The sequence below is a fragment of the Miscanthus floridulus genome, chromosome 15 (assembly GCF_019320115.1).
Source record: "Miscanthus floridulus cultivar M001 chromosome 15, ASM1932011v1, whole genome shotgun sequence".
NCBI classification, from domain to species: domain Eukaryota; kingdom Viridiplantae; phylum Streptophyta; class Magnoliopsida; order Poales; family Poaceae; genus Miscanthus; species Miscanthus floridulus.
Genome location: NC_089594.1, coordinates 71,362,233 through 71,506,045, shown reverse-complemented (window position 1 = coordinate 71,506,045; position 143,813 = coordinate 71,362,233). Strand labels below are relative to the sequence as shown.

The 143,813-nt window shown below is 48.6% G+C and overlaps 5 protein-coding genes and 2 pseudogenes across 7 annotated transcripts; 1 reads left to right on the top strand and 6 right to left on the bottom strand.

The window, feature by feature from the left end:
* The first annotated feature begins 115 nt into the window (after positions 1-115).
* LOC136509363 (lysine-rich arabinogalactan protein 19-like) lies at positions 116-2,218 on the top strand. Its single transcript, XM_066504182.1, has 2 exons — positions 116-982; positions 1,505-2,218. The coding sequence occupies exons 1-2, from the start codon at positions 311-313 to the stop codon at positions 1,598-1,600; spliced, it is 768 nt and encodes a 255-aa protein (XP_066360279.1). The 5' UTR covers positions 116-310; the 3' UTR covers positions 1,601-2,218.
* A 9,246-nt stretch (positions 2,219-11,464) lies between these two features.
* Positions 11,465-23,972, bottom strand: LOC136507627 (probable inactive receptor kinase RLK902; annotated as a pseudogene).
* A 3,948-nt stretch (positions 23,973-27,920) lies between these two features.
* LOC136508944 (protein MHF2 homolog) lies at positions 27,921-32,857 on the bottom strand. 3 transcript variants are annotated; one of them, XM_066503723.1, is made up of 6 exons: positions 32,258-32,857; positions 32,045-32,125; positions 31,921-31,960; positions 30,254-30,307; positions 30,058-30,162; positions 27,921-27,968 (listed from the first exon to the last, which is right to left on the bottom strand). In XM_066503723.1, the coding sequence occupies exons 1-5, from the start codon at positions 32,309-32,311 to the stop codon at positions 30,059-30,061; spliced, it is 333 nt and encodes a 110-aa protein (XP_066359820.1). In that variant the 5' UTR covers positions 32,312-32,857; the 3' UTR covers positions 27,921-27,968; position 30,058. The 3 variants fall into 3 exon arrangements, with proteins under 3 accessions (XP_066359820.1, XP_066359821.1, XP_066359819.1); XM_066503724.1 differs by lacking the exon at positions 27,921-27,968 and adding an exon at positions 29,340-29,987; XM_066503722.1 differs by lacking the exon at positions 27,921-27,968 and adding an exon at positions 29,340-29,871.
* Positions 32,858-33,003: 146 nt separating this feature from the next.
* Positions 33,004-35,631, bottom strand: LOC136508943 (probable E3 ubiquitin-protein ligase RHY1A). The gene is made up of 3 exons (XM_066503721.1): positions 35,379-35,631; positions 33,735-33,943; positions 33,004-33,655 (listed from the first exon to the last, which is right to left on the bottom strand). Exons 1-3 carry the CDS (start codon positions 35,526-35,528, stop codon positions 33,238-33,240), a joined length of 777 nt encoding a protein of 258 aa, XP_066359818.1. The 5' UTR covers positions 35,529-35,631; the 3' UTR covers positions 33,004-33,237.
* Positions 35,632-66,013: 30,382 nt separating this feature from the next.
* On the bottom strand, positions 66,014-70,718 carry LOC136506725 (uncharacterized). The gene is made up of 4 exons (XM_066501619.1): positions 70,411-70,718; positions 66,658-66,769; positions 66,399-66,578; positions 66,014-66,104 (listed from the first exon to the last, which is right to left on the bottom strand). Exons 1-3 carry the CDS (start codon positions 70,716-70,718, stop codon positions 66,504-66,506), a joined length of 495 nt encoding a protein of 164 aa, XP_066357716.1. The 3' UTR covers positions 66,014-66,104; positions 66,399-66,503.
* Positions 70,719-87,156: 16,438 nt separating this feature from the next.
* Positions 87,157-138,962, bottom strand: LOC136507626 (G-type lectin S-receptor-like serine/threonine-protein kinase At2g19130; annotated as a pseudogene).
* On the bottom strand, positions 107,615-112,330 carry LOC136506422 (uncharacterized). The gene is made up of 4 exons (XM_066501342.1): positions 112,023-112,330; positions 108,270-108,381; positions 108,011-108,190; positions 107,615-107,716 (listed from the first exon to the last, which is right to left on the bottom strand). The coding sequence occupies exons 1-3, from the start codon at positions 112,328-112,330 to the stop codon at positions 108,116-108,118; spliced, it is 495 nt and encodes a 164-aa protein (XP_066357439.1). The 3' UTR covers positions 107,615-107,716; positions 108,011-108,115.
* Positions 138,963-143,813: the final 4,851 nt, after the last annotated feature.

Genomic DNA, 143,813 nt, shown 5'->3' with positions numbered 1-143,813 from the left:
TACCCTACTGCAGTCGTGTTCACCTCTCTCTCTCTCTCTCTCTCTCTCATGCAGTCGGTGTTGCAGTGCATCAGCCTTTGTTCAGGCATCAGAGAGCACTACACAGAGCCAGGTCCTTTCACATGCCCACACACAGCCTTAACGCTGCTCCCTTGAAGCCAAGGCCAGTAGAAACCAGCTCACCTCGCTCTCAGCTCTTCTTCCCCCTCACACTTCTCTCTTCTTTCTCACTCAGACTCACACTGCAGAGCACGAGTGTAGACCAGACCGCGGAGCGCAGACGAGCAGGTTCCTCCGGTCCGTCCTCCCCATGGCCCCTCACCGCCTCCTCCAGCTCCTCCTCCTCGCCGCCGCCATCACGGCCGCCTGGTCCCAGTCCCAGTCGCCGGCCGCCGCACCGTCCGTCTCCCGCTCCGGCGCCGCCGCGCATTCCCCCACCTCATCCTCCTCCTCTACCGCCGCCGCCGCCCCAAGCCCCTCCTCCTCCAAGAACAGCCCCATCTCCACCTCGCCCGCCGCGTCCCCGTCCCAGTCCAGCCACGCCGGCACCAAGCTCACCTCCCCGGCCGCCTCCCCCGCGCCGACCCACTCCCCGTCCCCACCGACGCCGCCCACCCCAGCCCCCATCAGCTCCACCCAGCCGCCAGCATTGCCTCCCGCGGCCACGGCGCCGGCGCCCGTCGTGAGCGTGAGCGCTCCTCCGCCCGCCGCCGCGTCCTCCCCGCCGGTCCCCGCGCCGACGCTCCCTCCCCCGGCCCCAGCGCTGGCCCCCGCGCCGTCGTCGTCGCCTCCGGCCCCGGCGCCCGTCCTCCTCGCCGCGCCCGCGCCGGTCGTCACGGCGCCCGCGCCTAGCAAGAAGCCGACGAAGAAGAAGCACGCGGCTGCGGCCCCCGCGGCTGCCCCGCTCGCCGGCGCGTCCCCGGCCACGACCACCGGCGCCGGCCTCGCCCCCGGCCCCGGGCCCTCCACCGCCGACATGATGGTACGTGACCACTGGCACCTCCCTCTCCCAGTCCCACACTCCCACGTACTGTTTACTCCTAGAGCAACGGCAGGCTAGCCGCACTTGCACCTGCACATCCACACGTGTCACGACCGCAGCCGTCGGGGATTCCGAGCCCGGGCGCATTTGATCCCACCACCACCGGGCAAGGCGGGCACAGGCAGCCAGGCACCGTCTCGCGGGCGCGGAGCCCGAGGCACGCGCGTCGTTCCGCGCATGGCCCCACGCGTCAGTGGCGCCGGACCCGCGCACCCGTGCGGACGGCACCCCTACTCGATGCTTCTGCTTCGTGGGCCCCGGCGGAGGCAGTAGCCGTTCGTTCGCCGCGTGGGTACGGCCCCGCGTGTAGGTGCACCAATAATTTCCGCCGCGGGGCGTGCCCTGGCCCCGGTTGGGCTTGGGTGTTCGTCGGCTTGTGCGTTCAACTGCGTGGCCAATGCACTTTTGACTCGTCTCTCTTGCTGACTGGCTGGCTTGTGGGTCCCATTTGTTTTTTTTCAGAGCGGAGCGGCGCCGGGCTGCGGATGGACGGCGGGAGCAGCGGCGGCGGTGCTGGTTCTGGTCGTGTCGCTGACGGTGGGTCCGATGTTCGCGTGAGAGGTGGCAGGAGCCAACCTGTCAGGGTCGAGAGAGTGGTTTGATGTGATGGGAGCAGCAGTGTCTGATGTCTGCATGGAGTAGGTACATTGGCCATTGTATTTTGTGTTGTTGACTACTACGTCTACTGTGCCTGTTATGCTATGATGGTCATTGCTTTATTTTTTTCCTCCTTTTTCATAAGGCTCTTTCCAGTAGGCTACAAATTGTGTGTTTCTCCGTACTCCCTCTATCCCAAATTATAAGTCATTTCGAGAATCCTGAAGAGTCAAAGCATCTTAACTTTGACCAAATTTATACAATAAGATAATAATATTCATGATGCCAACTAAGTATCATTAGATTCTTTATTAATTATATTTTTATAATATATATATTTGATGTCATAAAATTTTTATAATTTTTTCTATAATTTAAGTTAAACTTGAGATGCTTTGACTTTCTAAGATCCTTAGAGTGACTTATAATTGGGAACGGATGAGTACTTACCGCTCTCAAGAGAGTAACTAGCCCGGGCTCCGGTTCCAGCTCTGGTAGGACCTGTGTCCGTCATGACTCAACTCATGAGTGGAGAAACGGCTTCACTAGCGGAGATGTAGAGGAGCGTCACGATTTGTGGCTAGGAGCGAGAGCAAGAGCTATTACCTGTATTAACGCGGGAAATGTCTTTCCGTTTCTGCGTTTTTTTTATGTGAAATTGAATTGATTTCTGTGAAATTTCTGCACGATTCTTGCGAAATTCCTGCGTTCCAGACAGAGCCAGAGCAAGACCTGTTTTCTGAAGAAGCTAGCAAGAGCTGTTTTCTGATCATGCCAAACGCTCAAACGGGCCCAAAATTCATTCACTCGGAACATCACTCAAATTCTCTGTACTAGCATCCCGAGATGATCTGCTTAAGCCTTCTTTTCTGGAACCAAGTAATTGCTCCATCTTCTCGTGCAAAGTGTGGGAAATAAAAAGAAGTAAAAATAATAATAACAATGTCTGCACATAGGGTACTATGGCTATGTTTGGATCCCATGATAAAACTTTAGCCCGGCACTTTTAGTCTTTTTTTTTTTGCCATGGGGATCAAACAGGGCGATTAAAAGTGAACAGATGGCTAAAAACTGAGCTAAAATCTTTTTCTCTCAAAGAGGCCCCAAACTAGGCTAAACTCTCTCGGGGCGAGTGCTGAACGCCCCATACCGTTTGGCTCGCCACCCACCCACTAGCATGGCTGTGCATGAATAGTTAAATAAGGGCAAATCAATCATTTAGATTAGAAGACTAAAATTTAGTCCATGGATCCAAACAGCCCAGCAGGACTAAAGTTTAGAGGCTGAACTTTAGTCCTTGATTAGTGATCCAAACACCACCTATATTCTCTTTGGTGGCATTGTGCCATGTTGTTGCCATGGCACACACCCTCTATTGTCCCAACATTCTTAGTACATACTGAAACCACAAAATCATCCTTAAAATTGGCTATTCGACCAATCACCAAATGGTTCGGACGAGAGCTTGTACCCTTGCCCCGATTCAATGATGTACCCCTCCGTTCTAAATTATAAGTCGTTTTGACTTTTTTTTTTAGTACATAGAATTTGCTATGTATATCTATGTAAAAAAAAAAGTTAAAGCGATACGTAGTAAATTTAATGTACTAAAAAAACCAAAGCAATTTATAATTTGGAATAGATGGAGTACTCACGAGGCGTTAAAATTGTGCAGTGAAGACAACCACCGGTGCCAAACCAGCCCCTGTAATTAATTTGATGCCAATGCTCTGCTCTCCATGAGGCCTGTCCTGTGTACGTGTGTAGTACAGTTGTAGTGTGTACACCTACAGTCTTGGAAGCTCCCGATGGTCACAGTGGGCAAACTCTGCTGCTGCTAGCTTATTTTATTTCAGATGGGGAAGGCCAAACTACACTATCCCCCATGCAAAGAATGTTTCGAGACATTTCATTTGAATTCTATCACTTATGGAATAAAAAAAAAGGCATTGTATGTAGAAAAGCCAAAAATTCTTATAATTTGAAACGGAAGTGGTAGTACTTAGGTAAATAATGCTGGCTAATATTTTGCTTATTAGCTAAATAGTTCATCTTGAGCTATTAATTTCAGCTAACTATTAGCTCATGGATCTAAACAGGTCCTTAGATTGACCCAATGTAATTTCATACTGGTACTGTACTTGTTAGAGACAACAGACTTAGATGAAACATGACCCAGGCTAATTTCTTGAATATGCTGGACGTCATAACCGGAGCAAACACAAATTGTCATAACAATGGGTCTATGGGAACATAGGTAGTTCTGGTTACCACAAACTTGGAAGTAATTAGTTGCTACTAGAAAGTAGAACATTTCTGCTTCCAGACATTGATTTATACTCCAATATTAATCTCAACGTAACTTTGGAAGATAAGCCACTAGCCTTGCTTTCATTACTTCTTACTAGATATAGATAGGTATCTTCTTTCACATATATATATAGGGGTACGTATGAACCTTGCAGCGAACATTCGGTGGCCAAACATATAGAATCTCTGATCTGGAGAAACTCCTTGAAAATTACAATGGAAGGAAGCAAGGCGGGCATACTCTTCATGGTGATCGGGGGATGTTTCATGATTCCTACACACTGTAAGCGCACATCAAACATCCAGGCGCATTTGAATGAAGTTACTTATTAGTTTTTAGTAAATATGAGTTGTTTCCATAATATATCCAATTCGAGAAACAGAGAAACGACCTTAAAGTACTGTAAAAAATAGTTTTACTTTAACTAATTGTTTAAGTGAATGCCCTTATGTGCATGCAGCTCGGAATGTTGTTCATGTGTGTCCATGCGAGATCTCGACCTGCCCAAAGGGATCATCTGAAGTTGTCTGCTACTGCTGTTCATACGACAATTGTTATCCGACCATGGAGGGTTGCCGGAGAGATTGCCGCTGCCCCCCTAAATCTAAGAGCCCGTGAAAATCCTGTCATTTATCTTAAGGAAATAAAAAGAAGAGGTGGCGTTTCTTGATATATGATATAAATAAATATGAGATATACCTGTTCATTCATGCTTGGATCAGTGCTGTGCTGTCCACAAAAACCAGCGTGACTTTTTTTTTATATAGGAAGAAAACTACAAGTAACAAGTGACTGTTGGAGCTTCGTGGTTCGGACAAGTTTAGAATAACAACGACTATAACCATTACTATTACTAACAAATATACCCATATTTTTTTAGCGATGGGGAATATAGCCCGTTTTTCATTAAGAAGAGTGAATTACACGACACAGCTACGAGAGAACCCTCATAGCACATATTACAAACCACTAAGCTAGTGGTGAGTAATCTGGAATAAACATACGAACAAGAAAAAGAAGAAGAAGAAGAAGAAGAAGAAGAAGAAGAAGAAGAAGAAGAAGAAAGAGCGCGATTGCCCCCAACACCTAAGACCTATAACTGTGCCTGCAATAAAAGAAATCAACGCAAAGGTTGTCTACAAGACAAAGCCGTGGTGGCAAAGTATCCACCCAGAGAAGACAGGAGCATCCGGCAACAATGGCGGCAGAGCATCCGCCAACGAAGACCAAGCAACCACGGCGACCAAGTATCCGCCAAGAAATGGGCTCACACGCTCTCGATAGAAAAGATCTGCTAGAGAGGGGACTAACGAGCCAACGGCGGCAAAGTATCCGTCATTGATTCCACCAACGACCAAGCATCCACCGGTGAAGAAACGAAGATGCCCCCTGCAGCAAAGTATTCGTAGAGGGGAGCGGCCTTGACACTCCTGGCAGCAAAGTATCTGCTAAAGAGAAGACCAACGACAACGGTGGCAAAGTATCCTCGAGAGAACGGTAGCAGCAAAACATCAGCTACAAAAGCCAGATGACGATGGCGAGGTCAAGCGCTGCAGGACATACTGATGCGAGTAGAACAAAGGCACACACATGTCAGGGTCGAGAGAGTGGTTTGATGTGATGGGAGCAGCAGTGTCTGGTGTCTGCATGGAGTTGGTACATTGGCCACTGTATTTTGTGTTGTTGCATAACATTTTGATGTTTTACTACTACGTCTGCTGTGCCTGTTATGCTATGATGGTCATTGCTTTTTTTTCCTTCTTCTTTTTCATAAGGCTCTTTCCAATAGGCTACAAATTGTTTGTTTCTACATATTTACCACTCTCAAGAGAGTACAGCCTGTTCGTTTGGCTATGTCTTGTCCTAAATGATCGTAAATTTTCAGTCATAATAGTATTTTTCTTTCACACAAACCAGCCAACAGTACTCCTTCACAAACCAGCAACGATACGAAGCAGTCAACCGAACAGGCTGTAGATAGCCCGGGCTCCAGTTCCAGCTCTGGTAGGACCTGTGTCCCGTCATGACTCAACTCATGACTGGAGAAACGGCTTCACTAGCGGAGCTGTAGAGGAGCGTCATTTGTGGCTTCTGCAAAGGAGCGAGAGCAAGAGCTATTTCCTGTATTGGGGCCTCTTTGAACGCGGGAAATGTTTTTTTCTCCTACGTTTTTCCTATGAAATTGAACTGATTTCTGTGAGATTTCTGCACGATTCTTGCGAAATTTCTGTGTTTCCAGATAGAGCCAGAGCAAGACCTGTTTTCTGAAGAAGCTAGCAAGAGCTATTTTCTGGTCATGCCAAACGCTCAAACAGGCCCAAAATTCATTTAGGCTAACACTTGGAACATCACTCAAATTCTCTGTACAAGCATCCCGAGATGATCTGCTTAAGCCTTCTTTTCTGGAACCAAGTAATTGCTCCGTCTTCTCGTGCAAAGTGTGGGAAATAAGAAGAAATAAAATAATAATAATAATGTCTGCACATAGGGTACTATGGCCCTGTTTAGATTCCACGACAAAATTTTAGGCCCGCAGCCCTTTGTTTTTGCATGAGGATGGGGCCGTGTTCGGCTCCTGGGGTTTCAGCTGTTGCGGCTGGCTGGCCCTAGGTGTTGGCTACAGTAACTTGTGAGGGGGACCAGCGAGCCGAGCCGAAAAATAAACAAACGACTAAAAAATGGGCTAAAATCTTTTTCTTCTAAAGAGGCCCTAAATTGGGCTAAACTCTCTCGGGGCGAGCGTTGGACGCCCCATACCCTTCCGCTCGCCAGCCACCCACCCGTATGGTTGTGCATGAATAATTAAATGAGGGCAAATTAGTCATTTAGATTAGAAGACTAAAGTTTAGCCCATGGATCCAAATAGTCCAACAGAACTAAAGTTTAGGGGCTGAACTTTAGTCCTTGGATTAGTGATCCAAACACCTATATTCTCTTTGGTGGCGTTGTGCCATGTTGCCATAGCACACACCCTCTATTGTCCCAACATTCTTAGTACATACTGAAACCATAAAATCATCCTTAAAATTGGCTATTCGACCAATCACCAAATGGTTCGGATGAGAGCTTGTACCCTTACCCTGATTCAATGTTGTACCTCTCCATTCTAAATTATAAGTCACTTTGACTTTTTTTTGTATATAGAATTTGCTACGTATATACATAGCAAATTTTATGTATAAAAAAAGTCAAAGCGATACGTAGCAAATTCTATGTACCAAAAAAAATTAAAACAACTTATAATTTGAAACAGACGGAGATGGGGTACTAACAAGGGAATTAAAATTGTGCAGTGAAGACAACCACCGGTGCCAAACCAGCTTCTGTAATTAATTTGATGCCAATGCTCTGCTCTCCATGAGGCTTGTCCTGTGTACGAGTGTAGTACAGTTGTAGTGTATACACCTACAGTCTTGGAAGCTCCCGATGGTCACAGTGGGCAAACTCTGCTGCTGCTAGCTTATTTTATTTCAGATGGAGAAGGCCAAACTACACTATCCCCCATGCAAAGAATGTTTCGAGACATTTCATTTGAATTCTATCACTTATGGAATAAAAAATAAGGCATTGTATGTAGAAAAGCCAAAACTTTTTATAATTTGAAACGGAAGTAGTAGTACTTAGGTAAATAATGCTGGCTAATATTTTGTTTATTAGCTAAATAATTCATCTTGAGCTATTAATTTCAGCTAACTATTAGCTCATGGATCTAAACAGGTCCTTAGATTGACCCAATGTAATTTCATACTGGTACTGTACTTGTTAGAGACAACAGACTTATGGGCTGTTTGATCCAGCTACAAAAATTTAGGAGGTGTGTCGGGAGGATGTTGCATGGGGTGTTTGGATAATAAAAAAAATAAATTACATAATCCGTCAGTACTCCACGAGACGAATTTTTTAAGCCTAATTAATCCATCATTAGCACATGTTTACTGTAGCAAACATTGTCAAATCATGGACTAATTAGGCTCAAAAGATTCGTCTCGTAAATTAGTCACAAACTATGTAATTAGTTTCATAAATAGTCTATATTTAATACTCCATGCATATATTCAAACATCTGATAGGACAACGACTAAAATTTAGGAGAGACAACCAAACACCCCCTTAGATGAAACATGACCCAGGCTAATTTCTTGAATATGCTGGACGTCATAACCGGAGCAAACATAAATTGCCATAACAATGGGTCTATGGGAACATAGTTAGTTCTGGTTACCACAAACTTGGAAGTAATTAGTTGCTACTAGAAAGTAGAACATTTCTGCTTCCAGACATTGATTTATACTCCAATATTAATCTCAACGTAACTTTGGAAGATAAGCCACTAGCCTTGCTTTCATTACTTCTTACTAGATATAGATAGGTATCTTCTTTCACACACACACATATATATAGGGGTACATATGAACCTTGCAGCGAACATTCGGTGGCCAAACATGTAGAATCTCTGATCTGGAGAAACTCCTTGAAAATTACAATGGAAGGAAGCAAGGCGGTCATACTCTTCATGGTGATCGGGGGATGTTTCATGATTCCTACACACTGTAAGCGCACATCAAACATCCAGGCGCATTTGGATGAAGTTACTTATTAGTTTTTAGTAAATATGAGTTGTTTCCATAATATATCCAATTCGAGAAACAGAGAAACGACCTTAAAGTACTGTAAAAAATAGTTTTACTTTAACTAATTGTTTAAGTGAATGCCCTTATGTGCATGCAGCTCGGAATGTTGTTCATGTGTGCCCATGCGAGATCTCGACCTGCCCAAAGGGATCATCTGAAGTTGTCTGCTACTGCTGTTCATACGACAATTGTTATCCGACCATGGAGGGTTGCCGGAGAGATTGCCGCTGCCACAAAGTTCTGCATGCCCCCTAAATCTAAATGACCGTGAATCCTATTATTTATCATAAGAAATAAAAAAAAGCGGTGGCGTTTATATGATATAAATATATATGAGGTATACCTGTTCATCCATGCTTGGATCATTGCTGTGCTGTCAACAAAAACCAGCGTGACTTATATATATATATATATATATATATATATATATATATATATATATATATATATATATATATATATATATATATATATATATATATATATATATATATATATATATATATATATATATATATAGGGAGAGGCTATTCAGTAGTCGGCTACAAAATAAGTTATTCTGTAGCCACCTCCATTTACTATAATTTTATATACTAATTTACCATAATAGTTCTATATATATATATATATATATATATATATATATATAGGGAGAGGCTATTCAGTAGCCGACTACAAAATAAGTTATTCTGTAGCCACCTCCATTTACTATAATTTTATATACTAATTTACCATAATGTCAATACATATTTACGATAGTTGGGTTACTATAACACATGGGGATATTTACCATAACGTTATATTAAACCACTTAGTAAGGAGTTACTATAATCTCGTAAATTAACATGGTAATTATCGTAACTCAAAGTGGCTACAGAATAAGTTATTCTGTAGCCGGCTACAGGACAGTAGTTCTATATATATATATATATATATATATATATATATATATATATATATATATATATATATATATATAAAAGAAGAAAACTACAAGTGTCCGTTGATGCTTTGTAGTTCAGACAAATTTAGAATACAACGACAATATTAGCTCTATTAATAAAATATATTATTATTAACAAACATGTACGTATCGCTGCAACGGTATGTACAATATATTTTGTGGTGCTTGCACGGCTGCACCAACAATGTGCTAGCTTTTATTAAAAAAATAATAATGAGCTAGCTATTTTTGTTAAATTTAATTAGGTCGGTCCAACCTTAAATCAATTCAAGGCATATAATAAATGCTTGTCCAATAATAATCCTATATGAGAAATTGATAGGAGACTGACTCAAGTTAAATGTGTAGCTATAATGTGCATATATGTTGTAAGTTTAAGAAAGGTGGAAGGCGAGCCATGTCCGCACATGCACCATATGACCAAGCCATGACATGAGTGATGTGATGCCATTGAAGATTTTTGCAGTTCCAAACTTAAAAGCAATATGAGTGAAAGCAAGGACTCAAGTGACCAAGCCATGACAACAGTGGTGTGATGCCAAACTTCAAGCAATAAGGGTGAAAGAAAGGGCTCACTGCTATGACACCAATGAAGGTTTTGCAGCTCCAAACCCTAAGGACAGAAGCGAGTCGATGATCCAAAGAGTGAGAGTGAGAGAAGACAGGCCTGAAGGACCAAAAAAAGGGTACAAAGGACATGCTGTCATGGTGGAACGCATGGCGAGCGCGCTGGAGGGGGGAGATGCTTTCGCCAAGCCTCATCCACGGTAATGCAGATCCTCACGCACATCAAGCACATCCGACGCCGGTGCCGGCATGGCGAAGTTACGTTCTCTTGCGTGAGTAATCAGCTTGTATTTAAGTCCGCTTGGCGGGGAAAAGTTGCATGTCTGATCATTTGCCCCACCTAGTGCGCCACATAGTGGGGCGTAGATGTAAAAACTCAAGAGGCTTTTACCTGTGTGCCATTAAAAAAGTTTGCAATTACGCACAGGACATTAAAAAAGTTGAGCTCCCACGAGTGCCATCGTTCTGAACTTCTTTGCTCTCCAAGCCATTCCGTCTATGTTCTATTTATTTTTTACCGTTTGGCAGCCCTTACATATGGGCCCGGTCAGTGTAAACGTCCAAAATACCCTTCTCTTGTCCTATCATCTTGCTTCTTTCTCTCTCTTTCTCTTGCGTGAGTAATCAGCTTGTATTTAAGTCTGCTTGGCGGGGAAAAGTTGCATGTCTGATCATTTGCCCCACCTAGTGCGCCACATAGTGGGGCGTCGATGTAAAAACTCAAGAGGCTTTTACCTGTGTGCCATTAAAAAAATTTGTAATTACGCACAAGCCATTAAAAAAGTTTGTAAGTTGAGTTCCCACGAGTGCCATCGTTCTGAACTTCTTTGCTCTCTGAGCCATTCCGTCTGTGTTCTGTTTGTTTTTTACCGTTTGGCAGCCCTTACATATGGGCCCGGTCAGTGTAAACGTCCAAAATACCCTTCTCTTATCCAATCATCTTGCTTCTTTCTCTCTCTCTAGTGGGGCCAAACTGTCAGTGACTCGGCTTCACCTTCCTCCTCGCCATGCGCCAGCCTCACGCCGCGCCGATGCCAGGGTGGAGCTCGCTCGCCCGCGCCCGCACTCGCGGTGGCCGGGCGGAGCTCCTCCGCACGCGCGCCCGTGGCGGCCGGCAGAGCTCGCTTGCGGCCGCGTCCATGGGCAGCCGGGGCGAAGCTTCCCTCCACGCACACCCATGGCGGCTGGGGCGGAGCTTCCCTCCACGCGCACCCATGGCGGCTGGGGCAGAGCTCCCCCCTGAGCGCGCTCGTGGCGGCCGTCTTAGCGAGCAGGTCATCGATGGCAGAGAAGATGACGAGCTCAGCCTCAGCGTGGGAGGACTCGAGGTCATGCGATGGCGGGATGTAGTGCTACACATACGGCAGACACGTCTCCTCCCCGAGCCCGGACCGCTCCAGCAGCCACGTCATGAACCGAACACTGCGCTCCTTGAAGCCCGGCCACACACGGGAGTGCTCCAAGAACATGCAATGCCCACGGTACTCACAAGCACACATACAACAAAATGGTGATGCTAGAATCATAAGCAGATATGCAACAGAAACTTGGGGGATGGGGAGTTAAGATCTCACTGTGCAGGACTGCAGAGAGGCTCCCCATGGGCATGAAGTCGTAAACAAGTAGCTTTTCATCTGTGCTGTAGTAGCTTTTCATCTTTGTTGTAGTAGTAAGCATGGAGTGGCACAATGAACTCGTGCTGAAGCTCACCAATCTCAGAAATGCGTTCACGGAACTCAAGTTCAGACAGAGTCACGTCCTTGAGGCGCTTCATGGCCACAGTTGTCTCAGACTCGAGCACTACCTTGTATGTCGTCCCAAACGCTCCTTTTCTGAGCACCTCAGCCGACGCGCGCAGTAGGTTCTCTAGGTCAAAAGGTGCCACGGCGGCCGCTGACCCAAAGAAGACCAGCTTCTTACCGGACGTCGACTGGCCGATAGGAGCATTAGGGTGGCCTATTGTGGTCAACGGCGCTACAACAGCGCTGCTGGTCATCTCGGGAGCTTTCCTGCCACCAGCAGCATCAGCAGGCACTAGAGCAGGCGGCGACATCCACAGAGACTGTGTCCTAGTGCCCCCGGACCTACGATAGAGGCAGATGAGGAGGAAGAGGAGAAGTTCGATGCCCAAGGCGATGCCTACAGCGATTCCCGTAATGGCGCCACCGGAGAGCTTCTTGTTAGGATCGTAGATTACCTCTGTGTAACCATAGATCCGGGTAAGCCTCCTCGCCCTTTCCCTTTGTGGCGTAGCAGTAGAGTAGACGCTGGTGCCGCAGTGTAGTAGGCGTCCAGCACGGTGGAGATGAAGTCCAGTGGCGCTGCAGAGGCGATGGTGGTGTGGTAGAGCTTTCCGTCACTGGCAGCACTGCTTTAGATCTGTTTAGGTTTACTCTGTCGGTGGGTACGGTGGCTCCGTTGAACCTCGTCCTCCAAGCCCTAATCCCCATCTTACTTTTATATATGCTGTACGACAGGGGGCCACCAACCATATTAGGGTTGGGCTCCCCTAATCAGGGAGCAGAGACAAGGGCCCAATAGGCCGTTGGCCCTATTGGTGGAGATCAACTAACATTCTCCCCCTTGATCTCACTGCCATCTTTCAATTTCATTTACTTTTGTTCATTCCATTATAGATTAGCGCATAGAGCATGTCTCATCGTCACGGTCCATTGCCGATAGACTTAACAGCTACAACACACTACTCTGTTTTAAAATAGATACTTATCTTTGGGCCTTCTTTTGTCTAGGAATTTTAGACTTTCCCTTAAACCCATGCTAGCTACATGTTCTTTGAACACCATGTTCTCTGAACACGTTGGGTGGTAAGCCTTTTGTAAGCGGATCCGCGGGCATCTTTTCTGTACTTATATGCTCAAGACTTATGACTTGATCCCGGACTTTATCTATCACAACATAATACTCTATGTCAATGTGTTTGGCAGCACCACTTGACTTATGTTGTGAGCATACTGTACTGCTAGATTATAATCGCAGTATAACTTAAGTGGTCTATAGATGTCGTTAACCACCTTCAAACCGGGTATGAACTTCTTTAGTCAGTTCACCTGCCCCGTTGCCTCATATCATGCTACAAACTGTCATACATTGTGGATGATGTAGTAATGGTTTGCATTTGAGCTTTTCTATGAAATAGCTCCCCTTTTCGAGAGTGAATACTATCCCGTCGTGGATTTTCTATCATCTCTCGCATAATCAGAATCTGAATTTCCCACTATGTGGAGTGAATCAGATCTTCTATACGTCATTATGAGGCCTTTCGTTCCTTGCAAATAATGCATGACTTTCTTTACTAATTTTATTGTTCTATTCCAGAATTGCTCTGGAATCTGCCAAGTAACCTGGTAACAAATGCCAAGTCAGGGCGCATACATACTTGAGCATATTGTAAGCTTCCGACAGCTAAAGCATATGGAACCACTTTCATTTGATTGAGCTCATATTGGTTCCTGGGGCATTGAAAATCCCTATATCTGTCGCCCTTGACTATAGGAGCAGGTGAGGGACTACATTTGTGCATACTGAATTTCTTTAAGATTCTTTCTATGTATGCCTTTTATGATAGTCCTAATACCCATTTTCTTCTATCTCGGTGAATCTCAATCCCTAGAATGAACGAGACTTCACCAAGATCTTTCATATCAAGTTTTGAGGACAAAACTTCTTTGTCTCCTGTAGTAGACTGACATCACTACTAGCAAGTAAGATATCATCCACATACAGGACAAGGAAGATAAACTTCTCATTCTTAAACTTTGCATAGACACAATTGTCCTCTACATTCTCTTTAAAACCCAAAATTCTTTATTGTCTGATCAAACTTCAAGTACCGCTGTCTTGAAGCTTGTTTTAATCCATAAATGGATTTCTTTAGATGACATCTCATTCGTTCTTTTCTTTCTATGACAAAACCTTTCGGTTGTGCCATGTAAACATTTTCTTCCAAGTCTCTGATGAGAAATACCGTCTTTACATCCATCTGATGTAATTCTAAATCATAATGTGCCACTAATGCCATTATGATTCTGAAGGAATCCTTACATAAGACTGGAGAAAAGGTCTCATTGTAATCAATCCCTTCTTTTTGCGTAAAGCCTTTTGCCACAAGTCGGGCTTTATATCTCTCTATATTCCCTTGAGAGTCAAGTTTTATTTTGTAGACCCATTTATAGCCTACTGTTTTGGCTCCTTTAGGAATTATCTCCAAATCCTAAACTTTATTGGTATTCATTGATTTCATTTCATCTTCCATGGCCTCAAGCCACTTTGATGAATGATCACTACTCATGGCTTCTTCAAACGAGGTGGGATCATCCTCCATTTGAAATTCCTTAGTGTTGTACACTTCATAATCAGCAGGAATAGCTAATTTTCTAACTCTTTGAGACCTTCTATGGGCCTTCATATTTGGCACATCTTCTGTTTGAGACTATTGTTGCTCCCCCTCATGTGTGGCAATAGGTTCTATAGGATCCTGAAGAACAAGTTCCTTATCATCATTCATTGTTGCCATAGGTGGGATAACAACAGGTGCTGGCACAACAATATCTAGCACTATCGGTGCAGCGACAGTAGGTAGTGAGAAAAATAGCTCATGAATCATTAGAGTAGGCGCATACATCCGCTTCACTTCAAGGTCAATTTCTCGAGCTACCATGCTCCCCCTCATCAATTCATTCTCTAGGAAGACAGCGTGTCTCATTTCCACAAACTTTGTATGTCTCTCTGGACAGTAGAAACAAAAACCTTTTGACTTTTCTAGGTAGCCAAACAAATGACAACTTACTATTTTGGAATCTAACTTTCCAATGTTTAGGTTAAATAATTTAGCCTCAGCAGTGCTCCCCCACACACGTAAGTGTTTAGTGAGGATACTCTTCCTGTCCATAACTCATACGGTGTTTTGGGCACTGACTTACTTGGTTCTCTTTTGCGAATATGAATGGCGGTTTTAACGCCTCTAGCCATAGGCTCAACTGTAAGATGGAGTAACTTATCATACTGCACACCATATCCATTCACTGGACGATTGCGTCTTTCAGTTACTCCATTCTGCTGAGGTTCGCCCAGTATAGAATACTGGGCTACTTTACCATTCTCCTGTAAGAACCTTACATAAAGTCCAGAAACTTGGCCATCTGGGGTATGCCGACCGTAGTACTCCCCCACAGTCGAACCTGACTATCTTTATCTTTACATTGCGTTGATTTTCAACTTTTGCCATAAATATCTTAAATTTATCCAATGCTTCTTTTCTTTCTTTGATTGGATAAATATAGCCATAATGGGAGTAATCATCTGTGAATGTTATGAACGAAACATAACCATCCACACTTTTTATAGAAAACTGACCACAGATGTCTGTGTGAATAATCTGTTAAATTCCTGCGCTTCATTTTACATCTTTCTTAATTTTTCTTTACACACTTTCCTTTTATGCATTCTCTGCATTGTTCTAAATCTGAGAGCTCTAATGGAGGAAGAATATCATTCTTAACTTGTCTTTCTATTCTCCCTCACGAAATATGGCCTAAACGATAGTGCCATAATTTCGATGACGCATCGTGAGCTCTCTTATGCCACCATTTCCAGATTAACACTCTGTGACCAGCTACTTTATCAGCTAGGTAGCATATGTCTTTGAAGAGCTAGTGAACTGACTCTTTATGCTATCGAGGTACTTAGTGACCGTGTCACACACTAGGATTGAGCCCACAATTCCAGGCTCAATCGTGTTCTTTATCACAGACAAATATTTCTTGTTGGTAGTGACCCACTTCCTATGCACAAGGGCATAGGATATCTTTTGGGATTCAAAATATCTCTCTTTAGTTGCCCAAGTGGCATCATGCTCATTTGTCTCCCTCACCGGTACCATACACTCAGTGGAACATGGTGAGGTGACTACCCAGTCCACCTCAGCCAAGATGAAAACCAGATCAAACCTTTTCTTAACATAAAATAATACTATTTGCATGCCTTGATTCCAACGTTGGTCACAATCAAAACATACAATTATTCTTATACACTAATTCTACATCACCGTTGGGCAGAAATAGAATTAATGTATAAAATCATTAAAATTCACAACTGTTCTTACACACTAATTCTACATCACCGTTGGGCAGAAGTAGAATTAATGCATAAATCATTAAAATTTACAACTGTTCTTATACACTAATTCTACATCACCGTTGGGTAGAAATAAAATTAATGCATAAAATCATTAAAATTACGATATTGTTATTAACAACGTTGGTCAGAAAATAACAACATCATAATCATATCAAAATCTCTTTTTCTCCAATTAAATATCACGTTAGTTCAAAATAACTAGAGAATAAACAATTTCTTTAGCAGCGAAAAAACTCTCTTTTTCTCCAATTAAATATCATGATGGTTCAAAATTAACTGGAGAATTAACAATTTCTTTAGCAACGAAATAACTTTCTTTTTCTACAATTGAATATCACGTTGGTATAAATTAACTGGAGAATCAACAATTTCTCTTTAGCAGCGGAAAAATAATTCAATTTCTTGAATTTTACCCACAGGGAAAAATTACTTTTTCTATTTTCTTTAAGCCATTAATCAATTTCTAGGAAATAAATATTTACTAGAAAAAGAAAAAAATAAAAAATGACTCAAATGATCACTGTTCTTTCGGCCCGGCCAGCAAAATAGTCCGGCCCAGCTACTCTCCACGCGCGCTGCCGCACCCAGGTCGCAACCTTTTCCTGGGTCGGCAAAGCCACGTCGGTGCGCTCGCCCGCCTGGGCCGCGAGTCAGCCCAATCAACCGGCACCGTTCATTTCGATCCGACGACTACGCGGTGAGATAGGCCGATCAAAAAGGGCGATGGGCGCCGTCCCCGAAACCCTAATTCATTCAATGCCATCCCTTTCTCTCTTTACGCTCTCTCTTCTCTCCTCACACAACAGCGAGGCGAGTGCAACCAAGCGAGCAGCAAGCGAGGATCGGCAGAGCCATGGTACCGTCGCCGGCCCCCTCGCTGGTGCGCGTGCTCCCCAATGGGTGAGCACACCGCCATCGAGCGGCCTGGCCGCGGTGCCCCCTTGGCCGAGCCCGGCGAGGAGCTGCCCCGGCTCAGCCCTTCTTTTCCCGCGTCGGCGAAGGGTTTTCCCGATGCACGGCGAGGTTGGTCCATTCCCCCTTCCCTTTCTCCTTTCCCATCCCCTTCTTTTCGATTTGGATTGTGTTCTTCTCTTTTCCGAACTGAGGTGGGGATTAGGGTTAGGGTTTCTTTTCTAATTCGATTCGACCGATTCGTTTTTTCTCTTCTTTTGATTTCTTTTCTTTTTGGAGTTCATCCGAATCGGGATCTAGGGTTAGGGTTCGGGTTCCGACCCCTGTTCTTCTTCTTTCTTTTGATTTCCTTTCTTTTCTTTGATTTCTTTTCTTTTTGAAGTTCATCCAAATCGGTCTCTTCCCTTTCTTCCCCCTTCCCCTTCTTCTTTTGGGATTAACCCGATTTGGGATGGGGTTAAAAATTAGGGTTATAGGATTTGCACTTTTCTTTTGATTTCTTTTCACGGTTTTGATTCCAATTGGGATGAGGATGGGTTAGTTCATCCAAATTAGGTTCACTATTGTTCTTCCCCACGGTTAGGGTTCGGCTTCGTGAGCCGAGGGCCCTTCCTCTTCACCCAGTTAGGGTTAGGGTTGGGGAACCACTGTACTTCTTTTCTTAGATCCGAACTGGATTTGTTCTATTCTTGCCGTGCGCTGGTGAGAACGGCGATGCGGCATCTCCCCCCCCCCCCCCGCACGGTGGCGGTGGTGACCGGTAGACAGTGACGTCTACCACCCCGGTCTCTCTTTCTCTTTGCTTTTACCCGGTTAGGGTTAGGGTTACACACTGGTAACCTGGCTCTGATACCAATGTTAGGATCGTAGATTACCTCTATGTAACCGTAGATCCGGGTAAGCCTCCTCGCCCTTTCCCTTTGTGGCGTAGCAGCAGAGTAGATGCCAGTGCCACAGTGTAGTAGGCGTCTAGCATGGTGGAGATGAAGTCCAGTGGCGCTACAGAGGCGACGGTGGTGTGGTGGAGCTTCCCGTCGCTGGCAACACTGCTTTAGATTGGTTTAGGTTTACTCTGTCGGTGGGTACGACAGCTCTGTTGAACCTCGTCCTCCAAGCCCTGATCTCCACCTTACCTTTTATATGTGCTGTGCGACAGAGGCCCACCAACCATATTAGGGTTGGGCTCCCCCGATCAGGGAGCAGAGACAAGGTCCCAATAGGCCGTTGGGCATATTGGTGGAGATCAACTAACACTTCTTGCTCTTATGGCCACTTTCTCCCCCACTTCCACCATTGGTGCCACCGCTACTGCCAGGCGTCGGCAATGGCATCTGCTCCGCTGGAGCAGGGGAAGGGGAAACCTTGCTAGGGCAAGGCCCCAAGGGCCCACCGCACAAGTGGAGCGTGGCTGTGACCGAAGTGAGGCCGGGATGGATCCGTTCAGCTAGTTGAACGAAACATTGAACTGCTGTAGCGGCGGTAGCTTCACATCCAAAATCTCCCTAGAAAAGCGATTATTCTCAAGGAGCAGGACCCTGAGGTGCGTGAGGTTGCCGAGCAACGCCGGGATGGGCCCCGATAGGTCGTTCCCACCGAGCGAGAGCCTGACGTGCCCCGGGAGCCCAAGAATCGCCTGTGGGAACCCGCCCGACAGCCTATTCCCGTTGAGGAAGACGTTCCGAAGCGCGGCAGCGGAGGCGAGGTCGGCCAGGAGCGCGCCGGAGAGCCCGTTGAGGCGGAGGCTGAGCGTGTGGAGCGTCGTCAAGTTCCCTAGTGTCCCCACGGGGACCGCCCCCGAGAGCGTCTCCCCGGCGAGCCGCAGCACCGCCACACGGCCGTTCTCACAGGAGACCCCGTCCACGAGCACGCGCCCCATGACGTCCCATGCCAGGTGCCACCCCACGGCGTCACAGAACGCCAGGAGTGCCCGCGCGTCGCTCGCGAGGTCGTCGGCCCCCGCCCGCGCCGTGACGACGAGCAGGAACACGGGGAGCATGGAATGGAGGCGCAAGAGAAAGATCAAGATCAAGAGAAAGTTTGGTTGGCTGACAAATGGACCCCACTGTAGGGTAAAATGGTCTTTTCACATGTCTGTTTGACACCGTTAAATAGAAAAGCGGACGGAATAGCTTGGAGAGCAAAGAAGTTTAGAACGATGGCACTCGTGGGAGCTCAATTTTTAATGGCTTGTGCGTAATTTCAAACTTTTTTTTAATGCAAACAGGTAAAAACCTCAAAACTCAAATCTCTCGATCTTAATACAATGATGCGCAAACCTTTTGCGTATTCGAGGAAAAAAAGTACAAAGGACGGACTTGGGAGAGAGCTAGAGACAGGGAAAACCTTTTTTTTACAGATATATAGATATGGAGTAACAACAACAACAACAACAACAACAATAATAATAATAATAACTTTTTTACATTTTAATATTATTATCATCATCATCATCATCATCATCATCATCATCATCATCAAGTTTAATTTGATTAGAATATCAATATTTTTATGAAGGTTGGGTTGTATTTTGTTGTGCCAAACACCATACGAACACGAAAACTACAAGTAACCGTATTTGCTTCGTATGAGTAGTTCCAAGAAGTTTATAGAATACAAACTATAACAATGGATATTCAAAAAACGTAACAAGTCGCGTGGTCAATGCTCTTTTGACTCGCCTCTCTAGCTGACTGGCTTGTGGGCCCCTTTTAGGCTCTTTTGGAAGTAAGGGGAGCAAAACCCAGGAATAGAAAACCCCCAGTAAAACTAGAATGACAATTATAATGATATCCCCATAGATTACCCATCCAGTGGGAAAAGTCCGGAATCCCAAAGAGATCGAAGTTTCCAAATTAGGCCTTAGCAGAGTGTGTGGGGGTTGGGGGTGCTTCTGGTCCTTAGGAGTGGTGGGGCCACCTGTCAGGGTCGAGAGAGTGGTTTCATGTGATTGGGAGCATCAGGGTTTATGTATCTGGTGTCACTGTGCATGAAGTACATTGTCCACTATATTTTGTGCTATTGCAGCACGTTATATGTTATTCTCTGCATGGAATTGAGGCTCAGAATATAGCACCACTGTATTTCGTGTTATCTCAGAACATTTTGATTTTTTACTACGTCCACTGTGCCTATTATTATGCTATGATGGTCATTGTTTTTTTTCTTTTGCTGGAGACTCTTTCCAATAGGCTACATATTATTTTTGTTTATTTCTGCATAGTGACCACTCACAGTAGAATAGTAATCCGTTTGGTGTGGTTCTAGAATGGGCCACGGGAAGAGCAAGCTGTAGATTTAGGCTATGTTGATTGAGAAAGCTAAACGTTAGCTGCTAGTTGGGAGAAAACCAGCTAAGGTCCTGTTTGGATCCTAAAGACAGTAGTTAGCTGATAATAATTAGTTCCTTTGGATCTAAATGGATCTAGCTAACAATTTAGCTAATTGTTAGCTGAATACCTAACTAACAACTATCTTCACTGCTAGTTGGACCAAATTAGGTAATCGTAGTTAATATTAGCTATGAACTATTAGCAGCAAATGGATCCAAAACAGGACCTAAGTTGAAATGAGGGAATAGCATTTAATTAAATGGTGGTGGCTGATAATTTTTTATTAGCTAAATAGTTCATCTTGAGCTATTAGTTGACCTATTAGCCGAGGTATTTGGATCGACAGGCCCCGGCAAAGAATGTTTTGAGACATTTCATCTGAATTCTGCATCTAAGCTATTACTCGAACGCTGCCACTTATGGAATCAAAAAAATGGTTCGTCTAGTCTTCTTGTCCAAAAACAAATCATGCTTGCCTCCTGCACTTATATCCATCTAGATAGATATAGGCTCTATTGATTGAGAAAGCTAAATGTTAGCTGCTCATTAGGAGAAAACCAACTAATTTAAAATGGAGGGAGTAGTATTTAATTAAATAACGGCGGCTAATAATTTCTTATTAGCTAAATAGTTCATCTTGAGCTACTAGTTGACCTACTCCCTATGTTCTAAATTATAAGTCACTTTGACTTTTTGGTATATCGAATTTGTTATGTATCTAGACATATATTATATCTAGATATATAGCAAAATGAATGTACCAAAAAAGTCAAAGCAACTTATAATTTGGGACGGAGGGGTATTAGCTATGGTATTTGGACTGAACAGAGCTAATTTCAGCTAATATTTGGATCCAAGAGCTAATAGTTAGCTGCTAGGATCCAAACAGGTCTAGCTAATATTTAGCTAATTGTTAGCTAAATAGCCAACTAACTAATAGTAGATAATATTAGCTGTGAATTATTAGCTAGCTAACTTTTTAGTAGCTAATAGATCCACATAGAACATTAATTTGACCCAATATAGGTTCTATTTGGATCCAAGCAACTAATAGTTAGTTGTAATAATTAGCTCCTCTAGATCAAAACGGGTCAAGCTAATTGTTAGCTAATACCTTACTAATAACTATCTTACTAGTCGGACCAAACCAGCTAGCTAATATTAGCTATGACATATTAGCAGCTAATGGATCCAAGTAGGTAATTGTTGTACTGTACCGGTTCATCACTTCTTGCTAGATATAGATAGTTATATTTCACATATACATAGGGGTATATATGAACCTCGCAGCAACCCTTCGGTAGTCAAACATATATACATACATTAATCTCTGATCTGGCGAAACTCCTTATATGGTGAAAATTACGATGGAAGGAAGCAAGGCGGTCCTGTTCTTGATGTTGATCCTGGGATGTTTCATGATTCCTACACACTGTAAGTACACATCGTACGATCAGGCGCATTCGGATAAAAATACTTATTACTCTCTCTATTTTAAATTATAAGATATTTTAGTTTTTTTAATATATTATTTTTATTATACATCTAGACACGAAGGGAGTAGTTTTCGATAAATATAAATTGTTTCCATAATGTCCAATTTGAGAAACAGAGAAACGACCTTAAAGAACTGTAAAAATTAGGTTTATTACTTTAACTAATTGTTTAAGTGAATGCCCTTATGTGCATGCAGCTCGGAATGTTGTTCATGTGTGCCCATGCCAGATCGCGACCTGCCAAAAGGGATCAACTGAAGCTGTCTGCTACTGCTGTTCACAGGACAATTGTTATGCGACGAGCGAGGATTGCTACAGAGATTGCCGCTGCCCCCCTAAATCTAAGAGCCCGTGAAAATCCTGTCATTTATCTTAAGGAAATAAAAAGAAGAGGTGGCGTTTCTTGATATATGATATAAATAAATGAGATATACCTGTTCATTCATGCTTGGATCAGCGCTGTGCTGTCCACAAAAACCAGCGTGACTTTATTTTTTTTTATATAGGAAGAAAACTACAAGTAACAAGTGACTGTTGGCGCTTCGTGGTTCGGACAAGTTTAGAATAACGACTATAACCATTACTATTACTAATAAATGTACCCATATTATTTTTTTAGCGATCGGGGAATATAGCCCGTTTTTCATTAAGAGGAGTGAATTACACGACACAGCTACGAGAGAACCCTCATATCACATATTACAAACCACTAAGCTAGTGGTGAGTGATCTGGAATAAACATATGAACAAGAAAAAAAAGAAAAGAAGAAGAAGAAAGAGCGCGACTATCCTCAACACCCAAAACCTATAACTGTGCCTGCAATAAAAGAAATCAACGCAAAGGTTGCCTACAAGACAAAGCCATGGTGGCAAAGTATCAACCTAGAGAAGACAATGGAGCATCCGGCAACAATGGCAGCAGAGCTTCCGCCAACGAAGACCAAGCAACCATGGAGACCAAGTATCCACCAAGAAATGGGCTCACACGCTCTCGACAGAAAATATCTGCTAGAGAGGGGACCAACGAGCCAACGGCGGCAAAGTATCCGACATAGATTCTACCAACGGCCAAGCATCCACCGGGGAAGAAACGAAGACGCCTCCTGCAGCAAAGTATCCGTAGAGGGGAGCGGCCTTGACACTCCTGGCACCAAAGTATCTGCTAAAGAGGAGACCAACGACAACGGTGGCAAAGTATCTGCAGAGAACGGTAGCGGCAAAGCATCCGCTACAAAAGCCAGATGACGACGGCGAGGTCAAGCGCTGCAGGAGAGACTGATGCGAGTAGAACAAAGGCACACACATGCACAACAAGGGACTCCACCAGGGGGCGACGGCACAACAGGAACCATGGATGATGCGTGCATTTGCGAGGAGCCGTGAGTGATTCTTCAACGACGCCTTTAGGAAGGGGATGACGCCCAATGGTATCCCCATGGACGCCATCGCCGTTGGCCTAAGAGGCTTCTAAGGAAGGGCTTACGCCCAGAATCCGGTGTTGTTGGCGGCAAAGCATGTGGTTCATCAACGACGCCTCCAAGGAGGTATGTGGAGCCCGAGGCGTCACCGTCGTCCGCCCAGCCAAAGCCAGGCTGAGGCTCTGTTCGGCTGCCATCATAAGTCAGCTTATAAGCCGGCTTATCAGCTATGGTACAGTAATTTTCTGTCTCAATAAATTAGCCGTACAAATCAGTAAAAGCGGCTTATAAACCAGTCGAACAGAGCCTCAGCTTTCGCATAGAACCACGTGCATCGAATGGCACCCCCGAGGCGGGCCACCGCACCCACACCAGCCATGAAGCCGCGTAGGGCACCCACACCAGCCACGACGCCGCGCAGGGCACCCACTCCAGCCACGATGCCACACAGATCCCCCCGCCGACCAAGCCCGCCCGCTGTGCAGGGTTGGCAGCGCTGGCACCAAATGGATACTTTGCCAAATGGGCATATTCGCCAAATATACCCATGTTGCAACAGGACGTATAATTTGTTGTACGATGTTTGTACTGATAATAAATTGCTAGCTATTTTTTGTTAAATTTAATTAGGTTTGGCCCAACTTCAAATCAAACTCATACGGGAAATTGACGGTTAAATAGGTAGCTATTGTGTGCATCTTTTGTAAATTTAAGAAAGATGGATGGCGAGCCACATGTTCGTCCGTGCTCCACAAAATGTACATGCTCCGGTAACCAAGCCACAACACTAGTGGGGTGACACCAATGAAGGTTTTACAGCTCTAAACTTAGAGTACTAAGGTTGAGAGCCAGGGCTCAGATGACCAAGCCATGACACAAGTGATATGACGCCAAAGTGATATGACGCCAAGCTTAAAGCAATAAAGGTGAGCGCAAGGGCTCACGTGGCATGACATTAGTGGTGTGACGCCGATGAAGGTTTGAGAGCGAGATGATGATCCAAAGGGTTTGAGCGCTGGAAGACGAACCCAAAGGATAGAAGAAGAGTACAAAGGACGGATGATCCAAAGGATCACGAATTCGAAGGACAAAAGAGGAGCGCAGAGGACAGACTAGGCAGAGAGTTTGAGACGATGATACGACTTTTTTCACTTTAATATTACAATATGTACTGTTTATTATTACTATTATTATTATATTTAATTTAATTAGATTTAAATATATCAATATTTTTATGACGACCGGGCTGTGTTTTGTTGTGTCAAACACCCTAGGAACACGAAAGCTACAATTAACCGTATGTGCTTCGTAGTTCGAACAAGTTCATAGAGTTATACAACAACAATGGATATTCAGCTTGGTGTTTGGTACAGCTGTTTTAGCTGCTGCGGCTGCGGCTGTTAGTCTCAGCGAAACACTGTACTAGCAGCGGCAGATGGCAGTAGCAGCTGCTTTTTAGCTGCAGCGACCGTGGCCTCACGCGACATCTTTGCAGCCATTGCCTCTTCTTTTCCTTTTCATCATTCCTTGCATCAGATTCTTGGTTGCTCAAGTTGAAACCGCAAACCGACGGATCCACCCATGTTGACTCGGTTTGGACACGCGATTTTGGCGAACCGATGAACAGCGATACATGCCAGTATAAACAGTCACCATTTCAGAGTCCATGTTACAGCAAACAAGAAAATAATATCATGTGTATGATGATATCTAGCTTTTTCCTTTCCAAGTTTAGCTGATGTAGAACTAGAAGCTGCGTGTGTTTACAAGACATTGGGCAGCTATACGATTCTGCTGATGCATCTGGACATCTACGCGGGGTACTGAAAAATGCAAGAGCAGTTGCGGCAACACGCGCTCTAGATTGGGTGGGCTCGATGACAGTACCATCCTCCGCTTCAGCAATAAAACCAGAGCGTTCAATAGCCTCTGAAAGAGAAATTTCAGTTAAAGTACAAAAATGCATATGATTCCCCAGCATAATTAGAGCCTGCAGTGATGCATCAATTTTCAGAGGTGCAAACCTGTAACAAATATGCGAAGAAGTTCGCAGCTGACCTTAAGAGCACTTGCATTAGCTGTCAGGTGAACATAAGAGTGATAACAACTGAGTCACATACATCTTTCGAACTCTTCTATCACCAATTCTTCATCTCTTATAGTTACAGAAACAGAAAACCAGTCCGCATTTTTGTTAAAGAACCATTTGTTTCCCAAGTTTCATCTTACTGATATTATTACCCGAGTCACCAGCAGAATTAAGCCACTTAGACATAAAAAACACAGAAATACCAAAGTTAAAAGCAGGTTTTAACATACTATCTGGGAATCTTACACCATCTAGTTCCAATTTGACAAAAAAACGGAATCCTTTTTTTTAAAAAAAAAACACTACTCATGATGTTCTGGGATGGGGTGGAGAAGCAGCTCGAGCGCCTGAGCTGCATTAGATGGAACACAAGGGTGAGATAGAAACAAGATAGCTCAATCTATCCAAGGCAACAAACGATGTGCTTGTGAGCTTGTCTGACAAACCAAATAAATCATGCTTGTCTCCTAAATCCAGATGGATGGCGGCCCTGTACTTATATCCATCTAGATTTAGGCTCTGTTGATTGAGAAAGCTAAATGTTAGCTGCTAGTTGGGAGAAAACCAGCTAAGGTCCTGTTTAGATCCTAAAGATAGTCGTTAGCTGATAATAATTAGCTTATTTGGATCTAAACAGAACTAGCTAACAATTTAGTTAATTGTTAGTTGAACACCTAACTAACAACTATTTCACTGCTAGTTGGACTAAATTAGCTAATAGTAGTTAATATTAGCTATGAACTATTAGCAGCTAATGGATCCAAACAAAAACTAAGTTGGAATGAGGGAGTAGTATTAAATTAAATAGCAGCAGCTAATAATTTTTTATTAGCTAAATAGTTCTTCTTGAGATATTAGTTGACCCATTAGCCGAGGTATTTGGATCGACGGGCCCCGGTAAAGAATGTTTCGAGGCATTTCATATGAATTATGTAAGCTATTACTCGAATGCTGCCACAGTGCCACTTATGGAATAAAAAAATGGCTCGTCTAGTCTTCTTGTCCAAAAACAAATCATGCTTGCCTCCTGAATCCAGATGGCGATCCCGCACTTATATCCATCTTGATTTAGGATCTATTTGGACTCAAAAAGCTAAATATTAGCTGCTAGTTGGGAGAAAACCAGCTAATTTGGAATGGATGGAGTAGTATTTAATTAAATAATGGTGGCTAATAATTTCTTATTAGCTAAATAGTTCATCTTGAGCTACTAGTTGAACTATTAGCTAAGGTGTTTGGATTGAATAGAGCTAATTTCAGCTAACTATTTGGATCCAAGGAGCTAATAGTTAGCTGCTATTAATTAGTTGCTTAGATCCAAGTATTTAGCTAATTGTTTGTTGTATACCCAACTAACTAATGGCAGCTAATACTCCCTCTATCCCAGTATATAAGGCGTAACAACCACCTCTGGTTTAAAGACTAAGGAACGTATTTAATTATCTCTATCTACACTAGTACTACTGCATCGATGTATGTGCATCTACACAGAGCACGCCTTATACTATGTGTCACGAATAAAAAATGGTTACGCCTTATATATTAGGACAGAGGGAGTATTAGCTGTGAATTATTAGCTAGCTAACTATTAGTAGCTAATAGATCCAAATGGAACCTTAATTTGACCCAATATAGGTCCTATTTGGATCCAAGCAACTAATAGCTAGTTAGCTGTGTAATAATTAGCTCCTCTAGATCAAAACGGGTTTAGCTAATAGTTTTTAGCTAATTGTTAGCTAATACCTAACTAATAACTAGCCGGTTTGGTCCAGCTAGTAAGATAGTTATTAGTTAGGTATTAGCTAACAATTAGCTAAAAACTATTAGTTAAACCCGTTTTGACCAAACCAGCTAGTTATTAGTTATGACCTATTAGCAATTAGCAGCTAACTATTATCACTTCTTGCTAGATATAGATAGTTATCTTTCACACACACACACACACACACACACACACACACACACACACACACACACACACACACACACACATATATATATATATATATATATATATATATATAAAAACCTTGCTGCAAGCATTCGGTAGTCAAACACATATACATACATTAATCTCTGATCTGGAGAAACTCCTTATATGGTGAAAATTACAATGGAAGGAAGCAAGGTGGTCCTGTTCTTGATGCTGATCCTAGGATGTTTCATGATTCCTACACACTGTAAGTACACATCATACGATCAGGCGCATTCGGATAAAATTACTTATTACTCCCTCTATTTTAAATTATAAGATATTTTAGTTTTTCTAAATATATTGCTTGAAGGAAGTAGTTTTCAGTAAATATAAATGGTTCCCAAGTGTCCAGTTCGAGAAACAGAGAAACAACCTTAAAGTACTGTAAAGTTGGGTTTGCTTTACCTAATTGTTTAAGCGAATGCCCTTATGTGCATGCAGCTCGGAATGTTGTTGATTTGTGCCCATGCCAGAAACAGACCTGCGAAAAGGGTGCAATATCTGAAGCTGTTTGCTACTGCTGTTCACAAGACAATTGTTATGCGACGAGCGAGGATTGCGAGAGAGCTTGGCCAACTTGCCGCTGCAGCAAAACTTTGCATGCGCCCTAAATCTAAGAGACCGTGAAAATCCTGTCATTTATCATAAGGAAATAAAAAGAAGAGGTGTCGTTTCTTGATATATGATATAAATAAATATGGGATCTCCTTTCTAGTCCCCTAGGTTGCTTCTTTAGCCCTACCTTTAGCTTTTTCCACAGCCTAAGCTGTCCCCTTTATATTTGTTTTTGTACTTTCAAATCCTTTTTGATATATTCTCAGTAGGGGCCTAAAATCCCCTCCTGTCTCTTCCAAAAAAAAAAAGGATATATCTGTTCATTCATGCTTGGATCAGTGCTGCGCTGTCGACAAAAACCAGCGTCTTTAATTTTTTTTATATAAGAAGAAAACTACAAGTGACTGTTGGCGCTTCGTGGTTCGGACAAGTTTAGAATAGCAACGACAATAACCATTACTATTACGAACCAAATATACCCATTCGTTACAATGGGGCATATAATTTGTTGTGTGGTGTTTGTACCTATAATTTGCTAGCTATTTTTGTTAAATTTAATTAGGTTTAGCCCAACTTTAAATCAAATATATTTAAGGATTAATCTCATACGGGAAATTGACCGTTAAGTAGGTAGCTATTGTGTGCATCTTTTGTAAGTTTAAGAAAGATGGATGGCGAGCCACATGTTTGTACACGCGCCACAAAATGTACATGCTCAGGTAGCCAAGCCACGACACGAGTGAGGTGAAAACAATGAAGGCTTTGCAGCTCTAAACTTAGAGTAAGAGCTAAGGCTCAGATGACCAAGCCATGACACAAGCGATGTGACACCAAGCTTAAAGCAGGTGAGCGCAGGGGCTCACATTCCATGACACTAGTGGTGTGACGCCGATAAAGATTTTGTATCTCCAAACTTTTAAAAAAAATAAGAGTGAGAGCGAGATGATGATCCAAAGGGTGAGAGCGCAGGAAGACGAACCCAAGGGACAAAAGAGGAGCGCAAAGGACGCATGATTCAAAGGGTGAGAGCGCGGGAACAGGAATCCAAAGGACAAAAGAGGAGCGCAAAGGACAGACTAGTGAGAAAGTTAGACACGATGATCCAAACTTTTTTTACACTTTAATATTATAGATATGTAGATATAGAATATATATTGTTTATTATTATTACTAGTACTACTATTATATTATTAGATTTTAATATATCAATATTTTTATGACGACTCTGCTGTGTTTTAGGTTGTGTCAAACACCGTAGGAACACGATAACTACAAGTGACCGTATGTGCTTCGTAATTCCAACAAGTTTATAGAATTACAACAACAATGGGTGGATATATTCATAAGTAACAATGGTATCAGGTTCAGCTTCTAGGGTGTTTGGCACAGCTGTTTTACTAGCTGCTGCAGCTGCTGCTGTTATTGTCTCAGTGAAACACTGTACTAGCAGCGGCAGATGGTAGTAGCAGCTGCTTTTTAGCTGCAGCGACCGTGGCCTCACGCGACATCTTTGCCGCCATGTTCGGCTTGTCTTAGCTTGTTTCAGCTTATTCTCTCTCCCATAACACTATTGAATCAATCAAAACCAGCCGAAACAAACTAGTACACAGTAGTCTTGTGTACCAGCCGAACAGGCTGAATTGCCTCTTCTTCTTTTCCTTTTCATCATTCCTTGCATCTGATTCTGGGTTTATCAAGTTGAAACGGCAAACCAACGGATCGACCCATGCTTACTCGGTTTGGACACGCGAACCAATTCAATCCGTGTTATGGTTCCATCGAGGTTTAGGTGCGGGCAGGTAGCCGATTTTGGCGAACCATGAACAGGGCTACATGCCAGTATAAACAGTTATCAGTTCAGAGTCCGTGTTACAGCAAACAAGAAAAATATCATGTGTATGATGAAATCTAGCCTTTTGCTTTCCAAGTTTAGCTGATGTAGAAGCTGCGTGTGTTCATAGGCTTAGACAAATGCATTCAACCAGGTAAATGGATTTGGAGGCTCTAAGGGGTACCTCAAAAGTCCAATAGCAGCTGTGGCAACACACGCTCTAGGTGGGTGGGCTCGATGACAGTACCATCCTCCGCTTCAGCAATAAAAGCAGAGCGCTGAATAGCCTCTATAAGAGAAATCAGTTAAAATCCAGAAATGGAATTGCTTCCACAGCATAAATAGTTTTCAGAGGTGCAGCATTTTTCAGAGGTGCAAACCTGTAACAAATATGCGAAGAAGCTCGCAGCTGACTTTAAGAGCACTTGCATTGGCTGCCAGGTGAACATAACATGTCAGCATATAATGAATAACACACTCAGAGAAGTTACTTTGAACCCTATATTGTCCACTATAAATCAAAGGGTGACAACAATCGAGTCAAATACATCTTTCGAACTCTTTCTAGTGCCAATTCTTCATCTCTTATAGAAACAGAAAACCAGTCAGCATTTTTCATTAAAGTAAACCATTTGTTCACCAAGTTTCATTGTACTGATACTCTTACCCCAGTCACCAGCAGAATTAAGCCACTTAAACATAAAAAATCAAAGAAATACCAAAGTTAAAAGCAGGTTTTAACATACTATCTGGGACCCTTACACCATCTAGTTCCAATCTAGACAAAAGAATAGAAGGACAAGATTATTAAAAAAAAAAAAAACTAGTCAAAATGTTCTGGGATGGGGTGGAGAAACAGCTCAAACCCCTGAGCTGCGTTAGATGGAACACAGGGTGAAAGAGACAGGGAAAGGAGGTAGCTCTTTTCAAGCTTGATTTCCCAGTTCAGTCATTCCTCATATATAGCGCTGATTATTACAATCCATCCAAGCCAACAAACGATGTGCTTGTGAGCTTGTTTGATAAACCAAGTTCCAAACCTAACAAACAAACCTAGCTAAAACTTGATAACAAAGCAAATAAAAATCTTCTCTGATCGACTATGGTGTCTGGCACGGCCTTCTTGCAACCGTTGTTCAACTATGTGCCCCCAAGTAACACATGAGACATCCTACATTACCTAACAGTGCTCTGCACTTGAGGCATGTAAGTGCAGTTACACAAGTCAACTCGTGACAAACAATATCAAATTGTCTTACCCATTTCATCCAGCTATTGTCAAATAAGATGACATTACATGTAATGTAGCAATATAGTTAACACTCAAGGTGTAGAAGGCTAGAAGCCATCTACTTCGACAGAAAACAGGTGCTAAGCTGAAATTATTTGTGTGTGCTAGGTGAAGAAGATAAGTGCTTACTGTTACAACTACTAATCAAAACAAATGGAAGACTGGTTGATCAATATGTGATCAAACCAGTTAAGTGTGTGGCTTGCCATACATAAACCTGCTTAGAATTGGATTTATGCAGACCCCTTGGTAATTTTGAAAAGAACTTTTACCCACAAAATTTGTCTGATGGGCATATGTTACTGCCTTAGCCTTACTGGCTGCCAACACTAAAATAGCTATGCACATAGGACATAAAAGTTTAAGCACCAATTTTGCTTTATCAGCATTGACACTAATAGGGTGATTGGTTTAAGGAATGGGTCGGTCCATCATCTTTTCACTTCTCACTTTCTTGTTTGGTTTCTAGAATGGAATGAGTTGATCCATCATCATATCGTTTCTCACAAGCTAATGATTAGTACTAGTATGAGGAATGAAGTCATTCTACTAAATTCGAGGGATTGACTTACCATGCATCAGCTCATTTAGCACGGAGTCCTTACTCAAACCAAACACCTTACACATGAGAGATCGGGGAAACATTGGCTAACAGGTTCTTTGCAAACTGACGTCATTTAACTGCACCAACACATGCACTTCCTAGAAGCCATTTCATGCCGCTAGCTCCAGTAAAGAAGAAACAGACTCGCTTACCAGTTGTACTCCGATTTCTCCTCGAGGTCTCTGGAGCAGGCTGACGATTATTATTAGAAAATAAAGCACACTGGTCAGTAGAAGGGGAAAGGGGCGGTAAAAAAAAAGTCTGAAAATGAATCACCTCCACGTCGATGACCTCGTTGCCGCCGCCCTTCTCCGCTCGCCGCCGCCACACCAGCTTGAAGATGGCGTGAATCAGTTCCTGCTCAAATCCCAGCAGCGCGTCATCATCAGATTCAGATAAATGACCACAAATTGTCAGATAACAAGAGTTTTAGCCGAGGGAAAAATCCGAGGACAGAGGGGTCGGTCGTGGTTCGGGCGATAAACTCACCGGATCGAATGTCTCGGCGGCGGCCGAGTTGCCCGTCGTCGCATCTTCGTCCATGGCGGCGGAAATGTGGATGGAAACCGCAACGCGAATGGAAGGAGAGGCCCAGCTGCAATGTGGTGCCGAGCTTTAGTCTGTGGGCTTGGGCCTTCCGTGTCTAACGGGGTCCTTCGTCTCTCGGACTCCGGCAACAAATGGCCCACATTCAATTAGGCCCGATTCTAGGGCTTGGCCCATATGACTCTCCCGCTCGGCTTGCCGGGCGGCCTCCTATTCTGGCCGGCAACTCCAGTCCAAAGGGGAGCTCTCCGTCCATGGCTCCATGCCTCCCATGCTTCTACCCAGAACGGCAGCTCCAACCGTGGCGGCCTGGTGGGTGAGGTCATCACGTATCACGTGACTGGTAACAACGCAACAGGACTACAAGAGAAGATAAGCACAGGTGAACCACCACGGCCGTGCTTCGCTCACCGATACTCCTCGGGCATCGAATCTGTTCCTGAAACCGATTCTGCCTTTTCCGGACCAAACTGTATGCAGGCATCTTCTCCAGAACCAGATCCTGCATCACCACAGAACTGTAGGCGTGCATGACAACAACGTAGTAGAGCACAAGTCAACAACCGCACTGCAACAGAAGTGACCTTCCATGGAACGCAATTATGAAGCGTAACATTAGCCAGCTTATTGCTTCTCTGACGGTATCCACAGATGCAAAATATCCAGTTATACACAGCAGCCAGTCAGCATAGATACACATATACATATACCACACTGAATTGCTGAAGCCGCAAAGTTCAGTACTACCTCAACGGATAAGGGAAAACCATATACTAGTAGTTACAACAAGGGGTGAGCAGCGACATGGTTAAGCCTCAGACAGGAGGGTTCACTAAACCGTAGTCTGCAGCCTTGGACACGTTGTCATTCTCACTTGTCATTCTCACTTTGTCATTTTGTCATTCAGTTTCATCATTCTGCTGTTAGGAGCAAACTCGCACGGTGGCACGGCAGTAGGGGCAGTCGGCGCGGGACCGCAGCCACCGCTCCAGGCAGGCCGAGTGGAAGATATGCCTGCAGCGCAGCTGGATGAGCCCGTCGCCTGAGTCACCGCACCTCTCCAGGCATATGGAGCACTCAGCTGGAGAAGCTCCTCCCACGGCTTCACTGTCTTCTGCTTCCTGCAGCTCGGAGACGGGTTTGGGGAACACTGTGATGGGCATACACTCATCTGTGTTAGTGATGACGGTGCCTTCTTCAGCCTTGCTGGCTGTGACGGGTTCACCGGGCTGGAAGCAATTGGTTAGACTGCCCAGTATGTTGTCTGAAGAGGTGGACACACCGGCGTTAGCAGGGCGAGTTAGTCCAGCCCAGAATGATTCCGAGGGCCATGTCTTTTGCCTGCAGTGAAAATGTACATTCAGTATATTGTCAGATTATGTGCAGGAAGGACGACATGCTAAGAGTCGATTACGCGGACCTTCTTCCTGACAGGTCCACACTGTTGAGCCTCTGAAGAAGCCTTTCCCTGGCCTGCTGAACGGCGTCAGGAAGCCGACCATGGTCTGATATGCTGCGGTGAAGTCTTGTGCTGGAGGACATGCCGGCTGCATGCTCTCCTATGTTTCCAACTGATCCCAGAGGCTTCGTAGCGGCATCCCTTTGGTGTCCTGGAATATGTTCCTGACCCTGGTTTTACATAGTGGTTGTTAGAAGAAAATATGTGTAATCACTAAATATGATTTTATACTGCCTTTAAAGGACATGGAAAAATACAAAATGCTCTAATTTGTGCCTTAATTGGTCATGTAGCATATTTGCAAGATTGTAGCCAACACATGGTACTTAATCTCCTGCGGGCAGAGTGTTCATGTGTGATTGTTTGGTGACTTATTAGTGTCACCAAGAAACTAGCTCATTGCAAAGAAAACATGAATTGATGCATAAGAAATAGTAGCCACCTGTTTTTTACGAATGGAGAAATAGTAGCCACCTGACGACAATAAAGAGAAGATAACCTGTTTGCCATAGGCTGATATGGGGACCAGCAATTAATTTGCTAATGCCTGTGGCTAGATTCAATACAATTATTTCTAAGTCGCTAAAGCTCTAAGTATCATTTTCAAAGGAAAAAGATGGAGCAAACAAATGCCTGTCATCATGACACTAACTAAATAAATGGTAGCTTTCTTCACAAATGTAGATGAAGGGAACATATAAGGAAATTTGCCCATTGAAGTTACCAATAGTACATGCCCACATAATTTTTTTTTTGGCCTAATATTTTGAGCCTACAAATCATCCATGTCAGAGATTATCTGTTGGGGACAACTATCGACGTTATTCATTCAGATTACTATCTTAGATTGGTGTAATATCCTCTTTTAATAAAACTATTCTGGTATTCTCTGCCTGCTAGATTTACTAAAATACTCTGCCTAGTTCGAGAAAGACTATGAGCTAGTAACTTTCAAGCAAGCACTGCCGAATATTCCAGGACGCTGATGGGCTCCTCAATGTTCCTGAAGAACAAGGAGACTAGGCCTTCATGGAAACCGAATTACTACTGCGAAACAATTTCTCAAATTTGCGTGACCCAAACATTTAAGCAAAGGAAAACGAAGATCATACTGCAAAGCACATATCATCTACACACCATCGTCCATCTCTGTCGACTAATTCTAACCAAACCGACAGCGTGATTTCAACCTGGGATTTCATAGCAGTCCTATTTAACCACAGAGTGTACAGTAGACATCTACATCCATCAGGAGCTCAGAAGACCAAATCTCCACCAGAGGTTACCCTCCAAGAAAACATCAACTTTTTTTTCTCCGTTACGCATGCAGTCTGCACCCTGCTAACTCGATAACTCACCATTTCTCGGTGTCAAAAATCAAAACTTTCGGGCTCACCTAGACACGGGGAACAGTAATCCACAGTTCCACACCATGCTCCAAGTTCTAGCTATGCTGGAAGCCCGAAGTTCGAATCTATGAAGAAAACTAGAAGAGCCCCCCGTTTATTCACTCGGAAAACCGCAAAAGGTCGCGGCTTTATATTAGCAAACAAACGGCAGGAAGTCAGAGGAAACGAAACGGCAAGCGTGTTCTTGGGTACGCACCGGCTTGTGGTGGGAGAAGAGGGAGCTCCGGCGGCGGCGGTGGTCGCGGCAGGGTCGGCGTCGGGGGTCCGGCGGCTCGGGGCCCGGGTCGTCCGGCGGCGCCGGCGAGGGGCGGCGCTGGAAGTAGACGAGCTTGGAGGCGATTGGCATGCAAGAAGGGGGAGGGAGGGAAGGGTCAGAGGGAGGAGGCTAGTTGTGGCGAATTGTTACAGCGCCACTCCACCTGCTTGGCTGCTTTCTTTTTGTTTCTGCCCATTTCTCTCCGCTCTTATAGTGGCGTCAGTCAGTGAGTTCAATTTCTTGGTGCCCGTCCCTTTGGCGATGGGATTCAGTCATTCAGGGTCAATCTTGTCGCTAATCTTGTTCATAGAAAGTGACGGATATTTCGTTTCGTGTGCTGCACGGTCAGATGGGAAAGCGTAGACGCCTGGAAGGCAAATCCGGGGCGTCCAGCACAGATGGAAATGGAACTGACGAGAGCAACATCAGTTAGCTGACGGTTACTGCAGGAGGTAATGCTACCTCCTCTCTTTGCGCTTTTGGGCACGTTCGTTTGAATTTATTGGTCGGCTTATCAGCTAGAGTATTTTTCTCTCGTAATAAAATAGTTTTAGCCGATTTTAATACCAGTCGAGCAAGCTCTTTATTTAGTGTGTTGTATAGCATTTCTGTTTCTATTGGGACTGAGTCGTGGGGAGGAGGAGCGGGGGTGTGTGTGTGTGGGAGGGGGGTGCTCCATAACTTAGAATTAAATTATTATAAAGATGGTTCATCGGAGATTTTGTTGTGAGTGAGTGAGTAATCATGGCGTTGTTAAGAAAGTGGTCGCTTTGGAGGTGGTAAAAATAAGGGCTGACGTGCGTGTAAAAGCATAGCGTGATGGCCAAAACTAGGAAAGGTTAAAATGGGGCTAAATGGCCTAGCTAGCTGAATTGACCTGGATGGTGCCTGCCATGCATCTCGCGCTGCATGCCGTAGCGGTAGCCGTCAAGTGAGATAGCGGGATCAGGTGGTGTAGTTTATTTTAGCATATAAATTCTAGCGGCGACAAAAGAACTGAGGTCGTCAAACCGATACGCTGTTTGAAGTTTTGCGGTGGAGTAAAATTTTCACCACGTTTTGGCGCTTGGATGTACATGAGATCAGTAGAGATTTCAACCCACTTTACTCTCTTCTGTGAGTGCACGATTTTTCATCGCGCGCGCGGAGGGGTGAAAACGAGTTCACGAATTTGGTACATGAATCCAACGCTGCGCTGTCCCCTACCTGGTCCGCCGACGACGCGAAGCTCCATAGCCGGGCTTGAAGAAACGGAGAGCGGCTCCGCTCCAGTCGCCGCCCCATCGCGCCCCTTGGCCAGTCCGCAGCTGCCCCCTGCCCGGTCCGCTTCATGGCTGCGGTGTCCCTTAGCCGGTCCGCCGACAACGCAAAGCTCCATCGCTGGGCTCAAAGAAATGGAGGGGCAGCTCCACTACGTCCGCTGCACACGACGGCTATCGCGCCCCCCCTGGCCGATCGCTCTGCGCCACCGGCGAGCTCTAGACCGTTGAACTTCACACGACGACGAACCTCTATTTCTCCCAAGCAGCAAAGAGATGTTGCGCTGAAAGCGCATGTTGCAACTTGCAAGCGTACATTTTAAATGTTTTTGATGTTTCAGAGGTATATTACAAAAGTAGATCGGGATGTTGCATTTGTTGCAATGGTCTGTACATGTAATTTGCAAGCGTTTGTTCCCAATGTTTCATAGGCTGCAAATATGTTCATCTAGATGTTGCATATGTTTTACACATATGTTGCAAGTATTGCGTCTGGAAGTTGTGTATGTTTTGCTATGGTTTCAAGTGTTTTTTTGCAAGTGTTTCATTCTTCTTTTATATGTTGCAAGTGTTGCATCTGGATGTTTCAAAATTAGATCTGGTGTTGCACATGTTGCTATGTGTATACACGTATGTTTCAGACGTATGTTTCAAATATTTTATCTATTTCAGAATATGTTGTAGATGTTTTTTTAATGTTTTAAAAGTAAATCTCGACAAAGCACATGATGCTGCTATTGCACCGCCGTGGGTCACGATCACCGCATCACGTGGCTGCTGGTGGTGTGCTGCGTGCATGCGAGCATATGAAATGGAGCGGGCTCGGGATGGTCCCCGCGCATGTGTGGGTCCGCGTGGCCTCTGGAGCAGGATGTCGCGTCAGGCGTGGCTTCAGGAGCACCGTCCGATGCCAGTGTCCCGGATTGGGCATGCGGACGCTAGCAAGTCTCAATTCAACGGCTTGGTTGGCCCCAGCGTGCCGAGACAGGGTAGGACCTGGGCGCCGGCGCACCTCCGATCCGGTTTCCAGGTCTGTGCCTACCGTCTGTTTTATCCGGCAAACTAAGTGACCGACCGAGTGACTGTGGCTGTTCCTGCCTGCCGGCTCTCTCGAAGGGTCTTGCCTTTTTTTTTTCTTTTGTACTTTGGATTCAATCATCATATATTAACGGTGGTTCATCAAAGACAGTGTGAGTGGGTGAGTGAGTGAGAGTAATCATGGTGGTGTTATGGAAGTGGTCGCTTTTGAGCAGGTAAAAAGAAAGGGTGACGTGTGTGCGTGCAAAAGCATAGCGTGATGGCCAATACTGTAATAAGAGAGAGGTTAAAATGGGGCTGAATGGCCTAGGTAAATTGACCTGGAGTAGTTGTCAAGTGAGATCGCGCATCAGGTGGTGTAGTTTAGCAATTAGCATAAAATTCCAGCGGCGACAAAAGAACTGAGGTCGTGAAATCGACTTGATGTTCGGAATTTTGCCCGTGGATTGGTTGAGTTTAGTAGATCTTTTCACCACGTTTGGCGCGTGGACGTACGCGAGATCAGTAAAAATCTCTACCTACGTACTACTACTTTACTCTCGTTGGCGGAGTGGTAGAAATGAGCTCACGAATTTGCTACCTACGTACTGTACATGAGTTCACCCGAAGTTTTTTTTTTCTGTACTTTTGTTTTTAAGTGTTTATTTACAGAAAGAGAGAGAGAGAGAGAGGAGAGATTACACGAGGAAGGACAGAGCTAGTAGACCAGTCAACTGTCAAGAGGAAAGTGCAAGTGGCTGGCCCCCACGGGCCAGCGACGCGCGCGTGTGCTGGCGTGCACGTGGCGGCTTCTCCGCGGCCGTGGGCCCCGCGCAGATCTCGGCCCTCGCGGTGCGTCCAGCCAGCGTCGTGGAGACCTGACTCCTGAGGCTGTGGACTGACTGCCACTCTGCAGTAGAGCACTTGTGCGTGCTCTCTAGCTCGGGCGAGAGAGATGTTTCAAAGAGCGAGCGAGAGAGAGAGAGAGGCAAAGCATATTTTCCTTTCCAAATCTCCGACGCAAATTCGTCAGCGCATGCGCATGCGCATTTATTTCAAATAAAACTCTCTGTTTTGGGAACGATCGATCGCAACCGAACGGTGGTGCCAGCCTCGTCGTCGTCAGTCGTACGGCGCATGCACGGCCGCGCGCGTCGTGGAGCCCCCCGGAGCCCGGCCGGCGGCGCTTATGGTTACGGGCTCCTCCGATCCTCCTGTCGCGCTCCCGTGACGACCACGCACGCAACGCACGTGAATCCTGGTGACCTCAGTACCCACTCGCAGAATTAATGGCACGTATATACAGTACCATCGTCGTGACACCTCGTTTCAAGTCATGGTCGTCCTTGCATTGCACGACGACCCTGACTGCCGAGAGATTGGAGGTGGAGACACGCCGCACCAACAGAACATGCATGATGCGACAGACGGGGACGTACACGTACGGGAGCAACGCATGGGTGCAACACGTTTCTACTCGCGTAGTGTGTACTGTATGTTCCCTTGTAATTTTTTTTGCGCGGATGGAGTAACAAAGTATAGGAGCACCGACTTCAAGTTGTCACTCTGCAGCTAGCTCTAAACATTTCGAACCGAGTCATCAATAATCAGCATGTTCGTTTGTTGGTTTCAGCCAGGGCTTATCAGTCAGCCAACAGTGTTTTTCTCTCACAATAAACCAGCACCAGCCGGACTTATCAGCCCAAAAACCAACCAGCGAACAGGCTCAATATGGTCAGCAGCACAAGGGTACACGATGTTACCTCCATCTGAGTTTGCCTCACTGAATATATGATTGATGTCTGCATTCTGCCTGCCTCACTGAATGTAAACTCTGCCATTGGATAACAGCTATCTGAATGCGAATCACGCGGTGTGAAAATAGCTCTCTAAATGTGAATAATGCAGTGGTGGAAATAGCTCTGAAATGTGTTCACGTGTGAAAGCTTCATTTACAATGTTAAATAGCTCTGAAATGTGTCCATTTCATATCCTATGAATATTGAAGATAATTAAAATATTTTCATTTACAGTGTTAATTTGCCATGTGACAAATTCTAGTATGCTACTATTATATATAATATAAATGGCTACAGAGTTCACATGACATACTTGATCACAACAAAATGTAGGAATTAAATGCTGCAGCTAGCTAGTCTATGAAACAGTGAAATGACGAAACTGTACATTGAGAATGCTTGTTTCATACTCAGTTTCCATTAGTGTCGTATCTTAGAAACAATGAGATGAAACTGGCCTTAGATCGAACAAAGGATCTAAGGACTCTTTTCTTATGGTCGGTCATGGTTGGGAATATGGAATCCGTGGTTTTGTTTGAAAGAAGGAAAAAAAACACTCTATCGTATAAGCATGGTGTATTTTAATAGTTCCTGAAAAACGAAAGGTCAGGCTCCACGATTGGTTGAATCACGTGCGTGTCCGAGGTCCAAAAGTAGTATTAGTTATAATACTATATTACAATCATCTAAAATACTTTTAAGAGTGATGGTGATCTTGTAACAAGGGTGTGGCTAGTGCCCGTACGTCCGCGCATACTCCGCCGGTTGTGCCCACCCTGTATGCTGCTGGGTTTGACCGCATGTTGCACCTGCCTCGCCTGTCCCGCATGCGGATGCAACTGTGGGCCTGCCCGCTCGCTCCCACATGCTGTTGCACATAGGCACGCAAGCCCATGCCCATGCCCCGCATGCTGTTGTGCCCCTCGCTTAGCTTCTGTGCTGCGCGCCCGTGGATGTGCATGCAATTGGGTGCCATATCTACTTTTGCAACATCAGATCTACTTTTACAACATTCAGATAAAACACATACAACATTCAAATAAAACATATGAAACATACATTTTAAACGCATGAAACATACTGGGCCTGCTAATGAAAACACTTGCAATATGAAGCACTCACTGCAACATACGTCTGAAATAGGTGAAATATTTGAAACATACACTTGCAACATAAGTGTATAGCTTACTGTAACATATGCAATATCTAGATAAAACACTTGCAACATATGTTTAAAACAGATGAAAATTTTGAAACATACAATTGCAACATATGCAACATACAGATAAAACACTTGCAACATACATCTAAAACAGATGAAACATTTAAAACATACAATTGCAACATACATGTAGTCCATGTAATATATGCAACATCTAGATGAAACACATTCAACATCCAGATGAAACATATATCTGAAATGCATGAAATACACGGAGCTCGATGCCATGGAGTGGTAGAAAATTTTGGGCCAACACTCAGCTGCAAACGGTCAACCATCTCGGAAGTTACAAATGGCGCATGTAGATGTGGGCCCGCGCTCCACTCACAAACAAGCAAGCGGCCTAGCCGGCCCTGCTGGCTAAACCGGTCGGCCAAAGCAGCAACGCAGCAGGCAACATGGGCAGGGGCAGCTTGGCCTGGGCACAGACAACACACAGAGAGAAAAGAGCAGGACGACAAGCAGCAGCAAGCCTAGGCGCTAGGCAACAGAGGGTAGGCGTGACAGGAGGCTTACGGCCCTGGGCGCGTGCGGCTATGGGTCTAGCCCGCTGGTCCAGTCAGCAGCAAATGTAGCAGAGAGACAATCCTCTCTCTATGGTCACGCGCATGCACAATTCCCCACATGCCGCATGCACCCCGAACAAGTGACTGCACACGCTCTAATGCACTGTCCCACAGAAAGAATGGGCATGGGCCCGCATGATTGTAACAGTGCGCCCCTCTCTTTTTTTTGACGTCACGTGCGTAGGGTCGGTCCGTCCGTCCAGACGCAATGAACCAAGCCTTACCCTTGTAACAATTGACGATGTGATGAAACAGGAAATAACATGGCAGTCCTCCTCGTAGTAAAATGCCTTACGTTTATTGACCGAACAAACACTAACTAGATTTCCGTGGGCTGTCGTGTCGTAGGTGAAAAGTCGTCGGAAGCATTTCACGTACCTCGGTCACTTTCTTCCGCGGAATATCTCGTGAAAACACTGAAGCATTTATTCTTGTAACGAGGCCAGTTTGTCCCCCCGAATCTCTGAGAATTCAAAGGCTTGCCTGGCCATAACGTGCCGAGACAGCATAGGGCCGGGGCGCGCAGGCGCCCCTCCGATCCGGTTTCCAGACGTGCGACTACCGTCTGTTTTATCCGGCAAGCCCAAGTGACCGACCGAGTGACTGTCGTTGTTCTTGCTTTCCGCTCTCTCGAAGGGTCTTGTGTGTGTGTGTGTGTGTTTTAACTCTGATGAATTAAATTATTATTAAAGGTGATTCATTAGGGATTGTGCGTGTGTGTGTGTGTGAGTGGGTAATCATGGTGTTGTTAAGAAAGTGGTCGCTTTTGAGCAGGTAAAAATAAGGGGTGACGTAGTGACGTGCGTGTTAAAACATAGCGCGCGTGATAGCCAAGACTAAGTAAGAGAGGGTAAAATTGGGGCCAAATGGCCTAGCTAGCTAAATTGACCTGGATGGTGCCATCTCGCGCTGCTGTGTGGATGTGCGGAGTAGCTGTCAAGTGCGAGATCGCACATCAGGTGGTGCAGTTTAGCAATTACTAGCATAAAATCCCAGCAGCGACAAAAGGAACTGAGGTCGTGAAACTGACAGGCTGTTTGGAGATTTTGTCCCCGTTCGCTGGTCTGAAATTGACTGTTTGTGTGAGAGAAATATTGTAGCGGTTGATCGATGAACAGTGCACCTGTGAGGAGGAGCAGCCGGCTAGTCTGGTTTTTCCAGACTTGCGAACGCAGCCTTTGCGGTGGATTGTGTGAGTTGAGTAGATTTTTTTCACCACGCTTGGCGCGTGGACGTACGTGAGATCAGTAGGATTTGCACCTACCACTGCTGGGAACTTGAATTGTTTCGTGGGTGATGAATTTTTCTGTGCGTTTTTTCGATACGCATAGAAAAATTACGATTATTCTATCGGTTCCAAAATATCCCGACAGAAAAATACGAAAACCCACAGAAAAATTGTGTGACAATATACACACGAAAAAATCAGCACTCACAGAAAAATGCAATTTATTCTGTCGGTTCTTTAAAAACACACAGAAAAAAATATATGCACGCACAGAAAAATCCTAACCCTAACCAGCCGGCCGCCCCCCCAAACACCCTCTCATGCACGCACTAGACCGCGCCCCCTCCCTCACTCTCTCCTTTCAGCGCCTCACGACTTAGCGCCGCGCCCCTCCCTCTGCGACTCAGCGCGGGGGCTCCTCCCCTCCTCCCTCTCCCTCTTCATCGATGCGGCGGGCGCGACCCCTCTCCTTTACCCCCAGATGAGGCCAAATCCATGGCGAGCGCGCCCCCAGGCGGCTGGATCCGGCGCCACCACCTCCACGCCGGCGGCCGCGCTCTCCCTCCCTCACCGGTGGCGCGAGGACGAGGCGGGGCCGCATCCGGATCCGTCGCCGCCGCCGCCAACCGAGCAGATCCGTACCCTCCCCCTTCTTCTCCCCCGCCGGTGCCCCTCCCAGGCGGGTGCCCCTCCCCTCCCCCTTCTTCACCCGGCCGGATCCGGCCCTCCCTCTCCTGGATCCGACTGGTGGCTGCGGTGGTGGTGGTGGCCAGCGGCGGGGCGTGGTGGTGGCGGCGGCCCTCCCCTCCCCCTTTCTTCTCCCCCTTTGGCTCCCCTCCCCTCCCCTTCTTCTTCCCCGATGAGTGCCCCTCCCCTCCTCCTTCTTCACCCGGCCGGATCTGGCCCTCCCTCTCCTGGATCCTACCGGTGGCTGTGGTGGTGGTGGTGGGCGGCGGCGGGGCGTGGTGGTGGCGGTGACCCTCCCCTCCCCCTTCTTCTCCCCCGTTGGCGCCCCTCTCCTCTCCCTTCTTCTTCCCCGGCGGGCACCCCTCCCCTCCCCCTTCTTCTTCCCCGGCGGGTGCCCCTCCCCTCCCCCTTCTTCACCCGGCCGGATCCGGCCCTCCCTCTCCCGGATCCGGCTGGTGGCTGCGGTGGTGGTGGTGGTGGCCGACGGCCGGGCGTGGTGGTGGCGGCGGCCCTCCCCTCCCCCTTTCTTATCCCCCGCCGGCGCCCCTCCCCTCCCCTTTCTTCTTCCTCGGCGGGTGCCCCTCCCCCCCTTCTTCACCCTGCCGGATCCGGCCCTCCCTCTCCCGGATCCGGCCGGTGGCTATGGTGGTGGTGGTGGGCGGCGGCGACGGGGCGTGGTGGTGGCGGCGACCCTCCCCTCCCGCTTCTTCTCCCCCGTCGGCGCCCCTTCCCCTCTCCCTTCTTCTTCCCCGCCGGGCGCCCCTCCCCTCCCCCTTCTTCACCCGGCCGGATCCAGCCCTCCCTCTCCCGGATCTAGCTGGTGGCTGTGGTGGTGGTGGTGGCCGGCGGCGGCCCTCCCCTCCCCCTTCTTCTCTCCCGCCGGCGGCCCCTCCCCCTTCTTCTTCCCCGGCGGGTGCCCCTCCCCTCCTCCTTCTTCACCTGGCCGGATCCGGCCCTCTTTTCTGTTTGATCAATTATTCATGAGCAATTTTAGTGTCTACAACTACTTTTATATAAGCATCTGTGGAAAAATCAATGTTTACCTTCTGAAGAGAAGGAATTGACTGATAAATTTATCAAGCTATCCTTTTTTTCCCTTCAACGTGATATGTCAAGATACACGTTGGTGAACTAATAAGTGTTTCTTCATAGTACTCAGTATTCCTTACAATCTTATTGTTAACCAGTCTAGGACTTCTTATTCTCCAAGTGTAGTTTGCATGCACTACTGTCACAAGAATTAACAGTATGTATATGTATAATTAATAATGTTTAATTTAACTTATATAGTAATCCTATTTTCCCTTATAAATTTTCAGGTAGAGCAGAGCAAGTATACCGGTTTGAACGAGCAACTTGCATCGAAGGGTAAGCTTGATTTCTTTTTCCATGTGCTGTGGTTAGTTGCTCACTTGAATAAATATACGATATACTATGTTCTGCTTGGTTAACTTAAATAGTTTTTGCTCCAAAAATATAAATATATGAAACTGATAAGAGGACTATAGTAGGTCAGTGCACCAACTGTTTGTACAAATGCCTAGCTGGGAGGAAAATGATTATGCCTAGCTGGGAGGAAAAAGAATATGTCTTTGAATTTTAGTAACTGATACCCTATAATGGTATATTTGTTAGCACTGGTGATGGAGTGCTGATTGACAGTTTCTTTCACAACAACAGTTAATTATTTGATTCTTTCATTTGCTAGCGGGTTCATCATATTGGTTGAATAAGAAAAAATAGTTTCATATTAAGACGATGGATAATAATATGTATTGAGTGGAATCTAGATTAACCAAATAGCCTTACTATTTCTATTGAATTTGTCACCATGATTTCATTTGACTGTTCTTACAGGTAGAGATGGAGTGCAAGGTGAAGCAGTTTACAATTGGTTGTACCATTCCATCTTGCTTCCAGAAATCCAGTTGTGAACCATGCCAGATTTCTTCTGAGTATTCCTGTCTTCCATTCTTCTCTGTTTGCTCTCCACTTACGCGCTTTGTTTCATTGATGCAACAGTCCAGCATTGATGCTAGCTTTTATGTTACTTCTGTTGGGATGCCAAATAAGATGTTCTCTCGCTGTCGACTCCCAAGGTATGGCTATGGCATTTAACATTTTCGCCAAATAAGATGTTCTTGATTAGCTGGCATTAGATAAGCAATTTATATATTTAAACTGAAACTTTGATTCTGAGTGACAAGCTTTCATCAGAGGCATACAAATTATTTGCTATGGACTAGGTTATCTTTACTGACCACATAAGTGGATCTTAGACATTTGGCTCCCTGTCTGTCACCAGTCAAATGTTTGAATTAGAAACTCTAGAAAAAATCTGCGCAATAGATAATAATGCATACCAATGGAACGGTCAGACCACCTGCTTGACCCCACTAATTAGTGCCCTTGTAATATTCTCACAGGTAGAGATGGAGTGGAAGGTGAAGCAGTTTCTTTCTCCTTCCCCGCTGCCTCCCCTGACCTTGAGAGCCTCACACGAGGACACGACCATGACGCCTCCTTCCACGGAATCAATCCCAGCAGCGGCACCCCTCAGCCCCCGACACCACGATGCCCCTGCGGCCTGCGCCCTCACGCTGCCAATGCTGCCCAGTGCCTAGTCCACCGTGCTGTGGTGCCGCCACTAGCTGGAGGTGGTGGGAGCCCTTCTGCTTTGGTGCCTGGTTCCTCCTCTGTATATGACCAGATATCCATATCTATGAATTCATTATAATATTCATGTTGAACATGTAGATGACCAGATATCATATCTGTATATATGATATATGTGCTGATAGATCAGACTGATTCTATTTTTGACATAAGTGTTGACTCCATTCATGATGAACTACTGATTTGTGTATTATTTGAATGAAACCTTGTTGGTCATGCACAGAAATTACTGTATGGAAAATATATATTTTAATATGCTGTTGCTACTATTTTAAAATAATTTTTTTGGGTGTTTAACTCTTTTTTCCTGTGAGGCTGGCTACACAGAAATATTATTTTTAATCTGGGCAAAATGAATTTTTCTGTGAGTTCACCTAGACCGACAGAAAAAAAACATGTGTTTTTCTGTGTGTGTGAGACCCATAGAAAATTGTTTCTGACGGTGAACCCACAGAAAAATTCGATTTTTCTGCCATTCTATTTCTGTGTGTTATTTTTTGACGGTACACCGTCAGAAAAATATTTTTCTATGGATATTCGAATGTTTCCGTAGATTTTTGCACACACAGAAATATTCGAGTTCCCATTAGTGTACTCTCTCGCTGGTGTGTGCACGATTTTTTTCCGTCGCGAAGGAGTAAAAATGAGTACACGTATCCATCTGACGTTTTTTCTGTACTTTTTTCTTTGATAGAGGGAGAAAAGATGACACTAGACAAGTCAACTGTCAATAGGCAAGTGCAATGCAAGTTGCACTCCCACCACACTAAGGCCCCCGTTTGGTAGGAATTAATTTGGGACAGCTTCACAAAGGTGTTTTCTAGCTTTTCCTACCAAACGGTGACTTTGAAAACTGCTTCTCACAGTTGAAGGGCCACCGGTGAAGCTGGAAAAACCAGCTTGACCTAGCTTCTTCAGGCACTGGTGGGGATGAGTGTGGCCATGGGCTCTTTTGCCCCTAGCTGGGCGGAGTTGCTGGTGGGCGGGACAGCCAAACGAGGCACGACGACAGTGGATAGGCGGAAGAGGAGGGGGGGGGGGGCATGGCGTGGCGTGACGCTCAGCGGAAAGTGTGTGTGTGTGGGGGGGTGGGGGCGGTGTCGGGTGGGCGCTGTGCGGCGGTTGCAGGTGGGCCGCGCAGTTGTTGCGGGTGGGGGCGCGTGGCGGGGGGTGGGTGATGGCGTGCGTCGGTGGCGGATGGGGCTTGCGTTTGTGAGGCTAGGTCGCGCGTGGTGGGGCCAGTGGCACATGGCGACGACGTGGGTGGCGCATGGAAGGAGGCATTGGCCGTTCGGAGAAGAATGGCTATGCAGTCAAATGGTGGCGAGTGGGTTAGCAGATAAGGTTAGTGATAAGAAAAAAAAAGAAAAGAGAGAGAGAGAGAGAGAGAGGATATTTTAGTCATTTTATGGTTGTCTACGGGAGAAGTTGTTTTGACGTTTATAAAAACAGATCCTACCCTACCAGTAAAACTGTTTTTTGAGCCAAATCCAATAAAAATTGATTAATTGAAGCTGAGATGTACTTCCTCTTTCCCCCGTCCCAAAATAAGTGACGGTTTTGACTTTCAGACTTCTTTTTTTTTTTGACTATTCATCTTATTCAAACTTTTTGTGTTTTCTTCTAGTAACTATAGTCACGCGTATCAAACATGCTGTAAGTTCAAAATGGGGCTAAATGGCCTAGCTAAGTTTAATTACCTGGGTGCGCTTGGCGTAGCTGTAGCCTGTAGCTGTCAGTTGAGATCTTGCATCAGGCGGTGTTGTTTACTACTACCTTAATTCCACCGGCGACAAAACAACTGAGGTCGTGAAACCGACACGCTGTTTGAAGTTTTGCGGTGGAGTAGATTTTTCACCACGTTTTGGCTGCTTGGATGGATGTACGTGAGATCAGTAAAAATCTCCACCAACTTTTCGAACTGGAAACATTTTTGAAGTCACTTTGGCTCTCCTGCCCCTGAACGTACCATAAGTCAAAGCTTTGACTATCCGAATTGTGCCTCGGGTCAACGGGTAGAGCAACTCCAGCAGCTCCGCGTCCAGGCCACAGCAAAAATCGACGAGCTCTGTCTGTCACAACAGCGCCCAGCCCAGCACGGCAAGGCAGCGGCGGGCCGGGCCATAAGTCATTAGCGATTTAGCGTAGATGAGCTTCTCGGCCTAGTCACCCCTTAGGTCAGGTGTCTAATTTTCCTAGGGCCGGATCTACATGGGCCAGGTCCCATCAAATACGTCCGAGTGCATTCAAACGATTGTGTCCGCTTTTGTCCCATCCAAAAAAGGTCGATTTCCAATTAAAAAAAAGGTCCGTTGTGTCCGCATAGGGAATTAGGGATAATATATGCAGGAACTCAGTAGAACCACAAGAAAGATAACTTGCAGGCATCTTGCTATTGCTAATTGGTGGCTTCTCTTGGAGTATCCATATTAATTCTGATGAGATTACTAATATACTTTGAGGAAATTATTTTCTTGGCCCTAAAAAAATGTTGCTAAGTTTTTTGGTCCTTTTTTTCTCTCGAACTTGCTTATATTGTACCTTATTTTGGGAAATTATTAGTAGAGGCAGCGTGAAAGGCTTGTGAACGGTAGCCTTCGGTGCCAGGGGTAAAATAGTCATTTCGCGTAGAGCTTAACACCGTTAACCCATTAAACTAATGGAAGGGCCAAGAAATCAAAGGAAATTCGTCTTAGGACCAAATAAGCAAGTTCGAGAAAAAAGACCAAGAAACTAAGCAACACTTTTTTAGGTCAAGGAAATAATTTCCTCATATACTTTGCTCACTTTAATTTTTACTTAATTTTTGTTATCTTTGGTTTCCATTTTGTAGCATCTACATAATAGAAAAATCTTCATAACAGAAACTAGTCTATGTGTTTAACCAGGGGATAGAAACTATTTCTTTTTTCTAAAAAAATTCTAACGAGACTGCTAAAAATAGACAAATCTTAAAAAACCTATTAAAAATAAAAACACCCGGCTATCTATTATATAAACTATAATACTATAACCTTCACATATGATAATAGGAATTTGATCTATTTTGTTTAAAAAAACTAATACTATCATGTAGATAGTCTAGCTTAATTTACCACAAAATTATTCACCACTAGCATTATAAAATATACTCCCTCCATCCATTCCAAATTATAAGACGTTTTGTTTTTTTAGATACATAGCTTTTGCTACGCACTTAGATATACAATATGTCTATATACATAGTTATAGCAATGTCTATTGGATATATATAGCGGCGGCTAAAAGTGCAAGGGTGGGGTCCTAGATCGCGGCGAAGCGTTGGAGCGCTCCTAAAGGTCCTTGGCTTCATGGTTGTGACAGGCGGTCAGGCTGGTCTTCTCCTGCGGGTACCTGTCCATCATCCGTCATCATAGGGACGGATCTAGCGGTGGGGCGGGGGAGAGGGGGAGGGGAGGGGAGGGGGCTCAAGCCCCCCTACCACCACTAATCTCACGGAGCCCCCTAGAGCACCTCCAAGATTTTTTTGCCATGGTTGCTTTAAGAAGGAGAGGTTGGAGGTTAAAGATGAGCTTTTAGCCCCCTGAACTTCCATCCCAGATCCCTCACTACATCGTCAAGTCTCGTCATCGATCAATTTAGGTCATCATGTTGGCTTTCATTGATCCTGTCAATGTTTGATCGAGAGCAAGTGCACTACCATGCATGCATGGCAACTGGGAGCAGAGTTAATTTTGCTGTGTGTTTGTTGATCGGTACTCTGGGAAGTGAGAAGTGAACTTATAGAAGAGAAGGGGGTTTCTCTGTGAAGCTGACTTGCTTCAGAAATTCAAGTATATATAGAATGTGATCTGCTATATTTCATATGCCTGAAATATAACTTATTTTCAGACAATGGCTAGCAGCCACTAGATTAACATCCAACACCTACAATCTATTGTTATTGGTTTACTAGTTTGTGTTCACATTTAGTCAAAACTTCGCCTGAACAGAAGCCATAATTTAGGGCGACTGACACCTAGGAAACGTGAGATAGAATTGTACCTGCATTAGCAAGCTTTAGGTTTTTATGCGTCCCTTTGCCAAATTTTCGACTATAAATGCAATTGTATTGAACCTCTGGGATGCTCTCTCTCTCTCTCTCCTGTGCCATCAAAGCCATTTTTTTCTTGTTTTTTCTGAATTGTTGTGATCTTCTTCTTTATTAAGACTAGTGTTTTTTAAATAATAAACAATCATTCACCGGCCGTTTAGCCATTGTTTCAACAAATGGACATACTAAACGAGGGAAATAGTCATTTAAATGGAATAAATAACCACTTAAATGGAAACGACTGCGACGCATCATTGTATAGAGTTTAAACGATATCTAAATAGTGCTAAACAACTATTTAGACGAACAATGATTAATACACGCTGCACAGAACACAGCTCCTGCCAGCCACTACTTTCATGAACGAAGACAAAAAGAGAGAAATATCACCACGGATCATATGTGTCCGGACATACGAACGAGACACAGAGGACTTAGTCAGGGAGAGACAGACAAGAAACTTTTCCTGTTTAATATTATGTATACATAGGATAGGATACAAACCACAATCTTCCTCTGAATGGCTGAAAGTTTTCTTAATAATATGTTGAGGTGCATGCATGCAACTAAATGTTACTACCTCCAGGCAAATAATATTATTCACTTTGCTTGTCTGAAACGACAAGTTCTCCTGAATCGAGATAGTACACAGGCGCCGGCGACCCTCCCGTGAAAGTATTGAGCAGCCTTGGCACCAGGAGGCACGTCGACCTCAGAGAGTCCCTCAAGAAACTGCACCACCTCGGCCATGGCCGGCCGATCAAGCTCGCTTTCCTGAATGCACCAGCACACAACCTTGCAAACTCTTTCAACCTCCCCAAGATCCGCTTCGCCGTGCAAATTCGCATCCACCAGGTGTCGGGTACCGTAGAACGGGGTACCCCAAGCGAACATCAAAAGGGTCACTTAAGTCCCATAAAAAAACAAAGCTAGGAGGTAAGCCATGGGCTCCTCACCGGCCACGTCCGAGCCCACCAGGCTCTCTGCCTCGCCTCGAGCCTCGCACAGGAGGTCTCGGCGTCCTGACGCAATCTCCGCCTCGCGCGAGGCCTTTTACGGAAGGCCTCGGCAAGTAGCTCCGCCTCGCGCGAGACCTCTTGCGGAAGGCCTCGGCAAGGAGACGCAATCTCCGCCTCGCGCGAGGCCTTATTCTCCGTCTCGCGCGAGGCCTTGTTCTCCGTCTCGCGCGAGGCCAGCTTATCCATAGCCCATCGCCCCCGCCTCGGCCGGTCTTCCCAACAGCACGTCATGTCCCATTAATATGTCAACCACTTCCGCAATCTCAGCCGGACAACGGCTCGACACCGCAGGATGGCCGACGGGACATGAGGTCGCATCGGCGCCATACCGGCTGAGACAGGGCACGACGGAGATTACCAGTCACTGTATTCTGACGTTGTGCCCACGATCAGCGCCCGCACTACACTGTGCCCCACGATCTCCGCCTCGAAAACAACACTACACAAATAGCCTGGCTCGGGTCATCACCGCCTCCGAACCAGCGCACCAGATCAACCGCTCTCTCAGGGCCTCGACACTATGCACCAAGGCCTCGGCTATTTCAGGATTCGTGTCCGCCGAGACCCCCCACTGCTGGTGCGGCCTCGGCACCGATCCGAGCCTCGGCCTCGTGCACAGTCAGTCCACAGCGGCTCGCACGTTCACCGCCGCACCCACTCCAAGGCAGTCCTGGAGCTCCCATGATGCACAGGATCGGATGTGACCAGCACGCCGCCCTAGTGCTCCATGGACGAACCACTCCGATGACCACGCCGTCACAGGGCTCGGACGCGCCACCTCTGTTTGCATGACTGCCGTATAGTTAGCACATGTACTGTCCTTGTCCTCCCTTCAACTATAAAAGGAGAGGACTTGGGCCATTTGGGAAGAGGAATAACACCCTGTAACACACACACTTCCCAGCCGCCTGAGAGCAACGTCTCAAGCAGCCTACACGACACCTCGCCGAGACCTGGGGCTAGCTCCCTCTCACACCTAGCTTGTAACCCCCTACTACAAGCACTTCGATGCAAGGAATACAAGATCGATCTCTCAGACTGGATGTAGGGCATCGATTGCCTGAACCAGTATAAACCTTGTGTCTCTTTGCATTACCTATCCGGGATTAGAGGCACGCAGTTCACATTTACTGGTTGGTTGAGGACCCCCCAGTCTGAAAACACTGACAAGTTGGCGCGCCTAGGTAGGGGCCTCTGCATGTCAGTTTCATCATCCCAGTAAGTTCTGGATGGCAGACCCCGTACGATCGTTGCGTCTCGGCACGGTGGTTTGGTTTGGGAGCCTAGAGTTCATGTCTCTAGGGCATGAGTATGACATGGTACTCCTCACTCCTCAAGCCCCACCAACCGACGATGAAGTCACGCACTGGCAGCCCAGGCGCATGCGGCGCCCGGGCGGCCGCTCTCGCCACGCTCGCCAGGCACGATGCGAGCAAGATCACCCCGACGCTACGCGAATCCAGGGTGACACGCCGCTCCCCGCCGATATCCTATGACCAGCTATTGGCGCAAGGTCCCTGGTTGGGGACCTATCTAGCCTGAGCTTGGACAAGGAAAAAACGCTGGTGGCACACGGCAACGCCTAGTCATCAAGCTTCGCTCCACCACTCCCTGAGAACCCAACTCTGGTGGAGCAGAGCCCGGCGGCGGCACCATCCCCATACCCCTTTGGGTTGAGAAATGCCGCCGCCTCTTATGCCTACGCTTACACTGCTGCTCACGAGGATACCGTGGGACGCCGCCAGTGCTTCGCTCTCGACCTAGACACCCACGTCGACTCCTCGGAGCAAGACTGAGGCATGGCCCGGAGTGGATTTCTCTGGACTCCACTGACCCTGGAGCTATGCGCCGTTTCTTGGTCCGCAAGCGACTACTGCTTCGGCTACTCTGACTCCGACGACGAGGGCACCTACGACCCCACTCGTGAGTGTTTTCACGTCGGGCTCGGGATGCCGAGGGCGGGCGAGGAGGACGAGGGGGCAGGTAGCCGTTCCCACCCAACGACCTATCTATTTCATCAGCGAGGTGCTCTCCGAGACCAAAGCACGCTACCCCCACATCCAGAAGCTGGTCTACTCCATAGTCCTGGCCTGGCGCAAATTGCGTCACTACTTCGAGTCTCACCCAGTGACTGTGGTATCATCTTTCCCCTTGGGGGAGATAGTTCATAACCGGGAGGCCTCAGGCAGGATAGCCAAGTGGGCCGTCGAGCTTATGGGGGAAACCTTGACTTTTGCGCCTCGAAAAGCGATCAAGTCTCAGGTCTTGGCCGATTTCGTGGCTGAGTGGACAGACACCCAACTACCACCTGCTCAAATTCAGACGGAGTGCTGGACCATGTACTTCGACGGATCCCAGATGAAGACCGGGGCAGGCGCAGGTCTGCTCTTCATCTCGCCCCTCGGAGTACACATGCGCTACATGGTGTGGCTCCACTTCGCCGCCTCCAACAACGTGGCCGAGTACGAGGCCCTCATCAACGGCTTACAAGTCACCATCGAACTTGGGGCACGGCGTCTCGACGTCCGGGGCGACTCACAGCTTATCGTCGATCAAGTGATGAAGGAGTCAAATTGCCTCGACCCCAAAATGGAGGCTTACTGCAAGTTGGTACGTCGCCTAGAAGACAAGTTCGATGGTCTCGAACTAAACCACATCACGCGGAAGTACAACAAGGCTGCCGACGAGCTAGCAAAGATGGCCTCAGCACGGGCCCCGGTCCCCCCGAACGTCTTTGCTAGAGACCTCCACAAACCTTCCATTGACTACACCTTGGTAACAGAGGAGGGCCCACCTGTGGAAACCACGGAGAAGCTCGATGCGCCCTCTACTGCCGAGACCCCCTCGACCGAGCCCGAGGTCATGGAAGTCAACACCGAGCCTCTGTAGATTGACCAGGACGAGGATTGGCGAATCCCGTTCCTCGATTGGCTTGATTGGGGGGAGCTTCCTGGCGACAGGACCGAAGCACGATGGCTTGCGCGCCGAGCCAAGACTTACGTCCTCACAATGACGAATTGTACAGGCGAAGTCCCTCAGGTGTCCTCCAACGATGTATCACTACCGAGGTGGGCCGAGCCCTGCTTTGGGACTTGCATGCAGGCGCCTGTGGGCACCATGCGGCGCCTCGGACGCTCGTAGGAAATGCTTTCCACCAAGGGTTTTACTGGCCGACGGTGGTTGCCGACGCCACCAAGCTATTATGCTCCTGCGAAGGATGTCAGTACTATGCTCGACGAACACATCTCTCGGCCCTGGCCCTCCAAACCATCCCCATCACGTGGCCGTTTGCCGTATGGGGGCTCGACATGGTCAGGCCTCTACAAAAGGCCCCCGGAGGCTACACCCATCTACTGGTATCAATCGACAAGTTCTCCAAATGGATCGAGGCTCGTCTGATCAATCGAATCAAATCCGAGCAGGCAGTGCTATTCTTCACTAACATTATCCACAGGTTTGGGGTTCCTAACACCATCATCACCGACAACGGGACACAGTTGACCGGCAAAAAGTTCCTGATGTTTTGCGATGACCACGACATCCGTGTGGCCTGGTCGGCCGTAGGACACCCAAGGACCAACGGCCAAGTAGAACGTGCCAACGGCATGATCCTACAAGGCCTCAAGCCAAGAATTTACAACCGGTTGAAAAAGTTTGGCAAGAAATGGCTCGCCGAACTCCCATCGGTCATCTGGAGCCTGAGGAACACTCCAAGCCGAGCCACGGGGTTCACGCCTTTCTTCCTGGTCTATGGGGCCGAGGCCATCCTTCCCACTAACTTGGAATATGGTTCCCCAAGGCTACAAGCCTATAACGAACAAAGTAACCGCACCACCCGAGAGGACGCCCTCGATCAATTGGAGGAAGCCCGAGACGTCGCGCTACTACACTCGGCTAAATACCAGCAGAGCCTACGGCGCTATCAGGCCCGGCGCGTCTGAGGGCGAGACTTGAAGGTAGGTGACCTGGTGTTGAGGCTAGCACAGAGCAACAAGGGCTGCCACAAGCTGACCCCACCATGGGAAGGATTGTACATCATCGCCCAAGTACTGAAGCTCGGGACCTACAAGCTGGCCAACGAGAAGGGCGAGATCTTCACCAATGCTTGGAACATAGAACAACTATGTCACTTTTATCCCTAAATTTCCAAGCATTGTATATGTTGTTTCTCATAATACAATTAAAAAGTGTTCTTTAGTTGGTCTAATTTTTTGAGAACCCCCCCCGAGCCCATCGTGGGTCTCGGCAATACAATAACACGGTAAGGGAGACTCGGCTCTGCCTCGACAGAACCAAGCCTCCCTTGGGGGCTAGATGGGGGACTCCCCCTAAGTCCCACGCACCATTCTTCAGTCGTTTTTCAAAAAAATTCCTACACCAAGTCTCTAGCATGCTCTGATGAATCGGTTGTAAAAACCCCTCGGACCAAAGTCTGTTTCCTAAGCAAGAGGCCGATAGAGTCACGGGACGGCCTATGCCTCCGTGCTACAGCACTCCCTCACTACCTCTCGCCCAAGGGACGGCTTAGGCTCCAAGGAGGTGTTTTGCAAACGAAATCTGATCAGGAGCAACAGGGGGCAGAGGCTCGGAAACACGAGAAAAACAACTAAGAAACACAAATACTTCAAAAAGAAAGGCCTCGATGGCCACAAGCGTTATGATACAAAGATAATTCCTACTCTGTTTTTACATGGCCCCTAGGGCCCAGGTCAAGGCTCAAGGCCTCCAGCATCGGTAGACGGTAGGGGAGGAACCACCTCCTCTTTGAAGAGCGTCGCCAGCGCCATGCCAGGGCCTTCCGCCGCCTCCATCAGCTTCGTGACCGCCGTGTCGGCCTCCTCCTCATCATCAGGCAAGACATAGCCATCACTGATGGCCGGGAGGTCGACGCCAACATAGTGAGAGGAGATGATGGCCAACGCCCGCTTGACACCCGTGTGCAGTGCTCCTCGGAGCCACTCGCGCATCTGGCTGCTCAGCGCAACCAAGCGGCTCCCAAGGGAGCTGCCTGACTGAACCCCTTCGATCTCCAAGGCCTCGCAAGTGGAAAGGGTGGCATGTTTCAGCGCCTCGTGCTCCCCAATCTTGGTCTCGAGCATCGTTTGCACCGCGCTGGAAGCCTCGGCCGCCCGGGTGACCTCCGCCTCCAACTCTGTGCCCAAGGAAACAGAGTGAGGTTGAGTGCGAAGAAAAAGTGAGCCAAAAAAGGGATAGAAGCCTGTGGAACTCACCCCTGGCCTTCTGCTCCCATCGACGGGCCTCGACCCGAGAGGCCTCGACGTTCTCTCCCCAGCGTTGGGCCTTGGCCATGGAGGCCTCGGCCCTTTCCTTCAGGCGCTAGGCCTCGATCCGAAAAGCCTCGGCAGCTCTGGAGACCTCTCTCCCTAGCTCGGCATCACATCAGGGAGTTAGGAGGCCAAACACAAGAAAAACGAAGAAAACAAGGGGGACAGTACTCATCCTCGGTCTTTCCCCTCCAGACCACAGCCTTAGTCTGGGAGGCCTCAACCGCCATAAGGGCCTCATCCAAGGCGCCTTTCGTCAGCTGGTGCGCACTCTCCTCTGCCCCAGCTGCCCAGCGAGGGCCTTGCCTAAGGCCGTCGCTTCTTCAGCCTGGGACCTAAAGGCATCCCGATCACCGGCGACGCGGGTAAGCTCTTCCTCCAACTCCTTGACCCACGCCGTCAGAGGGGTGACCTGCCCCTGGGCCGTGACCACCTCGACCCTCGCGTCGGCACAACAAAGCCAAAGGTCCTCCACCTCCGCGCTCCGCGCCGCCAGAAGCTCGTTGGCTCCCGCAAGCAGGCCCTTCTGCCGCTGGAGCTGGTCCCAGATGTCCCTCTCCCGTTGGAGAAAGACCGACTTCCTAAGGGACCGGGTCTCGAGCTCCTGGGGAAGCAGAACAAGGGTCATTGATTGCAACAAAACTCAGAAAAAGACAATGTCTCACGAGAAAAGAAAACGCGAACCTAGGCGACTCCGGGCAGTTCGTCGGCCACCACGGACAGCGCCGTCCGAAGCAACCGCTCCGCTAGCTAGTGGTATTGCTCGAAGGTGTCCCAGCGCCCACCCTCGGCTGTGTCCTCAAGAGCGAACAGGGGCTCCCCCTCAGGGTCATCCCGGCTCCGCCACAGTATGCGTGGGTGCTCCCACCCGCGGGGCTCGGGTCGCACCCACACGAGGGCCGAGCTTCCCTCACCCAAGGTAGGAGCCGACTGTTCCACAGCGTCGGTCTCCTCGACGTCAACCACCCCCCCGTGCCCGAGAAATATCGTCGGAGGAGATCGGATAGACCTCCGCCTCCCGGGCGCTCTCTCGTAACAACGGCGGGCCCTGAACCAAGGGCGCCACCAAGGCCTCCGTCGCCTTCATCTCCGCTTCCTGGGCAGACGGCCTCACCACCATCACGTCGGCCTCAGCGATCTTGGGGGCTCCAGCCTCCGCAGTCATGGCCTCGATGGTCACGGGGGCTCTGGCCTCCACCATCGTGGCCTCGGTGGTCGCAGAAACGCCGACCCCCGCCGCTGCGGTCTCAGCGGTCTTGGGCGCCCCAGCCTCCATCGCCTCATCCTCGGAGACCTCGAAGGCCTCGGCAACCAAGGGCACGCCGGCCCCATCCAACTCGTGAGCCTCGCCCTCGCGGGGCGGAAGCACTCCCTCCCCCGTCTATGTCGGGGTCACCTCGGCAGCCCCTCCTTAGGTGGCTGGCTCCTTCGGGTCGGCCCTCGCCGACGCCGCACCGCGTTGTATAGCGGCTTGTGCCTCCGCCACCCAGTGGGCGGAGGAGCCGGGGCTCACCTTGAGCGCCTTAAGGGGTGCCAAGAGAAGCTCGTCCGTAGGCAGCTTTCGACTAAGGAAAAATCACCTACAGGGTCAGCACGGGACCAAAGAGCGAACGAAAGGCGCTACGACCCCACCAAAGATACACCTACCTCGAACGGGGCGACAACCGCTTCACCACAGTGACCCTCATCCGCAAAGGCGGTGGCGGCGGCAGAGGCATCGCCTCCGTGTCCATCGACGCCGGCTGGTCCTCAAAGGGCCCCGGCGCCCTGTCGGTCCTCTGCAGGGGCGGTTGCGTCGCCTCCATTGCCACTTGTTCCACCATCACCGTCGAGCCCACTAGGCTGACGACACGTTTGCCCAACACCCACGCCCCGGGCGTGTCGGCCTCGGCCTCGGAGCGGGCAATCGCTGACCCTGGGTCCGCTTCTCCTCCTCCTCCCGGGAGTACCGGGCTGCTGGCCAACACCCCGGGCACCACCTCCACTACGTCAGGGAGATGGTCCAGGGGACCTCGCCCCACCTCGCCCTCGTCATCCCTGTCCGAGGCCTCCGTCGACAGCGACGACGATGGGGATTCCTCCAATGGAAGACCGTCCTTCCTTTGTTGACGGTGGCGCTTGTCTAGCTCCTCGCGCGCGAGGATCTTCTTCATGCGCTTCGCCGCTTCGGCGTCCTTCCTCTTTTTCTGCGCATCGGCGTGCGCCTGGTTGATCGCCCGCCGCCTCGCGTCCTCGGGGACAGGCGGTGGAGAGGCGCACACGTCCCTCATCCCCTATAGGAACGGCGAACGCGCATGAGAAGGTAGGAGAAATGGAGGAGGCTCGGGGGCTACGGTGGCACACGACTTACCAGCGAGAGGAACCCCCGCGACAGTCGCATCGTGATGGGGGTCAGGTTGCCGCCCCACAGCTTCACCTCTACCGTCTCCCCAACCCGACGAACAATTTCCTCGTCGGAAAGGGCGGAAGAGGACATCTGGATGCCCTCAATGGGCTCACCCGGCTTCATCTCGAACAGCCGCCGCCGCCGAGCCATCAGCGGCAGCACCCTCCGGCGGTGGAAGGCAGCCACGACCACAGCCACGGTAAGGCCATGGCCCCGCAGCCTCTCCAGCCCCTCCAGAAGCGGCTACAGCTTGGGCTGGTCATCCTTCGGGACGTCGTACTTCCATCTCTCCGGGCAACTCCCCACAATCCACCCGGTGTAGGGGGGAAGTCCTCCGTCGTCGTTATGAAGGTAGAACTAGCTCGTGTACCACCGGCGGTTGGAGGACGTGAGCTAGGACAGGATGTAGAGGTGCTGGCGGTCCTGGCTCACTTGGAGAGTGCAGCCGCCGGCCCTCATCGCCTTCCTCGTACCCGACGTGCCCGTCGGCTTGGTGGTGTGCCCCGCCCGGAATAGATGGGGCCACAACTCCCAATGGGGAGCAATCCCCAAGTACCCCTCACAGACAGCAACAAAGATAGCTGCCTGAGCGATGGAGTTGGGATTGAAGTTGTGGAGCTCCACGCCGTAGTAGTGCGGGAGCGCCCGCATGAACCGATCCGCCAGGACGTCGAGGCCGCGCTCGTGAAAGGAGACGAAGCTCACGACGTAGCCGTCGTGAGGCCTCGGCTCTGGCTTGCCGTACGGAGCAATCCACTCTAGCCTAGTGGGGTCCGTCACTGGGTGAAGGAGTCCACCATCGACGAGCGACTAGAGTGTCTCCACGGTAACATCGAAAGGATCCCAGGGGTCTGCCTCGACAACGACGATGTCGCCGGCCATGAGTGCAATGGAGGGATCGGATGCGACGATGAGTTTTTCTCTCTCTCCCATGCTCTCGCTTTTTCTCGCTTTCTCCCTAGGCTCATTCTTCTCCCTTCTTCTTCCCGGCACCCGCTGCTCTAGCGACGGCTCGATGGAGGCAGAGCTAATGCAGGCAAGGTAAGGTGAGGAGGGGCGAGACTCTTCGAGTATTTATGCAGGGGGAAGGCAAAACGAACGGGCGATGAAATCGGGGAAGTTTCCTCCCGATCCGGCGCGGTTAACCATGAGCCGATTTTGCCGCCCACGCGCCCACTTCTTTCTCATTAATTGCGGGAACAGTTACGTCCCATCCACCACGTCACGCTCGGCCACTACGGCAGCAGGCGTTGTTTCGCCTCCCCAGGAAACCACCTCAAAAGGCGCGCCACCCGTTGCCAAGCCAATGGGGAAGGTATTCCCCCCGGCCTATTCCTTTCAGATGAAGGAACCAGGCTCTGAGCCTATTATGGTCCAAGGGTTCGAAGGCTGGGCCCCAAGGGGTTTTGACAGCCACCCCAGGACAACTGAGTCAGGGACGACCATGGGCGAGCCTATACAGGGCTAAGGCCCAAGCAAGCGAAACGCTTGGGACACCCTAAGTCGTGTTCGAGACCGGCAGGGAAGTCTCCAAATGGGATCCCACCGTAGGGAGGCACCGAGCCACCGAGGCCCAGTGAACGACCTCGACACCCACTAGAGAAACCCTCCGTTACTCTTGGAGCGCGTCTCCGGACCGCTAGCCGACCCTTAGCAAACGGGGTTCGGGCCTCCACTCGGACTACCTGATAACAGCTCACCAGAAGTGCCACTGCTCGTACCCACCGAGGGTAGCGAGGCACATTCCACCCCTCCTTCCGAGCGAAAAGGAAGCGTGAGGGTCGTACAAAAAGTCAGGGGAACCCCTGACGGCCTTCTCGCTCTATGCAGAGGCTAAGGGGCTCTTCCTGCAACCTTGCCGAGACCCAATGACCCCAGCTCGCACTCGAAGGGGCTCAGCAAAACAAACCCTCCTTCTGAGCGAAAATGAAGCGTGAGGGTCATACAAAAAGATAGGGGAGCTCCTGACGACCCTCTCACCCCATGCAGAGGCTAGGGGGCTCTTCCTGCAGATATGCCGAGACCCCGCGACCCAGGCTCGCGCCCAAAGGGGCCTCGGCAAACAAACCCTCATGCGCGAGGGACGTATAAAAAGCCAAGGGAGCTACCGACGGCCCTCTCGCTCCTTGCAGAGGCTACGGGCTCTTCCTGCAACCTTGCCGAGACCCAGCGGCTCCCGCTCACACCCGAATGGGCTCGGCAAACAAACCCTCTATCCGAACAAAAAGGATATGTGAGGGTCGAATAAAAAAGCCAAGGGACCCCTGACTGCCCTCTTGCTCTAGGCGGAGGCTCGGGGGCTCCTCCTGCACCCAAGACAAAGACAAACGGTCTAAGTCCACGCTAGAAGTTTCATTTCAAATACGATAAAGGGCACCAAGCCCGTTACGGTCCAGGGGTTCGAAGGCTAGGCCCCCAGAGGTTTCGACAGCTGCCCTAGGGCAATAGAGTCAGGGACGACTTCGGGGCGAGCCTACGAATGGCCGAGGCCTGAGCAAACAATCACTCAGGACGTCCTAGGTCGTGTCTAAGACCGGCAGGGAAGTCTCCGAATGGGATCCCACCGTAGGGAGGCACTGAGCCACTGAGGCCTAGCGAACGGCCTCGGCACCCACTAGAGAAACCCTCTGGTACTCTTGGAGTGTGTCTCTAGACCGCTAGCCATCCCCTAGCGAATGGGGCATGGGCCTCCACTCGGACTCACCCGATAACAGCTCACCGGAAGTGCCCACGCTCGTGCCCATCGAGGGTAGCCTGGCACATTCCACCCCTCCTTCCGAGCGAAAAGGAAGTGTGAGGGTTGTACCAAAAGCTGAGGGACCCTTGACAGACCTCTCGCTCCGTACGGAGGCTAGAGGGCTTTTCCTGCAACCTCGCCGAGACCCCCATGACCCGAACTTGCACTTGTGGGCTCGGCAAATACGATAAAAACTCCTCACTCAAACGCGAAAACGACAAAAGCCCCTGGAGGAGTAACTCCACTCCTCCAGGGCCTCGGGGGCTACACCCGGCGGGTGCGCTCGCGCGCACCCACCGAAACCTCAAGAAACAAAACCCAATTCCTACGGGAGTGGCTACAAACCAAGCCTTGGCAAACCCTCAGGGAGAGTGCACGCACTCCCCCGGAGGCTCGGGGGCTACTGTCGGGTATCGTAGAACGGGGTACCCCGAGCGAACATCAAAAGGGTCACTTAAGTCCCATAAAAAAACAAAGCTAGGAGGTAAGCCATGGGCTCCTCACCGGCCACGTCCGAGCCCACCAGGCTCTCCGTCTCGCCTCGAGCCTCGCATAGGAGGTCTCGGCGTCCTAACGCAATCTCCACCTCGCGCGAGGCCTTTTATGGAAGGCCTCAGCAAGGAGCTCCGCCTCGCGTGAGACCTCTTGCGGAAGGCCTCGGCAAGGAGACGCAATCTCCACCTCGCGCGAGGCCTTATTCTTCGTCTCGCACGAGGCCTTGTTCTCCATCTCGTGCGAGGCCAGCTTATCCATAGCCCGTCGCCCCCGCCTCGGCCGGTCTTCCCAACAACATGTCATGTCCCATTAATATGTCAACCACTCCCGCAATCTCAGCCGGACAACGGCTCGACACCGTGGGATGGCCGACGGAACATGAGGTCGCATCGGCGCCATACCGGCTGAGACAGGGCACGGCGAGGATTATCGGTCACTGTATTCTGACGCTGTGCCCACGATCAGCGCCCGCACTACACTGTGCCCCGTAATCCCCGCCTCGAAAACAACACTACATGGACAGCCTGGCCCGGGTCATCACCGCCTCCGAGCTAGCGCACCAGATCAACCGCTCTCTCAGGGCCTCGACACTATGCACCAAGGTCTCGGCTATTTCAGGATTCGTGTCCGCCGAGACCCCCCACTGCGGTGCGGCCTCGGCACCGACCGAGCCTCGGCCTCGCGCACAGTCAGTCCACAGCGGCTCGCACGTTCACCGCCGCACCCACTCCAAGGCAGTCCTGGAGCTCCCATGACGCACAGGATCGGATGTGACCAGCACGCCGCCCCAGTGCTCCAAGGACGGACCACTCCAACGACCACGCCGCCACAGGGCTCGGACGCGCCACCTCTGTTTGCACGACGCCGTGTAGTTAGCACATGTACTGTCCTTGTCCTCTCTTCAACTATAAAAGGAGAGGACTTGGGCCATTTGGGAAGAGGAATAACACCGTGTAACACACACACACACACTTCCCAGCCACCTGAGAGCAACGTCTCAAGCAGCCTACACGACACCTCACCGAGACCTGGGGCTAGCTCCCTCTCACACCTAGCTTGTAACCCCCTACTACAAGCACTTTGGTGCAAGGAATACAAGATCGATCTCTCAGACTGGACGTAGGGCATCGATTACCTGAACCAGTATAAACCTTGTGTCTCTTTGTATCACCATCTGGGATTAGGGGCACGCAGTTCACATTTACTGGTTGGTTGAGGACCCCCGGTCCGAAACATCGACACCAGGCTTCCAACCGTCTCTCCACTCTGATGAAGCCTGCGTGCAACTTGCAGAGGGAAAAATTCTGAGTAGTCGCCATCCTCAAGGTACACTTGGCTTGAGTTCCTTCTCCCAGATATCAGTTCAAACAAGACCATCCCATAGCTGTAAACGTCCACTTTCGATGTGACAGCTTCTCCGCTAATCCATTCGGGCGCAAGATATCCGATGGTTCCTCTCATTGTAGTTATAGCATGGCTAAATTCTCTTCCCAAGACCTTTGCCATCTGAAAATCCACAATCTTAGGCGTGAACGCCGCGTCGAGGAGTATGTTCTCTGGCTTGATGTCACAGTGTATGATGCAGTCCCGGCAACCGGTGTGCAAGTAGGCTAGGCCTCTGGCTACGCCAACGGCTATTTGGTACCTGAGGCTCCTATCATGCAGTCTTCTACCAAGGAGCACTGGAGGTTTTTAAGCCTTATCGACAAGAACACAAGCTTTGAAACCATTAAGATCATTTAGAAATTAACCAGCCGGTCAAGCAAAAAGAACTAGGCTAAATTCACTGGCAGGTTTCCTCCAACAAGAGCGCGGCAACGCCGCGCTTGGCTTTAGTCTGTTTTTAAGACAATTTCCTCTCGGTTGAAGAGAGATCTAGCATATCACAAATGACAACTTTATTTATATAAGATGCAAACCACAATTTTTCCATGAATCGCTGAAAGTTTTCTTAATAATATGTTTGAAGTGCAACTAAATGTTACTACCTCCAGTCAAAGAAAATTGACGTTTCAGCAGACAAGGCAACTGAGGGTGTGTTTAGTCCGTGAAATGAAATTTTTTTATGTCACATCGGATGTTTCGGGGATGTCGGAAGGGGTTTTCGGATACTAATAAAAAAAACTAATTACATAGCTCGCCTGAAAACTGTGAGACGAATTTATTAAGCCTAATTAATCCATCATTAGCGCATGTTAGTTACTGTAGCACTTATGGCTAATCATGGACTAATTAGTCTTAAAACATTCGTCTCGCGATTTTCAACCAAACTGTACAATTAGTTTTGTTTTCGTCTATATTTAATACTCCATGCATGTGCCGCAAGATTCGATGTGATAGTTTGGGGTGAAAATTTTTGGGAACTAAACCAGGCCTGATTTGCTTGCTATTCATTTTGCTCGTGTGAAACAACAAATTCTCCTGACTCGAGGTAGTACACCGGCACTGGCGACCCTCCCGTGATAGTATTGAGCAGTCTTGGCACCGGAGGCATGTAGACCTCAGAAAGACCCTCAAGAAACTACACCACCTCGGCCATGGCTCGTCAATCAAGCTCACTATCTTGAATGCACCAGCAAGCAACCTTGCAAACTCTTTCAACCTCCTCAAGGTTGGCTTCGCCATGCAAATTTGCATCCACCAGGCTTTCGATCTCTCCATTCTGATGAAGCCTGCGCGCGACATGCAGAGGGAAAAATTCTGAATTGTCACCGTCCTTGAGGTACTTGGCTTGAGTTCCTCCTCCCGGATATCAGTTCAAACAAGACCATCCCGTAGCTGTAAACATCCACTTTCGATGTAACAGCTTTTCCGCTAATCCATTCAGGTGCAAGATATCCGATGGTTCCTCTCATCGTAGTTATCGCATGGCTAAGGGCCAGTTTGGATGCCAAAATTTTTGGCAAAACGCTACTATAGCGTTTTCGTTGTTATTTGGCAATTAGTGTCCAATCATAGTCTAATTAGGCTTAAAAGATTCGTCTAAACTGTGTAATTAATTTTATTTTTTATTTATATTTAATGCTTCATGCATGCGTCCAAAGATTCGATGTGACGGGAAATCTTGAAAAATTTGGCATTTTGGGGTGCAACTAAACAGGGCCTAAATTCTCTTCCCAAGACCTTTGCCATCCCGAAATCCGCAATCTTAGGTAGGAACGAGGCGTCGAGGAATATGTTCTCTGGCTTGATGTCACAGTGTATGATGTATGATAGCAGCCCGACAACCCGTGTGCAAGTGGGCCACGCCTCTTGCTACTCCAACGGCTATTTGGTACCTGAGGTTCACTACTAGAATCGCGGGATTTGCCTAGTGCCGCAGGCACTAGGCAAAGGCCCAGAAACACTAGGCAAACAGTTTGCCTAGTGTCACACTAGGCAAACAAGGGTCGGCAGAGGCGGACTAGGCAAAGAGCACTTTGCCGAGTGTCAAACCTCGGACACTCGGCAAAGTGTTTGCCTAGTGTCAAGGACACCACTCGGCAAAAGTATTCCACTGACGGTGGAAATCGTAACGGACGTTTTGCCTAGTGTCGGAGGTCTGACACTCAACAAAGTATGCAAGGTTTGCCTAGTGCCAGGCGTCCGACACTAGGCAAATATGTCAAGCTTTGCCTAGTGTCAGGCCACCTACACTAGGCAAATATGCCAAGCTTTGCCTAGTGTCAGGCCTCTGACACTAGGCAAACTGCCTACTTTGCCTAGTGTCAGTTTTCTGACACTAGGCAAAGCTTGTTCCCAGGTGTGCCACGTGTGGCCCCTTTGCCTAGTGTCAGACCCCTGACACTAGGCAAAGTAACCAGAAACTGATTTTTTTTTTGATTATTCCATTTGCGACACAAATATAAATCATATTCAAACACCACAAATATATCACATGAATCATAAATAAGAACCACATGTTCACATATATCACATGTTCATACCAAAAGTCCAAATGTGCCACAAGTTCACAAGTTCATAAGTGCACAACCAAATTTCTTAACAAAGTTCACAACAAGTTGATCACGACGATTGTCAAGGGTGAAGAGGCCCGTGGTTTGATGCTCCAGGCGACCCTTCCACTTGATTCGGCTCAAGCTATGGTGCCGGCGACGCTCCAATCTGTGAAGCTGGCGACCCTTTCACTTGATTTGGCTCAAGCTGTGGTGCCGGCGACGCTCCAATCTGTGAAGCCGGCGACCCTCCAATTTGATTCGATGCCACGCCCGATTGATGCTGAAAAAAATGAAAAGGATACCGTCAATAAAAAATTTCGGCAGAACCTCCCCTGCACGGAGGGGTTTTCAAACCCTGCAAGAAAACAAATGGCACGATGACCGTCAAGAACATACATATCAATACACCGCCACCAACACCACCACCACCACCCAAACACCACAACTGCCACCACCACACCACAACAACAACCACCGTCACCACCAACACCATATTGTATGTTTGAGATTGCATATTTTTTCTAGTGTGCCCTATGTCAGGTTGGAACATAATAAGTAATATATTGGTACTCACAGGAGTAGCTGCTTGAGGAAGTGGCAAGACTAGGCTAGCTGGCATGGTCCGCCCCATAGCGGCGCCAAGAGTGGACACAAACCCCACCAGCTCCTCTATCCTCTATCATTGGGCCTCCCGCTCTTCCACCGCCCTCGCTTCCATCTCCTCGCGAAGCCTCCTTTCTTCTAGCAGTTTGGCCTACAACATTTGACCCCCAATGTTAAAGTAAGGCAAAGGTATGTAAATATCAATAAGCAATGAATAAAACAGAAATTACCTGGAGTTTGTTGACAAGGTGCGAAGCAGTGGTTGGCCGTGGACATATGGTCGGGCTTGCGCTCGTGCTCCGTGCTCGGATCTGGGAGAGGGTGGGAGTAGAGGACGTGTCGATGACACCATCACCCATCCAATACCGCCCATGCTTCTTGCCACCTCCCACCCTCATGACGATCTCTCCGTCAAAGTCATGGGCGCTCGGATCATACTCTAGCCCATGGACCGCCCTTGCCATCTCAGTATACTGACTGAGATGGCTATGGATGGTCGCGTTGCTGTATGCTGAAGGAGGGTCATCCAGGTTGTAGGAGACGTCGGATTTCGCCTTGCCCTTGTGGGCCATGGCATATGCCATGAACTAGGTAACCGGCTGCCCACCATGCGACGATGACTGCGAGAAAAATAGCAAGATGATTAGAAATCATGCAACATACAACGTTATAATAAAAAATGGATTCTCGTACCCAAGTTTGCGTGTATCCGTTGAGGCTGCGGTTGCCTTGATGGTGTGGTACACCTATCATCTGCAAACGGCGCTCCCGACAAGCTTTATGCTGGGCAATCCATTCGGGGTCCAACCACTTGTCCACCATCATCTCCCAGCATCGGGGATCCCCGGAGCACCAACACGGAACCACCTACAAGCCATGAAGTATATGACATATAAGAAGTTAAATTAAAGCTATCAGCACTACATTATTAATGTTCAAATACATTTACCTTCATGAACTCTTCCTTGGTCAGTGCCATATCTCTTGCTTCTTTCTTTGTGACCTTCGTTGCAAGGTAGGACCCGTGGTATGTTATGATGGCCTGGACGCGTGCCTCGTAATGTAGCTGCTTCACGAGTCTTTTACATGCTTTGGTTAGCACCACATCCACCGTGTCCTCAAAGCCTTCCTAAAGTCTGAAGAAATCCTGCATATACACACGAAGTATTCATTCATTATTTCAAAAAATGTCCAATGAATGCGATGTATTGAACAATGTAGTACGAGGAAGACTTACCCATAGCTCAACCTTCACTCACTCCGCCTTGTTGGGGAATGTCCTGCCAAGCAGATCTATAGCATTGGGGGCGTTGGCGTAGTGGGCAAACGTGTAGGGTGGCTCCTCTCTCCCGGCGAACTGGACCAAGCCAGGGAAGTGTTCCTTGACCAGAAGGCCAAGGATGCCACTGACCTTGCGTGTGTGACATCCTGCAGACTCTACAACCGTCTAGCCCCTGCACAAGTTATTAAGAATAATAGTTAGCTTCTAGTGTGATTTTTGAACATATCATTTGAAGTAGTGAAAACATGTTAATTTACTTACGTTTCTCCGTCGAGTGCAATCTTCGGGCATCTGTAAGAAGGTATCGGCCACGTAGGGAGGCTCGTGGGACCTCACAAGTACACACTCGGCGTACCAGAGGAAGCCGAACCCGCTGCTGCCTCCTCCTCGACCTCCTCCTCCTCCCCGTCCTCGTCCTCCTCCCGCTCGTCCTCCTCGTCCTCCACCCTCTCGTCCTCCTTGTCCTCCACCCGCTCCTCCTCGTCCTCCACCCGCTCGTCCTCCTCCTGCGGCAGTGGTAACTGCTCCTCCTACGACCGCCTCCTGCGACCGGTGCTGCTCCTCCTCCTCCTCCTCTACGATGGCATCGATAGGTCCTCATCTGTAGTGGTGTCTACCAGGCGTGTTCTTTGGTAGATCGAGCTGACCCTCCTATTTTGACGCCCGCCCGCCATCTTTGATCAATCACCTGCAATCAAAAACAAAAAAACAATGTTGTATTAGAAATAACATAATTACATAAAGGCAAAAGAAACAAACTAAAATTACAAAATAACATATTATTACTTGTATTAAAAATAATCTTCATGATCGGGATTAGCTGGATCATAAGTCTCATCATCACTATCAATCATGTCGAAATACTCGACACTATCCGAAGGGGGGATGTTGTCAACATTATCTTGGCCTAACTGTAATCGGTCAAGCATTTGTAAGTCCTTCTCATTTAGCACCTCGTCTCCAACGTTGCCTGCATCAACCCATTCATTGTCTACTTCCATTCCAATCGCTTCAGTTAAGTCTATCTCAAACCTTCCTTCCAACCCCTCTTCTTGGAAGAATTCTCCATCATATGTGTTTGGGTTAAATGTATAATCTTCATCCCTAGGACTCGCAGAGTAGATAAGTTCACTCCCCTCCTCAGATTCGCTGCATATCCATCAGGGAACATTAACCTCTGGATCCATTCAAGTACTTTTCTCCTTTGGTCTCTGCTCAAGATGAAATCGGCCTTAGGCCTTATCCATTTCTTGCCGCCTCTAGGAGGACGCATATGTTGATTTGGTCTATCACATAATGCTGCCAGGTCGACTCTAGCCTTAGGGTTGTCTTTGGACTTATCAAGAATGTCCATGAGTGTAGCCCAAAGTGCCTCGGCGACATTCTTTTCAGTGTGCATTACATCAATGGTATGTGGCAAGAGAAGATCATTAAAATAGGGGAGCCTCGTCAAGCCCGACTTATGTGTCCACATATGTTGCTCACCATATCCCACAAAACCACCTCCTTCGTTGGCCACGAGAGCATCTATCTGAGCATGAACCTTGGCACCAGTCATCATGTGTGGTGGAGGATTTGTCTCTACGACACCTTTTGTGAAGTTCTTTATGTCTTGTCTAAAAGGATGGTCCATAGGGAGGAATTGACGATGTTTGTCGAATGACGAATACTTGCCACCCTTCTGTAACCAAATGAACCTCAGAGCTGCCTTTCATACTGGGCATGGGAACTTCCCATGAATGCACCATGCGCTGAATATCCCATATGCCAAGAAGTCATGCATGGAGTACTGGTACTAAACACGCATTTTGAAGTTTCTCTTTGTAGCCCGATCGTATGTCCATACCTCGTCCTCCCAAGCAAGGATCAATTCATCAATAAGAGGCTCCATGTACACACCCATGTTATTCCCCGGATGTCCAGGAATTATCAATGACAAAAAGATGTTCTGTCATTGAAGGAGGACCCCGGGGGGGAGATTGAGGGGATAATGAAGATGGGCCAACAAGTGTATGGAGCAGACATCTGACCATAAGGATTGAACCCATCTATTGCCAGCGCAACACGTACATTACGAGCCTCTTCAGCTTTGTCATTATGAATGCGATCAAAGTGGTTCCATGCTTTACCATCGGAGGGATGTACCATCTTGTCTGGATTGTATTGTTTGCCCTCTTTGTGCCATCTCATCTATTTCGCGGATTCCTCGGTCATATATAGACGTTGCATCCTTGGTAAGAACGGAAGGTACCGAAGGACTTTCAACGGGATAGAAAGCTGCCTCTTCTGGCCATCACCAGAGTCAACCTCAAGGTACCTGGAGGATTCACACTTTGGACAGTATTTTGCATCCTTGTGATCTTTCCTAAATAGGACACACCCCTTCGGACAAGCATCTATTTGGTCATACAACATTTTAAGTGCACGAAGCACTTTTTGAGACTCGTACATGCTCTTTGGTAGAATGTGGCCCTCAGGAAGCAGGCTGCCAATGAGGGCCAACATACCATCGTAGGCTTCTCGACCCAGGCTAAACTGGGACTTGAACCCCATTACACGTCCAATGGCATCTAGTTGAGAAACCGTTGTCCTATCGTGTAGGGGTTTCTATGCTGACTCCATCATGTCGTAGAATGCCTTTGTTGTTGCATCCATCTCCTCCAACCTACGTCCTTCAACATACTGTGCTTCATGAAAGTCATCTAACATGTCCGCTACCCCGGCATCAGCATCGAAACCCTCCAGACGTGGTCTCACTACCTCCTCTCTCATACGATGGCCTTCACCATGGTGGACCCACCAGGTATAGTTTGGCGTGAACCCATTATTCACTAGATGTTTACCCACATTCACCTTGTTTTGCCTTTTTCTGTTTGCACATTTGCTGCAGGGACACAAAGCTTTAATAGGTCTGCCACCAGCCTCGCCAAAAGCTGACTCCAAGAACTCATCTGTTTTGCACATCCATTCTTTGGTGAAATCAACCTTGCTTCTGTGGCCCGTGTACATCCACTCACGGTCATCCGTCCTCTAACATATATATCAGTGAGTAATATAAGCATCAATTGCAGCTACACGGTGTTCCTACCATCTAATAGGTGAGGATAGGCCCTAATCCCACCCGTGGATGCGTAAATGAGATTAGTTTTCATGATCTACTCCTATCTAAGAATGAATTTTGGCAGCACCTACCCGTTGTTCTCCAAATACATGTCCTGACAAGGAGAGTGTATCCGGAGAACAACAGGGAGGTGATACCGAAACTCTATCTCGGATAGGAGCAGACCATGAAAACTAATCCATCTACGCAGCCGCGGGCTGTCCAAAAAAACGTGGACAATTTGAAACACATATGGTTATCGATATGCAAAGATTTACATACCTCCAACCGTATGTATTTCGAACAGGAGATGCCTAACTGGGCTTCGCCACCTACAACCATGATACGGAAAGAGGGGTTATACCTAAGGTGGCGGTGGAGTCAGGCTAGCAGGGCCGTGGAGGGTCGGTGCAGTGGCGAGGCGACGCGGTGCAGGCAGACCGACACCGGTGAGGAAGACGATCGAGGTCGCCTCTGCTCCTTTCTCACCTTCTTTTTCCTGCAAATAAAAACAAAATGAATTAAGACGTCTAAAAATTTCGGCAGCACCTCCCCTGTACGGTGAGATTCTCAAAACCTGCAATGAACCAACGGCACGATAGCCGCTAAACACATATATATCAAGGGAAGCAATTACATCGACTAACACAACAACAACTAGTACTAGCACAATCACCGCCAGCATCATCATTTATCCATCCTATGCATATTTGTACCACTACTTCTCATACACCATGTATCGAATACAAAAGTGGTCGACGAACCTCGTGCGTGCTAGTCATCGATCAAAGAGACGGCGCGGTGTCGGACGGGGCTGCAGGCCGGCAGGAGGCGCACCGGAACAAGGCGCTGGCTTATGGGGTGGGGCACCAGAGCAAGACGTCGGTGGACGGAATGTCAAGCAGGGCACCGACGGACGGGAGCAGATCGATGGGGCTTCCTCTTCTCTCCACCTTCCTCCTCTCTCTCTGTTCCCTCCTCCTCCCTCTCTACTGCTGCTCACCTTCTCCCTGGGGCCAGCCATGGGGCGGCACAGGACCAGCCAGGGGACGGCGCTGGGGGCCGGCCAGGGGCTGCCTGGCGGCCGTGCCTTTCCTTGGCGAGCGGGGCCAGGCTATGGGCCGCGGCACCTTGCTGCCGGACCGGCGGCGCGGGGGGCCCCGGGACGGCGCAGGGGCCTTGCGCAGGGGCCTGGCCACGGGCCGCCCGGTGGCCAAAGCCTTCCCGCCGAGCAGGCCGGGCTAGGGGCGCCGGCGGCCGCGCGGCAGCGCCCTGGCGGACCGGCCGGGCGAGGCCCCCCGCGCGCGGCGGACAGCAATGGAGGGCGGGCGCGGCGGTCGGAATGGAGGGCGGGCGGGGCGCCCCAGCTGCCGGGTAGGCGGCGGGCGAACGCTGGCGGCGGGCGGGCGACTTCCAGCGGCGCGGGCGGGCGGGCGAAATTTTTTTCGCTGAAAGAGCTCGCGCGCTCTGGGCCTGGGGTTCGGGTTTGGGTGCAAGGATAAGTTAAGTGTTGAATATCCTGCTTTGCCTAGTGTCCAGGATCTAACACTAGGCAAAAAAAAAATTCAACTGCAAAATTTATTTATAAAAATAGAGTAAATACCTGGCACACCTCACTGCTGGGTTTCTTCGAAGTGTCTCCGGTAGTACCGGTTGTAAGTACCGGTACTTCCGGTCTTCACAAAACAGTGGAAAAATGACCTAGCAGTACTACCGCTGTTTGACCGGTAGTACCGGTATGACCGGTAGTACCGGCTGACATCCGGTAGTTCGTACCCAGTGTTTTTGCTCAAAACTGACCTACCGGTAGTACCGGTCGTCTACCGGTAGTACCGGCCTGACCGGTAGTACCGGCTGTACATCGGTACTACAAGTCTTCACAACTGAGCCAGTTTTTGACTTACCGGTAGTACCGGTACTCTACCGGTAGTACCGGCTTGAACGGTAGTACCGGAAATTCATCGATACTACAGGTCTTCACAGTTGTGCTGGTTTTTGGCCTAGCGGTAGTACCGGTCTTCTACCGGTAGTACCGACCAGGTCAAGTAGTACCGGTCTTCTACTGATTTGCCTAATGTCCTAGATCTGACACTGGGCAAATATGAATGTTTTTGAACTATGATTTTTTTTTAAATAAAAGAACACTCAAACAATATAAACTGAAAATTAACTTTACCGAGTGTCGATAACCCAACACTAGGCAAACACTATAAAAAATAAGTTTGCCTAGTGTCTTCCATGAGACACTAGGCAAAGAGGCCAGTTTGCCTAGTGTCTAGCTAGCACACTAGGCAAACTTATTTATTTTTTTTCAATTTTGGTCTTCAAACTTTTTATCGAGCCTCCCTACATAAAATGAGACTACATGTTGAAAGTTGGCACAATTTTATGAAATTTTGCTATATTTCTTTAGTTTATTTAATTTCTTTGAATTTTTTCGACAAATGCAAATTTGAACTGCAAGTGTGTCGAATAATGGCAATTCATGAATGCAAAAATGATATTCATGTTAGTAAGTGTTAGTTGAGGCCGTATGCAGAAATAGACCAAAAATTTCACACATCTTCACGTCGAGACATGACCACGAACTTGCGAGCAAATAATTTTTAAATTCTATTAAATGAAAACGGAGTCTGAAATTCATGAAACTAGCCTTTTTGAACAGAAGAACATCAAGGGAGTGCTTTGGCATGTATTCATAGTTCATACACGAGTAGCCTCTTATCGCCTTCGCAGCAGAACCCGATCAGTTTGACTAGATTGATGTGCTGGATGATTCGATCGAGCTCACTTCTGCCCTGAACTGCTTCTCTCCTTGATGGTTGCCGTCGAGCCTCTTCACTACCACCATGGTGAACGAGTCACCCAGGTACCCCTTGAACACGGAGCCGAAACCGCCTCCCCCTAACTTTTTAGAGAAGTTTTTAGTCGCGCTGCAAATCGGCATATCGAAATGCAATGACCCCAATGCCGCCGCCTCGAGCATTTCCTGGCGTGCGACTGCAAGAAAACCACTGCCCTTTTCTCCTCCAGACCATCATCAGAGCAAGTACCATGAGCCCCAAGACTGCAGCGCTTGCACCAATGGCGATTCCAATTCTTCTTCTTCCTCGCCGCACTGCTTGGCACGTCTTTTGCAGCGAGACGGACGTAAAGCATCTCCCCATTTCCATCATCTGAACCATCAGACTGTTGATTTACGTTGGTCAACTTGCCATGCCAGACAGAGCAGCCTCGCTCCCCATAGGAATACGCAGTGCAAGAGCAGTTGCCCAAGCAGATTCGTGAGCAATACTCTCCGCTCGTCGCAGCCGGCACTGTCTCCGCGCTATGAGGCAACCTGACGCGTTGCACGCCGTAGAACCTATCCGTGGGAGCCGATGCCGTCTTGCTGCCGCCGCCGCTTCCGTAGACGTCTAACGGAGTGTTCCTCACACACCCGTCTCTCCTGTCCCCGAGCTCCCAGTCCATGGGCGAGCTCAAAGAGATACCCTTCATGCAGCCGCAGATCGGGTCGGCGGCCTCGTCGCAAACCGTGAAAGGCCCACACGTCGCGTAGGTGTCGCACAGATGCACGGGCTGCCTGTAGTGCACCAGCCAGTCCTGCAGCTCGTCCATCTGTTAGCTAATCACAAACGGGATCCAACGGTCCAGTTGTGCCTTTGATCCATGCTCTGATCAAGGGCGTCCAGCCCACTATGGCTAGAGGGTCTCTGTCACATTACGCAATAAATAGAGGTGGGGGCCAGCAGCTCAAGTCACGAGGTTCGTATGAGCCGAGCTCCTCATCGACAAACCCTAATTTGATCTAGAGGGCGCGCAGCCAGTGACGGAAAGCCACCAGCCGCGTCGCCATCGGACTGCGTCACCGTCACCACTGCACTGCGCCGCCACCCGTCTTCCCCGACCGTCGCTGCCCTAGCACAGACATCGACTCCATGACGGACGCGAGCGGATCCTCCTCCACTACGGTGTTGGGTTTGACACGTCCATCTTCTACCCTTTCCTTTCTCTCGTTCTACATACTGTTACTGCACTGGTAGATGTTCTAGAATTTATGATTCTATTCAACAGCAAGTACCCGGCTAGATCTATGCTCCTAGTGATGCTATAGGTCTAACTGTTAGATTGATCTCTAACCTAACTGGACCCAACGGCCTAGTTGGGCCTTTGACTCGCGCCCTGATTGGGGGCGCCCAGCCCACCATGGCTGGAGGGCTCCTATCATCCTGCGCTATAAAAAGAGATGGGGGCCGGCGGCTCTTATCACGAGGTTGACCTGAGCCGACCTCCCCACCGACAAACCCTAAACCTGATCTAAGTGAGGGGCGCAACTAGTGACGGGAAGCCACCGGCTGCGCCGCCTACTGCATCGTTGCCCGTGCGCAAACTTCACCAACGAACCCGATGGCGGCCTCTGAACCCTCCCCCTCCGCGGTGTCACATTCGTCAGACCTCATCCACCCCTCTCTGTCTCTCTATTGCTGCACTAGAATGTATCCTAGGTCTTTGATTCATCAAACACCTCGGCTTGATCCACTCCTAGACGATCTGAATAGTATAACAATGGTATCAGAGCCAGGTTTATAGGATTTTAGATCTAGAACGGGTAAACCGATTAGAAAAGGAAAAAGTAGATTAGATCCAGTGCGGGTCTAAGAAGAGGGTTTTGGCCGACAAAGGGTTCGGTTGAACCCTAACTTCGATCCCTTCGGATGTGAGAAAAGAAGAGGGTTCGGATGAACCCTAACCCTAACTGGGTAAAAGAAAGACAAGAGGGTTTTCGGCCTTAAGAATGTAAGATGCCGAACCCTAAAACCGTAGAGTCCCTCTAGGGAAGATAAACAGTGCCATCCCGAAACCCTAACCCTAACACAGTTCAACCCTAACCCATCCCAATCGGTCAAAACCGAGAAGAGCAAGCAGATCCAAATTCGATTGGGGAAGAAGGGGAAAGGGAGACCTACCTCGCCGCTGCGCAGCGTTGCTGTCACGCCGGTGCGCAGGGAAAAGAAAGGGCCGAGCCGGGGGCACTGCTCGCCGGGCTCCGGCCAAAGAGGCACCGCGGCCAGGCCACTCGACGGTGGCGCGCTCACCCGCTGGGGAGCGCGCACGCCAGTGAGGGGGCCGGTGATGGTGCCATTGCTCCACTGTTGTTGCTCCACTGCTTTGCCTGCTCATCGCTCGGTGCTGCGGTGCTGAAGAGAGAAGAGAGAGCGGCGAAGAGAGAGAGAGCAGAGGAGAAAGTGAGCTAGGGTTTCTGTGGAGGCCAGCGTCGGCGAGTTTTTTATTCACCCGAGCTCACCGCTCGGCCGTCGGATCGGCGCGGATGGCCAAGATCAAGCGGGCCAGCGATGCGGCCCAGGCGGGCGCGCGCGGCCGAGTCGCTTTGCCGGCCCAGGCCCAGGTTGCGGCCTAGGTGCGACTGAGCGCCACGCACAGCCGTGGGCCGAGTTGATTTTGGCCGTTTTGGGCCGAGAAAGAAAGAGCAAGAGCCCGTTTTTCATATTTGTCTTTTTCTAGGAAATTGAAAAATAGAAATTGGCTCAAAAGAAAATAGAAAAAGAATTTCCCTGTGGGTAAAATTCAAGAAAATGAGTTCATTTATTCCGCTGCGTATTTAAAGATGTTATTTTCATTATTAAATTTGAACCAACGGGAGAATTTAATTTTGAAAAATGGATATGTTTTAATTGATTATAATATTATTATTATTCTGACCAACGTTGATTAATGGCAATATTATGATGTTTTGTCTTGCATTAATTTTATTTCTGCCCAACGGTGATGTAGAATTAGTGTATAGGACAATTGTATGTTTTAATTTTGACCAACGTTGGAACTAAAGCATGCAATTGTTATTATTAAATTTATGTTCTCACTCTATTTGAATCGTGTTTTCAGGCGGATACAACTTGATGAGTTGTATCAAAGAGATCCCGACTCTAAAAGGTGATAACTACATTGAGTGGAAGAAAAAGATCGACCTAGCTTTCATCCTCGCTGAGGTGGACTGGGTAGTCACCACACCGTGTCCCACAGAGCCTGTGGCACCGGTGAGAGAGACAAACGAGGCTGATGCCGCTTGGGCAACCAGAGAGAGGGATTTTGCATCCCAAAGAATGTCCTATGACCTTGAGCATAGAAAATGGATCACTGCCAACAAGAAGTGTTTGACTGTGATAAAGAACACGATTGAGCCTACAATTGTGGGCTCAATCCCAGAGTGTGACACCGTCACTGAGTATCTCGAAGGAATAAAGAGTCAGTTCCCTGGTTCTTCAAAGACATATGCTACCTAGCTGATAAAGCAGCTGGTGACAGAGAGATACTTAGGCAATGGTGGCATAAGAGAGCACATACTAAGGATGAGCCATTTGGCATCCAAGCTAAAACCAATGGATCTGGCTCTCAAGGATGAGTTTCTTATCCGTTTGGTTTTTGCTTCCTTGCCAAAAGAGTTTGACACTTTTGTTGTCAAATATAACATACAGCCCGAGAAATAGGACATGGAGAGGCTCATGGCTATGTGTGTGCAAGAGGAGGAGAGAATGAAAGCTGCCAATGGTGGCTCTATTAATTATCTAAAAGATAATAAGAAAAAGAATCCTAATACTAACTTCTCCTCAAAATCAAAAGGAAAGGGTCCCATGCTGCATCAGCCTCAGCAAAACAAGTTCACAGTAGAGAAAGATCAATATCTCTACTGCAAGAAGACAGGACATTATAAGAAAGATTGTCCTGATTACCTAAATATGATCATGGCAAAGAAAGGTGAGAACATTATTACGTTCATAAATGAATCCCTATATGTACAATATTCGAAATCTACTTGGTGGATTGACTTAGGTGCAACTATTCATGTTGCTAATTCTTTATAGGGATTCCGTTCGACGAGGATTACGCAAAGAAGCGAAAGACACGTTAAAGTCGCAAATGGAGTCCGAGCAGAAGTTAAAGCCGTTGGCGACTTTCTCAAGAGCTTGCTGATGGTTTCAACCTCATACTTAGAGATGTTTTTTATGTTCCCTCGTTATAGAGGAACTTGATTAGTGTGTCATGTTTAGACAATGATGGTTATGATTGCCATTTTGGAAATGGCAAATGCAAGATAACTTTTAATGATGCATGTGTTGGTCTTGCTATCTTACAAAATGAGCTTTATTTGTTATCACTACGTGATGATGTGAATATTGTATGCGATGATAGGAACGTTACGTGCGACAATGTGAATGTATCCTCATCTGCGGATGTAAACAGAAAACGAAAGAGAGCTCACGATGCGTAGTTAAAATTATGACACTGTCGTTTAGGCCATATTTCGAGGGGGGAATAGAAAGACTAGTTAAGAATGATATTCTTCCTCCATTAGAGCTCTCAGATTTAGAATAATGCAGAGATTGCATAAAAGAAAAGTATGTAAAGAAAATTAAGAAAGATGCCAAACGAAGAGCAGGAATTCTATAGATTATTCACATAGACATCTGTGGTCCATTTCATGTAAAGAGTGTGGATGGTTATGATTCGTTCATAACATTCATAGATGATTACTCCCGTTATGGCTATATTTATCCGATCAAAGAAAGAACAGAAGCATTGGATAAATTTAAGATATTTAAGGCAGAAGTTGAAAACCAACACAATTTAAAGATTAAGATAGTCAGGTCTGACCGTGGGGGGGAGTACTACGGTCGGCATACCCCATATGGCCAAGTTCCTAGACCTTTTGCAAGGTTCTTATAGGAGAATTGCATAGTAGCCCAGTATTCTACACCATGTGAACCTTAGCAGAATGGAGTAGCTGAAAGACGCAATCGTACACTGATGGATATGGTGCGTAGTATGATAAGTTACTCCATCTTACCATTGAGCCTATGGATGGAGGCGTTAAAAACCGCCATTCATATTCTCAATAGAGTACTAAGTAAGTCGGTGCCCAAAACACCGTATGAGTTGTGGATAGGAAGAGTACCCTCACTAAACCACTTGCATGTGGAGGGGAGCCCTGCTGAGGCTAAAGTATTCAACCCGGACATTGGGAAGCTAGATCCCAAAACAGTGAGTTGTCATTTCATTGGCTACCCAGAAAAGTCAAACGGTTTTCGTTTCTACTGTCCAGATAGACATATAAAATTTGTGGAAACGAGACATGTTGTCTTTCTAGAGGATGAAATGATGAAGGGGAGCATGGTAGCTCGAGAAATTGACCTTGAAGAGAAGCGGGTGTATGCACCCACTCCGATGATTCATGAGCCATTTTTCTCACTACCTGCTATCGCTGCACCGACAGTGCAAGACACTATGGTGCCAGCACCTGTTGTTATCCCGCTTGTGGCAACAATGAATAATGATGAGGAACCTGTTCTTCAGGATCCTATAGAACCTATTGTCACAAATGAGGGGGAGCAACAACATCCTCAAACAGAAAATGTGCCAAATGTGGAGGCCCCTAGAAGGTCTCAAAGAGTTAGAAAATCAGCTATTTCTGCTGATTATGAAGTGTACAACATTGAGGAATTTCAAATGGAGGATGATCCCACCTCATTTGAAGAAGCCATGAGAAGTGATCATTCATCAAAGTGGCTTGAGGCCATGGAAGATGAAATGAAATCTATGAATGCCAATAAAGTTTGGGATTTGGAGATAATTCCTAAAGGAGCTAAAATAGTAGGCTGTAAATGGGTCTACAAAACAAAACTTGACTCTCAAGGAAATATAGAGAGATATAAAGCCCAACTTGTGGCAAAAGGCTTTACGCAAAGAGAAGGGATTGATTACAATGAGACCTTTTCTCCGGTCTCATGTAAGGATTCCTTCAGAATCATAATGGCATTAGTGGCACATTACAATTTAGAATTACATCAGATGGATATAAAGACGACATTTCTCAACGGAGACTTGGAGGAAAATGTTTACATGGCACAACCGAAAGGTTTTGTCATGGAAGGAAAAGAATGAATGTGATGCCGCCTAAAGAAATCCATTTATGGATTAAAACAAGCTTCAAGACAGTGGTACTTGAAGTTTGATCAGACAATAAAGAATTTTGGGTTTAAAGAGAATGTAGAGGACAATTGTGTCTATACAAAGTTTAAGAATGGGAAGTTTATCTTTCTTGTCCTGTATGTAGATGATATCTGTCGATGCGGGACCCACAGGATACCCCGTAGGGTAGAAAAAAGATCTAGTCCAACTAGGATTCTTCCCATATAATTGTAGTAGTAGAACTATTAGGTAATCCTACTAGGAAATCTCATTATAAACCGACTAGGACTCTGGCCTCCTGACTATATAAAGGAGGGCAGGGCTCCTGAGAGGGAGAGAACAATTGTACAACACAACACAACACATTACAATCAATCCAACGCAAAGGCTAACGCCGACTAGACATAAGGTTATTACTCGATCTACGATCGAGGGCCTAAACCAGGATAAATCGACTGTCTCTTACGTTAACCATCGAGTTCAGCATACGCCGAAGCCCGAAACATACTGCCCGGGTACCCCCGTGGCAGGCTATTGGTGGTGAAACATCGACAGCTGGCGCGCCAGGTAGGGGATTTCGGCGACTTTGCTTCCGAGAGCTCGATGGACCTCGATAACATGATTTTCTCGACGGGGTCAACTTTCATCTTCGGCTCATGGATCTGCGAGGCAGACAACAACGGCAAGCTTCAAAGCCATCTCCTCAAAGATTTAGATCATCTAAAAGAAGTTCCTATTCCAACGACTACAACGGATCAGCTCACCAGAAGATTCGCGCAGCTCATAGTATCCGAATCAAATCGGATTTCACGACCACTCGTATCCGATTCGAATTCAAGCTCCAAAGCGAAGTTTTATCAGAGTGTTTCCAGAAACCGAGTTCTTTTTTGGCAAGATTCCGGAACACAACCCAAAACAACTCGGATTACCCCCAGAATTCTCTCAAGAAGTCGAGTTCTTCTCCATTTGGGCTCGACAACATGGCAAGATCCTATCAAGGACAGGTCAAAAGATTTTTTAATCCAAGATTCGGGATACCACTGACAGGAGCTCAGGAGGGCCTCGTGCTAACGATAACATCGCGGGACTGTATCATCCACTGGCCGGATTCCGTTCCTGAAGGTAGCGGAACCCAACTAGTCGGCACGACAACAACAGCTATTTTACCTTACCAAGAAGGAGACTCGATCTACGACACCGAGGCATCCACTAAAGTTATCAGCGACTCCAACAGTATGAAAACTAACGCCAATAACAGAACGACTCATGCGCGAGAAGTGTTCATGGTTCGACGACCGCGGTCACCATTAAATCCCCCGGAAGCACCCGATGTTAGATCATCAGATGAATCAGAATCCAACATATCACCCTTTGCCCAGAGCTACGACAGAGAAATAGATAGTCAGAAACAAGCTAGAGAAAGAAAAAACAAGTTGAAGCAAGGGCGCCTACACCGTGCTAGGCAGCGCAGGGAAGCTTGGACCAGATACAAGTCAGAATTGGATGAGTACAACAGAAGAAAATCACAACGAGAAGTCGAAGGGAGACGCACGGTGAATATGCCTTACGATAAGATTCGAGAAGCATTAGAAGAACTCGGAGCAACTTCGCATCCTGGTGAGAAGTATGAACAGCTCCAGGACTTGCTCCGATCGACAATCCCGAGAACACATGAAGAGAAAGCTCGATCAAGACTACCCGCCAGATCAACAACCCACCGGCAAGAAGATCAAAATCAAAGGAAATCCGCCTTCGAAAGACTTGGGTCGGGTGGAAGCCATGACGGAGGAAGTAGGAAGGAACATAATCAAGGCCACCGATTTGAACAACTAAGGAAGACTAGGAGCAGGGTTCCTACCCAGACAACCTCGCAAAATTGTTCCCATCAGAACGACAGTTGGCCAGAGGAAGGCGCCGAATCTGAATTCAAAGAAACCAAGGCTCACGACAGGTTCCCCTATTTCGCGAACAGGCTCACATTGGTGCGATTACCTCACAAATTCAAACCATCTAATCACTCCAAGTATGATGGCAAGACCGAACCAAAGCAGTGGCTCAGAATATATTCACAATCGATTGAACTAGCCGGAGGAGACGACGATATCAAAGCCCTCTTCTTCCCCATGGCACTAGAGGCCATGCCCCTCCAATGGTTCGATAAACTAAATCCAGGATCTATCAGAAATTGGGAGGATTTGCAGAGAGCGTTTTGTGAGAATTTCGCAGGAATCATTACACACCTAATCACTCATGCAGAACTAAAAGGACTCAAGCAAAAGGGAGGTGAAAGTCTCAGAAACTATTATCGGCGATTCGGCGAACTACGAGCTCAAGTGCATGACATAACCGAACGAGAAGTAATTGAAGCTTTTTCTCACGGAATCATGGCCAGATGGCAATTTCAAGACTTCTACAAAGAAAATCCGAGAAACAATGAAGAATTCAGACGTACAGTAGAAAAGATGATTACTACAAAAGAAAAAACATGAGAGAGGTTCCCGGACAGAAGCAACCAAGACAACCCGGACAGGCAAAATCAACGAAATAGCAGACATCAAGAAAGAAAACGTAGACCAGACAATACTGTGGCAATGGCCGACAAATCAAAGAAATTTCCCAAACCAAGAAGATATGATGACATTGAAAACATACGTTGCCCATTGCACCCTGGTGGGAGGCACACTATCGGAAATTGCTACACTTTCAATGATCGATACACAAGAAAAGATAGTAAGGAAAACACTAAAGAGGACAATCAGAAGAGAGAAGAAGACAGCCACGAGGACAAAGGATTCTAAAAACCTAGGGGAACGGTAGCAGTGATTTTCTCAGGGGCTTCGGATTGCAGAAGCAAACATTAAGAAAAACTAGCACTGCGGACCATTATGACAGCAGAACCGGCTACACCAAGATACCTCAATTGGTCATAGTATCCTATCCAATTTACCAGAGAAGACCAATGGACTAGCGTGGGAAACGCAGGCCATTATCCATTGGTTCTGGATCCGACTATTGCTGGTATGACCGTCACCAAAGTACTAATCGATGGAGGACCTGGGCTTAACATCATCTTTTCAGAAACTCTAAGGAAAATGGGGCTACAACTCGCCGGGATGATTACGCCAACAAGCACACCTTTTTACGGAATAGTACCCGGCAAAGCAGCCATGCCACTCGGACAAATTACTTTACCTGTTACCTTTGGAACTCCTTCAAACTACCGAACAGAGTTTATCAAATTTGAAGTCGCCGATTTCAATTCATCATATCATGCAATCCTCGGACGTCCAGCACTAGCCAAATTCATGGCAATACCACATTACCCGTACTTACTACTTAAGATGCCAGGACCCAACGATATCCTTTCCCTTCGAAGCAATTTAAAGCGCGCTTTTGACTGCGACGTTCAGGCGATCCAGATCGCAGCTAAAGCGCAAGCCGACAATGGAAGAAAAGAAATAGCCGCAATCGCTGCAGAAACAAGCCAAGAAGAATTAGAAATACCGGCTAAAAAGCCCAGCATCATCGCACCGCCAAAAGAAGTCGACATCAAGCAAATCGACTTAGGCACAAGCGATACCTCCAAGACAGCAACTATCAGTGCTCACCTCTCGGCAAAATAGGAACTCACGCTCACCAACTTTCTTCGGGACAACAAAGATATCTTCGCTTGGAAGCCAGCCGACATGCCAGGAGTCCCAAGGGAGTTGGCTGAGCACAGAATCGATGTTAACAAAAGCTCCAAACCTGTAAAACAACGGCTACGACGATTCTCACCCGACAAGAAGGCAGCAATTAAAAAGGAAATAACAAAACTAATGGCAGCCGGATTCATCAAGGAGATCCTACATCCAGATTGGCTAGCAAACCCGGTCCTTGTACAGAAGAAAAACACGGACGAGTGGCGTATGTGCGTCGATTACACAGATCTCTACAAACATTGCCCAAAAGATCCGTTCGGGCTACCACGCATTGACCAGATAGTTGACTCGACAGCAGGATCTGCGTTATTATCTTTTCTCGATTGCTATTCAGGATATCACCAGATCGCACTAAAAGAAGAAGACCAGAGCAAGACATCTTTCATCACCCTGTTTGGTGCCTACTGCTACAAGACCATGTCGTTTGGACTAAAGAACGCTGGTGCCACGTACCAAAGAGCTATCCAGACTTGCCTCGGGAATCAAATCAGTGAAAATGTGGAGGCATACGTGGATGATGTGGTGGTAAAAACAAAGAACCCAGACACTCTAATTGAAGATTTAAAGCAAACCTTCGAAAACTTGAAGAAATGGAGATGGAAATTGAACCCAAATAAATGTGTATTTGGAGTTCCCTCAGGACAACTACTCGGATTTTTGGTCAGTCAGCGCGGAATCGAAGCCAGCACCAAGCAAATTTGAGCTATAACAGAAATGGGCCCACCTAGAAGTGTCAAAGATGTTCAGAAACTAACAGGATGCATGGCGGCCCTCAATCGTTTCATATCAAGACTCGGCGAAAAAGGGTTACCTTTCTTTAAACTACTAAAGAAAACAGACAAGTTCGAGTGGACAATGGAGGCCGACGAAGCTTTCAAAAAACTTAAAGAATACCTCACTTCATCACCTATCCTGACACCTCCAAAGAAAGATGAAGATATGATGCTATATATCGCGGCAACTCCTACCGTAATCAGCACAGCAATAGTCATAGAAAGAGAAGAACAAGGGCACGTGTATAAAGTGCAGCGTCCAGTATACTATATCAGCAAAGTACTGTCAGCTCCCCTCCTCCCTCTCCCTCTTCATCGACGCGGCGGGCGCGGCCCCTCTCCTTCACCCCTAGATGGGCCAAATCCATGGCGAGCACGCCCCTAGGCGGCTGGATCCGGCGCCACCACCTCCACGCCGGCGGCCGCGCTCTCCCTCCCTCACCGGTGGCGCGAGGATGAGACGGGGCCGTATCCGGATCCGTCGCCGGCCGCCGCCGACCGAGCAGATCCGTGCCCTCCCCTCTTCTCCCCCCCCGCTGGCGCCCCTCCCCTCCCCCTTCTTCACCCGGCCGGATCCGGCCCCCCTCTCCCGGATCCGACTGGTGGCTGCGGTGGTGGTGGTGGCCAGCGGCGGGGCGTGGTGGTGGCGGCGGCCCTCCCCTCCCTTTCTTCTCCCCTTCGGCTCCCCTCCCCTCCCCTTCTTCTTCCCCGACGGTGTGCCCCTCCCCTCCCCTTCTTCACCGGCCGGATCTGGCCGTCCCTCTCCCTGGATCCGGCCGGTGGCTGTGGTGGTGGTGGTGGTGCGGCGCGGGGCGTGGTGGTGGCGGTGACCCTCCCCTCCCCCTTCTTCTCCCCGTCGGCGCCCCTCTCCTCTCCCTTCTTTTCCCTAGCGGCGCCCCTCCCCTCTTCTTCTTCCCCGGTGGGTGCCCCTCCCCTCCCCCTTCTTCACCCGGCCGGATCTGGCCCTCCCTCTCTCGGATCCGGCTGGTGGCTGCGGTGGTGGTGTGGTGGCCGACGGCGGGCGTGGTGGTGGTGGCGGCCCTCCCCTCCCCCTTTCTTCTCCCCCGCCGCCCCTCCCCTCCCCTTTCTTCTTCCCCGGCGGGTGCCCCTCCCCCCTTCTTCACCTGTCGGATCCGGCCCTCCCTCTCCCGGAATCCGGCCGGTGGCTGTGGTGGTGGTGGTGGCGGCGGCGACGGGGCGTGGTGGTGGTGGCGACCCTCCCCTCCCCCTTCTCCCCCGTTGGCGCCCTCCCTCTCCCTTCTTCTTCCCCCCGGGCGCCCCTCCCCTCCCCCTTCTTCACCGGCCGGATCTGCCCTCCCTCTCCCGGATCTAGCTGGTGGCTGTGGTGGTGGTGGCCGGCGGCGGCCCTCCCCTCCCCCTTCTTCTCTCCCGCCGGCGCCCTCCCTCCCTTCTTCTTCCCCGACGGGTGCCCCTCCCCTCCCCTTCTTCACCTGGCCGGATCCGGCCCTCTTTTCTGTTTGATCAATTATTCATGAGCAATTTTAGTGTCTACAACTACTTTATATAACCATCTGTAGAAAATGCGATGTTTACCCTTCTGAAGAGAAGGAATTGACTAATAAATTTATCAAGCTAATCCTTTTTTTCCCCTTCAACGTGATATGTCAGATACACGTTGGTGAACTAATAAGTGTTTCTTCATAGTACTCAGTATTCCTTACAATCTTATTGTTAATCAGTCTAGGACTTCTTATTCTCCAAGTGTAGTTTGCATGCACTACTGTCACAAGAATTAACAGTATGTATATGTATAATTAATAATGTTTGATTTAACTTATATAGTAATCCTATTTCCCTTATAAATTTTCAGGTAGAGCAGAGCAAGTATACCGGTTTGAACGAGCAACTTGCATCGAAGGGTAAGCTTGATTTCTTTTTCCATGTGCTGTGGTTAGTTGCGCACTTGAATAAATATATGATATACTATGTTCTACTTGGTTAACTTAAATAGTTTTTACTCCAAAAATTAAATATATGAAACTGATAAGAGGACTATAGTAGGTCAGTGCACCAACTGTTTGTACAAATGCCTAGCTGGGAGGAAAAATGATTATGCCTAGCTGGGAGGAAAAAGAATATGTCTTTGAATTTTAGTAACTGATACCCTATAATGGTATATTTGTTAGCACTGGTGATGGAGTGCTGATTGACAGTTTCTTTCACAACAGCAGTTAATTATTGATTCTTTCATTTGCTAGCGGGTTCATCATATTGGTTGAATAAGAAAAAAATAGTTTTCATATTAAGACGATGGATAATAATATTGTATTGAGTGGAATCTAGATTAACCAAATAGCCTTACTATTTCTATTGAATTTGTCACCATGATTTCATTGACTGTTCTTACAGGTAGAGATGGAGTGCAAGGTGAAGCAGTTTACAATTGGTTGTACCATTCCATCTTGCTTCCAGAAATCCAGTTGTGAACCATGCTAGATTTCTTCTGAGTATTCCTGTCTTCCATTCTTCTCTGTTTGCTCTCCACTTTCGCGCTTTGTTTCATTGATGCAGCAGTCCAGCATTGATGCTAGCTTTTATGTTACTTCTGTTGGGATGCCAAATAAGATGTTCTCTCGCTGTCGACTCCCAAGGTATGGCTATGGCATTTAACATTTTCGCCAAATAAGATTGTTCTTGATTAGCTGGCATTAGATAAGCAATTTATATATTTAAACTGAAACTTTGATTCTGAGTGACAAGCTTTCATCAGAGGCATACAAATTATTACTATGGACTAGGTTATCTTTACTGACCACATAAGTGGATCTTAGACATTTGGCTCCCTGTCTGTCACCAGTCAAATGTTTGAATTAGAAACTCTAGAAAAAATCTGCGCAAATAGATAATAATGCATACCAATGGAACGGTCAGACCACCTGCTTGACCCCACTAATTAGTGCCCTTGTAATATTCTCACAGGTAGAGATGGAGTGGAAGGTGAAGCAGTTTCTTTCTCCTTCCCCGCTGCCCTCCCCTGACTTGAGAGCCTCACGCGAGGACGCGACCATGACGCCTCCTTCCACGGAATCAATCCCAGCAGCGGCACCCCTCAGCCCCCGACACCACGATGCCCCTGCAGCCTGCGCCCTCACGCTGCCACACGCCGCCCAGTGCCTAGTCCACCGTGCTGTGGTGCCGCCACTAGCTGGAGGTGGTGGGAGCCCTTCTGCTTTGGTGCCTGGTTCCTCCTCTGTATATGACCAGATATCCATATATGTGAATTCATTATAATATTCATGTTGAACATGTAGATGACCAGATATCATATCTGTATAGATGATATATGTGCTGATAGATCAGACTGATTCTATTTTTGACATAAGTGTTGACTCCATTCAAGATGAACTACTGATTTGTATATTATTTGAATGAAACCTTGTTGGTCATGCACATAAATTACTGTATGGAAAATATATATTTTAATATGTTGTTGCTATTGTTTTAAAATAAATTTTTGGGGTGTTTAACTCTTTTTTCCTGTGAGGCTGGCTACACAGAAATATTATTTTTAATCTGGGCAAAATGAATTTTTTTGTGAGTTCACCTAGACCGACAGAAAAACATGTGTTTTTCTGTGTGTGCGAGACCCACAGAAAATTTGTTTCTGACGGTGAACCCACAGAAAAATTCGATTTTTCTGTATTCTATTTCTGTGTGTTATTTTTTGACGGTACACCGTCAGAAAAATATTTTTCAATGGATATTCGAATGTTTCCGTAGATTTTTGTACACACAGAAATATTCGAGTTGTACTCTCTCGCTGGTGTGTGCACGATTTTTTTCCGTCGCGAAGGAGTAAAAATGAGTACACGTATCCATCCGACGTTTTTTCTGTACTTTTTTCTTTGATAGAGGGAGAAAAGATGACACTAGACAAGTCAACTGTCAATAGGCAAGTGCAATGCAAGTTGCACTCCCACCACTCTAAGGCCCCCGTTTGGTAGGAATTAATTCAGGACAGCTTCACAAAGGTGTTTTCTAGCTTTTCCTACCAAACAGTGACTTTGAAAACTGCTTCTCACAGTTGAAGGGCCACCGGTGAAGCTGGAAAAACCAGCTTGACCTAGCTTCTTCAGGCACTGGTGGGGATGAGCGTGGCCATGGGCTCTTTTGCCCCTAGCTGGGGCGGAGTTGCTGGTGGGTGGGACAGCCAAACGAGGCACGACGACAGTGGATAGGCGGAAGAGGAGGGGAGGGGGAGCATGGCGTGGCGTGACGCTCAGCGGAAAGTGGTGTGTGCAGCGGAAAGTGTGTGTGTGTGTGGGGGGGTGGGGGGCGGGTGGCGGGTGGGCGCTGTGCGGCGGTTGCAGGTGGGCCGCGCGGTTTGTTGTGGGTGGGGGCGCGTGGCGGGGTGTGGGTGATGGCGTGCGTTGGTGGCGGATGGGGCTTGCGTTTGTGAGGCTAGGTCGCGCGTGGTGGGGCCAGTGGCACATGGCGGCGACGTGGGTGGCGCATGGAAGGAGGCATTGGCCGTTCGGAGAAGAATGGCTATGCGGTCAAATGGTGGCGAGTGGGTTAGCAGATAAGGTTAGTGATAAGAAAAAAAAAAGAAAAGAGAGAGAGAGAGGATATTTTAGTCATTTTATGGTTGTCTACGGGAGAAGTTGTTTTGACGTTTATAAAAACAGATCCTACCCTACCAGTAAAACTGTTTTTTTGAGCCAAATCCAATAAAAATTGATTAATTGAAGCTGAGATGTACTTCCTCTTTTCCCCGTCCCAAAATAAGTGACGGTTTTGACTTTCAGACTTCTTTTTTTTTTTGACTATTCATCTTATTTAAACTTTTTGTGTTTTCTTCTAGTAACTATAGTCACGCGTATCAAACATGCTGTAAGAGAGAGATGTCAAAATGGGGCTAAATGGCCTAGCTAAGTTTAATTACCTGGGTGCGCTTGGCGTAGCTGTAGCCTGTAGCTGTCAGTCGAGATCCTGCATCAGGCGGTGTTGTTTACTACTACCATAATTCCACCGGCGACAAAATAACTGAGGTCGTGAAAACCGACACGCTGTTTGAAGTTTTGCGGTGGAGTAGATTTTTCACCACGTTTTGGCGCTTGGATGGATGTACGTGAGATCAGTAAAAATCTCCACCAACTTTTCGAACTGGAAACATTTTTGAAGTCGCTTTGGCTCTCCTGCCCCTGAACGTACCATAAGTCAAAGCTTTGACTATCCGAATTGTGCCTCGGGTCAACGGGTAGAGCAACTCCAGCAGCTCCGCGTCCAGGCCACAGCAAAAATCGACGAGCTCTGTCTGTCACAACAGCGCCCAGCCCAGCACGGCAAGGCAGCGGCGGGCCGGGCCATAAGTCATTAGCGATTTAGCGTAGATGAGCTTCTCGGCCTAGTCACCCCTTCCTTAGGTCAGGTGTCTAATTTTCCTAGGGCCGGATCTACATGGGCCAGGTCCCATCAAATACGTCCGAGTGCATTCAAACGATTGTGTCCGCTTTGTCCCATCCAAAAAAGGTCGATTTCCAATTAAAAAAAGGTCCGTTGTGTCCGCATAGGGAATTAGGGATAATATATGCAGGAACTCAGTAGAACCACAAGAAAGATAACTTGCAGGCATCTTGCTATTGCTAATTGGTGGCTTCTCTTGGAGTATCCATATTAATTCTGATGAGATTACTAATATACTTTGAGGAAATTATTTTCTTGGCCCTAAAAAAATGTTGCTAAGTTTTTTGGTCCTTTTTTTCTCTCGAACTTGCTTATATTGTACCTTATTTTGGGAAATTATTAGTAGAGGCAGCGTGAAAGGCTTGTGAACGGTAGCCTTCGGTGCCAGGGGTAAAATAGTCATTTCGCGTAGAGCTTAACACCGTTAACCCATTAAACTAATGGAAGGGCCAAGAAATCAAAGGAAATTCGTCTTAGGACCAAATAAGCAAGTTCGAGAAAAAAGACCAAGAAACTAAGCAACACTTTTTTAGGTCAAGGAAATAATTTCCTCATATACTTTGCTCACTTTAATTTTTACTTAATTTTTGTTATCTTTGGTTTCCATTTTGTAACATCTACATAATAGAAAAATCTTCATAACAGAAACTAGTCTATGTGTTTAACCAGGGGATAGAAACTATTTCTTTTTTCTAAAAAAAATTCTAACGAGACTGCTAAAAATAGACAAATCTTAAAAAACCTATTAAAAATAAAAACACCCGGCTATCTATTATATAAACTATAATACTATAACCTTCACATATGATAATAGGAATTTGATCTATTTTGTTTAAAAAAACTAATACTATCATGTAGATAGTCTAGCTTAATTTACCACAAAATTATTCACCACTAGCATTATAAAATATACTCCCTCCATCCATTCCAAATTATAAGACGTTTTGTTTTTTAGATACATAGCTTTTGCTACGCACTTAGATATACAATATGTCTATATACATAGTTATAGCAATGTCTATTGGATATATATAGCGGCGGCTAAAAGTGCAAGGGTGGGGTCCTAGATCGCGGCGAAGCGTTGGAGCGCTCCTAAAGGTCCTTGGCTTCATGGTTGTGACAGGCGGTCAGGTGGTCTTCTCCTGCGGGTACCTGTCCATCATCCGTCATCATAGGGACGGATCTAGCGGTGGGGCGGGGGAGAGGGGGAGGGGAGGGGAGGGGGCTCAAGCCCCCCTACCACCGCTAATCTCACGGAGCCCCCTAGAGCACCTCCAAGATTTTTTGCCATGGTTGCTTTAAGAAGGAGAGGTTGGAGGTTAAAGATGAGCTTTTAGCCCCCTGAACTTCCATCCCAGATCCCTCACTACATCGTCAAGTCTCGTCATCGATCAATTTAGGTCATCATGTTGGCTTTCATTGATCCTGTCAATGTTTGATCGAGAGCAAGTGCACTACCATGCATGCATGGCAACTGGGAGCAGAGTTAATTTTGTTGTGTGTTTGTTGATCGGTACTCTGGGAAGTGAGAAGTGAACTTATAGAAGAGAAGGGGGTTTCTCTGTGAAGCTGACTTGCTTCAGAAATTCAAGTATATATAGAATGTGATCTGCTATATTTCATATGCCTGAAATATAACTTATTTTCAGACAATGGCTAGCAGCCACTAGATTAACATCCAACACCTACAATCTATTGTTATTGGTTTACTAGTTTGTGTTCACATTTAGTCAAAACTTCGCCTGAACAGAAGCCATAATTTAGGGCGACTGACACCTAGGAAACGTGAGATAGAATTGTACCTGCATTAGCAAGCTTTAGGTTTTTATGCGTCCCTTTGCCAAATTTTCGGCTATAAATGCAATTGTATTGAACCTCTGGGATGCTCTCTCTCTCTCTCTCTCTCTCTCTCTCTCTCTCTCTCTCTCTCTCTCTCTCTCTCTCTCCTGTGCCATCAAAGCCATTTTTTCTTGTTTTTTCTGAATTGTTGTGATCTTCTTCTTTATTAAGACTAGTGTTTTTTAAATAATAAACAATCATTCACCGGCCGTTTAGCCATTGTTTCAACAAATGGACATACTAAACGAGGGAAATAGTCATTTAAATGGAATAAATAACCACTTAAATGGAAACGACTGCGACGCATCATTGTATAGAGTTTAAACGATATCTAAATATGCTAAACAACTATTTAGACGAACAATGATTAATACACGCTGCACAGAACACAGCTCCTGCCAGCCACTACTTTCATGAACGAAGACAAAAAGAGAGAAATATCACCACGGATCATATGTGTCCGGACATACGAACGAGACACAGAGGACTTAGTCAGGGAGAGACAGACAAGAAACTTTTCCTGTTTAATATTATGTATACATAAGATAGGATACAAACCACAATCTTCCTCTGAATGGCTGAAAGTTTTCTTAATAATATGTTGAGGTGCATGCATGCAACTAAATGTTACTACCTCCAGGCAAATAATATTATTCACTTTGCTTGTCTGAAACGACAAGTTCTCCTGAATCGAGATAGTACACAGGCGCCGGCGACCCTCCCGTGAAAGTATTGAGCAGCCTTGGCACCAGAGGCACGTCGACCTCAGAGAGTCCCTCAAGAAACTGCACCACCTCGGCCATGGCCGGCCGATCAAGCTCGCTTTCCTGAATGCACCAGCACGCAACCTTGCAAACTCTTTCAACCTCCCCAAGATCCGCTTCTCCGTGCAAATTCGCATCCACCAAGTGTCGGGTACCGTAGAACGGGGTACCCCGAGCGAACATCAAAAGGGTCACTTAAGTCCCATAAAAAAACAAAGCTAAGAGGTAAGCCATGGGCTCCTCACCGGCCACGTCCGAGCCCACCAGGCTCTCTGCCTCGCCTTGAGCCTCGCACAGGAGGTCTCGGCGTCCTGACGCAATCTCTGCCTCGCGCGAGGCCTTTTACGGAAGGCCTCGGCAAGTAGCTCCGCCTCGTGCGAGACCTCTTGCGGAAGGCCTTGGCAAGGAGACGCAATCTCCACCTCGCGCGAGGCCTTATTCTCCGTCTCGCGCGAGGCCTTGTTCTCCGTCTCGCGCAAGGCCAGCTTATCCATAGCCCGTCGCCCCCGCCTCGGCCGGTCTTCCCAACAGCACGTCATGTCCCATTAATATGTCAACCACTCCCGCAATCTCAGCCGGACAACGGCTCGACACCGCAGGATGGCCGACGGGACAGGAGGTCGCATCGGCGCCATACCGGCTGAGACAGGGCACGACGGAGATTACCAGTCACTGTATTCTGACGCTGTGCCCACGATCAGCGCCCGCACTACACTGTGCCCCGCGATCTCCACCTCGAAAACAACACTACACAAATAGCCTGGCCCGGGTCATCACCGCCTCCGAACCAGCGCACCAGATCAACCGCTCTCTCAGGGCCTCGACACTATGCACCAAGGTCTCGGCTATTTTGGGATTCGTGTCCGCCGAGACCCCCCACTGCGGTGCGGCCTCGGCACCGACCGAGCCTCGGCCTCGCGCACAGTCAGTCCACAGCGGCTCGCACGTTCACCGCCGCACCCACTCCAAGGCAGTCCTGGAGCTCCCATGACGCACAGGATCGGATGTGACCAGCACGCCGCCCCAGTGCTCCAAGGACGAACCACTCCGATGACCACGCCGTCACAGGGCTCGGACGCGCCACCTCTGTTTGCATGATGCCGTATAGTTAGCACATGTACTGTCCTTGTCCTCCCTTCAACTATAAAAGGAGAGGACTTGGGCCATTTGGGAAGAGGAATAACACCCTGTAACACACACACTTCCCAGCCGCCTGAGAGCAACGTCTCAAGCAGCCTACACAACACCTCGCCGAGACCTGGGGCTAGCTCCCTCTCACACCTAGCTTGTAACCCCCTACTACAAGCACTTCGATGCAAGGAATACAAGATCGATCTCTCAGACTGGATGTAGGGCATCGATTGCCTGAACCAGTATAAACCTTGTGTCTCTTTGCATTACCATCCGGGATTAGGGGCACGCAGTTCACATTTACTGGTTGGTTGAGGACCCCCCAGTCTGAAACACTGACAGTTGGCGCGCCAGGTAGGGGCCTCTGCATGTCAGTTTCATCATCCCAGTAAGTTCTGGATGGCAGACCCCGTACGATCGTTGCGTCTCGGCACGGTGGTTTGGTTTGGGAGCCTAGAGTTCATGTCTCTAGGGCATGAGTATGACATGGTACTCCTCACTCCTCAAGCCCCACCAACCGACGATGAAGTCACGCACTGGCAGCCCAGGCGCATGCGGCGCCCGGGCGGCCGCTCTCGCCACGCTCGCCAGGCACGATGCGAGCAAGATCACCCCGACGCTACGCGAATCCAGGGTGACACGCCGCTCCCCGCCGATATCCTATGACCAGCTATTGGCGCAAGGTCCCTGGTTGGGGACCTATCTAGCCTGAGCTTGGACAAGGAAAAAACGCTGGTGGCACACGGCAACGCCTAGTCATCAAGCTTCGCTCCACCACTCCCTGAGAACCCAACTCTGGTGGAGCAGAGCCCGGCGGCGGCACCATCCCCATACCCCTTTGGGTTGAGAAATGCCGCCGCCTCTTATGCCTACGCTTACACTGCTGCTCACGAGGATACCGTGGGACGCCGCCAGTGCTTCGCTCTCGACCTAGACACCCACGTCGACTCCTCGGAGCAAGACGAGGCATGGCCCGGAGTGGATTTCTCTGGACTCCACGACCCTGGAGCTATGCGCCGTTTCTTGGCCGCAAGCGACTACTGCTTCGGCTACTCTGACTCCGACGACGAGGGCACCTACGACCCCACTCGTGAGTGTTTTCACGTCGGGCTCGGGATGCCGAGGGCGGGCGAGGAGGACGAGGGGGCAGGTAGCCGTTCCCACCCAACGACCTATCTATTTCATCAGCGAGGTGCTCTCCGAGACCAAAGCACGCTACCCCCACATCCAGAAGCTGGTCTACTCCATAGTCCTGGCCTGGCGCAAATTGCGTCACTACTTCGAGTCTCACCCAGTGACTGTGGTATCATCTTTCCCCTTGGGGGAGATAGTTCATAACCGGGAGGCCTCAGGCAGGATAGCCAAGTGGGCCGTCGAGCTTATGGGGGAAACCTTGACTTTTGCGCCTCGAAAAGCGATCAAGTCTCAGGTCTTGGCCGATTTCGTGGCTGAGTGGACAGACACCCAACTACCACCTGCTCAAATTCAGACGGAGTGCTGGACCATGTACTTCGACGGATCCCAGATGAAGACCGGGGCAGGCGCAGGTCTGCTCTTCATCTCGCCCCTCGGAGTACACATGCGCTACATGGTGTGGCTCCACTTCGCCGCCTCCAACAACGTGGCCGAGTACGAGGCCCTCATCAACGGCTTACAAGTCACCATCGAACTTGGGGCACGGCGTCTCGACGTCCGGGGCGACTCACAGCTTATCGTCGATCAAGTGATGAAGGAGTCAAATTGCCTCGACCCCAAAATGGAGGCTTACTGCAAGTTGGTACGTCGCCTAGAAGACAAGTTCGATGGTCTCGAACTAAACCACATCACGCGGAAGTACAACAAGGCTGCCGACGAGCTAGCAAAGATGGCCTCAGCACGGGCCCCGGTCCCCCCGAACGTCTTTGCTAGAGACCTCCACAAACCTTCCATTGACTACACCTTGGTAACAGAGGAGGGCCCACCTGTGGAAACCACGGAGAAGCTCGATGCGCCCTCTACTGCCGAGACCCCCTCGACCGAGCCCGAGGTCATGGAAGTCAACACCGAGCCTCTGTAGATTGACCAGGACGAGGATTGGCGAATCCCGTTCCTCGATTGGCTTGATTGGGGGGAGCTTCCTGGCGACAGGACCGAAGCACGATGGCTTGCGCGCCGAGCCAAGACTTACGTCCTCACAATGACGAATTGTACAGGCGAAGTCCCTCAGGTGTCCTCCAACGATGTATCACTACCGAGGTGGGCCGAGCCCTGCTTTGGGACTTGCATGCAGGCGCCTGTGGGCACCATGCGGCGCCTCGGACGCTCGTAGGAAATGCTTTCCACCAAGGGTTTTACTGGCCGACGGTGGTTGCCGACGCCACCAAGCTATTATGCTCCTGCGAAGGATGTCAGTACTATGCTCGACGAACACATCTCTCGGCCCTGGCCCTCCAAACCATCCCCATCACGTGGCCGTTTGCCGTATGGGGGCTCGACATGGTCAGGCCTCTACAAAAGGCCCCCGGAGGCTACACCCATCTACTGGTATCAATCGACAAGTTCTCCAAATGGATCGAGGCTCGTCTGATCAATCGAATCAAATCCGAGCAGGCAGTGCTATTCTTCACTAACATTATCCACAGGTTTGGGGTTCCTAACACCATCATCACCGACAACGGGACACAGTTGACCGGCAAAAAGTTCCTGATGTTTTGCGATGACCACGACATCCGTGTGGCCTGGTCGGCCGTAGGACACCCAAGGACCAACGGCCAAGTAGAACGTGCCAACGGCATGATCCTACAAGGCCTCAAGCCAAGAATTTACAACCGGTTGAAAAAGTTTGGCAAGAAATGGCTCGCCGAACTCCCATCGGTCATCTGGAGCCTGAGGAACACTCCAAGCCGAGCCACGGGGTTCACGCCTTTCTTCCTGGTCTATGGGGCCGAGGCCATCCTTCCCACTAACTTGGAATATGGTTCCCCAAGGCTACAAGCCTATAACGAACAAAGTAACCGCACCACCCGAGAGGACGCCCTCGATCAATTGGAGGAAGCCCGAGACGTCGCGCTACTACACTCGGCTAAATACCAGCAGAGCCTACGGCGCTATCAGGCCCGGCGCGTCTGAGGGCGAGACTTGAAGGTAGGTGACCTGGTGTTGAGGCTAGCACAGAGCAACAAGGGCTGCCACAAGCTGACCCCACCATGGGAAGGATTGTACATCATCGCCCAAGTACTGAAGCTCGGGACCTACAAGCTGGCCAACGAGAAGGGCGAGATCTTCACCAATGCTTGGAACATAGAACAACTATGTCACTTTTATCCCTAAATTTCCAAGCATTGTATATGTTGTTTCTCATAATACAATTAAAAAGTGTTCTTTAGTTGGTCTAATTTTTTGAGAACCCCCCCCGAGCCCATCGTGGGTCTCGGCAATACAATAACACGGTAAGGGAGACTCGGCTCTGCCTCGACAGAACCAAGCCTCCCTTGGGGGCTAGATGGGGGACTCCCCCTAAGTCCCACGCACCATTCTTCAGTCGTTTTTCAAAAAAATTCCTACACCAAGTCTCTAGCATGCTCTGATGAATCGGTTGTAAAAACCCCTCGGACCAAAGTCTGTTTCCTAAGCAAGAGGCCGATAGAGTCACGGGACGGCCTATGCCTCCGTGCTACAGCACTCCCTCACTACCTCTCGCCCAAGGGACGGCTTAGGCTCCAAGGAGGTGTTTTGCAAACGAAATCTGATCAGGAGCAACAGGGGGCAGAGGCTCGGAAACACGAGAAAAACAACTAAGAAACACAAATACTTCAAAAAGAAAGGCCTCGATGGCCACAAGCGTTATGATACAAAGATAATTCCTACTCTGTTTTTACATGGCCCCTAGGGCCCAGGTCAAGGCTCAAGGCCTCCAGCATCGGTAGACGGTAGGGGAGGAACCACCTCCTCTTTGAAGAGCGTCGCCAGCGCCATGCCAGGGCCTTCCGCCGCCTCCATCAGCTTCGTGACCGCCGTGTCGGCCTCCTCCTCATCATCAGGCAAGACATAGCCATCACTGATGGCCGGGAGGTCGACGCCAACATAGTGAGAGGAGATGATGGCCAACGCCCGCTTGACACCCGTGTGCAGTGCTCCTCGGAGCCACTCGCGCATCTGGCTGCTCAGCGCAACCAAGCGGCTCCCAAGGGAGCTGCCTGACTGAACCCCTTCGATCTCCAAGGCCTCGCAAGTGGAAAGGGTGGCATGTTTCAGCGCCTCGTGCTCCCCAATCTTGGTCTCGAGCATCGTTTGCACCGCGCTGGAAGCCTCGGCCGCCCGGGTGACCTCCGCCTCCAACTCTGTGCCCAAGGAAACAGAGTGAGGTTGAGTGCGAAGAAAAAGTGAGCCAAAAAAGGGATAGAAGCCTGTGGAACTCACCCCTGGCCTTCTGCTCCCATCGACGGGCCTCGACCCGAGAGGCCTCGACGTTCTCTCCCCAGCGTTGGGCCTTGGCCATGGAGGCCTCGGCCCTTTCCTTCAGGCGCTAGGCCTCGATCCGAAAAGCCTCGGCAGCTCTGGAGACCTCTCTCCCTAGCTCGGCATCACATCAGGGAGTTAGGAGGCCAAACACAAGAAAAACGAAGAAAACAAGGGGGACAGTACTCATCCTCGGTCTTTCCCCTCCAGACCACAGCCTTAGTCTGGGAGGCCTCAACCGCCATAAGGGCCTCATCCAAGGCGCCTTTCGTCAGCTGGTGCGCACTCTCCTCTGCCCCAGCTGCCCAGCGAGGGCCTTGCCTAAGGCCGTCGCTTCTTCAGCCTGGGACCTAAAGGCATCCCGATCACCGGCGACGCGGGTAAGCTCTTCCTCCAACTCCTTGACCCACGCCGTCAGAGGGGTGACCTGCCCCTGGGCCGTGACCACCTCGACCCTCGCGTCGGCACAACAAAGCCAAAGGTCCTCCACCTCCGCGCTCCGCGCCGCCAGAAGCTCGTTGGCTCCCGCAAGCAGGCCCTTCTGCCGCTGGAGCTGGTCCCAGATGTCCCTCTCCCGTTGGAGAAAGACCGACTTCCTAAGGGACCGGGTCTCGAGCTCCTGGGGAAGCAGAACAAGGGTCATTGATTGCAACAAAACTCAGAAAAAGACAATGTCTCACGAGAAAAGAAAACGCGAACCTAGGCGACTCCGGGCAGTTCGTCGGCCACCACGGACAGCGCCGTCCGAAGCAACCGCTCCGCTAGCTAGTGGTATTGCTCGAAGGTGTCCCAGCGCCCACCCTCGGCTGTGTCCTCAAGAGCGAACAGGGGCTCCCCCTCAGGGTCATCCCGGCTCCGCCACAGTATGCGTGGGTGCTCCCACCCGCGGGGCTCGGGTCGCACCCACACGAGGGCCGAGCTTCCCTCACCCAAGGTAGGAGCCGACTGTTCCACAGCGTCGGTCTCCTCGACGTCAACCACCCCCCCGTGCCCGAGAAATATCGTCGGAGGAGATCGGATAGACCTCCGCCTCCCGGGCGCTCTCTCGTAACAACGGCGGGCCCTGAACCAAGGGCGCCACCAAGGCCTCCGTCGCCTTCATCTCCGCTTCCTGGGCAGACGGCCTCACCACCATCACGTCGGCCTCAGCGATCTTGGGGGCTCCAGCCTCCGCAGTCATGGCCTCGATGGTCACGGGGGCTCTGGCCTCCACCATCGTGGCCTCGGTGGTCGCAGAAACGCCGACCCCCGCCGCTGCGGTCTCAGCGGTCTTGGGCGCCCCAGCCTCCATCGCCTCATCCTCGGAGACCTCGAAGGCCTCGGCAACCAAGGGCACGCCGGCCCCATCCAACTCGTGAGCCTCGCCCTCGCGGGGCGGAAGCACTCCCTCCCCCGTCTATGTCGGGGTCACCTCGGCAGCCCCTCCTTAGGTGGCTGGCTCCTTCGGGTCGGCCCTCGCCGACGCCGCACCGCGTTGTATAGCGGCTTGTGCCTCCGCCACCCAGTGGGCGGAGGAGCCGGGGCTCACCTTGAGCGCCTTAAGGGGTGCCAAGAGAAGCTCGTCCGTAGGCAGCTTTCGACTAAGGAAAAATCACCTACAGGGTCAGCACGGGACCAAAGAGCGAACGAAAGGCGCTACGACCCCACCAAAGATACACCTACCTCGAACGGGGCGACAACCGCTTCACCACAGTGACCCTCATCCGCAAAGGCGGTGGCGGCGGCAGAGGCATCGCCTCCGTGTCCATCGACGCCGGCTGGTCCTCAAAGGGCCCCGGCGCCCTGTCGGTCCTCTGCAGGGGCGGTTGCGTCGCCTCCATTGCCACTTGTTCCACCATCACCGTCGAGCCCACTAGGCTGACGACACGTTTGCCCAACACCCACGCCCCGGGCGTGTCGGCCTCGGCCTCGGAGCGGGCAATCGCTGACCCTGGGTCCGCTTCTCCTCCTCCTCCCGGGAGTACCGGGCTGCTGGCCAACACCCCGGGCACCACCTCCACTACGTCAGGGAGATGGTCCAGGGGACCTCGCCCCACCTCGCCCTCGTCATCCCTGTCCGAGGCCTCCGTCGACAGCGACGACGATGGGGATTCCTCCAATGGAAGACCGTCCTTCCTTTGTTGACGGTGGCGCTTGTCTAGCTCCTCGCGCGCGAGGATCTTCTTCATGCGCTTCGCCGCTTCGGCGTCCTTCCTCTTTTTCTGCGCATCGGCGTGCGCCTGGTTGATCGCCCGCCGCCTCGCGTCCTCGGGGACAGGCGGTGGAGAGGCGCACACGTCCCTCATCCCCTATAGGAACGGCGAACGCGCATGAGAAGGTAGGAGAAATGGAGGAGGCTCGGGGGCTACGGTGGCACACGACTTACCAGCGAGAGGAACCCCCGCGACAGTCGCATCGTGATGGGGGTCAGGTTGCCGCCCCACAGCTTCACCTCTACCGTCTCCCCAACCCGACGAACAATTTCCTCGTCGGAAAGGGCGGAAGAGGACATCTGGATGCCCTCAATGGGCTCACCCGGCTTCATCTCGAACAGCCGCCGCCGCCGAGCCATCAGCGGCAGCACCCTCCGGCGGTGGAAGGCAGCCACGACCACAGCCACGGTAAGGCCATGGCCCCGCAGCCTCTCCAGCCCCTCCAGAAGCGGCTACAGCTTGGGCTGGTCATCCTTCGGGACGTCGTACTTCCATCTCTCCGGGCAACTCCCCACAATCCACCCGGTGTAGGGGGGAAGTCCTCCGTCGTCGTTATGAAGGTAGAACTAGCTCGTGTACCACCGGCGGTTGGAGGACGTGAGCTAGGACAGGATGTAGAGGTGCTGGCGGTCCTGGCTCACTTGGAGAGTGCAGCCGCCGGCCCTCATCGCCTTCCTCGTACCCGACGTGCCCGTCGGCTTGGTGGTGTGCCCCGCCCGGAATAGATGGGGCCACAACTCCCAATGGGGAGCAATCCCCAAGTACCCCTCACAGACAGCAACAAAGATAGCTGCCTGAGCGATGGAGTTGGGATTGAAGTTGTGGAGCTCCACGCCGTAGTAGTGCGGGAGCGCCCGCATGAACCGATCCGCCAGGACGTCGAGGCCGCGCTCGTGAAAGGAGACGAAGCTCACGACGTAGCCGTCGTGAGGCCTCGGCTCTGGCTTGCCGTACGGAGCAATCCACTCTAGCCTAGTGGGGTCCGTCACTGGGTGAAGGAGTCCACCATCGACGAGCGACTAGAGTGTCTCCACGGTAACATCGAAAGGATCCCAGGGGTCTGCCTCGACAACGACGATGTCGCCGGCCATGAGTGCAATGGAGGGATCGGATGCGACGATGAGTTTTTCTCTCTCTCCCATGCTCTCGCTTTTTCTCGCTTTCTCCCTAGGCTCATTCTTCTCCCTTCTTCTTCCCGGCACCCGCTGCTCTAGCGACGGCTCGATGGAGGCAGAGCTAATGCAGGCAAGGTAAGGTGAGGAGGGGCGAGACTCTTCGAGTATTTATGCAGGGGGAAGGCAAAACGAACGGGCGATGAAATCGGGGAAGTTTCCTCCCGATCCGGCGCGGTTAACCATGAGCCGATTTTGCCGCCCACGCGCCCACTTCTTTCTCATTAATTGCGGGAACAGTTACGTCCCATCCACCACGTCACGCTCGGCCACTACGGCAGCAGGCGTTGTTTCGCCTCCCCAGGAAACCACCTCAAAAGGCGCGCCACCCGTTGCCAAGCCAATGGGGAAGGTATTCCCCCCGGCCTATTCCTTTCAGATGAAGGAACCAGGCTCTGAGCCTATTATGGTCCAAGGGTTCGAAGGCTGGGCCCCAAGGGGTTTTGACAGCCACCCCAGGACAACTGAGTCAGGGACGACCATGGGCGAGCCTATACAGGGCTAAGGCCCAAGCAAGCGAAACGCTTGGGACACCCTAAGTCGTGTTCGAGACCGGCAGGGAAGTCTCCAAATGGGATCCCACCGTAGGGAGGCACCGAGCCACCGAGGCCCAGTGAACGACCTCGACACCCACTAGAGAAACCCTCCGTTACTCTTGGAGCGCGTCTCCGGACCGCTAGCCGACCCTTAGCAAACGGGGTTCGGGCCTCCACTCGGACTACCTGATAACAGCTCACCAGAAGTGCCACTGCTCGTACCCACCGAGGGTAGCGAGGCACATTCCACCCCTCCTTCCGAGCGAAAAGGAAGCGTGAGGGTCGTACAAAAAGTCAGGGGAACCCCTGACGGCCTTCTCGCTCTATGCAGAGGCTAAGGGGCTCTTCCTGCAACCTTGCCGAGACCCAATGACCCCAGCTCGCACTCGAAGGGGCTCAGCAAAACAAACCCTCCTTCTGAGCGAAAATGAAGCGTGAGGGTCATACAAAAAGATAGGGGAGCTCCTGACGACCCTCTCACCCCATGCAGAGGCTAGGGGGCTCTTCCTGCAGATATGCCGAGACCCCGCGACCCAGGCTCGCGCCCAAAGGGGCCTCGGCAAACAAACCCTCATGCGCGAGGGACGTATAAAAAGCCAAGGGAGCTACCGACGGCCCTCTCGCTCCTTGCAGAGGCTACGGGCTCTTCCTGCAACCTTGCCGAGACCCAGCGGCTCCCGCTCACACCCGAATGGGCTCGGCAAACAAACCCTCTATCCGAACAAAAAGGATATGTGAGGGTCGAATAAAAAAGCCAAGGGACCCCTGACTGCCCTCTTGCTCTAGGCGGAGGCTCGGGGGCTCCTCCTGCACCCAAGACAAAGACAAACGGTCTAAGTCCACGCTAGAAGTTTCATTTCAAATACGATAAAGGGCACCAAGCCCGTTACGGTCCAGGGGTTCGAAGGCTAGGCCCCCAGAGGTTTCGACAGCTGCCCTAGGGCAATAGAGTCAGGGACGACTTCGGGGCGAGCCTACGAATGGCCGAGGCCTGAGCAAACAATCACTCAGGACGTCCTAGGTCGTGTCTAAGACCGGCAGGGAAGTCTCCGAATGGGATCCCACCGTAGGGAGGCACTGAGCCACTGAGGCCTAGCGAACGGCCTCGGCACCCACTAGAGAAACCCTCTGGTACTCTTGGAGTGTGTCTCTAGACCGCTAGCCATCCCCTAGCGAATGGGGCATGGGCCTCCACTCGGACTCACCCGATAACAGCTCACCGGAAGTGCCCACGCTCGTGCCCATCGAGGGTAGCCTGGCACATTCCACCCCTCCTTCCGAGCGAAAAGGAAGTGTGAGGGTTGTACCAAAAGCTGAGGGACCCTTGACAGACCTCTCGCTCCGTACGGAGGCTAGAGGGCTTTTCCTGCAACCTCGCCGAGACCCCCATGACCCGAACTTGCACTTGTGGGCTCGGCAAATACGATAAAAACTCCTCACTCAAACGCGAAAACGACAAAAGCCCCTGGAGGAGTAACTCCACTCCTCCAGGGCCTCGGGGGCTACACCCGGCGGGTGCGCTCGCGCGCACCCACCGAAACCTCAAGAAACAAAACCCAATTCCTACGGGAGTGGCTACAAACCAAGCCTTGGCAAACCCTCAGGGAGAGTGCACGCACTCCCCCGGAGGCTCGGGGGCTACTGTCGGGTATCGTAGAACGGGGTACCCCGAGCGAACATCAAAAGGGTCACTTAAGTCCCATAAAAAAACAAAGCTAGGAGGTAAGCCATGGGCTCCTCACCGGCCACGTCCGAGCCCACCAGGCTCTCCGTCTCGCCTCGAGCCTCGCATAGGAGGTCTCGGCGTCCTAACGCAATCTCCACCTCGCGCGAGGCCTTTTATGGAAGGCCTCAGCAAGGAGCTCCGCCTCGCGTGAGACCTCTTGCGGAAGGCCTCGGCAAGGAGACGCAATCTCCACCTCGCGCGAGGCCTTATTCTTCGTCTCGCACGAGGCCTTGTTCTCCATCTCGTGCGAGGCCAGCTTATCCATAGCCCGTCGCCCCCGCCTCGGCCGGTCTTCCCAACAACATGTCATGTCCCATTAATATGTCAACCACTCCCGCAATCTCAGCCGGACAACGGCTCGACACCGTGGGATGGCCGACGGAACATGAGGTCGCATCGGCGCCATACCGGCTGAGACAGGGCACGGCGAGGATTATCGGTCACTGTATTCTGACGCTGTGCCCACGATCAGCGCCCGCACTACACTGTGCCCCGTAATCCCCGCCTCGAAAACAACACTACATGGACAGCCTGGCCCGGGTCATCACCGCCTCCGAGCTAGCGCACCAGATCAACCGCTCTCTCAGGGCCTCGACACTATGCACCAAGGTCTCGGCTATTTCAGGATTCGTGTCCGCCGAGACCCCCCACTGCGGTGCGGCCTCGGCACCGACCGAGCCTCGGCCTCGCGCACAGTCAGTCCACAGCGGCTCGCACGTTCACCGCCGCACCCACTCCAAGGCAGTCCTGGAGCTCCCATGACGCACAGGATCGGATGTGACCAGCACGCCGCCCCAGTGCTCCAAGGACGGACCACTCCAACGACCACGCCGCCACAGGGCTCGGACGCGCCACCTCTGTTTGCACGACGCCGTGTAGTTAGCACATGTACTGTCCTTGTCCTCTCTTCAACTATAAAAGGAGAGGACTTGGGCCATTTGGGAAGAGGAATAACACCGTGTAACACACACACACACACTTCCCAGCCACCTGAGAGCAACGTCTCAAGCAGCCTACACGACACCTCACCGAGACCTGGGGCTAGCTCCCTCTCACACCTAGCTTGTAACCCCCTACTACAAGCACTTTGGTGCAAGGAATACAAGATCGATCTCTCAGACTGGACGTAGGGCATCGATTACCTGAACCAGTATAAACCTTGTGTCTCTTTGTATCACCATCTGGGATTAGGGGCACGCAGTTCACATTTACTGGTTGGTTGAGGACCCCCGGTCCGAAACATCGACACCAGGCTTCCAACCGTCTCTCCACTCTGATGAAGCCTGCGTGCAACTTGCAGAGGGAAAAATTCTGAGTAGTCGCCATCCTCAAGGTACACTTGGCTTGAGTTCCTTCTCCCAGATATCAGTTCAAACAAGACCATCCCATAGCTGTAAACGTCCACTTTCGATGTGACAGCTTCTCCGCTAATCCATTCGGGCGCAAGATATCCGATGGTTCCTCTCATTGTAGTTATAGCATGGCTAAATTCTCTTCCCAAGACCTTTGCCATCTGAAAATCCACAATCTTAGGCGTGAACGCCGCGTCGAGGAGTATGTTCTCTGGCTTGATGTCACAGTGTATGATGCAGTCCCGGCAACCGGTGTGCAAGTAGGCTAGGCCTCTGGCTACGCCAACGGCTATTTGGTACCTGAGGCTCCTATCATGCAGTCTTCTACCAAGGAGCACTGGAGGTTTTTAAGCCTTATCGACAAGAACACAAGCTTTGAAACCATTAAGATCATTTAGAAATTAACCAGCCGGTCAAGCAAAAAGAACTAGGCTAAATTCACTGGCAGGTTTCCTCCAACAAGAGCGCGGCAACGCCGCGCTTGGCTTTAGTCTGTTTTTAAGACAATTTCCTCTCGGTTGAAGAGAGATCTAGCATATCACAAATGACAACTTTATTTATATAAGATGCAAACCACAATTTTTCCATGAATCGCTGAAAGTTTTCTTAATAATATGTTTGAAGTGCAACTAAATGTTACTACCTCCAGTCAAAGAAAATTGACGTTTCAGCAGACAAGGCAACTGAGGGTGTGTTTAGTCCGTGAAATGAAATTTTTTTATGTCACATCGGATGTTTCGGGGATGTCGGAAGGGGTTTTCGGATACTAATAAAAAAACTAATTACATAGCTCGCCTGAAAACTGTGAGACGAATTTATTAAGCCTAATTAATCCATCATTAGCGCATGTTAGTTACTGTAGCACTTATGGCTAATCATGGACTAATTAGTCTTAAAACATTCGTCTCGCGATTTTCAACCAAACTGTACAATTAGTTTTGTTTTCGTCTATATTTAATACTCCATGCATGTGCCGCAAGATTCGATGTGATAGTTTGGGGTGAAAATTTTTGGGAACTAAACCAGGCCTGATTTGCTTGCTATTCATTTTGCTCGTGTGAAACAACAAATTCTCCTGACTCGAGGTAGTACACCGGCACTGGCGACCCTCCCGTGATAGTATTGAGCAGTCTTGGCACCGGAGGCATGTAGACCTCAGAAAGACCCTCAAGAAACTACACCACCTCGGCCATGGCTCGTCAATCAAGCTCACTATCTTGAATGCACCAGCAAGCAACCTTGCAAACTCTTTCAACCTCCTCAAGGTTGGCTTCGCCATGCAAATTTGCATCCACCAGGCTTTCGATCTCTCCATTCTGATGAAGCCTGCGCGCGACATGCAGAGGGAAAAATTCTGAATTGTCACCGTCCTTGAGGTACTTGGCTTGAGTTCCTCCTCCCGGATATCAGTTCAAACAAGACCATCCCGTAGCTGTAAACATCCACTTTCGATGTAACAGCTTTTCCGCTAATCCATTCAGGTGCAAGATATCCGATGGTTCCTCTCATCGTAGTTATCGCATGGCTAAGGGCCAGTTTGGATGCCAAAATTTTTGGCAAAACGCTACTATAGCGTTTTCGTTGTTATTTGGCAATTAGTGTCCAATCATAGTCTAATTAGGCTTAAAAGATTCGTCTAAACTGTGTAATTAATTTTATTTTTTATTTATATTTAATGCTTCATGCATGCGTCCAAAGATTCGATGTGACGGGAAATCTTGAAAAATTTGGCATTTTGGGGTGCAACTAAACAGGGCCTAAATTCTCTTCCCAAGACCTTTGCCATCCCGAAATCCGCAATCTTAGGTAGGAACGAGGCGTCGAGGAATATGTTCTCTGGCTTGATGTCACAGTGTATGATGTATGATAGCAGCCCGACAACCCGTGTGCAAGTGGGCCACGCCTCTTGCTACTCCAACGGCTATTTGGTACCTGAGGTTCACTACTAGAATCGCGGGATTTGCCTAGTGCCGCAGGCACTAGGCAAAGGCCCAGAAACACTAGGCAAACAGTTTGCCTAGTGTCACACTAGGCAAACAAGGGTCGGCAGAGGCGGACTAGGCAAAGAGCACTTTGCCGAGTGTCAAACCTCGGACACTCGGCAAAGTGTTTGCCTAGTGTCAAGGACACCACTCGGCAAAAGTATTCCACTGACGGTGGAAATCGTAACGGACGTTTTGCCTAGTGTCGGAGGTCTGACACTCAACAAAGTATGCAAGGTTTGCCTAGTGCCAGGCGTCCGACACTAGGCAAATATGTCAAGCTTTGCCTAGTGTCAGGCCACCTACACTAGGCAAATATGCCAAGCTTTGCCTAGTGTCAGGCCTCTGACACTAGGCAAACTGCCTACTTTGCCTAGTGTCAGTTTTCTGACACTAGGCAAAGCTTGTTCCCAGGTGTGCCACGTGTGGCCCCTTTGCCTAGTGTCAGACCCCTGACACTAGGCAAAGTAACCAGAAACTGATTTTTTTTTTGATTATTCCATTTGCGACACAAATATAAATCATATTCAAACACCACAAATATATCACATGAATCATAAATAAGAACCACATGTTCACATATATCACATGTTCATACCAAAAGTCCAAATGTGCCACAAGTTCACAAGTTCATAAGTGCACAACCAAATTTCTTAACAAAGTTCACAACAAGTTGATCACGACGATTGTCAAGGGTGAAGAGGCCCGTGGTTTGATGCTCCAGGCGACCCTTCCACTTGATTCGGCTCAAGCTATGGTGCCGGCGACGCTCCAATCTGTGAAGCTGGCGACCCTTTCACTTGATTTGGCTCAAGCTGTGGTGCCGGCGACGCTCCAATCTGTGAAGCCGGCGACCCTCCAATTTGATTCGATGCCACGCCCGATTGATGCTGAAAAAAATGAAAAGGATACCGTCAATAAAAAATTTCGGCAGAACCTCCCCTGCACGGAGGGGTTTTCAAACCCTGCAAGAAAACAAATGGCACGATGACCGTCAAGAACATACATATCAATACACCGCCACCAACACCACCACCACCACCCAAACACCACAACTGCCACCACCACACCACAACAACAACCACCGTCACCACCAACACCATATTGTATGTTTGAGATTGCATATTTTTTCTAGTGTGCCCTATGTCAGGTTGGAACATAATAAGTAATATATTGGTACTCACAGGAGTAGCTGCTTGAGGAAGTGGCAAGACTAGGCTAGCTGGCATGGTCCGCCCCATAGCGGCGCCAAGAGTGGACACAAACCCCACCAGCTCCTCTATCCTCTATCATTGGGCCTCCCGCTCTTCCACCGCCCTCGCTTCCATCTCCTCGCGAAGCCTCCTTTCTTCTAGCAGTTTGGCCTACAACATTTGACCCCCAATGTTAAAGTAAGGCAAAGGTATGTAAATATCAATAAGCAATGAATAAAACAGAAATTACCTGGAGTTTGTTGACAAGGTGCGAAGCAGTGGTTGGCCGTGGACATATGGTCGGGCTTGCGCTCGTGCTCCGTGCTCGGATCTGGGAGAGGGTGGGAGTAGAGGACGTGTCGATGACACCATCACCCATCCAATACCGCCCATGCTTCTTGCCACCTCCCACCCTCATGACGATCTCTCCGTCAAAGTCATGGGCGCTCGGATCATACTCTAGCCCATGGACCGCCCTTGCCATCTCAGTATACTGACTGAGATGGCTATGGATGGTCGCGTTGCTGTATGCTGAAGGAGGGTCATCCAGGTTGTAGGAGACGTCGGATTTCGCCTTGCCCTTGTGGGCCATGGCATATGCCATGAACTAGGTAACCGGCTGCCCACCATGCGACGATGACTGCGAGAAAAATAGCAAGATGATTAGAAATCATGCAACATACAACGTTATAATAAAAAATGGATTCTCGTACCCAAGTTTGCGTGTATCCGTTGAGGCTGCGGTTGCCTTGATGGTGTGGTACACCTATCATCTGCAAACGGCGCTCCCGACAAGCTTTATGCTGGGCAATCCATTCGGGGTCCAACCACTTGTCCACCATCATCTCCCAGCATCGGGGATCCCCGGAGCACCAACACGGAACCACCTACAAGCCATGAAGTATATGACATATAAGAAGTTAAATTAAAGCTATCAGCACTACATTATTAATGTTCAAATACATTTACCTTCATGAACTCTTCCTTGGTCAGTGCCATATCTCTTGCTTCTTTCTTTGTGACCTTCGTTGCAAGGTAGGACCCGTGGTATGTTATGATGGCCTGGACGCGTGCCTCGTAATGTAGCTGCTTCACGAGTCTTTTACATGCTTTGGTTAGCACCACATCCACCGTGTCCTCAAAGCCTTCCTAAAGTCTGAAGAAATCCTGCATATACACACGAAGTATTCATTCATTATTTCAAAAAATGTCCAATGAATGCGATGTATTGAACAATGTAGTACGAGGAAGACTTACCCATAGCTCAACCTTCACTCACTCCGCCTTGTTGGGGAATGTCCTGCCAAGCAGATCTATAGCATTGGGGGCGTTGGCGTAGTGGGCAAACGTGTAGGGTGGCTCCTCTCTCCCGGCGAACTGGACCAAGCCAGGGAAGTGTTCCTTGACCAGAAGGCCAAGGATGCCACTGACCTTGCGTGTGTGACATCCTGCAGACTCTACAACCGTCTAGCCCCTGCACAAGTTATTAAGAATAATAGTTAGCTTCTAGTGTGATTTTTGAACATATCATTTGAAGTAGTGAAAACATGTTAATTTACTTACGTTTCTCCGTCGAGTGCAATCTTCGGGCATCTGTAAGAAGGTATCGGCCACGTAGGGAGGCTCGTGGGACCTCACAAGTACACACTCGGCGTACCAGAGGAAGCCGAACCCGCTGCTGCCTCCTCCTCGACCTCCTCCTCCTCCCCGTCCTCGTCCTCCTCCCGCTCGTCCTCCTCGTCCTCCACCCTCTCGTCCTCCTTGTCCTCCACCCGCTCCTCCTCGTCCTCCACCCGCTCGTCCTCCTCCTGCGGCAGTGGTAACTGCTCCTCCTACGACCGCCTCCTGCGACCGGTGCTGCTCCTCCTCCTCCTCCTCTACGATGGCATCGATAGGTCCTCATCTGTAGTGGTGTCTACCAGGCGTGTTCTTTGGTAGATCGAGCTGACCCTCCTATTTTGACGCCCGCCCGCCATCTTTGATCAATCACCTGCAATCAAAAACAAAAAAACAATGTTGTATTAGAAATAACATAATTACATAAAGGCAAAAGAAACAAACTAAAATTACAAAATAACATATTATTACTTGTATTAAAAATAATCTTCATGATCGGGATTAGCTGGATCATAAGTCTCATCATCACTATCAATCATGTCGAAATACTCGACACTATCCGAAGGGGGGATGTTGTCAACATTATCTTGGCCTAACTGTAATCGGTCAAGCATTTGTAAGTCCTTCTCATTTAGCACCTCGTCTCCAACGTTGCCTGCATCAACCCATTCATTGTCTACTTCCATTCCAATCGCTTCAGTTAAGTCTATCTCAAACCTTCCTTCCAACCCCTCTTCTTGGAAGAATTCTCCATCATATGTGTTTGGGTTAAATGTATAATCTTCATCCCTAGGACTCGCAGAGTAGATAAGTTCACTCCCCTCCTCAGATTCGCTGCATATCCATCAGGGAACATTAACCTCTGGATCCATTCAAGTACTTTTCTCCTTTGGTCTCTGCTCAAGATGAAATCGGCCTTAGGCCTTATCCATTTCTTGCCGCCTCTAGGAGGACGCATATGTTGATTTGGTCTATCACATAATGCTGCCAGGTCGACTCTAGCCTTAGGGTTGTCTTTGGACTTATCAAGAATGTCCATGAGTGTAGCCCAAAGTGCCTCGGCGACATTCTTTTCAGTGTGCATTACATCAATGGTATGTGGCAAGAGAAGATCATTAAAATAGGGGAGCCTCGTCAAGCCCGACTTATGTGTCCACATATGTTGCTCACCATATCCCACAAAACCACCTCCTTCGTTGGCCACGAGAGCATCTATCTGAGCATGAACCTTGGCACCAGTCATCATGTGTGGTGGAGGATTTGTCTCTACGACACCTTTTGTGAAGTTCTTTATGTCTTGTCTAAAAGGATGGTCCATAGGGAGGAATTGACGATGTTTGTCGAATGACGAATACTTGCCACCCTTCTGTAACCAAATGAACCTCAGAGCTGCCTTTCATACTGGGCATGGGAACTTCCCATGAATGCACCATGCGCTGAATATCCCATATGCCAAGAAGTCATGCATGGAGTACTGGTACTAAACACGCATTTTGAAGTTTCTCTTTGTAGCCCGATCGTATGTCCATACCTCGTCCTCCCAAGCAAGGATCAATTCATCAATAAGAGGCTCCATGTACACACCCATGTTATTCCCCGGATGTCCAGGAATTATCAATGACAAAAAGATGTTCTGTCATTGAAGGAGGACCCCGGGGGGGAGATTGAGGGGATAATGAAGATGGGCCAACAAGTGTATGGAGCAGACATCTGACCATAAGGATTGAACCCATCTATTGCCAGCGCAACACGTACATTACGAGCCTCTTCAGCTTTGTCATTATGAATGCGATCAAAGTGGTTCCATGCTTTACCATCGGAGGGATGTACCATCTTGTCTGGATTGTATTGTTTGCCCTCTTTGTGCCATCTCATCTATTTCGCGGATTCCTCGGTCATATATAGACGTTGCATCCTTGGTAAGAACGGAAGGTACCGAAGGACTTTCAACGGGATAGAAAGCTGCCTCTTCTGGCCATCACCAGAGTCAACCTCAAGGTACCTGGAGGATTCACACTTTGGACAGTATTTTGCATCCTTGTGATCTTTCCTAAATAGGACACACCCCTTCGGACAAGCATCTATTTGGTCATACAACATTTTAAGTGCACGAAGCACTTTTTGAGACTCGTACATGCTCTTTGGTAGAATGTGGCCCTCAGGAAGCAGGCTGCCAATGAGGGCCAACATACCATCGTAGGCTTCTCGACCCAGGCTAAACTGGGACTTGAACCCCATTACACGTCCAATGGCATCTAGTTGAGAAACCGTTGTCCTATCGTGTAGGGGTTTCTATGCTGACTCCATCATGTCGTAGAATGCCTTTGTTGTTGCATCCATCTCCTCCAACCTACGTCCTTCAACATACTGTGCTTCATGAAAGTCATCTAACATGTCCGCTACCCCGGCATCAGCATCGAAACCCTCCAGACGTGGTCTCACTACCTCCTCTCTCATACGATGGCCTTCACCATGGTGGACCCACCAGGTATAGTTTGGCGTGAACCCATTATTCACTAGATGTTTACCCACATTCACCTTGTTTTGCCTTTTTCTGTTTGCACATTTGCTGCAGGGACACAAAGCTTTAATAGGTCTGCCACCAGCCTCGCCAAAAGCTGACTCCAAGAACTCATCTGTTTTGCACATCCATTCTTTGGTGAAATCAACCTTGCTTCTGTGGCCCGTGTACATCCACTCACGGTCATCCGTCCTCTAACATATATATCAGTGAGTAATATAAGCATCAATTGCAGCTACACGGTGTTCCTACCATCTAATAGGTGAGGATAGGCCCTAATCCCACCCGTGGATGCGTAAATGAGATTAGTTTTCATGATCTACTCCTATCTAAGAATGAATTTTGGCAGCACCTACCCGTTGTTCTCCAAATACATGTCCTGACAAGGAGAGTGTATCCGGAGAACAACAGGGAGGTGATACCGAAACTCTATCTCGGATAGGAGCAGACCATGAAAACTAATCCATCTACGCAGCCGCGGGCTGTCCAAAAAAACGTGGACAATTTGAAACACATATGGTTATCGATATGCAAAGATTTACATACCTCCAACCGTATGTATTTCGAACAGGAGATGCCTAACTGGGCTTCGCCACCTACAACCATGATACGGAAAGAGGGGTTATACCTAAGGTGGCGGTGGAGTCAGGCTAGCAGGGCCGTGGAGGGTCGGTGCAGTGGCGAGGCGACGCGGTGCAGGCAGACCGACACCGGTGAGGAAGACGATCGAGGTCGCCTCTGCTCCTTTCTCACCTTCTTTTTCCTGCAAATAAAAACAAAATGAATTAAGACGTCTAAAAATTTCGGCAGCACCTCCCCTGTACGGTGAGATTCTCAAAACCTGCAATGAACCAACGGCACGATAGCCGCTAAACACATATATATCAAGGGAAGCAATTACATCGACTAACACAACAACAACTAGTACTAGCACAATCACCGCCAGCATCATCATTTATCCATCCTATGCATATTTGTACCACTACTTCTCATACACCATGTATCGAATACAAAAGTGGTCGACGAACCTCGTGCGTGCTAGTCATCGATCAAAGAGACGGCGCGGTGTCGGACGGGGCTGCAGGCCGGCAGGAGGCGCACCGGAACAAGGCGCTGGCTTATGGGGTGGGGCACCAGAGCAAGACGTCGGTGGACGGAATGTCAAGCAGGGCACCGACGGACGGGAGCAGATCGATGGGGCTTCCTCTTCTCTCCACCTTCCTCCTCTCTCTCTGTTCCCTCCTCCTCCCTCTCTACTGCTGCTCACCTTCTCCCTGGGGCCAGCCATGGGGCGGCACAGGACCAGCCAGGGGACGGCGCTGGGGGCCGGCCAGGGGCTGCCTGGCGGCCGTGCCTTTCCTTGGCGAGCGGGGCCAGGCTATGGGCCGCGGCACCTTGCTGCCGGACCGGCGGCGCGGGGGGCCCCGGGACGGCGCAGGGGCCTTGCGCAGGGGCCTGGCCACGGGCCGCCCGGTGGCCAAAGCCTTCCCGCCGAGCAGGCCGGGCTAGGGGCGCCGGCGGCCGCGCGGCAGCGCCCTGGCGGACCGGCCGGGCGAGGCCCCCCGCGCGCGGCGGACAGCAATGGAGGGCGGGCGCGGCGGTCGGAATGGAGGGGCGGGCGGGGCGCCCCAGCTGCCGGGTAGGCGGCGGGCGAACGCTGGCGGCGGGCGGGCGACTTCCAGCGGCGCGGGCGGGCGGGCGAAATTTTTTTCGCTGAAAGAGCTCGCGCGCTCTGGGCCTGGGGTTCGGGTTTGGGTGCAAGGATAAGTTAAGTGTTGAATATCCTGCTTTGCCTAGTGTCCAGGATCTAACACTAGGCAAAAAAAAAATTCAACTGCAAAATTTATTTATAAAAATAGAGTAAATACCTGGCACACCTCACTGCTGGGTTTCTTCGAAGTGTCTCCGGTAGTACCGGTTGTAAGTACCGGTACTTCCGGTCTTCACAAAACAGTGGAAAAATGACCTAGCAGTACTACCGCTGTTTGACCGGTAGTACCGGTATGACCGGTAGTACCGGCTGACATCCGGTAGTTCGTACCCAGTGTTTTTGCTCAAAACTGACCTACCGGTAGTACCGGTCGTCTACCGGTAGTACCGGCCTGACCGGTAGTACCGGCTGTACATCGGTACTACAAGTCTTCACAACTGAGCCAGTTTTTGACTTACCGGTAGTACCGGTACTCTACCGGTAGTACCGGCTTGAACGGTAGTACCGGAAATTCATCGATACTACAGGTCTTCACAGTTGTGCTGGTTTTTGGCCTAGCGGTAGTACCGGTCTTCTACCGGTAGTACCGACCAGGTCAAGTAGTACCGGTCTTCTACTGATTTGCCTAATGTCCTAGATCTGACACTGGGCAAATATGAATGTTTTTGAACTATGATTTTTTTTTAAATAAAAGAACACTCAAACAATATAAACTGAAAATTAACTTTACCGAGTGTCGATAACCCAACACTAGGCAAACACTATAAAAAATAAGTTTGCCTAGTGTCTTCCATGAGACACTAGGCAAAGAGGCCAGTTTGCCTAGTGTCTAGCTAGCACACTAGGCAAACTTATTTATTTTTTTTCAATTTTGGTCTTCAAACTTTTTATCGAGCCTCCCTACATAAAATGAGACTACATGTTGAAAGTTGGCACAATTTTATGAAATTTTGCTATATTTCTTTAGTTTATTTAATTTCTTTGAATTTTTTCGACAAATGCAAATTTGAACTGCAAGTGTGTCGAATAATGGCAATTCATGAATGCAAAAATGATATTCATGTTAGTAAGTGTTAGTTGAGGCCGTATGCAGAAATAGACCAAAAATTTCACACATCTTCACGTCGAGACATGACCACGAACTTGCGAGCAAATAATTTTTAAATTCTATTAAATGAAAACGGAGTCTGAAATTCATGAAACTAGCCTTTTTGAACAGAAGAACATCAAGGGAGTGCTTTGGCATGTATTCATAGTTCATACACGAGTAGCCTCTTATCGCCTTCGCAGCAGAACCCGATCAGTTTGACTAGATTGATGTGCTGGATGATTCGATCGAGCTCACTTCTGCCCTGAACTGCTTCTCTCCTTGATGGTTGCCGTCGAGCCTCTTCACTACCACCATGGTGAACGAGTCACCCAGGTACCCCTTGAACACGGAGCCGAAACCGCCTCCCCCTAACTTTTTAGAGAAGTTTTTAGTCGCGCTGCAAATCGGCATATCGAAATGCAATGACCCCAATGCCGCCGCCTCGAGCATTTCCTGGCGTGCGACTGCAAGAAAACCACTGCCCTTTTCTCCTCCAGACCATCATCAGAGCAAGTACCATGAGCCCCAAGACTGCAGCGCTTGCACCAATGGCGATTCCAATTCTTCTTCTTCCTCGCCGCACTGCTTGGCACGTCTTTTGCAGCGAGACGGACGTAAAGCATCTCCCCATTTCCATCATCTGAACCATCAGACTGTTGATTTACGTTGGTCAACTTGCCATGCCAGACAGAGCAGCCTCGCTCCCCATAGGAATACGCAGTGCAAGAGCAGTTGCCCAAGCAGATTCGTGAGCAATACTCTCCGCTCGTCGCAGCCGGCACTGTCTCCGCGCTATGAGGCAACCTGACGCGTTGCACGCCGTAGAACCTATCCGTGGGAGCCGATGCCGTCTTGCTGCCGCCGCCGCTTCCGTAGACGTCTAACGGAGTGTTCCTCACACACCCGTCTCTCCTGTCCCCGAGCTCCCAGTCCATGGGCGAGCTCAAAGAGATACCCTTCATGCAGCCGCAGATCGGGTCGGCGGCCTCGTCGCAAACCGTGAAAGGCCCACACGTCGCGTAGGTGTCGCACAGATGCACGGGCTGCCTGTAGTGCACCAGCCAGTCCTGCAGCTCGTCCATCTGTTAGCTAATCACAAACGGGATCCAACGGTCCAGTTGTGCCTTTGATCCATGCTCTGATCAAGGGCGTCCAGCCCACTATGGCTAGAGGGTCTCTGTCACATTACGCAATAAATAGAGGTGGGGGCCAGCAGCTCAAGTCACGAGGTTCGTATGAGCCGAGCTCCTCATCGACAAACCCTAATTTGATCTAGAGGGCGCGCAGCCAGTGACGGAAAGCCACCAGCCGCGTCGCCATCGGACTGCGTCACCGTCACCACTGCACTGCGCCGCCACCCGTCTTCCCCGACCGTCGCTGCCCTAGCACAGACATCGACTCCATGACGGACGCGAGCGGATCCTCCTCCACTACGGTGTTGGGTTTGACACGTCCATCTTCTACCCTTTCCTTTCTCTCGTTCTACATACTGTTACTGCACTGGTAGATGTTCTAGAATTTATGATTCTATTCAACAGCAAGTACCCGGCTAGATCTATGCTCCTAGTGATGCTATAGGTCTAACTGTTAGATTGATCTCTAACCTAACTGGACCCAACGGCCTAGTTGGGCCTTTGACTCGCGCCCTGATTGGGGGCGCCCAGCCCACCATGGCTGGAGGGCTCCTATCATCCTGCGCTATAAAAAGAGATGGGGGCCGGCGGCTCTTATCACGAGGTTGACCTGAGCCGACCTCCCCACCGACAAACCCTAAACCTGATCTAAGTGAGGGGCGCAACTAGTGACGGGAAGCCACCGGCTGCGCCGCCTACTGCATCGTTGCCCGTGCGCAAACTTCACCAACGAACCCGATGGCGGCCTCTGAACCCTCCCCCTCCGCGGTGTCACATTCGTCAGACCTCATCCACCCCTCTCTGTCTCTCTATTGCTGCACTAGAATGTATCCTAGGTCTTTGATTCATCAAACACCTCGGCTTGATCCACTCCTAGACGATCTGAATAGTATAACAATGGTATCAGAGCCAGGTTTATAGGATTTTAGATCTAGAACGGGTAAACCGATTAGAAAAGGAAAAAGTAGATTAGATCCAGTGCGGGTCTAAGAAGAGGGTTTTGGCCGACAAAGGGTTCGGTTGAACCCTAACTTCGATCCCTTCGGATGTGAGAAAAGAAGAGGGTTCGGATGAACCCTAACCCTAACTGGGTAAAAGAAAGACAAGAGGGTTTTCGGCCTTAAGAATGTAAGATGCCGAACCCTAAAACCGTAGAGTCCCTCTAGGGAAGATAAACAGTGCCATCCCGAAACCCTAACCCTAACACAGTTCAACCCTAACCCATCCCAATCGGTCAAAACCGAGAAGAGCAAGCAGATCCAAATTCGATTGGGGAAGAAGGGGAAAGGGAGACCTACCTCGCCGCTGCGCAGCGTTGCTGTCACGCCGGTGCGCAGGGAAAAGAAAGGGCCGAGCCGGGGGCACTGCTCGCCGGGCTCCGGCCAAAGAGGCACCGCGGCCAGGCCACTCGACGGTGGCGCGCTCACCCGCTGGGGAGCGCGCACGCCAGTGAGGGGGCCGGTGATGGTGCCATTGCTCCACTGTTGTTGCTCCACTGCTTTGCCTGCTCATCGCTCGGTGCTGCGGTGCTGAAGAGAGAAGAGAGAGCGGCGAAGAGAGAGAGAGCAGAGGAGAAAGTGAGCTAGGGTTTCTGTGGAGGCCAGCGTCGGCGAGTTTTTTATTCACCCGAGCTCACCGCTCGGCCGTCGGATCGGCGCGGATGGCCAAGATCAAGCGGGCCAGCGATGCGGCCCAGGCGGGCGCGCGCGGCCGAGTCGCTTTGCCGGCCCAGGCCCAGGTTGCGGCCTAGGTGCGACTGAGCGCCACGCACAGCCGTGGGCCGAGTTGATTTTGGCCGTTTTGGGCCGAGAAAGAAAGAGCAAGAGCCCGTTTTTCATATTTGTCTTTTTCTAGGAAATTGAAAAATAGAAATTGGCTCAAAAGAAAATAGAAAAAGAATTTCCCTGTGGGTAAAATTCAAGAAAATGAGTTCATTTATTCCGCTGCGTATTTAAAGATGTTATTTTCATTATTAAATTTGAACCAACGGGAGAATTTAATTTTGAAAAATGGATATGTTTTAATTGATTATAATATTATTATTATTCTGACCAACGTTGATTAATGGCAATATTATGATGTTTTGTCTTGCATTAATTTTATTTCTGCCCAACGGTGATGTAGAATTAGTGTATAGGACAATTGTATGTTTTAATTTTGACCAACGTTGGAACTAAAGCATGCAATTGTTATTATTAAATTTATGTTCTCACTCTATTTGAATCGTGTTTTCAGGCGGATACAACTTGATGAGTTGTATCAAAGAGATCCCGACTCTAAAAGGTGATAACTACATTGAGTGGAAGAAAAAGATCGACCTAGCTTTCATCCTCGCTGAGGTGGACTGGGTAGTCACCACACCGTGTCCCACAGAGCCTGTGGCACCGGTGAGAGAGACAAACGAGGCTGATGCCGCTTGGGCAACCAGAGAGAGGGATTTTGCATCCCAAAGAATGTCCTATGACCTTGAGCATAGAAAATGGATCACTGCCAACAAGAAGTGTTTGACTGTGATAAAGAACACGATTGAGCCTACAATTGTGGGCTCAATCCCAGAGTGTGACACCGTCACTGAGTATCTCGAAGGAATAAAGAGTCAGTTCCCTGGTTCTTCAAAGACATATGCTACCTAGCTGATAAAGCAGCTGGTGACAGAGAGATACTTAGGCAATGGTGGCATAAGAGAGCACATACTAAGGATGAGCCATTTGGCATCCAAGCTAAAACCAATGGATCTGGCTCTCAAGGATGAGTTTCTTATCCGTTTGGTTTTTGCTTCCTTGCCAAAAGAGTTTGACACTTTTGTTGTCAAATATAACATACAGCCCGAGAAATAGGACATGGAGAGGCTCATGGCTATGTGTGTGCAAGAGGAGGAGAGAATGAAAGCTGCCAATGGTGGCTCTATTAATTATCTAAAAGATAATAAGAAAAAGAATCCTAATACTAACTTCTCCTCAAAATCAAAAGGAAAGGGTCCCATGCTGCATCAGCCTCAGCAAAACAAGTTCACAGTAGAGAAAGATCAATATCTCTACTGCAAGAAGACAGGACATTATAAGAAAGATTGTCCTGATTACCTAAATATGATCATGGCAAAGAAAGGTGAGAACATTATTACGTTCATAAATGAATCCCTATATGTACAATATTCGAAATCTACTTGGTGGATTGACTTAGGTGCAACTATTCATGTTGCTAATTCTTTATAGGGATTCCGTTCGACGAGGATTACGCAAAGAAGCGAAAGACACGTTAAAGTCGCAAATGGAGTCCGAGCAGAAGTTAAAGCCGTTGGCGACTTTCTCAAGAGCTTGCTGATGGTTTCAACCTCATACTTAGAGATGTTTTTTATGTTCCCTCGTTATAGAGGAACTTGATTAGTGTGTCATGTTTAGACAATGATGGTTATGATTGCCATTTTGGAAATGGCAAATGCAAGATAACTTTTAATGATGCATGTGTTGGTCTTGCTATCTTACAAAATGAGCTTTATTTGTTATCACTACGTGATGATGTGAATATTGTATGCGATGATAGGAACGTTACGTGCGACAATGTGAATGTATCCTCATCTGCGGATGTAAACAGAAAACGAAAGAGAGCTCACGATGCGTAGTTAAAATTATGACACTGTCGTTTAGGCCATATTTCGAGGGGGGAATAGAAAGACTAGTTAAGAATGATATTCTTCCTCCATTAGAGCTCTCAGATTTAGAATAATGCAGAGATTGCATAAAAGAAAAGTATGTAAAGAAAATTAAGAAAGATGCCAAACGAAGAGCAGGAATTCTATAGATTATTCACATAGACATCTGTGGTCCATTTCATGTAAAGAGTGTGGATGGTTATGATTCGTTCATAACATTCATAGATGATTACTCCCGTTATGGCTATATTTATCCGATCAAAGAAAGAACAGAAGCATTGGATAAATTTAAGATATTTAAGGCAGAAGTTGAAAACCAACACAATTTAAAGATTAAGATAGTCAGGTCTGACCGTGGGGGGGAGTACTACGGTCGGCATACCCCATATGGCCAAGTTCCTAGACCTTTTGCAAGGTTCTTATAGGAGAATTGCATAGTAGCCCAGTATTCTACACCATGTGAACCTTAGCAGAATGGAGTAGCTGAAAGACGCAATCGTACACTGATGGATATGGTGCGTAGTATGATAAGTTACTCCATCTTACCATTGAGCCTATGGATGGAGGCGTTAAAAACCGCCATTCATATTCTCAATAGAGTACTAAGTAAGTCGGTGCCCAAAACACCGTATGAGTTGTGGATAGGAAGAGTACCCTCACTAAACCACTTGCATGTGGAGGGGAGCCCTGCTGAGGCTAAAGTATTCAACCCGGACATTGGGAAGCTAGATCCCAAAACAGTGAGTTGTCATTTCATTGGCTACCCAGAAAAGTCAAACGGTTTTCGTTTCTACTGTCCAGATAGACATATAAAATTTGTGGAAACGAGACATGTTGTCTTTCTAGAGGATGAAATGATGAAGGGGAGCATGGTAGCTCGAGAAATTGACCTTGAAGAGAAGCGGGTGTATGCACCCACTCCGATGATTCATGAGCCATTTTTCTCACTACCTGCTATCGCTGCACCGACAGTGCAAGACACTATGGTGCCAGCACCTGTTGTTATCCCGCTTGTGGCAACAATGAATAATGATGAGGAACCTGTTCTTCAGGATCCTATAGAACCTATTGTCACAAATGAGGGGGAGCAACAACATCCTCAAACAGAAAATGTGCCAAATGTGGAGGCCCCTAGAAGGTCTCAAAGAGTTAGAAAATCAGCTATTTCTGCTGATTATGAAGTGTACAACATTGAGGAATTTCAAATGGAGGATGATCCCACCTCATTTGAAGAAGCCATGAGAAGTGATCATTCATCAAAGTGGCTTGAGGCCATGGAAGATGAAATGAAATCTATGAATGCCAATAAAGTTTGGGATTTGGAGATAATTCCTAAAGGAGCTAAAATAGTAGGCTGTAAATGGGTCTACAAAACAAAACTTGACTCTCAAGGAAATATAGAGAGATATAAAGCCCAACTTGTGGCAAAAGGCTTTACGCAAAGAGAAGGGATTGATTACAATGAGACCTTTTCTCCGGTCTCATGTAAGGATTCCTTCAGAATCATAATGGCATTAGTGGCACATTACAATTTAGAATTACATCAGATGGATATAAAGACGACATTTCTCAACGGAGACTTGGAGGAAAATGTTTACATGGCACAACCGAAAGGTTTTGTCATGGAAGGAAAAGAATGAATGTGATGCCGCCTAAAGAAATCCATTTATGGATTAAAACAAGCTTCAAGACAGTGGTACTTGAAGTTTGATCAGACAATAAAGAATTTTGGGTTTAAAGAGAATGTAGAGGACAATTGTGTCTATACAAAGTTTAAGAATGGGAAGTTTATCTTTCTTGTCCTGTATGTAGATGATATCTGTCGATGCGGGACCCACAGGATACCCCGTAGGGTAGAAAAAAGATCTAGTCCAACTAGGATTCTTCCCATATAATTGTAGTAGTAGAACTATTAGGTAATCCTACTAGGAAATCTCATTATAAACCGACTAGGACTCTGGCCTCCTGACTATATAAAGGAGGGCAGGGCTCCTGAGAGGGAGAGAACAATTGTACAACACAACACAACACATTACAATCAATCCAACGCAAAGGCTAACGCCGACTAGACATAAGGTTATTACTCGATCTACGATCGAGGGCCTAAACCAGGATAAATCGACTGTCTCTTACGTTAACCATCGAGTTCAGCATACGCCGAAGCCCGAAACATACTGCCCGGGTACCCCCGTGGCAGGCTATTGGTGGTGAAACATCGACAGCTGGCGCGCCAGGTAGGGGATTTCGGCGACTTTGCTTCCGAGAGCTCGATGGACCTCGATAACATGATTTTCTCGACGGGGTCAACTTTCATCTTCGGCTCATGGATCTGCGAGGCAGACAACAACGGCAAGCTTCAAAGCCATCTCCTCAAAGATTTAGATCATCTAAAAGAAGTTCCTATTCCAACGACTACAACGGATCAGCTCACCAGAAGATTCGCGCAGCTCATAGTATCCGAATCAAATCGGATTTCACGACCACTCGTATCCGATTCGAATTCAAGCTCCAAAGCGAAGTTTTATCAGAGTGTTTCCAGAAACCGAGTTCTTTTTTGGCAAGATTCCGGAACACAACCCAAAACAACTCGGATTACCCCCAGAATTCTCTCAAGAAGTCGAGTTCTTCTCCATTTGGGCTCGACAACATGGCAAGATCCTATCAAGGACAGGTCAAAAGATTTTTTAATCCAAGATTCGGGATACCACTGACAGGAGCTCAGGAGGGCCTCGTGCTAACGATAACATCGCGGGACTGTATCATCCACTGGCCGGATTCCGTTCCTGAAGGTAGCGGAACCCAACTAGTCGGCACGACAACAACAGCTATTTTACCTTACCAAGAAGGAGACTCGATCTACGACACCGAGGCATCCACTAAAGTTATCAGCGACTCCAACAGTATGAAAACTAACGCCAATAACAGAACGACTCATGCGCGAGAAGTGTTCATGGTTCGACGACCGCGGTCACCATTAAATCCCCCGGAAGCACCCGATGTTAGATCATCAGATGAATCAGAATCCAACATATCACCCTTTGCCCAGAGCTACGACAGAGAAATAGATAGTCAGAAACAAGCTAGAGAAAGAAAAAACAAGTTGAAGCAAGGGCGCCTACACCGTGCTAGGCAGCGCAGGGAAGCTTGGACCAGATACAAGTCAGAATTGGATGAGTACAACAGAAGAAAATCACAACGAGAAGTCGAAGGGAGACGCACGGTGAATATGCCTTACGATAAGATTCGAGAAGCATTAGAAGAACTCGGAGCAACTTCGCATCCTGGTGAGAAGTATGAACAGCTCCAGGACTTGCTCCGATCGACAATCCCGAGAACACATGAAGAGAAAGCTCGATCAAGACTACCCGCCAGATCAACAACCCACCGGCAAGAAGATCAAAATCAAAGGAAATCCGCCTTCGAAAGACTTGGGTCGGGTGGAAGCCATGACGGAGGAAGTAGGAAGGAACATAATCAAGGCCACCGATTTGAACAACTAAGGAAGACTAGGAGCAGGGTTCCTACCCAGACAACCTCGCAAAATTGTTCCCATCAGAACGACAGTTGGCCAGAGGAAGGCGCCGAATCTGAATTCAAAGAAACCAAGGCTCACGACAGGTTCCCCTATTTCGCGAACAGGCTCACATTGGTGCGATTACCTCACAAATTCAAACCATCTAATCACTCCAAGTATGATGGCAAGACCGAACCAAAGCAGTGGCTCAGAATATATTCACAATCGATTGAACTAGCCGGAGGAGACGACGATATCAAAGCCCTCTTCTTCCCCATGGCACTAGAGGCCATGCCCCTCCAATGGTTCGATAAACTAAATCCAGGATCTATCAGAAATTGGGAGGATTTGCAGAGAGCGTTTTGTGAGAATTTCGCAGGAATCATTACACACCTAATCACTCATGCAGAACTAAAAGGACTCAAGCAAAAGGGAGGTGAAAGTCTCAGAAACTATTATCGGCGATTCGGCGAACTACGAGCTCAAGTGCATGACATAACCGAACGAGAAGTAATTGAAGCTTTTTCTCACGGAATCATGGCCAGATGGCAATTTCAAGACTTCTACAAAGAAAATCCGAGAAACAATGAAGAATTCAGACGTACAGTAGAAAAGATGATTACTACAAAAGAAAAAACATGAGAGAGGTTCCCGGACAGAAGCAACCAAGACAACCCGGACAGGCAAAATCAACGAAATAGCAGACATCAAGAAAGAAAACGTAGACCAGACAATACTGTGGCAATGGCCGACAAATCAAAGAAATTTCCCAAACCAAGAAGATATGATGACATTGAAAACATACGTTGCCCATTGCACCCTGGTGGGAGGCACACTATCGGAAATTGCTACACTTTCAATGATCGATACACAAGAAAAGATAGTAAGGAAAACACTAAAGAGGACAATCAGAAGAGAGAAGAAGACAGCCACGAGGACAAAGGATTCTAAAAACCTAGGGGAACGGTAGCAGTGATTTTCTCAGGGGCTTCGGATTGCAGAAGCAAACATTAAGAAAAACTAGCACTGCGGACCATTATGACAGCAGAACCGGCTACACCAAGATACCTCAATTGGTCATAGTATCCTATCCAATTTACCAGAGAAGACCAATGGACTAGCGTGGGAAACGCAGGCCATTATCCATTGGTTCTGGATCCGACTATTGCTGGTATGACCGTCACCAAAGTACTAATCGATGGAGGACCTGGGCTTAACATCATCTTTTCAGAAACTCTAAGGAAAATGGGGCTACAACTCGCCGGGATGATTACGCCAACAAGCACACCTTTTTACGGAATAGTACCCGGCAAAGCAGCCATGCCACTCGGACAAATTACTTTACCTGTTACCTTTGGAACTCCTTCAAACTACCGAACAGAGTTTATCAAATTTGAAGTCGCCGATTTCAATTCATCATATCATGCAATCCTCGGACGTCCAGCACTAGCCAAATTCATGGCAATACCACATTACCCGTACTTACTACTTAAGATGCCAGGACCCAACGATATCCTTTCCCTTCGAAGCAATTTAAAGCGCGCTTTTGACTGCGACGTTCAGGCGATCCAGATCGCAGCTAAAGCGCAAGCCGACAATGGAAGAAAAGAAATAGCCGCAATCGCTGCAGAAACAAGCCAAGAAGAATTAGAAATACCGGCTAAAAAGCCCAGCATCATCGCACCGCCAAAAGAAGTCGACATCAAGCAAATCGACTTAGGCACAAGCGATACCTCCAAGACAGCAACTATCAGTGCTCACCTCTCGGCAAAATAGGAACTCACGCTCACCAACTTTCTTCGGGACAACAAAGATATCTTCGCTTGGAAGCCAGCCGACATGCCAGGAGTCCCAAGGGAGTTGGCTGAGCACAGAATCGATGTTAACAAAAGCTCCAAACCTGTAAAACAACGGCTACGACGATTCTCACCCGACAAGAAGGCAGCAATTAAAAAGGAAATAACAAAACTAATGGCAGCCGGATTCATCAAGGAGATCCTACATCCAGATTGGCTAGCAAACCCGGTCCTTGTACAGAAGAAAAACACGGACGAGTGGCGTATGTGCGTCGATTACACAGATCTCTACAAACATTGCCCAAAAGATCCGTTCGGGCTACCACGCATTGACCAGATAGTTGACTCGACAGCAGGATCTGCGTTATTATCTTTTCTCGATTGCTATTCAGGATATCACCAGATCGCACTAAAAGAAGAAGACCAGAGCAAGACATCTTTCATCACCCTGTTTGGTGCCTACTGCTACAAGACCATGTCGTTTGGACTAAAGAACGCTGGTGCCACGTACCAAAGAGCTATCCAGACTTGCCTCGGGAATCAAATCAGTGAAAATGTGGAGGCATACGTGGATGATGTGGTGGTAAAAACAAAGAACCCAGACACTCTAATTGAAGATTTAAAGCAAACCTTCGAAAACTTGAAGAAATGGAGATGGAAATTGAACCCAAATAAATGTGTATTTGGAGTTCCCTCAGGACAACTACTCGGATTTTTGGTCAGTCAGCGCGGAATCGAAGCCAGCACCAAGCAAATTTGAGCTATAACAGAAATGGGCCCACCTAGAAGTGTCAAAGATGTTCAGAAACTAACAGGATGCATGGCGGCCCTCAATCGTTTCATATCAAGACTCGGCGAAAAAGGGTTACCTTTCTTTAAACTACTAAAGAAAACAGACAAGTTCGAGTGGACAATGGAGGCCGACGAAGCTTTCAAAAAACTTAAAGAATACCTCACTTCATCACCTATCCTGACACCTCCAAAGAAAGATGAAGATATGATGCTATATATCGCGGCAACTCCTACCGTAATCAGCACAGCAATAGTCATAGAAAGAGAAGAACAAGGGCACGTGTATAAAGTGCAGCGTCCAGTATACTATATCAGCAAAGTACTGTCAGAATCCAAAACCCGGTACCCGCATGTACAAAAACTACTCTACGCCCTACTCATTACCTCATGAAACTTCGCCACTATTTCGAAAGCCACAAGATTACCGTAGTGACAGATTTTCCACTCGGAGACATCCTACACAATAAAGACGCCATAGGGCGCATATCCAAATGGGCAGTTGAAATTGGAGCTCTTGACATCAATTTCACCCCACGGAAAGCAATCAAATCTCAAGCCCTCACCGATTTCGTGGCCAAATGGATAGAGATTCAACAGCCCTTATCAGATACAATCCTCAACCACTGGAAGATGTACTTTGACGGATCACTCAAACTAGGCGGGGCCGGTGCAGGCGTTCTCCTCATTTCTCCAGAAGGAAAACAACTCAAGTACATCCTTCAGATATTATGGCAAGCTACAAATAACGAAGCAGAATACGAAGCCCTCATCCATGGGCTACGAGTCGCGATTACCCTCGGAATAAAAAGACTACTCGTATACGGCGATTCAGCAGTGGTCATCAACCAAGTCAACAAAGATTGGGACTGCACCAAAGAAAACATGGGTGCTTATTGTGTTGAAATACGGAAACTTGAAAAACACTTCCAAGGATTAGAAATTTTACACGTCCTACGCGATTCCAACATTGCAGCAGATGTCCTTGCCAAGCTCGGATCAGACAGAGCAAAGGTTCCACCCGGCGTATTCATAGAAAAGCTATCAGTTCCCTCTATCAAACAACCCGGTGAAACAACACATGAAATTCGGGCTAAAGGCGTTCAGATCTTGATAATCAACACTTCATGGACCCAAGTTTTCATTGACTATATCAAAGAAAACAAATTACCAGCAGATAAGGTACAATCCACCCAAGTTGCTCGCAGAAGCAAAAACTACGTTCTAGTAGGAGATAAACTTTATAGAAGAGCAGCATCATCAGGAGTACTCCTAAAATGTGTCTCATTTGAAGAAGGTAAAGAGATCCTAGACGAAATACACTCAGGTTGCTGTGGAAATCATGCCGCTTCAAGGACACTAGTTGGCAAAGCATTTCGCACCGGATTCTACTGGCCAACCGCTTTGAAAGACACAGAAGAGCTTGTCAGAAAATGCAAAAGTTGCCAAATGTTTGCAAGACAAGCCCATATACCAGCTCACAATCTTATCTGCATCCCACCCGCTTGGCCTTTTTCCTGTTGGGGGCTAGATCAAGTAGGACCCCTGAAAAAAGCAAAAGGCGGCTTCGAGTACATCTTTGTAGCAATCGACAAGTTCACCAAGTGGATCGAGTACAAACCACTCGCGAAATACAGCGCAACCAAAGCAGTCGAGTTCATCCAAGACATTACGCACCGCTTCGGCATGCCCAACCGAATCATCACAGATCTAGGCTCCCCCTTCACAGCTACAGAATTCAAGAGCTGGGCACAAGACTGTGGTTTCAGTATAGACTATGCGTCTGTTGCACATCCAGAGGCCAACGGACAAGTAGAAAGGGCTAATGGACTCATACTAGCTGGATTAAAGCCAAGATTATACGAAGAACTAGTGGACTATGGGTCCAAATGGATTAAAGAATTACCGAAAGTAGTATGGGGACTACGAACTCAAATAAGCAGAGCAACAGGCTACTCACCTTTCTTCCTAGTTTATGGGTCAGAGGCCATACTACCTGCCGACTTGATCTGGACATCCCCAAAGATAGAGCAATATGATGAAGGAGAAGCGGAACACACAAGAAGATTAGAACTCGACAGCTCAGAAGAAATCAGAATAAACGCTACCCTCCAATCAGCCAGATACCTACAAGGTTTAAGACGGCATTACAACAAGAGCACCCAACCTCGATCACTACAAGTCGGAGACTTAGTACTAAGAAGGATACAAAAGACTGATGGACGACATAAGCTACTCAGTCCATGGGAAGGCTCGTTCATCGTCACAAAAGTCACCGGACCAGGCACATACAAGTTAGTGACCGAAGATGGAAAAGAAGTCAGCAATACATGGCACATCAGCCAGCTAAGAAGATTCTACGTGTAAAAACAACTCAAGAAGAAACAGATATGCAAGCCACAAGGGACCTACTTTCACAATCAACGAAAGACAATACTCTTCAACAACATATGTATTAGTTTATACTCATGATCAATAAAAGATGATATTCATCCACAGCATGTCTTGTCATGACTTCCAACGAGTTGTTTTTACGAAACAAAAAGCAAAATGGCTGAAAACATGCCTGAGCATTCCGGCCGAGAGCAAAATAGCTGAAAAAACGCTTGAGCCCGCCGATGAGGGTAGCTAAAAGCTAACACCCAAAATAAAAAGCAAAATGGCTGAAAACATGCCTGAGCATTCCGGCCGAGAGCAAAATAGCTGAAAAAACGCTTGAGCCCGCCGATGAGGGTAGCTAAAAGCTAACACCCGAAACAAAAAGCAAAATGGCTGAAAACATGCCTGAGAATTCCGGCCGAGAGCAAAATAGCTGAAAAAACGCTTGAGCCCGCCGATGAGGGTAGCTAAAAGCTAACACTCGAAACAAAAAGCAAAATGGCTGAAAACATGCCTGAGCATCCCAGCCAAGAGCAAAATAGCTGAAAAAAACGCTTGAACTCGCCAATGAGGGTAGCTAAAAGCTAACAAAAAGCAAATTGGCTGAGTCGACCGAAATTTCAACTTCAAAAGACCCTCCAGCACTTCGTTCCGAAAAGCAAGATGCTCGGGGGCTACATCCAGATAGGAATACTTTTTCCTCAGGAAAGCACAAGCGCCACTCAAGAAAGCACTCGGATGCCGAGTCATAGCACGGACAAAGCACTCGACGGATCACAAAGGAAAGAAGAAAAGAAAAGTACTCGACAAATCGAGGGGCCTCGTCAGAATAACGCACAGAGTTGTCTTATGGAGCAGAGACGGGAACAAGACAAGGTACTCAGCAAGTCAAGTAACTTCAACCGCACCCAGGCAAAGAATACATCGACAAAGATAAAGAATCTTCATTTAAAAAGAAGTGTAATATTACAAGAGGACGCTCAGTCGAGTCAGGCGTTGTCATCAGAAAGGGAAATATCAATATTTAGACTATCTACAACCCTACTGGCTAGATCTTCAACCTCAGGCTCCATCCTTTCAACGGCGTCAAGATATTCTTGACTTTCAGCTTCTTCTGCTATCTTGGAGAGAGGCGCTTCTGGAGCAAGGACCCGGACCTGGGCCAGCACATTCTTGGTACATACTTGGGCACACCTCTTCGCGAACTCTTGGAAACGAGTCGGAATCCGGGGAATGAACTGCGCCCAAGATTTCCCGTCATCCGCTGGAGTCCGAAGGACATCGGCCACCGAATGAAAAGATTTCCACAAGGCATTCCAATTCTCGGTAGCCGTCGCCAGCTTCCCGGACAAGCCTTCAATGGTTTTTTGGGCCTGCATAAGATCTCTGTCAGCTCCATGCCTAATCAGCCTAGCAAGGGCGAGTTCTTCCTCAGCATGAGTATTTACCTCCTCAGCTCTATTATGACTAGAACGGACAAGGGCCTTCATTTCATCAATACTCTCCGAGAGCTTCTGCTTCTCAACTTGGAGAGCTAGACAGAACACCCAAGAACAAGTCAGCGGAAAAAGAAGTCAAAATACAAGAAGAAATAGGCAGAACCCACGGCACCTTTGCATTCATTCTTCGCAGACTCCACCACAGCATCTCTCTGTTTCTCCGTCTCCACTACCCGGGCGCGAAGGGCTTTCTCCTCTTTTGGTGCAATTGACGCTCCGTCTCCAACTCAACCCGGAGAAGGTCAAGATCGGCTTTCAGAGCGTCCACCTCTGAAGACAACTTCCTCTCATTTTTAGATGAGAAAAAGAAGCCAGAATGATCACGAGAAAAAGACTGGGCAAAAAGAAGCAAAGAGAAACAAAGCGTAAGGATAGAAGAAAAAACAAGCATGCAAAAGAGGAATGACAGTAAAACCTACCTGGAGCTTTTCACCAAAAGAAGTCGCGAGGGTCGACAAGCTCCCCCAGGCTACGGTCAGCTCCGATAACCGATGAGTGGCATCGAACTGTTGCACCACATCACCGGAAAAGGAGGGGCCACCGGAGACAAGAGAAGGGGAAGGAGAGGCTGGCTAGGGTGAAGGAGGAACGACCAAAGCGACCTCCAGGGAAGCCGGAGCCAAACCCTCAGAAGAACCTGGCGCGACGGCCACAGTTACCTCCGGAGCGACCAAGTCTGCAACTCCGCCAGGTAGCTTTGAAGCCTCCGCGGCGACTTCATCAACACAATGTTGTGAGTCCCGAGGCTCGAAACTCATTGGCGCGGCGGGAGGCAGAGAAGAAGTCGATGAAGAAATTAGAGAAGACGTAACACTAAAAAGTGATAAAAGGAAGCACCAATAAGAACCAGAAGAAGGAAGATAAAAGCCAAAGAGATAAAGCTAGAATTTACTCACCCGACTACTTTTTTCTTCGCGAAACCAAGAGAAGGCCTCGCAGGGGGAACCACGACGGCGAAGACGTCCCCGCAACCTGGCGACGAGAGCGGGACTGCAGACAACGGTGCCGCGGAAGAAGCCGGGGCTGGAGCCGTGGAAGAAGCCAGGGCTGAAGAAGAAGCTGGGGCTAGGGCCGTAGAAGAACTCCGCACCAGAGGAGCGGTACAGCTCGGGACAGAGGCAACCAAAGAACTCGACACCGGAGCTTCAGAAGAAGTTGGCGCGGGAGCCTCAGAAGAACTCACACCGACCTCCGATTACTTCAAAAAGTCCAAGACTAAAATTCAAAACAAAGAGGAGAAATTCAATGCAACAAGAATATGAAAAACAACTCACCGCCGCATGACGAGGGGGACTTCATCATCCTCTTCTTCTTCAGCCAACGAAACCAGAGCACCCGCTGAAAAGGAGATGAAAAGTACTCGGTTCAAGAGAGAAACATGAAAATAAAAGAACAAAGAGTATTAAATGTGCTCACCTAAGAGCATGCTAGCAACAACTGGAGTACCTGAGGGAGTACTTGGTTTGCGAGGCTTCTCGGAGACAGGCAAGCCAGATGAAGACCCGTCCATTCGCCCCCTCTTCGGGACACTGCGAGGACCGCGAGGGACTAGACGAGGAACATACTCTTCATATACATCAACAAATCTGAAAGAAACCCTAGGAAGGGCTATAAAGGTTTTAGACTTACTAATTGTAGAAGTACCAGCTAGACGATCCCCAGTCTCCGCCACAGCAGGGAGAACACCAAGGGGGATCGGATCGACAAAATTCCACCCAAGCTCCTGCGAAAAAAGATAAAACACCAAGACAAAGAAAAGCTAAGCAAGAACGGATGCAGCAAGAGTACATAAAGAACTCAAATAAAAAGATAGACAACTCACAGCTAGGGGCGGGTTGATGGCCGAGAACTTAGAGACGGTAGGAGAAATGACGCTCACTCCTTTCAGCATCTTCTGGAGGCGCTCGAGTACCTCCTCACCGGTCAGCTCAAGAGCTGGGACCATGCGTGAAGGATCCTCGGCCCCAGAATACTCAAAGCCGAGATGTTCCCGCTCTTTCAAGGGCTGAACCCGGCGACGAAGAAAGCTTGAGACAATACCAAAGCCGGTCAATCCCTGCTGTTTCAACGTGCTAATCCTATCAAGGAGTGGCTGGATCGCTTAAATCTCAGCAGGGGACTCAAGCTTCTTGTCCCACCGGTCATTCGCCACAGGACCGGATCTGGAGTGAACAATAAGAGAAGGGATCAAATTGGCAGCGTAAAACCACTCGGCACGCCAATCTTTGACAGAATCAACCAGGTCATAGTCAAAAAACTTAATTTTGAGACCCTAGCAAAACTGAATCCCGCAACCGCCGAGGGCACTGGTTTCTTCATGGCGGGGTTGGGGTTTCAGGCGAAAGAAAAGCGAAAAAGAGATAGAGAAGGAGGGATCCCAAGGAAGGCTTTCACAAAGGTGAACAAAAACAGAAAGATGGAGAACGGCATTGGGGGTTAGATGGTTCAGACTAACCCCAAAATAACCAAGAAACTGATGAAGGAAGGCGGAAGCAGGAAGACAGAGTCCAGCGCGGACAAAGGAAACAAAAAGGACAATCTCACCAGGACCCGGAGCTGGAACCCGATGCTCGCCCGGAACTCTCCATTCAGCGATGACTTGCTTTGGATCAAGCCATCACTAACGAGCTCGCGCAGCTGGTCTTCACTTGTTGTTGGAGCCGGCCAAACTTTCTGAGCTGCCCTCATGGCCACGAACTCCAGGTTTTCAATCAAAGACAGGGATGACTCCTCGTCCACGAAGGTCCGCCTAAGACTTGCTTGCGGTTTTCTTCTTTCCATGAACTGGCGGAAGCAAAAAAGGCGCTAAAGGAGATGAAGCTAGAATGATGGTGCTCGGGTGATGGCGACAATGACGGCGGCGGATTTTTGAGAACTAGGGTTTAAAGGCAAGAGCTGGGCGACAAAGGAAAGGAAGATAAAAGGTCTTTAAATAGATTTCTTAGTAATACAAATGGCCCACAAGGCCCGTTAAAGCACAGTGTGGGAACGCAACAGTCCATTTACCGACGCAGCTAAAACGATGGAGGGCACGAATCCTCACAACGGTAAAAACCAACGGGCAGATTTCAGACTTATCCATCCAACGCCACGGCAGGATTATCAGATCGATACAAGAATGACCCGTCAAACCAAGAAGAAAGAAAGAAGAAAGAAAGGGCTACCTCACGAGGAACAAAAGAATCCGGTTATGTAAGAAAGAACTCGCTAGTCTCATGAACGACAGGGATCACAACAGAAAAGTCAAAGACAACTCAGAAGACAAGATTCGTTACATTACAAGCGATTTCAAAAATAGAAGATTACAAATCTTACAAGACCCAACGAACTCAGCACCATGAAAAGCAAAGTAGCAAAGAGGAACACGGACACGACTAGGCTCTGGAACGACTACGTGTCCCAAATTGCTACTCGGAAGGACAAACTGCCATCAGTTACACTGTTTTCTTCAAAGGACGAACGCAGTGCATCCAAGGCAGAAATCGATAGCACGGCAGGGCAACATGGAGCATAGAAGACCGGCAGGCATCTGTCTACCCAAGACCGATGTGATACTAGATATGGTGTTGATCTGCACCGGACGGTCTCAAGACAGACGATGAGGATCAACCCAGAACTGCCGGATGAAGGAACGAAGCCCACATCACAAGACTTCCTCCAACTACCACCACGTACATCCTGGCACAATGCTGTCGCGGGATCAGCCTACCTCTAATCCCTATCACAAGACTTCCTCCATCTACGACAAGACACACAGAAAGTACAAAACATGCCCAGGGGTTGCTCTACTTCACAAACTACCATGTTCATGACCACCAAGGTTTCAACAGAATATCCAATGAATGAAAACAAGCACTCAGGGACAGTATTTATAGACCAAAGGATCGGCGCACATGGACTAGGAGTACCAACGAAATAGGCCTAACAAAGGACACAGTGAAAAGACAGGACACAATAATGGACGACTCAGGCGAGAGGAAGTGGTACTCAAAGACGGGCATATTCGGAAGAATATACCAGCAAAGTACAACTCGTGAACAAAAGGCATTTACACTCAACCACCACCATACAACTATATCTAACAACAGCAAAACTATCAAAGAATACGCCAAAACCACGCATCCGAGTTCTTCCTGAACAAAACAACACGGATATACGCTCGGGGGCTTGGACGACATCATAGCTTAAACAACACTGAGCTAGGGAGCTCGGCCTTAATTTTCACCTATTCCCAGAGGCTCGGAACCAAAGACAAAAGACCAAGAATACAAGAAACTCAAGACTACAACGACGACACATCAAGACTCTTCATCCGACTTCTTTCCTAAAAAGAAGAACTCGGAGAAAGCACGGGGCCTACACTCAGTGAGTGCAATTTTTTGACATAAGCTCGGAGGCTGCTTACCGCAAAACTACTCGGATGATGACGTAATCCAAGTCTCGGGGACTACTTCAGAATACAAAATTTTCAAACAACATAAAGGATCAAGACCCTCCAACTTTTTGTTCCAAATAGCAAGAGGCTCGGGGGCTACACTCAGTGAGTGCACTTTTTCTTCAAAAAAAGCGCACGTCACCAATAGGCTTCCTCAACGCAGACCACTTCAAGACATTACGGCAAAAAGAACCCGGAACAAGCCATGTTCCAGCGAGTTCTTTTTGATAAAATTTCAACGAACAATCAGGGCAACTTCAAGACAAGATCCTCCGGCTCCTTGTTCCAAATAGCAAGAGGCTCGGGGGCTACAACCAGATGGATGCACTTTTTCTTCAAAAAGCACTCACCACCCAAAGATCCCAAGAAGCGCTACAAGGTTTCACTTCAGAAAACGCTCGGATGATATTTTGTTCCTACTCAATAAGACCAGAAGGAGCAGAGCGAGATTTTCAGAGCTCAACCATGAAGTGCTCGGGGGCTTGTCGATGCGGGACCCATAGGATACCCCGCAGGGTAGAAAAAAGATCTAGTCCAACTAGGATTCTTCCCATATAATTATAGTAGTAGAACTATTAGGTAATCCTACTAGGAAATCTCATTATAAACCGACTAGGACTCTGGCCTCCTGACTATATAAAGGAGGGCAGGGCTCCTGAGAGGGAGAGAACAATTGTACAACACAACACAACACATTACAATCAATCCAACGCAAAGGCTAACGCCGACTAGACGTAAGGTTATTACTCGATCTACGATCGAGGGCCTGAACCAGGATAAATCGACTGTCTCTTGCGTTAACCATCGACTTCAGCATACGCCAAAGCCCGAACATACTGCCCCGGGTACCCCCGTGGCAGGCTATCGGTGGTGAAACATCGACAATATCTTACTTGTTAGTAGTGATGTCATTCTACTACTGGAGACAAAGAAGTTTTTGTCCTCAAAATTTGATATGAAAGATCTTGGTGAAGCTTCGTTCGGATCGAGATTCACCGAGATAGAAGTAAAGGGGTATTAGGACTGTCAAAAAGGCATACATAGAAAAGATCTTAAAGAAATTCAGTATGCACAAATATAGTCCCTCACCTGCTCCTATAGTCAAGGGCGACAGATATGGGGATTTTCAATGCCCCAGGAACCAATATGAGATCGATCAAATGAAATTGGTTCCATATGCTTCAGCTGTCAGAAGCTTGCAATATGCTCAAGTATGCACGCGCCCTGACTTGGCATTTGTTACCGGGTTACTTGACAGATTCCAGAGCAATCCTAGAATAGAACACTGGAAATTGGTAAAGAAAGTCTTGCGTTATTTGCAATGAACAAAAGGCCTCATGATGACGTATAGAAGATCTGATTCACTCCATATAGTGGGATATTCAGATTCTGATTATGCGGGAGATGATAGAAAATCCACGTCTGGATATGTATTCACTCTCGCAGGGGGAGCTATTTCATGGAAAAGCTCAAAGCAAACCATCACTACATCATCCACAATATATGCCGAGTTTGTAGCGTGTTATGAGGCAACGGGACAGGTGAACTGGTTAAAGAAGTTCATACCCGGTTTGAAGGTGGTCGACGACATCTATAGACCACTAAAGTTATACTGCGATAATAATCCGGCAGTACAGTATGCTCACAACAATAAGTCAAGTGGTGCTGCCAAACACATTGACATAAAGTATTATGTTGTGAAAGATAAAGCTCGGGATCAAGTCATAAGTCTTGAGCATATAAGTACAGTAAAGATGCTCGCGGATCCGCTTACAAAAGGCTTACCACCCAACGTGTTCAGAGAACATGTCGCCGGCATGGATTTAAGGGAAAGCCTATAATTTCTGAACAAAAGAAGGCCCAAAGATAAGTATCTATTTCAGAACAGAGTAGTGTGTTGTAGCTGTTAAATCGATCGGCAATGGACCGTGACGATGAGACATGCTCTATGCGCTAATCTGTAATGGAATGAACAAAAGTAAATGATATGAAAGTGAAAGATAGAAAGAGATCAAGGGGGAGATTGTTAGATTGATCTCTAACCTAACTGGACCCAACGACCCAGTTGGGCCTTTGACTCGCGCCCTGATCGGGGGCGCCCAGCCCACCATGGCTGGAGGGCCCCTGTCACCCTGCGCTATAAAAAGAGGTGGGGGCCAACGGCTCTTATCACGAGGTTGACCTGAGCCGACCTCACTACTACACAAACTTTACTGGAGGCGGGCGTTTTCGGTTTTCCGCGGCGGGCAAAGCCGTCCGCCGCGACCTAGAGGCCACGGTAAATCGTGGCTTAACCGCGGTGGGCGGCCTTGCCCGCCGCGGTTAACCGATTTATCGCGACGGGCGGTGTAACGTGCCCGCCGCGGTAAATATACTTTTACCACGGCGGGCACGTTAGGATGCCCGCTGCGGTTAATCATTTAAAAAAAACAAAAAAACCAGGAGCCCGCCGGCGAGCCCGTTCTCGAGCCCACTGGCGAGCCCACCGGCGACGGATCCGGGCTTCCCACGGCTGTAGATCCGTGCCGCTCGGGGAGGGAGAAGAGGAGCAGCCGGCCGGGCCCCAGCGTCTCTGGAGAAGCCGACTGGACACGCCGATGCCACTGCAGGGCCGCCACCACCTCGCTAGTCGCTCGTAGGGGACTAGCCGACGCCTCCTCGTGGATCCCCGTGCCTCCTTGCGGATCCCGCCGCGCCGTGGTGGAGGGAGGCCGCTGCGTCGACGCATCCTCACCCGCAGTGGTGGAGGTCCCAGCGTCGTGGCCGTGGTGGATCCCGGCGTCGTGGCCATGGTGGAGATCCCACCATGGTGGAGGGAGGCCGCCGCGCCGCCGCACCGACGCGTCCTCGCCCGCCGTGGTGGAGGTCCCGACGTCGTGGCTGTGGTGGATCCCGGCGTCATGGCCGTGGTGGAGATCCCACCGTGGTGGAGGGAGGCCGCCGCGCTGAATCGTCCTCGCCCACCGGATCCGGCCACCGCGCGCCGCCACCGACCGGATCCGCCTCGGGACGCCGTCACCGGCCGGATCCGGTCACCGCGTGCCGCCACCAGCCAGATCCGCCTCAGGACGGGCTCGTCGTTGCCGTCCCACGAGCCACCACGCTCAACGCCCCGCTCGGAAGAGAGAGAGGAGGGAGAGGGAGGGATCGGTGGGAGAGAAGAGAGGGAGGGAGAGCGCCATGCTGGTGGATATGCAGTGGAAGGAGATGGTGACGAGAGGAGACGGGAGGAGAGAGGCTTGCGACAGGAGAGGAGTGACTGCGGCGCTATCGGTGGAGAGGAGTGAGTGAACTGAAACCATAAACTCCTAAAGTGATCATTTTATATGGAGACCAGTTATTGGGCCTCGCCCTGGGCCTGTTGGGCCTCGGCCATTTACTGTGGCGGGCATTATAGGATGCCCGTCACGGTAAATCGATTTACCATGGCGGGCGTCTTAACACGCCCACCACGGAAAATACATATTTTCCGTGGTGGGCATCTTAAGACGCCTACTACGGTAAATCGATTTACCGTGATGGGCAAAAGTGTCCGCCGCGGTAAATCGTGGCATTTACCGCAGCGGGCGAAAATAGGTGACCGCCACGGAGTGCAAAAATACAACGCTGCGCATAATCTTTTGTGTAGTAGTGCCTCCCCACCGACAAACCCTAAACCCGATCTAAGTGAGGGGCGCAGCCCGTGACGGGAAGCCACCAGCCGCGCCGCCTGCTGCATCGACGACGACGTCTTCACTGCCCTCTTCACCGACCGTCGCTGCCCGTGCGTAGACTTCACCAACGAACCCGATGGCGGCCTCTGAACCCTCCCCCTCCGCGGTGTCAGGTTCGTCAGACCTCATCCACCCCTTTCTGTCTCTCTATTGCTGCACTAGAATGTATTTTAGGTCTTTGATTCATTAAGCACCCCGGCTAGATCCACTCCTCGACGATCCGAATAGTATAACACTAACACCATCCACACGTGACACGCCCACGAAGACCTGGCCGTTGACGCCCAGCTGCGTGAGCGCCATCGCCGTCTCGTCGCGCAGCGTGTACGTGAGGTACACCTCCTGGTCGTTGTTCACGAACTTGAACGTCGGCAGGACTGGACCGATCATCTCCGGCGCCAGGCTGAAGTACTGCCCGTTCCACTGCCCCGTGGACACGATCTCCACGGTGGAGTTCCACACGAGCCGCCCGACGCCGTCGCGGTCGAAGCCCAGTGTGTAGAGTCCGGGACCCTGGTCGACCAGGCTCTTCCTCGACACGAGGCGGCGGTTGAGGCCCGTCGCCTTGTTCCAGCCGATCTTGGCGCCGGCGAAGAAGGTGTCCGTCGGGTAGTCGAAGCTCTGCTAGAAGACGTCGGACGAGTTGGAGGAGCTCCGCAGGACGAGGTTGCCGTCGTCCAGCAGCACGGCGACGGTGTCGTTGGTGGTGGGGTTCGCGCGGGTGGACCAGATGACGGAGTTGGTGGTCTGGTCCAGGATGACCAGGTTGCCGTCGTCGCCGGAGATGGCGAGGTCGGGTATGGCGGGGTCGACCACGGGACTGTCGCGGTTGGCGCTCCAGAGTGGGGTCAGCTTCGGGACCTTGCTGTACCATATATATGCCGAGGTACGTGTTGGGGTTGCTGGCGGTGGTGTGGTGGAAGGGCGTGATGTCCGGCTTGAAGAAGCCTAGCGCGAACTTGCTGTTGTTGGAGACGAGCCTGCTGCTGCCGGCCGGCGAGCCCGTTGCCGGGTGACACCGTGTTCCTGGCGGCGAAGCAGGATGCCTTCAAGGAGAGGAGTCCAACAAGTACGACGACGCGAAGAAGGAGAGGCATGGTTGCTGAAGCGAACCGAGGAAGGGAAGAGTGGTGGGTGAAGCTAAGCTAGAATCGCAGCAACAGGAGTTGTTTTGGAACGTCACGACCGATGCTCAGTCCAGCTCACATCGCAGGTCAACGTGATGATGTGCGTGGGTGCACATCTCAATCAGTCTGTATCATCAAACGATATATATCTTCTCTTGTCTTATCATCGACCAACCTCGAAATATATATACACGGCTTGGCCGATCTTCATCGCCGGCCGTCGTCAAACCTCAAAGTTTGGGGGAAGACGATTGTATAGTAAGAAAGGCTGTTTGCTTTGACATATTGGTTCCGATCCAAAAGAGTGTATGCATGTGCCAACAAATGGCACCGTCATATCCTTGAACAAACGTAACGTAGCTTTATTTGAAAGATCTTCATCCGTCCATTTTCAACGTTTGATGGTGTCAGTTGCAACTTAATTGCGAAGTAAGAGCATCTCCAGCAGTTCCCCAATACCTCCTCCTATCCCTATAAACTGTTATATTGGGGATAGCTATGCTTTTTTCTTACTCCAGCAGTTCCCCGATATCTCCCCCCCCCCCCCCCCCCCTTTTTTTTTTGGTGGCTATCGATATTTCCCTCGTCTCCCCTTAAAGAAAGGGGAGATACAACTCCCACAATACCATGGGGACCATCCCAACTACCACTTTTTAGCCATATTTTCTCTTACACTCCTGTGGGACCAACCTTTCATATGTGTATTGGGGGAGATATATTAGGATACTGCTGCAGCAACTCACCCAATATTGACAAAAGATAATATTGGGCTATCCCAATACATGTATATTGGGAAAAGATTATTGAGGAACTGCTGGAGATGCTCTAAGAAAGGTTTTGTAATGTCTGTTCCAGCACTGAACCCAGGCCCGGCTCTAGGGCGAGGGCAGCCGGTGCGACCGCCGGGGCCCCAAGGAGCTAGGGGGCCAAGAGCATATAGGTAATTAGTAGATATAATTTCTTATTTGACATAAGCTTTCAAAGACCGAACAAACATCAGCCCATGCCGTACCATACCTACCTATTTCTATTCTGCCGCGCAGGCCGCAGATCGAGCGTGGAGCTAGCGTTCGTTTTCCGCCGGCACCGGCGCTTGCTGTCCTTGCTCATCGACCTGGACACGCTATTCTTGCGTGGAGACGCCGACTTACCCGACGTGGTCGCCGACTCGCCGACGCACCGCACACCGGCACACCGCCGTGGTGCCGTGACGGCGCGAGCTGCAACTGCATACAAGGACGGCGAACAGCAGATGCGATCACAATAAGCAACCCCAACATGCCAATACCCATAACCAATTAGTATTTTTCAATTTTCAATTTTTTACTTGGACCTCTGGAAGCTAGCGCCAGGGACATTACCGTATTGAAGCCTATTTTTTCTTATTTGTTTAATTGTTTTGTGTATGTGCTTTACTTGTACAGAGGTAGGGTTATAAAGTTCTAATTCAATATATTTATTTAGATACTTATTAGATGCTGCCTAAGAAGTAAAATATTGAGAATAATATTTTGGACCACATTGATCTTTATATTGTTCTTAAAGATTTTGCATCAATACATGCCTAAAGACGTTTTTTTACGAGGCACTGAAGCATTATATTTTTATTTGAGGTAATCATAACAATTATTGTTCTTTTAATTTTCTTGTTGTACTATCGTTATCTTTTATACAAACTAAGTATATGCTGCAAATGAACTTTTATTATTTGGTCTTTACATAGTTCAACGGGTCCTTATCGTCTTGCTTGCCCAAGGGTCCTTAAATTTGTAGAGCCGGCCCTGACTGAACCCCTGTTCCAGCACTGAACCCCTTTTAAAACCATGCAAGCTAGTAATACATAAGGCATTGTTTGGATGCACATGTATCAGTCTCAATCCACATGTGTTGAGGTGGATTGGAGTATAATTAAATTAAGCTCAATTCCAATTCATTTAAATTGAAGTGGATACACATGCACCCCATAAATAATTTGATACGCTGACCAGAGACTCATAGATCACTCTTGACCAACCCATGATGTGCCACCGTTGCCGCTAGCTATCATAGAGAGGAGTTGATATCCTCTTATATATACCGCACATCGTGACTTGTTCATCGACAAGTAGACTGAGTGATGGAGTATGCAACAACTGCATCCATCAGAGAGCCCTTTGGCACTCGAGTCCACTGAAGTAATAATTTATTAATGTGCCATTTTATTGACCAACTATAGGGCGCCACCCTGGTGCATCGGTAGTGCATTGTATTACCTCGGTAATTTATATGAAGATTTTCAGGTGTTACTTTAAGGCCTTTTTATAATGATAATAGTGGATAATTTTGTTCTAAATTTAGTTGCACTATTTAAATACTGCTATTGTTTTTTTAGATCCAATTCATATTATCGTCACTACCGGAATCAGTAGGTAAGCCGAGTGCAAGAGGGTTTGCTAAGTGCAATCCATTGGGCACTCGACAAACAAGCTCTTTGTCGAGTGCTGTAAAAAAAACACTCGATAAAATAATTGCACTCGGCAAACGAGGAAAAAAACACTCGGCAAAGTTCGACACTAGGCAAACTAGAAAAAAAACACTCGGCTAAACTAGGCACTCGGCAAAGAAATATGTTTGCCGAGTGTAATTGTCTGGCACTCGGCAAAGAAATATGTTTGTCGAGTGTAATTATTTGGCACTCAGCAAAGCTGGCGTTTGCCGAGTGCCAGACCTGGGACACTCGGCAAACCCCCTCACCGGCCCCACACACGCACAATAGTTTAGGGTTTGAAAATGGAAGAAAACAAAATGTGTTTAGAAATTTAGAAGAAAAAAAACATGTTATGAAAAAGAAGGAAAACAAAAAAAAATGGGTTTGCCGAGTGCCCCCGATCTGGCACTCGGCAAAGATGTGGCTTTGCCGAGTGTCCCAATCCGACACTCGGCAAACTCGCAACCTTTATAAACTTGCCCGGCCGCCGCCCCTCCCTCCCACGGGCCTTCCCTCCCTCTCCCGGCGCCGCCGCCCCCTCCCCTCCCTCCCTCTCCCAGCGCCGCCGCCCCCTGCCCTCCCACCGTCTCTGGCGCTGCCCCCTTCCCTCCCTCTCCCGGCGCCGCCCCCTCCCCTCCCTCCCTCTCTCGGCGCTGCCGCCCCTACCCTCCCTCCGTCTACCGCCGGCGCCCCCCTCCCTCTCCCGCCGGCGCTACCCCCTCCCCCCTGTCCCGGCGCTGCCCCCTCTCATCCCTCTCCCCGCGTCGCCCCCTCCCTTCCCTCTCGAGGATCCTGTTTCTTGTGGAGGCGCACGTGGATCTCGAGGATCCGGCCACGGGCTTCCTGGACGAGGCAGTGGCGCTTGCCGTAGGCATGCTCGAGGCGCCGCTATAGCTCGGCGGTGTGTGCCTGCGCCTGCTCCAGCTCTGTCAGCGCCTCCACCAGGTGCGCCCACGTCGCCGTCATCTGCAGGTTGCAGAGCAACGTCGCCCGTCGCCTTTCTCGCGCCGCCAGCGCGCGACCCGGCCCCGCCCTGCGTCCCTAACCCCTCCGTGTCGCTGCTGTCTGCAGAGAGCCACCCCCGCACGAGCTCGGCTCGGACTTCCAAGTGCTGGCTGCAAGGTCGAGTGCCGCCGCCGGCCGGCCATGGCCCTGTCCCAAGCCCCCCATCTTCCTCCCTCTCCCTCTTTTTTTGCACAGGTGGTGGTGGCGGCGGCGGGGGGGGGGGGGGGGGGGAGCCGCGGGCGGGCGGCGGTGGGTTTTTTTTTATATTTTTTGAAAAGTCTTTGCCGAGTGTCGGTTTTAGCACTCGGCAAAAGTCTTTGCCGAGTGCCTGATAAAAAACACTCGGCAAAGAAACGTTTGCCGACTCTGTGTACGCCGAGTGCCGTTTGCCGAGTGTAACACTCGGCAAAGGCTTTGCCGAGTGTTTTTAGGCTTCGCCGTGTGCCGTGGACACACGGCAAACCTGAGCATTCCGGTAGTGCGTCGATAAAGATTATGGTTTACATTCTCAAAAAAAATAATTGTTCACATAACAGATGGCTGGGTGTTTTTTTTTGTGAAATTTAAGATTTACCTATTTTAGTGCTTTCATTAGGATTTTTTAGAAAAAGGGACACTAGTAGAGAAACGACTTTTGATCCACTTCGAAATTTGGCTTTAGTCCCGGTATTTTTCGCGCCCGGGACTAGAGAAACCTTTAGTCCCGGTTGGTAGCTCCAACCGGGACTAAAGGTCCCTGCCCAACGGTTACCGAGGTGTATCGGAGGCACGTCAGTGCGAGAATCTTTAGTCCCGATTTGAGACATGAACCCGGACAAGGTACCTTTAGTCCCGGTTTATGTCTCAAACCCGGACTAAAGGTGTCTCCATACTGAATTTAAAAGGAAAGCGTATCTTGTCTAAGTTAGATATGTGGTGGTAGGTGAGATGGTAACGCGTGCAAGAGCTGAAGTGTGAGGTTGTAGGTTTGAATCTCCATAGCTACAACTTTTTTTTTACCCAATAAACATCTCTACTCCCGGTTGAAGGAACCGGGACTAAAAATCAAGACCTTTAGTCCCGATTGCATAGTCCCGGTTCCAAAACCGGGATTAAAGGGGTTGAGAACCAGAACTACAGCTAGGTTCTCTACTAGTGAGATAGTTTCTAACTCTACTTAAGCACGTAGCCTAGTTTCTATTATGATGTTGGCAGATGGTACAAAATGGAAACCAAAGATGACAAAAATGAAGTCAAGCTTAGCTTCATTGGTTGGATGTGAGGTGTGGTCATACACCCAGCTAGGTTCAAGTGCTCTCTCCGTGTCTCTCAACTTGAATTTGGGTGCATATTTTTTCTTTTTAATTAAT

Coding starts and splice junctions, on each gene's coding strand:
- LOC136509363 (XM_066504182.1), top strand. CDS start 311: ATGGCCCCTCACCGCCTCCTCCAGCTCCTCCTCCTCGCCGCCGCCATC. Junction 983..1,504: donor CCTCCACCGCCGACATGATG/GTACGTGACCAC, acceptor GTTTTTTTTCAG/AGCGGAGCGGCGCCGGGCTG.
- LOC136508944 (XM_066503723.1), bottom strand. CDS start 32,311: ATGGACGAAGATGCGACGACGGGCAACTCGGCCGCCGCCGAGACATTC. Junction 32,126..32,257: donor CCGCCGAGACATTCGATCCG/GTGAGTTTATCG, acceptor GGATTTGAGCAG/GAACTGATTCACGCCATCTT. Junction 31,961..32,044: donor ACGAGGTCATCGACGTGGAG/GTGATTCATTTT, acceptor AATAATCGTCAG/CCTGCTCCAGAGACCTCGAG.
- LOC136508943 (XM_066503721.1), bottom strand. CDS start 35,528: ATGCCAATCGCCTCCAAGCTCGTCTACTTCCAGCGCCGCCCCTCGCCG. Junction 33,944..35,378: donor TCTTCTCCCACCACAAGCCG/GTGCGTACCCAA, acceptor ATGTAAAACCAG/GGTCAGGAACATATTCCAGG. Junction 33,656..33,734: donor GTGGACCTGTCAGGAAGAAG/GTCCGCGTAATC, acceptor TTTTCACTGCAG/GCAAAAGACATGGCCCTCGG.
- LOC136506725 (XM_066501619.1), bottom strand. CDS start 70,718: ATGTACACGGGCCACAGAAGCAAGGTTGATTTCACCAAAGAATGGATG. Junction 66,770..70,410: donor GGGGTAGCGGACATGTTAGA/TGACTTTCATGA, acceptor TGATGGTGTCAT/CGACACGTCCTCTACTCCCA. Junction 66,579..66,657: donor ACCTTGTCAACAAACTCCAG/GTAATTTCTGTT, acceptor CAAATGTTGTAG/GCCAAACTGCTAGAAGAAAG.
- LOC136506422 (XM_066501342.1), bottom strand. CDS start 112,330: ATGTACACGGGCCACAGAAGCAAGGTTGATTTCACCAAAGAATGGATG. Junction 108,382..112,022: donor GGGGTAGCGGACATGTTAGA/TGACTTTCATGA, acceptor TGATGGTGTCAT/CGACACGTCCTCTACTCCCA. Junction 108,191..108,269: donor ACCTTGTCAACAAACTCCAG/GTAATTTCTGTT, acceptor CAAATGTTGTAG/GCCAAACTGCTAGAAGAAAG.